We start from the raw sequence: 144179 nt of genomic DNA on the forward strand, positions 1-144179 counted from the left end.
AACAAATTTTACTAGTCTTCTGGAATTAGCAGGAGTACTCTGCAAAGAACTTTTTCAATGGCTGCCTTAAATCAATGCTTGGTATTATTTCAACTATGCGGAAGAAATAAAGATTTGGACTCTTCAAAAAGCCATGCTGTTTCCTGCTGCAGATGAAGGCAGTAGCTTTGAGGAAGGAAATTAGAAAGAGCTGGGACAGCAGTGTTACATGCCTCACCCGTATAAGACTGTTCCTAGCAGGAGAGAGAAAGCTGAGAGTAGCTGTTGAGGTCTGGACCTCATGGCCAGAGATATGGCTTGGGCCAAGAGAAAGTAATGCTTGATTGAGGCTGCTTAGGGCTCCAAGTATTTGTAAAAGATGCTCATATGTCTTTAACACTTCTATTTTAAAAAGCAGTTGAGCATAAGTTGAAACAGACAGGCAGACCCAAAGCAGAGACAATGACCTATGACAGCCTACAGGCGAAAAGAGAATAATAAGTGTTTAGCATAGAAGCTGAGCGCTGAAGAATTGATGCCTTTGAACTGTGGTGTTGGAGAAGACTCTTGAGTTCCTTGGACTGCAAGGAGATCCAACCAGTCCATTCTGAAGGAGATCAGCCCTGGGATTTCTTTGGAAGGAATGATGCTGAGGCTGAAACTCCAGTACTTTGGCCATCTCATGCGAAGAGTTGACTCATTGGAAAAGACTCTGATGCTGGGAGGGATTGGGGGCAGGAGGAGAAGGGGACGACAGAGGATGAGCTGGCTGGATGGCATCACTGACTCGATGGACATGAGTCTGAGTGAACTCCGGGAGTTGGTGATGGACAGGGAGGCCTGGCGTGCTGTGATTCATGGGGTCGCAAAGAGTCGGACACGACTGAACGACTGATCTGATCTGATAGAAGCTGATCTCGATTAAATTCGTAACAAGGAATTAATGATGCTTAATATGTTTGCTTGCTTATCATTGGCTCTGTGTGGTCTTGCAATTCAAAGTGCTGCCCATGGACCAAGGGTAGCATCATCACCTGGGAGCTTGTTAGGAATGCAGGAGCTCAGGCCCCAACCCAGACCTGCTGAATAACCATTTTAACAAGTATCAGGTGATTTGTATGCACAGTACAGTGAGAAGCACTGGTTTCTTAGGTGAACTTTTGCCTAGCAAAACTCTCTCCTTTCCTCCTTCCTTTTCTCCCTCCCTCCACCTCTCTTGGTTTCTCTGATCCTTGTTTACATTGTAAGCTAACAAGCAACTCTATGGCTGGTAGCCTTAGTGCTCATGATATGCCCAGATAAGGAAAAGAAAAGAGTGGCCAGGTAACACATTATAAAGCATGAATTTGTGGGGTGGGAAACCACTGACTCGGTTTCCCATTATACTGTGTGAATAACCTTCATCAAGCTTATGGACCTTTCTGAACATCAGTTCCCTCATCTGTAAAATAAAGGTCATTATACCATTTGCCTCATAGTGCTGTTGTGAGGGCGCTTCCCAGGTGGTGCTAGTGGTAAAGAAACTGCCTGTCAAAGCAGGAGATATAAGAGATTTGCATTCGGTCCCTAGGTCTGGAAGATCCCCTGGTGGAGGGCATGGCAACCCACTCCAGTATTCTTGCCTGGAGAATCCCATGGACAGAGGGGCCTAGCGGGCTACAGTCCATAGGGTGGCAAAGAGTTGGACACAACTGAAGTGACTTAGCACCCACGCATGCTGTTGTGAGGGTAAAATGAAGAGAAATATGAAAATTGTCTACCACAAGGTCTGTCACACAGTAGATGCTCAGTACATAGCAGTCATTATTACTGAAAGCCATCAGTTTTGAAGTGAAGTTAGAAATAATAAAGAACTAGTGTAGCCTTCCCAAGTCCCCGATAAGTCCCCTTGAGAGCCTCCAAAATGGAGTGAATTCTCCATTTTCCTCATCTAGTTCAACCTCCTTGATTCCAGTGCCAGCCAGCAGTCACACTAAGAATTATTCCCTTAGACTATCTTCCTGTTTTTGCTGAATTAGGAAGATTTTCTACTTTTTCATCACAAATGGCCCACAGTTCTAGTACATTAATGTTTAAAAAAGTCTTTTATGGTCTGATCTGGAAATATAACTACCATTTATAACAATTTTTTTCTCCTATGGAAAAATGCATGTCACCTTCCAAACAATTGACTCCAGAGTGAACTTTGAGATCCTAGCCTGTGTACAAGTTAGAGGCTTCCTGAATATCAACATATAGAGCAGTGACAAAGGGCTAGATAAACCGAGTCCACAATTCCAGAGGTGGCTGAAAGGTAAATGAGAATGCTCCAAGGAGTGGAAGGTAGGGTAAATAGATCAATCTGAGTGCACAGCATCAAGATTTAAAAAGCTAGTGCAGGAAGGGAGATTCACCTTGGGAAAGATATTAACAGACAGCAACAACAACAACACAAACCATTTTTCTACTATATTAAGTTAGGGGCCCCTAATCAGTAGCTTGGGATCTACAAACAATATAGAAGCCTTACAAGTTATCTCCGCAAGGTGGTTACCCTCCTTTGCCTTGATGTCTGTAATTCGCCTGGATTCTCAGTTCAGAGAAGACAGAAAATATCATCCTGGCCCCCATCTTCCTCACTCCCACACCCTGACAGCCAGCTTCCAGGTTCAGTTGGCTTCTTTCTGCCCTTACCTCCTTCTTTCAAGAGGAGATCAAAGCGTCAGGAAAGTACCACACAGTTTTTCCTTATGAAGAGGGAGAATACTACTGTATTGGGTTAAATGAAAGGACTAGTGAAAACAGGATCCCCAGGATGGAGAGAGGTGGAAAGCTAATAACAAAGAACCATGGAAAAAGCAAACGACTCGTGTGCCTTCTCACTGAAGTGTTTAGCAAGAAGATTGATTATATAATAAACAGGGGAACTCTTGAGTTAATAGGGCTAGCTAGCAATGTCTGATGCCCACCATTTACAAATGCCTATTACAATATCCATGAAAGTGAAAGCGTTAGTTGCTCAGTCGTGTCCAACTCTTTGTGACCCCATAGACTGTAGCCTCGGAGAAGGCAATGGCACCCCACTTCAGTACTCTTGCCTGGAAAATCCCATGGACGGAGAAGCCTGGTGGGCTGCAGTCCATGGGGTCGCTAAGAGTCGGGCACGACTGGGTGACTTCACTTTCACTTTTAATTTTCATGCATTGGAGAAGGAAATGGCAACCCACTCCAGTATTCTTGCCTGGAGTATCCCAGGGACAGAGGAGCCTAGTGGGCTGCCATCTATGGGGTTGCACAGAGTCAGACACGACTGAAGCGACTTAGCAGCAGCAGCAGCAGCAGCAGACTGTAGCCTACCAGGCTCCGCTGTCCATGGAATTCTCCAGACAAGAATACTGGCATGGGTAGCCATGCTCTCCTCCAGGGGATCTTCCTGACCCAGGGACCGAACCAGAGTCTCCTGCATTGCAGGCAGATTGTTTACCATCTGAGCCACCAGGGAAACCCTGAGGTACAATATCCATGAAGCTCTGCAAGAACACTAAGAGTTGCACTAGCTAGTGAAACTGCGGAGGGGGGTGGTGTGGAAACTGATCATCAACTGCTAGTGAGGAAGGAAGACCTGGCTCTTGTGGGAAGATGGGATTGGACTGAGGACCATACTTGTGGCCTATATACCCTGTGATCCAGACAGTATAAGTGCCCAAGAAAGAGGAGAAAAGCTTTTGATTGACTTCTATCAGCTGTCTTCAGGGGCTTTACTGATCAGAAAACCAGAGATTATCCCTTTACTGGGTTTCCCAGGTGGGCTATGGTCCATAGCATTGCAGAGTCAGACATGACTGAAGTGACTTAGCACACACACACGGACTGTAGCCCACCAGGCTCCTCTGTCCATGGAATTCTCCAGGCAAGAATACTGGAGTGGGTTGACATTTCCTTCTCCAGGGGATCTTCCCGATCCGGGAATCAAACCCAGGTCCCCTGCACTGCAATAATACATGACCACCATGAAACAGTTCTATAAAGATAGAGGTTGAGATAAAAATTGCTCTTGGCCGGCTAAATTGTGGGTGAATTTTGAGGCTTCTCCTTACCATCCTGCAATAGCAATTTTCTAAAATAATCTCGTATTACTTTTTTTTTTTTGGCTGTACTAGGTCTTTGCTGCTTTGCATGGGCTTTTTCTAGTTGTGTCGAGTCGGGGCTACTCTTCACTGTAGTGCACAGGCTTCTCATTGTGGTGCCTTCTCTTACTGCAAAGCATGGGCTCTAGGGCAAGCAGGTTCAGTAGTTGTGGCTCATGGGCTTAGTTGGTCTATGACATGTGGAATCTTCCCAGACCAGGGATCAAACCTGTGTCCCCTGCATTGGCAGATGGATTCTTATCCACTGAGCCACCAGGGAAGTCCTTGTATTGCTTTTATACTTAAAAAATATTGAATTTATATTAGTAAAACATACTGATTTTTGGCAAATGATAAAGCTAAAAAGTCCCTCTCCTTCACTCCTTTCCCCTCACACCTAATTCCACATCCTCCTTAGAAGTAACCCCTGTCACCAGCTTAGTTGGCATCCTTCCAGAGGGGATATATATTTCAAATTTAATCAAGAGAAAAATGTGTCAATTCTAAATAGAGTAAATCCTACTTGTGATAGAAGGATGGAAAACCAAACTGTAGTAAAATAAATCAGTATTTAAAGAAGATCTGTGGCTTCCAGGTGGCTCCATGGCAAAGAATCCGCTTTGAACCTACACGTCTCGTAGGTTCAATCCATGGGTCAGGAAGATCCCCTGGAGGAGGGCATGGCTACCCACACCAGTATTCTTGCCTGGAGAATTTCATGGACAGAAGAGCCTGGTAGGTTACAATCTATGGGGCCACAAAGAATCAGACATGACTGAGCCCTGAGCACTAAGAAGATCTAGAAAATAAATTCTTACGTTCTGGGCCTTATACTATTGCTACTACTACTACTATTAATTACAACTGCTACTATTTTTTAAATTATTATAATTTTTACCATTTTTTGAGCCCTATGGGGAAGATTAGGCTTTCCAGGTGGTGCTAGTAGTAAAGAACCCGCCTGCCAATGTAGGAGACATAAGAGACACGGGTTTGATCCTTGGGTTAGGAAGAACCCCTGGAGCAGGAAATGGCAACCCACTCCAGTGCTCCTGCCTGGAGAATTCCATGGACAGAGGAGCCTGGAGGGCTACAGTCCATGGGGTCACAAAGGGTTGGACATGACTGGGTGACTGAGCACCAAAACATATTATTTCTCTAATTGTCTAACTTCAACCTGAAGATCCCTGAAGGCAGTTTAAAATTTCCCCCAGTTGCTCATCTTCGTATTTTATTTCCTCTTGCATAATCAATCAACAAGTTTTTATTGAGTATCTACCATGTCCAAGCACTGTGCTAAGAAATTTTGTGGCTGGGAACCCAAACCTGGCTATCTATAAGTATCACCTGGGGACCTTTTAAAATTATAGATACCTGGTCCCCACTCCAGACCTACTGAATCTGAATCCTTTTAATTGGGATCTGTTGTGGTGATATTGTGTTCCCCCTCAAAATCCACATGTTGAAATCCTATCTATACCTCAAAATGTGACTATATTTGAAGATGAGATCTTTAAAGAGGTAATTAAATTAAAACAAGGTCATTATTTATTGCCGTTGCTGTTGTTTCACTGCTAAATCATGTCTGACTCTTTGCAACCCCAAATACTGCAGCACAGGCTCCCCTGTCCTTCACTATTTCCCAGAGTTTGCTCAGCCTCATGTTCATTGAGTTAGTGATGCTATCTAACCATCTCATCCTCTGTTGCCCCCTTCTCCTTTTGTAGTCAATCTTTCCCAGCATCGGGGTCTTTTCCAATGAGTTAGTTCTTTGCATCAGGTGGCCAAAGGACTGGAGCTTCAGCATCAGTCATTATGGTGAGCCTCAATTCAATATGACTGTCCCTTTAAAAGGAGGATATTCAGACATAGACATGTACAGAGGGATGAACATGTGAAGACACAGGGAGAAGACGACCATCTACAAGGCAAGGAGAGAGTTCTCAGAAGAACACAACCCTGCCAACACCTTGATTTCAGACTCCTAGTTTCCAGAATTGTGAGAAAATAAATTTCTGTTATTCTCTTCCACTTGCCAGCTGTGTAACCTTGGAAAATTAATTCCATCTCTCTGAGAGCTGTAAAGCAAGGCTACCTCATGGGCTTGCTATGAGGAATAAATGGAAAATGGTAGTAAAGCCCTTAGCACTGTGCCTTGCATATAGTAAAGGCTCATTCGTGTTTGCTGTTGTTATTAATATTATACCATGGCTGGTCTAGAACAGGAACTCTTGAAAAATCAGAGGATAAATGAACTTCAAGGGAAAATATTACAGCTGTATTTTCACCAATCTCTAACTGAAATTTAGATTTCCTTCTTTTATACATGCAGAGAAGAGATCACAATATATTAGCAGTAACTGTGAGTTTGTCACCAGTAGGAATCACAGTTTTATGTCACATTACTGTTATTACAGATGTCTTTAAATATTTTTACACTCATTATTATTTTGAAGTTATCGAGTTTATCAGAGCTGCATCTGTATATTGTTATATACATTAATAACAAGCACTTATATATAATTATATGACAATTTCCATTTTTAATATTTTGATAAGTGAATTTCAATATGATTTATTTCCTTTGTAATTCTACATATTGTATTTTGCATATCTAAAAACATTCTTCTGAGAGGGATCCATGCTGCAGCTGCTGCTAAGTCGCTTCAGTCATGTCCTACTCTGTGCAACCCCATAGATGGCAGCCCACCAGGATCCCCTGCCCCTGGGATTCTCCAGGCAAGAACACTGGAGTGGGTTGCCATTTCCTTCTCCAATGCATGAAAGTGAAAAGTGAAAGTGAAGTCGCTCAGTCGTGTCCAGCTCTTAGTGACCCCATGGACTGCAGCCTACCAGGCTCCTCTGTCTATGGGATTTTCCAGGCAAGAGTACTGGAGTGGGGTGCCATTGCTTTCTCCCAAGGGATCCATGGGCTTTATTTTATTGTCAAAGGAGTCCTTGGCATAAAAAAGGTTAAGAACCCCTGATCTAGAAGGTTTTAAACCCTTACTAACTCTTGCTGATGTTGTTTAGTCTGGCTCTTTTGCAGCCCTATGGACTGCAGCCCCCTGGGTTCCTCTGTCCATGGGATTTTCCACACAAGATTGCCATTTCCTCCTCCAGGGGATCTTCCTGATGCAGGGATTGAACCCACATCTCCAGACCTGGCAGGCAGATTCTTTACCACTGTGCCATTTGAGAATCCCTTACTAACTACAGCGGTCTACAAATCTGTGAACAATTTTGAAAAGTTTCAGGAAGAATAATCTGCTTTCTCCCATTAAGAAACTTTAACAAATCTGAGTATTGATGGTAGGGAAATGGGCTTGCCTAAAAACTATTGTATGTCTTAACTTGCACCTAATTATTAACAGATTGCAAGTGCTTAGAGCCAGTTCCTATTCTCTAGATACCCTATATAACCTCTCAGTGTGTTGGTTTCCTCATCTTTTAAGTGGATATGATGGTAGTATCTCACAGGCGTGTTGTGACAATTAAACTGGATAATACTATGTAAAGCACAGGTGAGGTCTCTGGAAGCACTTGGAAATATCTAGCACTTGGTAATAATAAAAAAATTCAGCTATTATAATATTCATTATTATACCAGATTAATCAATTTCCTTTCTGGCTCTCTGCAGCACAAATAAAAGTTTTTAAACATAATGGTCAGGGCAGAAGACCTGTATAAACATTTTTCCAAAGAGGAAATGCAGAAGGCCAACAGGCACATGAAAAGATGTTCAACATCACTAACTATTAGAGAAATGCAAATCAAAATTACAATGAGATATCACCTTACACCTGTCAGAACGGCTGTCATCAATAAGAACACAAATAACAAATGTTGATGAGGATATGGAAAAAAGGAAACCCTTGTACACTGTTGGTGGGAATGTAAATTTGTGCAGCCACTGTGGAAAACAGTATGAAGGTTTTTCAAAAAACCAAAAATAGAACTATCATATGATTCAGCAATTATACTCCTGGTTATACATCTGAAAAAAATCCCACTAATTTAAAAAGATACATGTGCCCCCATGTTCATAGCAGCATTATTTACACTCACCAAGATATGGAAGCAACCTAAGTGTTCATCAACAGATGAATGGAAAAGAAGATGTGGGATATATATACATACATAACAGAATACTACTTGGCCATTAAAAGGAACAAAATTTGACCATTTGGGGCAACATGGTTGGACTTGGAGGGCGTTATGCTAAGTGAAATAAGTCAGATAAAGACAAATACTATGTGATATCACTTATTTGTGGAATCTAAAAAATACAACAAACTAGTGAATATAACTAAAAAAGAAGTAGACTCACATATAGAGAACAGTGTAGTGGCTCAGTGGAGGGAAGGGGCAATATGGGGTGGGAGAGTGGGAGATACAAACTGTTGGGTGTAAGAGAGGCTCAAGGATGTATTGTATAACATGGGGAGTATAGCCAATATTTTGTAATAACTGTAAATGGAAAGTAACCTTTTAAAATTGTATAAAAAATTTTAAATATTAAAAAAGGAAGTGTGTGTGTGTTAGTAAATCATTGATTGCACTTTTTTTAAGAGTATGTGATCTTCTTAAAATAGACGTTATGCTTTGTAAATGTTTGATAAACCATAACTAAAAAGTCACCTAATAGTTAAAGGCATAAGCTTTGAAGTTGGAAAGGGGTGGGTTCAAATCCAAATGCCACTACTTACTACTTATGTGACATGAGAGCTTCTTGAACATTCCCAAGGCCATCTCATTACTGGAATCATAACCTACTTCATAGGATTGTTGTGAAGATTAAATAAGATAATATATGTAAAGTACCCAGCACATAGCATGACCTCAGTAAATGATACCTATTCCTTTTCTTAATAATTACTGAATATGTGGCAAACTTGTGAAGCAGGAGGATTTCCTTCCCATTTCACATGAGGTCCCCTGATACCTGGTCCCCAAATCTCTTCCTAGCCTTCACTCTCACTGTTCCATCTTTCACATCTTATTCTCCAGTAACACTGACTTCTTTGTAATTCATACCCAGCCCCTGCACACATGCTGTTGTCACCTCCAGGCCTCTGTTTTCTCCTCTCTCCATGCAGAGTGCCTTTCCCTCCTTCCAGAGCTGACCCCTTCTCCACACTCCCACAGCAGTGCTCCCCCCCACACACCAGGCCTCCATTGTCATTCCCAGATTGTGCTGTTTTTGTCTGTTTATGTCTCTGTTTTGCCAACTAGACCATGAGTTCTTTGGGTACTTGGGCTGTGTCTTACTTACCTCTGAATCCCCACTCACCCCATACTTGGCACAGGGCGAGCAGAGAGTGACTGTTGATGACTCCATCAGAGAAGGTATCCCTTTTTTCCCCCTTTCTATTCCACCCTGTCTGTAAATGGGTCCCCTTCTGCTCACTGGGTTTATAAAAGAACGTTTTGCTACTTGGGAATCTCTCCATCCAACACAGCATATGTGAGCAGAGGGAGGCTTCACAGAGAGGAGCCAAGAAGGCCCCGACCAGTCAGCCTTTTCAGGAAGGTATGCTATATGTCAATACACGCTGGACTTGTGTGCAAATACACAACAGCTTTCTGAACTCTATCTCAGAACTATCTAGATTTTCTTCTAAGTTATATTTGCTCTTGATCAGCCTGGATATAGTATGCAAAGCTGTACTGAATTATTAACAATACTGCTTGCTAGCAAGGACTACAACAAGGGAAATGTCAAGGGGACAAACTCTGGAGTTTAATGGTGCCAAATGCCAAGAAGGAAATACTTCCGCCAGGGCCTTGTCCCAAGGTTATGCACAAAGATAAAAGAATTCAGGCAAGTGTAGAAGCAAAAGGCCCCTGCAGTTCTCAAAACACAAATTAAATAAACATTTATGAAGCTAATATATTTTGTTATAATGTTTAACATAAAATAATTATAAACAAGAGGGAAAATCATAAACACTGTAATTAAAAAACAATTCAGTCGGCTATAAGTCTACATAATGCATATGAAATTTCATATTCTACTACCTCCTCTGGCTTTTAACCAAGAACATTAAAAAAAAAAGACAATGAAGAAGAAAAAGGGAAATTAATGCATCTAAACGACTGGCTTTTTTGAGATAAACAGTCTTCAACAGTCTGTGAGAACACAGGGACCATACCCTCAGCTTTGCTGGCCCAGTCAGTGACCTTGCAACCCTTCTTTCCTGTCTTATCTTGGGATCCTGTCAGGAGGCAGGGACATAGATCGGTTTTGGCTTTCTGCGTCTTACAGCAGAGAGAGTACTGTCCTCCTTCCATTTCTGAAAATTGCCGGGCCCCTTGTAAGATCTATAGAGCCTTGGAAACAGGAGTTTGTTAGCTGTCCTTTGCTCCTCATCATGGGGGTGATACTTGTGGCACACAGAGGGAATGTTAAATCTATGAAAGCCCGATCTCCAGAGACTCAGATAAGTGGAGTGGCACTAGAAAGAGAGTGGCTGTGCCCTGACTGGTATCCAGATGTACAGCCTGGCCAACGAGCCCTCTTAGTGAGACGATCTGCCTCTTTTTACCTCGTGCTCTCAGGACGAGTGCAGTGTGAATCCCACTAGGGGGCACCTCTAGTGTCTCCGCCAAGATCTGACTCAGGCAAGAAATGTTCCGCTTTGTGAACACAAGATGGCAGTATGTACCGGTCTATCGCAAGGGCCACGGCCTTGTGAAAGCGAGCTGAAAGAAGGGTGGGGAAGTGCTGACTGCAATCCATTTGAGTTTTAAGTGAAAACTGAACACATCAGGAATATTTTGAATTTTTCTCAGAAACCAATAATTACTGAATTCTATGTATACAAACTATTCCAAGTCTCCAAGTCCCGAGACACTTCAGAACCCTACCACTTACATACACACGGCTGGGGTTAGACCTGCCTGCTTTCCACAAATCTGCCCGCTTTCCACAAATCTGCCTGCTTTCCACAAACGTGCCCTTTCACCTCAGCTCGGCTCCAGGGGCACTTTTCCCTCAGAGCCAAGAACCCCTCAGGCCAAGGTTTCAGGACACTCTGCAGCATCCATGAACAACCAATCACTACACTCCTCCAAAAGGTAAGGATAGAGATCACCTAAGGTGGTAGGTAGGACTTCCCTGGTGGCTCAGATGGTTAAGCGTCTGTCTACAATGTGGGAGACCCGGGTTCAATCCCTGGGTCGGGAAGATCCCCTGGAGAGGGAAATGGCAATCCACTCCAGTACTATTGCCTGGAAAATCCCATGGACAGAGGAGCCTGGTAGGCTACAATCCATGGGGTCGCAAAGAGTCAGACATGACTGAGCGACTTCATTTCACAAGGTGGTAGGTGGGGAGCAAAAAACTGCAAGTTTGGAAAAATTGGGGAAGCTAAGTGAAATGGGGAGGATGAGACAAAACTAAGGAGAATGAGGGGGTGTGTAAGTGAGGGGAGCATGGGGGGAATAAAATGAGGGAAAGGAAAGGAGAAAGAAAGAAACCGAGAGGAGTAAAAGAGGAATGGCAGAGAAAAATCCTAAATAAGGAAATCCAGGAAAGGGGGGGAAAAAAGTAATAAGAAAGGGGGCAAGAAAGAAAGGAAAGGGCCGAAAGGAGTAAAGAAAGAGAAAAAAAAAACAGAAAAATAAATGAGAGAAAGAGGGGCAAAGGAACAGAAAAATAAATATGAGAGAAAGAATAGAAGAAGAAGGGCAAAGAGAAGCAAGGTGTGGGGGTGGGGAGTGCAGACAGAGGGAGAACTACTAACGGACTGGCATTCCAGGAAGCTGGAGCAAAGACCACCTCAGATGGGGTTCAGGGAAGACATAGGAGAGAGCATTTGAGGGGAAAGGGGGAAAGGAATGAAGGGAGAAGAAACGGACAGAAACCGAGGAGCGGTTGAGCGTACGTCTGAGTTTTGTTACATGCGCGCGTCGGTTAGCCCGAGGCGCGCACAGCGCCCTCGGACACCCAGCAGGGGCCACGCGCTCTCTGCACCTCACCCCACCCCCACCCCGCTTCTCGAAGGCGGCGTCTCTCCTGTAGGGGGACCCGTCCGCGGTGGGACCAGGCACATTGGTCCGCCCGTTGAGCTCGAGACCGGGGGTGGCGCGGCGGCTCTCAGGGATTCCTGGCCCAAGATGCGCCAGAAGCAGCAAGACAGCCCGAGCCAAAGCGCGGCGGGGCTCACGGAAGGAGGCCGAGCGGGGCCGGGCTCCCAGGAGGACGGCAGAAGGTGCGGGCGGCCCTGCGGGTGCTGGGGCAAGATGGGGGCGGAAGCCCGGTGGGAGCGGAGCGGGGGAGGGGGCACAGTACCGTGCCGCCGGCTCCCGGGCGCGCGCGGGCGAAGCGGCGGCGGCCCCGCGTGGTCGGCCGGCCCCCCGGCGGGTCATTTGCATGCTGTCACGGCCCCGCGCTGACTCCCGGGCGCGCGGCTCGCTCGCTCACTCACTCGCGCTCGGCTTCTGCCACCGCTCCGCCGGCGCAGCCCCGGAGAGCCTGAGAGCCGGCGAGTCCCCGAGCTGGCGAAGGAGGGAGGGAACCCGAGAGGGAGGGAGCGAGGGCGCGCCCCGGCTCTCTGTCGGCCCCGCCGCCCGCCCTTCCTGCTACCCCAGGTCCGCCTCAGGCCCCCGCTGTCACACTTGGGAAACTTGGGACGGCGCGGGGGCCGCGTGCGGCACCTCGGGGTGGGGGGTGGGGGCGGCCCTGGCCTGGAGAGGCGGAGGAGGAGGAGGGGGGCGGAGAGGAGGAGGAAGAGGAGGAAGTGAGCCCGAAGGATCCGCTCAGAGCTGTTTGTCCAGCTGTTTCTATTCGCACCCCGAGCGGCGCAGCCAAGAGGGGGCCGAGCCGACGGTGGCCGGCTTTTGACGCTCAATTCCAACTCTTCTTCTCCTCTCAGCTTGTCTGTCCCAGACACCCTGGAGTCTCCTCCGGCCGGCCCGGCGGGCGCGCACCTGCCAGCTGCCCCTGACCTCGCGGGCCAGGCGGCCCCCGAGCCGGAGAACATGGCCCAGCCCAAGTCCGACTGCCGCTCACCTGTCGGCCTCGACTGCTGCAACTGCTGCCTGGACCTGGCCCACCGGAGCGGGCTCCAGCGCGACAATGGCGGGGACAACAACAACTCGGGCAGCCCCACCGTGAGCAACTTTCGGCAGCTGCAGGAGAAGCTGGTCTTCGAGAACCTCAACACCGACAAGCTCAATAGCATAATGCGGCAGGATTCGCTAGAGCCCGTACTGCGGGACCCCTGCTACCTGATCAACGAGGGCATCTGCAACCGCAACATCGACCAGACCATGCTTTCCATTCTGCTCTTCTTCCACAGGTGGGTGGCGGGGCACGCGCGGGTGGGCACCTGGTCTCGGCTGCCTCGCACCTGCCTGGGCTGAATGCGCCCCCTCTGGAAGGCTGAGAGGGGCACTGGAGGTTTGGGCGCCCGGGACCGCCACAACCCGACCCAGGAGGCTACCTCGATTCCTGTGTGGCTGAGGGGAGGCCTGGCAGGTGGGAGCCCTGTTTGGAAAGGTGCCTGCGGAGGCTTTGCTGGGGAAATGCTGGAGCACATAAGATGGACAGAGTGACAGAGCGGTAGATGTTTTGGGGATAGCCGGCGGCACTTTCTACCCAAATGCCTACATTTCTATGGCCACTTTGGAGAGTCTGCCATGGGATGCTCTTGGGACCTGAGTTCCACGCTTATCAAAAGTCCATTTCCAAACAGGCAAACTTGGGCAGAAATTGCAAGGGCTTTTAAATTACTGAGTGGCCCTGACTGAGAATAGGGGCAAGCAAATTGTCCCGACAGATTCAGCTGCTACTGGTGTGGGGGAGGATGGGGAATAAGAAAAATTAGAGACCTGTGAGAATTTCTTGAAACTCTGGATAGAGGGACCCCTCCCCATCCATGATCCACCATGGATCATAGCCTTCCATTTCCAGTGACAGCTAAAAGCAGCCCCAAAGAGCATCCCAGGACAGGAGGGTGGATGAGTGTATGTCATGGCAAGCCTGTTGTTGGAGTGCAGGTCAGACTTTCTAGAAATCCTGCTGAAGGGCAAGAAAGGGAGAGTGGAGGAGAAAAACACAATGGGAAGACCAAAGGTGGCTGCAGTCTTCCAGTCTGAGGCACTCTGGTAAGAGCCGGTCTTGGGGAGACAACTGCAGCAATTTTGAGGCAGGAGAGGCAACTTTAGGAAACTCAGCTGTGGGTTTGGTGTTCTTAGAGCCACAGGACTGAGGCACTGGTGAGTGTGTGTGTGTGCACGCGCGTGGGGGTGGGGTGTGTGGGTTTTCTTCTTCTTCAAGGTCACAGGTTACCGTAAGAGAAAGAGAAACCCTCTGTGGGCGACCTCGGTTGTAGTACAAGTTATGTGTCTAGTTCCCTGTGTGACCCTGAGCAAGTTGCTTGACCTCTCTGGTCTCTAAGCTTCCTTCTAGTTCTGAGATTCCAAGTCATGGGCAGGTAATGTGCTCAGACAAGGTAATAAGTAATTTTGGGCTTCCACAGAGTAATTGAATAATTTGATGGTTTGTCGGTGAGACACAAATAGGAAATTTTAAAAGCCATCGAGCTAGGCAAGAACTACCTCACTTAGTGCTCAAACCATGTTAACTTCCACAGTCCCAGAAGTTCCAGGAGGGACAAGCAAGGCTGCCGACTTCATTAGCATTATTATAACATTATTTTCCACGCCATCACAGCCCTTTCTCATCTATTATTTCGCTTTAGGCATCAATTTATCTCATTGTCTCTAAGAAACCAGGCTGAGTTTCCAGGGAATCTTCATTTCTGGTGAAAGATTACTACAAGTGTATTCAGACCACAGCCACTGCAACCCTGCAGAGCGAAAGCCCTAACAGGTTCCTAATAGTCTACTGAGCTTAGGGCTGTAGGTAGTGGGGGATGGGTGGCAGCGACACCTGGAAAGACGGCTCATAGCACTTGCACTCTTTCAACTGGGAGAGAATCTGCTCCAAAATGGCCTGATGAAACATAAGAGGGGACACTTCCTCAGCTCTGGGTCCTAGGTTGGAGGCCTGGGAGGGTCAGACCTAAGTGAGTGAGATGTGAGGCTGAAAGTCTGAAATCAAAGTATTCACTTGTGCCACACCTTGGGAGGCTTTCTGGTGGTCTGGATTTCTTGAAAACAGCAAGACCTCCTTTGCCACCTACTCTGTTGACACCTCTTGGTTCTTGGCAAAGCCTGGAAATGCTACCAGGTTGGGTTGGGGGCTGAGGGCTTTGGTGGAGGGAACAGGACATATCATTGGGAAGTTGTCTCTGAGCACCCTGCCTCCCCTCCTGGGAACAGAGCAACTCAAGCCCCAGGCTGGGGAGTGACAGGGTCCTGTGGTAACCACTTTAACAGTTCCAGAAAGACAAACCATTCTGTCATTTGCCTTCACAACTGGGACCTTAGAGACTGGAGATTCTGAATTTGGTTGAAAGTTTGCCTCTAATGACATGCTTATTGGCAAAATAGGAGGCCATTATTGCTGGTCATGGGGTTTCTCCAAAATCTAGGCTGGACAGTCTTCTGAGTGAAAATTTCCTCTTCCTACTTCATTTATTCCCTGGTTTTCTAGCTTCATACCACAGCCATCATTGTTACTTCTATTCCATTTAATTATTTGATACTTCAGATTCCTGCCTGAGTGTCTTTTTCCTCTAACTTGTCTCCTTCATGGCCATCTCTTCTGGAGAAGCGACTCTTTCTGCCTTTCCTCCTACAGCCCACTCCCCCACTGCAAGGGCTCCTATATTCTTGGGAGGAAGCGTGGGGCAGATTCTTGATTTCTATCTGGTTTCTGCTTTGACCTGTCCCTGACTCTCAGCTTAGCTCTTGGTTTCCTTGGAACACAAGAGTGTAAGTAATTTGAGGGTAAGGTGTGTTTTCCACTTACTTGGGTTTCCCTTGGCTTCTAATTATACTGCCAGTACTCAATAAAGGTTTTTTTTTGGCTAGATGACTTCTTAATTGTTGGTGTGGTCCTATGTAAAGATTTTACAACTTTAATTGACTCTTGGAAAATTCTTATAAGGGTTTAAATATGATTTTTTTTCTGGTATGAACCACATGCAGTAACTCTGATAGCCTGGTAGAAGCCCTGATGAACAGTGTTGTGTATATATGTATGAATCAGTGGTAATGGGCATGTAGCTCATTGGTGTGTAAATAGTCCCTCTAAACTACTTGTGGGGGGAGAAGTGCTTCATACACCAGCCCTTCAATCTTGTGTTAGGTAACTAATAACTATAATAGATTAATAGCTAAATATCTACTGAGTGTTTACAGTGTGTGCTAAGCATTATATCTGCATAGCCTCATTTAATTTTACACCAACCCAATGAAATGGGTACTGTTATCACCATTCTTCATCTTTTTTTAAATTTTACTTTATTTTTTAACTTTACAATATGGTATTGGTTTTGCCATATATCAACATGAATCCGCCACAGGTATACATGTGTTCCCCATCCTGAACCCTCCTCCCTCCTCCCTGTGGTACATTCTTCATTTTTTAATGAAGGAAATTAAGGCTGGAGAAAATTAAATAACTTTCTCGATGCCTTACAATGAAGAGCAGAGCCAAGACTCCACCTAAGATCAGTAGGACACTAAAGAATTGCCGATGAAGGAAGAATTGTTAAGCAGAGGCAAATATTAGCCCATAAACTAATCAAATGGTTAAAATGTCCTAATTAGGTCAGGTGACCAACCATCCCAGGACTTTCCACCAACACAGGACTTTCAGTGCTCAAACAGGGACAGTCCCAGGGAAACTGGGATGATTGGTCAATCTATTATACTGTATTATTTGTTGAAAATGCTTCTAAAACTGGAAAACCTAAGTGGCAGATAGAATATGCTGGGCAAAGAGCTAATTTTTTTTCAATTAAAATGCAGCCTATTAAAAAATTTGCGAAGTTGAAATTTGAGGGGCCTTAATTCTCTGATCTGGGCTTCTGTGGTGGCTCATTGGTAAAGAATTCACCTGCCAATGCAGGAGACATGGGTTCATTTCCTGGGTCAGGAAGATCCCCTGGAGAAGGAAGTGGCAACCCAGTCCAGTATTCTTGCCTGGAGAATCCCGTGGACAGAGGAGCCTGGCAGGCTACAGTTCATGAGGTCACAAAAGAGTTGGACACAACTTAGTGACTAAACAACAACAAATTCTCTGATCAGTAAAGTATAGCAAGCTGAAAGGGGAGCTTTTGCCATATTCTGTTGTTGTCATTGTTGTAATCTCAAATTTATTTCTAAGATTTTATCCAGAACTACTTAATCAGCTCTATTCTTCAGCTCCCCAGCACCCCAGCCAGTGTGATTTGAGCTACTTTGAATCTGAGTTCTCCTGCAGCTCTGAGAGCCCTTGGACTCTACCTTTAAGCTTCTGCGCCAGCAACAACTGGTCCCCACTTAGATGCTCAGAAAATAATAGCAAGATTTCTAGTTGTTTTACGTGTGTTAATTCTTTTAACCTTCCCTACTGATGTGATATATAGTAGTAAAGGGAAAGATGTAGATTCAGAAATCAAGCTTCCAAGAAAAATTTGCATAAAAATTATTTGTGCTTCTCTGAGTCTTCAAAGTAATGATTTCATAAATGTATATTCCTGAACCTGATTTCTGAGGAAAACATTCAGAAAATGAAGATCATGGCATCTGGTCCCATCACTTCATGGGAAATAGATGGGGAAACAGTGGAAACAGTGTCAGACTTTATTTTTTGGGCTCCAAAATCACTGCAGATGGTGACTGCAGCCATGAAATTAAAAGATGCTTACTCCTTGGAAGGAAAGTTATGACCAACCTAGATAGCATATTTAAAAGCAGAGACATTACTTTGCCAACAAAGGTTCGTCTAGTCAAGGCTATGGTTTTTCCTGTGGTCATGTATGGATGTGAGAGTTGGACTGTGAAGAAGGCTGAGCACCAAAGAATTGATGCTTTTGAACTGTGGTGTTGGAGAAGACTCTTGAGAGTCCCTTGGACTGCAAGGAGATCCAATCAGTCCATTCTGAAGGATATCAGCCCTGGGATTTCTTTGGAAGGAATGATGCTAAAGCTGAAGCTCCAGTACTTTGGCCACCTCATGCCAAGAGTTGACTCACTGGAAAAGACTCTGATGCTGGGAGGGATTGGGGGCAGGAGGAAAAGGGGACGACAGAGGATGAGATGGCTGGATGGCATCACTGACTCGATGGATGTGAGTCTGAGTGAACTCCGGGAGTTGGTGATGGACAGGGAGGCCTGGCATGCTGTGATTCATGGGGTCGCAGAGTCGGACACGACTGAGCGACTGAACTGAACTGAGAGGATCTGGGGGGCAAAACTCTCCCACCTGCCTGCTGTAGAGCTTAATTTTATACTCTAAGATCAGTTTTCTGTCCTTGCCATCCAAAGTTCCTATTCCATAGTGCAGCAGTACTTGGGCCACACCACAAGAAATTCTGATTTAGAGGTTGCAACCGTTTCTCAACTAATTTTGCCCTTTGATTTTGAGGATGGTGGACTTTGCTGGGAAAAGGTTTTGAGTTTCTGTGCTTAAGTCTGTTATTCTTTGCCTTTGTGAGTTTTGCTTTTGATATCAAACTCTGAAAGTCCTTTCCTAGCCCAGGGTAATTTAAAATAACTTTTTCCTTAGTGCCTAGTGGTCTGACAAAGAATAGGCACCTTGAATTAGGACACATTGTCTGTTGAAAACACAAATGCATTTGCAGACGTAACATTCATGGTTTGTATACCTCATGAGAGCCCTGATGTGTTAGAAATTGTCTTTTTACTGAGACACAGATGTGAATTCCATGTGCTCAGAGGCTTTGGGTGGTGAGTGACCCTGCTGCTCTACTAGCAACTACTATATATACTATATATGAGTGTATGTTATATATGTATATAAAGAATATGTATATATTAGGTATATCAGTATATACCAATAACATATTTATAACATAAAATTTGTCATTTTAACCATTTTAAAGTGTGCAAGTCAGTGGTATTAAGTATATTCACAATGGTGCAGTCAGCAATATTACCCATTCCAGAACTTTGGCACCATCCCAAACAGAAACTCTGTACCTATTTAGTACCTTCCCTGATGGCTCAGGTGATAAAGAATCTGCCTGTAATGCAGGAGACCCAGGTTTGATCCCTGGGTCCAGAACATCCCCTGGAGAAGGAAATGGCTACCCACTCCAGTATTCTTGCCTGGAGAATTCCACGGACAGAGGAGCCTGGTGGGCTATAGCCCATGAGTTAGCAAAGAGTCAGACATGACTGAATGACTAACTCGTCATTTTCATTAAGCAGTAACTCCCTGTTCTCCTCTCCCTCCAGTCCTTGGTAACTTCCGTTCTTCTATCTCAGGAATTTGCCTATTTGAGGTATTTTGTATGAGTAGAATTATACAAAATGTGGCCTTTTGTATAGTTTCATTCACTTGAGGCAATGTTTTCAAGGTCTATCCATTTATCAGCACTTACTTCCTGTTTATGAGTGAATGACATTCCTTTGATGGATACACCACATTTTGTGTCATCCATTTCATCTGTTCACAAACTTCAGTTCTTTCCACCTGCTTGATCTGGTGAAGTATGCTGCTTTGGACATTGGTGTCCAGGTATCTTTTTGAGCTCCTTTCAATTCTTTCAGGTCTCTACCTAGGAGTGGAGTTGCCCAGAACCTACTTTTCAACCCAGTTTTGTAGTCCTTTTCTGATAGTCAATTCATTCAGGTGTAGTAATGCCCATGAAAAGAGCAAATGTCTATTTCTTTGGGGAGAAGGCCTCCCTCCCTGAGTCAGCTGCTAGTGCTAGTGATTACAATGAAAGAAAGCCAAGAAGTTTAACCAAATGATAGAAGTTTTATGAGGGAAATGATGTGCTTTCAGGATGCTCATAAATTAGGGACTGGAAAAAGTTTGAGTGTGTCTCTCTCATGAATGGGCAGGGTCTACCCAGGTTTGCTACCCAAGATTTCCTTTTTAAAAGAGTAACATGTAAATGTTTTACTCACCATTGACCACCTTATGTGGATTTGTTTATCAGAACTTCCTTTCGGGGTGACAGCTCATTGGGAATAGTGTTCTATGGGAATGGAACCTATGAAAGCCAAGTTTGGAGAAGAGAAGTAGAGAGATGGGGCCAGAGTCCTTGAAAGGCCTGCTGCAATGTGGGGCTCTGGGCAGCACAGAGCTCGAGAGGTCTGGATGGAAGATTCGTGCTCTTCAAGAAAAGTGACAAGAACAGAACACAAATTCCACCTCCTCCTCCTCCTCAGTCTTGCCAGGAATGGGCCCATGTGAGCCCACACCTCAGAAAATAACTCTTTCCAGGGTGACCTTATTTTCCCTCCTCGCCTGAAGAGAAGGTTAACAATCCTGCTTATATTTGCACTTCCAGATAAACTAACAAGCTCTCAATTCCAGGTAGAGCTTTGGCTCCTTTCCATAACAGGTCATGAAGGCCAGGAAGTCTGGGTAAATGGAGATGGATGTGTCTGGCCAAGGCTGCCAGGGTCTCTGGGTCCCCTGAGTGGTGGAGCCCAGCAGAGCACTTGCCTGTACCTTGTGGGCTGGTTGAGAGGAATAAGGTCAGCCACGTCTTTAGCTTGGTGGTAGCCATTGCGTCGTGTTTGCGCATCACGATTATGCTCTTACCTGAACTTTCTCCTCTTATGTAAGGGATCCCTCAATATGACCACAGAGCCATAATCTGCCATGACTGGCTGGGTTTACATAACAAATTGGTTGGTGTCATGCAGTAGTCTCACTAGCCCTGGGGAAGCCAATGTGCTGAGTGGGCCTGAAGCTTGGGCCCATTTGGTGGGGCACTCAGTGTGCTCAGTGCACTCAAGGGAGAGCATTCCTTGACCACAAGGGTCAAAAAAGACGAAATTTCTCTTTTAGATGAAGAAGGCAATAATGGCCCAGGACATGTTGTGCTGTCCCATTGCCTGCAATAATGGGACAAGGGTTAGGGCTTCGCTTGGGGCCATGGGTTTAGCAGAGCAGGACCCTGTGGACTAATGGGATCTCTGTGAAGGCTGAAGGCTAGATCTCAGCCTCAAAGCAGGTTTGATGAGGAGTCAGCATGGGGAAATGGCTTATGGAAGCCACCATGTACCCATGCCAAAATCCATTTTAGCTAAGGAGGCAGAGTGGGGATAAGATGGGAGGAGTCTAGAAAATAAGCTTTTTCAAATGCTAATCTGGGCAGGAGGGAGTCTTTTCATGGGGCAAAGCTAATTCACTTGTACCTTCTACCTGGAAATCTCTGCCCCAAAGTGGCTGTTGCCCTATGGGAAACAGTTTGTGAGGTGTGAGATCCCAGCCAGCTTGGAGACTGACTGGGAGGCTTCCCATTGTGCAGCACTAGCCCGAGGGGAAACCAGAGCCCTAAGCTGCTTGGTCAGTGATGCCCCAGGCATGCGATCAGCCTTCCTCCCCTGGGAACCACTTTCCTCAAATAGGCCCAGCCTGAAATCAGGCCCCTGCCTGTGGACAAAGCCCCACAGGGACCTTCCCCATCCTTCCTAGAAGGAAGAATTTACTCACGAAACAGCCTTGGTTATTCAGCCTACTTCCTCTTGTCTTCTCTTCAGGGGAGATGGAGAGCAGCTGCTCACAACGCAGGGTCTGGCCGGGATTCCCACTCAGCTTTGTAGGCCAGCGATTGGCTATAGCTATCTCTGAGGAAGAAGGGGGTGAGAAGTGAGAGGAAGGGAAGTGGTTCCAGCAGCTCCTTCCTGGCTTACCCCCCCTCCCCCCACACACAAACACACACCTCCCTTTTAGCCTCACTCCCAGGCTAGGCTGGGCCTGGGCCAGCCTGAGGTCCCTGACTCATATCTCTCGTGTCCCTTATGTAACAGAGCCAGGTTACTGAGGCATCAAGCTTCTGCTTGCTCAGTGGCAGGCTTCCCTGGGGCCAGGCATTCAGAAGCCTGCTGGGGGTCTAAGTAGAGCTCACTACACTTCCAAAGGAAAAGGCTCCCCTGCCTAGTGTCAGGCCAAGAGTCTGCTCAGAGGCAAGTGCCAGGTGGTGAAGGTGATTCCCCCCTGAGGCCCCCACGCTCTGCAGCACATGTAAGCAGGCAGGTGAGCTGCTATGGACTTAAGCGTGGTTTGGGGTGTTCTTGAGGGTTGGCATCTCCTGCTGTCACCTGATGGTACAGTGCTGAAGTCAGCCTGGTGCATTGGAGGTGGGGGGTGCAGAACAGGTGTCACAAGTTCTTCTTCCTTTTGTATCTGCTTGTTGGGTCAGGTACTGTTCTGGGGACTTTAGGGAGATGGGTTTAGTGGAAGCTGAGAGGCCCAATCCATTCTTCACAAAGTCTCAAAGTCCCCAGGCTGGCCTGAATTCACAGTGATACCTAGTTCACTTCCTGCTGCTAAGTCGCTTCAGCCGTGTCCGACTCTGTGCGACCCCATAGACGGCAGCCCACCAGGCTCCCCCGTCCCTGGGATTCTCCAGGCAAGAACACTGGAGTGGGTTGCCATTTCCTTCTCTAATGCATGAAAGCGAAAAGTGAAAGTGAAGTCGCTCAGTCGTGTCCGACTCTTCACGACCCCATGGACTGCAGCCTACCAGGCTGCTCCATCCATGGGATTTGCCAGGCAAGAGTACTGGAGTGGGGTGCCATTGCCTTCTCTGAGTTCACTTCCTAGCCTTTTCAGAAAATGGCATTACTGGTTTGGTGCAACTGAGCCCCCAGTGAAATGGGACTTGCTAAATTCTATGACATATTTCTCTAATAAACTCACACAAATATCTACAACACAGAATAGCCCCATCTAATAGTCCACTGGCTCAAAGTTTCTGTCTAAACCAATAGGTCCTCTTCTCTTTCCTTGTCTCCACCCAGCCTGTCACACTGTGTTGTCAGTGGGTAAATGGCTCACAGGCTGAGTGTAGTGGGGGACTCTGCCCTCCTGTCCAAGGAAAGGAGGAAGAAACAGCGAGGTAAAGTCAAAAGGTAGCACGGGAATTACTGACAGGTGTGATTTGTATGCAAATCTCAGACAAGCCCAGGACCATCATCTCAGGGCTCAGGAGAGCTGGGCTCCCCAAGTTCCCTGAATCCAATGACAGTTAGGGGCGAGAACTGAGGCAGAGGTGCAGGACTCCCCTTTCTCGAGGCTCCTCCCAGGCCTCCAGCCCCTCACTTCTCTCTATCCCTCACCCTTTCAGTTCATAGTAAGTTGCAGTAAAAAAAAAAAAAAAAAAGAAAGAAAGAAACAAAGAAAAAGGAATAAGATAAACCTGGCCCAGTCCTAATGCACTAAACTCTGCTTCCCCAGGTGCACAGGAAAATGAACCACGGCAGTGCCTCATTAGACCTTGTACTGAGCGGCCAAGTACTTCAGTTAATCAATCCATCATTTATCGACCATGGGTCTGCTATTTACCCAGCACCTACTGCAGATTTATTGAATGCCTGCCCCGTTAGGCACGGTAGAGGGGTAGAGGAGGGAGGCGGCAGGACCAAAGTGGTTGCAGCGGAGCCACCAGCCACTGCAGGCTAAGCTGGGGCTTCTGCTTCTTGAGGGAAAGGCCTCAAGCTTACTGTTTCTGCATCTGCAAGCCCAAAACTTAGGCAGCGCCAAAGCAAACTAGGAAGGGAGAGTCTCTTTATGGCAGCAGCTTCCAGCAGGGCCTTAAAGAATGGCCCATGGGAAGAGCTGTGAGGCTGTCTGGTTGGGAGGGGAGAGGGGCACCTTGCCTGTCCAGCAAGGGTCATGGGTCAGAAGGAGCTGGCTGGGATGGGGACAGCAAGGAACACTTTCCACGTATGAGAGGCCTGCTCTGGCTCTCCTCTTGTGGCCCCTCTCTGAGTCGGAGCAAGCATCCCTTCAGGGGCCTAGCTAGTCTTGGGTAGGTGGAGGCCTTCAGGGCCCAAGAGCAGAAAGGCACCCCTCAAGGATGCTTGCAGAAAGCCAATCAGAACCAAGAAGGCTAAGCGTGGGAGTGCAGTTGACAGTGGGTGCCAGAGGAGTCTGGGGGTATGGCTTCACATCTGTGGATCTCTGGCCTCGGTCTCACCAGGCCTCTTCTGAGGGGGATAACAGAACCAGGATCATTTCAAGGCGCTGCCCTGAGAATACATATGTAGTGTAGTAGTGTTAGTTGCTCAGTTGTGCCTGACTCTTTGTGACTGCATGGATTTAGCCCACTAGGCTCCCCTGTCCATGGGATTCTCCAGGCAAGAATACTGGAGTGGGTTGTCATTCCCCTCTCCAGGGGATCTTCCCAACTCAGGGATTGAACCCAGGTCTCCTGCATTTCTGGCAGATTCTTAACTAGCTAAGCCATCAGGGAAGCCCAAGAATACACACACACACACACACACACACACACACACACATTGCTCACCCAAATCTCTCTGGAAAAAAAGTTCCTGATGGCCCCACAGGGTGTCATTTTAGCTTATTTGTATCAATACCTTGGTCAAACCCTTCCTTCCCAGATGCCATATAAATGAAGGTCCTGGGGTTGGGCTGAGGAAGGAGGGAAGTCTCAAGCTGACAGGAAAGGAAAGGGAGCTGGAGTAGCAAAAAGGAAGCAGCCTTGGGTCATCTGGGGAAGCAGATTGCTGCTTATGGTCAGCACCTTGCTTTCTGGGGCCCTCGCACCGAGCTAATGTCCTGGGCATGCATGCCTACACCCTTTCCTATCAGTGCTCTGGGAAATTCACATTTAGGTTCATGAGCAGATTCAGTCAACAACAAATATTTCTCTCATGCCTTCCATGTGTCAGGCTAACTGTTCAGTTCAGTTCAGTTGCTCAGTCGACTCCAACTCTTTGTGACCCCATGAATCGCAGCACGCCAGGCCTCCCTGTCCATTACCAACTCCCGGAGTTTACTCAGACTCATGTCCATCGAGTCGGTGATGCCATCTAGCCATCTCATCCTCTGTCGTCCCCTTCTCCTCCTGCCCCCAATCCCTCCCAGCATCAGGGTCTTTTCCAATGAGTCAGCTCTTCGCATGAGGTGGCCAAAGTATTGGAGTTTCAGCTTTAGCATGAGTCCTTCCAATGAACACCCAGGACTGATGTCCTTTAGAATGGACTGGTTGGATCTCCTTGCAGTCCAAGGGACTCCCAAGAGTCTTCTCCAACACCACAGTTCAAAAGCATCAATTCTTTGGCACTCAGCTTTCTTCACAGTCCAACTCTCAGATCTATACATGACCACTGTTAGGCACTGGGAATAGAGTGGGGAACTCACAAAAAGCATGGCCACAGCCATCATGGAATAATAGAGTAAAGAGATGAACATTAACCAAAACAACCACACCAATGAATCTACTTACAAAGAAGTGCCAAGAGGGAAAAGGAATAAGCTCCTCCCTGAGAGTGTAACAAAGTATCAGACAAGGCTTCCTGAGGAAGTGATATTGAGCTAAAGAAATGAATCTCTGAATCTCTATGGCTGAAATTCTAATCATCAGACCCAAGCCTAAGGAGATATGTTTAGACAGAGGCTTTCTCAGAAACCCCTGAAGTCATGCCATAGCTACTCACACTCTTGGAAATATTTCTAGGCTATGAGTGGCCAGCAGGTCCAAAAGGGGAGGCCTGACAACATTCTGACAGGAGGAAGAGATGGGGGTTGAAGCCCACAGGGCAGCCAGTACTTAATGTCATCTTTCACTAAAAATAGTCCATGACGGTATGGAAATGCGTAAAGGCTGGCCCTGGGGACCAGTGATAAAACCTATGGTGGAGGAAAATTTGTTTTTGTAAATTATTTACTGTAAAGAAAAAAAGAACCACAGAGGGTCATCGGGCTTTTATTTTCCCTTTGCAGACCTCCTTTTATGTTGTGAATGCTTCTCATTGTACAGTGGCTGTGGGGCACAAAGCTTCAGGCTGCATTCGTTTCTGGGGCCCCAGGGTTAAATTTTCTGGGGTGCAAATGTCAGATAATTTGTCCAGGCTGAAAAACAGTCTGAATGCAGAAGGGAAGAGAAGCTTGCTTAGCCAGCTGGCTAACGCCTGGGACTTCAGGGAGCTGTGGGGCCAAACTAAAGGAGCCAAGATGATTGACTGAAGAGGAGCATAAGAATGGGCCAGACGGTGGTCAAAGAGAGGTTGATCTTCAAATATAAGAAAGTCACAACTCAGAGATGGTGACTAGCTGTTTCCAAACCACACTAGAAACAGAACGAGAGGAAATAGGCCTCTACTCTAGCATGAAGAACTGTGATTAGATAACAGAAAGAACTTCCTGACTACCAGCATGCAGAGAAGCTAGACAGAATTACCAAGGGATGTTACATAAAATACAAACATGGGGAAGGTGGTGACTAGTGATAAAAAACTGAATAAAAGTATGAGAGGGCTGGTAATAAGGATCATGGACAGAAGGGGTCAGACAGGTGGGGAAAGCAAAGGCATCAGATGCAGGCGCTTATAAGGAAAAGAAAAGTGCATGTGTGAGAGATGAATGTTTTTTTGAAAATACTTTCATAATAGAAACACATATGATATTTCCATTGGAAATGGAAGTGAAGTGAAGTGAAAGGCACTCAGTCATGTCTGACTCTTTGTGACCCCATGGACTATACAGTCCATAGAATTCTCCAGGCCAGAATACTGGAGTGAGTAGCCTTTCCCTTCTCCAGGGGATCTTCCCAACCTAGGAATCAAACCTAGGTCTCCCACAATTGCAGGCGGCTTTCTTAACAGCTGAGCCACAAGAGAAGCCCAAGAATACTGGAGTGGGTAGCCTATCCCTTCTCCAGGGGATCTTCCTGACCCAGGAATTGAACTGGGGTCTCCTGCATTGCAGGCGTATTCTTTACCAGCTCTTCTAGGACTGGAATCATGTGGGGGAACAGACTAAGGAGCTGTTAATTCCCCTCTGAATCTTTCAGCTTTCTTATCTCCTAGGCAGATTAGCTTCCGTGGGACATCCATCCTAATGGTTTAACAATTTTGGGGAGCATCTCAGTGTGGGAGGTCATTGAAATAAGACTTGCACACCCCAGGTGCTTGGGGAAGAGAAGGATTTCTTCTTCCACACACACGTGAAAATCAGACACGGGGAGAAAGTGGCAGCCAACAAGCCAGGCAGGATCCCCGTGGCAGGAAATTTACAATCTAGTAGTGGAGACAGACATCAAATAATAATTACACAAATAGCCATATCATTACAATTGATCATAATGAAGAAAAGGTGCAGGAAGCTGTGAGAACACTGGCTGAGTGGTGTTCTAATCCTTCCCACAGGATTAGAAAATTCACAAAAACAAAAGTTACCTTGTTAAAACCTTGGGCATTTTATCATTTATGTCCTTGAGGGATTCTTGCCCCAAATCAGTAGGAAGGAAAGTTCAAATGAACCCAGTCACTGCTAATACCCTAAGGTGTGGATTTTGAAGTTACTCTGGCTCACTGGGGTCTCAGATAGGAGCAAACCCCCAAGGAAATTTTCTCATTGCCAAGATCAAGCAGCCATTATTTAGGCAGAGTGATTGTCTAAGGGCCCTAATGGCCTATCAGCTGAAAATCAAGATCAGAAAGACTTTGAAGAGCTCTTCACCTGCCAGATGAACAGAGCGAATGTCAGTGAAGAGAATAAAGAACTAATGCACTGAAAATTATACTCAAAACTAGCCCCCCGAAATGACCATGTCTCCAAAATGCTATGTCTTCAGCCACCTATTCAGATGTGGGTGACTTTGCTGGTATGTTCTAGTATTAACTGCAAGATATGTCCATAGCTTTTTTTTTTTTTTTTAATTAATTTTATTTTATTTTTAAACCTTACATAATTGTATTAGTTTTGCCAAATATCAAAATGAATCCACCACAGGTATACATGTGTTCCCCATCCTGAATGTCCATAGCTTTTGAATGCTGGGGAGCCAAGATCCTAGAGGGTCAGGGCCCTATTCTGTTTTTCCTAGTTTTTCTCCCCATAGGGTGGGAGGTGCTGGCCTTTGTGGGGAGCTGGGGTGGGCTTATTCACCCTCAAAAGACCCTAGAGCAGCCACTGAGGAGTAGAGAAGGGCCTGACAGACTATGTGACGTTAGCAAGTGACTTCCCGACCTCAGTCTCCTCATTTAGAAAATGGCGGAAGTAAAAAAAGAAAAAGAAAATGGTGGAAGTGTGGTTGAGGGGTGGGGGTTAAGTGAGAGCACATTCCAGAAAGCACTCAGTGAAGAGAAGCCTACCTTATCATTAGGCAAATCATATGAAGAGCCAGAACAAAACCTTTTGGGACATGCTTTATCTCCCTCTTTCACCAGTCCCCTCACAGACCCCTCCCGTTGCTCTGTCAATTACACAACCTGTCCTGCCCAAAGCCAGCTAACACCTGCAGCCCAGTCTGGCAAGCTTTATCTCTGTCAAGGTTTGCTCTCTGAACCGTCTTCATTCACACTCAGGTGTAAGTGACTGACAAGGCTTCTAGTTTTACTTCTGTTTGCTAGGGACAAACTGCTGGGAGCTTTGACATTTTTACCAGAGATTGAAACCTGAAGAAGCATGAGGGTACCCTACTGGCACTGCTGGCAAATAGAGAAGGATTTCAGAGGGCAGTGAGACTGGGGACTGCCTCTTCAAGACCTTGAACTTCCATCTACCCAGTGTTGGGGGCTGGCACCTTCTGCCTTCACTTGCATCTTAGCCAGAGACAGAGGCTCAGAACTGGTAGGGTTTCTGCAGTCATTCAGTCTGACCCTCACCCTTTACAAATGAGGAAACTGAGGCCCAGAGATGGGTGGGTGCCTGTCACAAGCCAAATGGCCAATTAGTGACCAGCTGAAAAGAGAAACCATGTCTCCTGATTCTCTAACCCAATGGTCTTATGACTTCTCATCTCTAGATGGCTGTGCATATCCCATCCCAGTAGGTACACAGCATCTCCCTGCCAAGAGACCAGCTTTGGGTTTCCCTGATGCCCAAATGGTGGTTTTCTATTTGATTTTATTTAATGGAATTGACCAGTGGTTTGGGTGTTATGGAGTCCCAGCCCTGGAATTCTGCTTCTGTTCAGACTGGGGCTTCACACCACAGCCACAGTCATGCAAGGGGGACAGAAAGGCTTGCTGTTCGGGTTGGAAAAGAAATAAGTTGCTGAAACATTGGTCTTTTTGAAAGTTCCAGCCACAGGGGCTGGCTGGCAGAGCCACTGTCTGGGCTCCCCTGGAGGATCCAGCCCTCCCCTTCAGTCTGAGAGTTAGTTTAGGAAGCTGGCCCGGCCTCAGCAGAAGATCTGGAGGGCAGCACTTGCCCCAGGAGCTCCAGCCTTCCCTCAGAGCCTGGGAGCCCCCGAAGGCACTCGGGGCCAGGAACTTCCTCCCGCCTCCACAATTGAGCCAGCCCAGGCTGGCCCCGAGGCTCCCTGAGCACTTTTTCTTCTGAGCCTGGGAAAGAGTTTCCAGTTGATCCCGCCCTAGCCCGGCAGCTATAGAGGGAGAGCTAGAGGGAGAGCTAGAGCATGAGAGGGAGGTACAGAGAGAGAGAGAAAGGAACCAACCCCAGCCAGGCAAGAGAGAGAGAGAAACCAACTCCAGTCAGGCAATCAAGATTTCCCTGGGCAACAGTGACAATGAAGGGGGAAAGGCTGGAGGAGCCTCAGCTCATGGAAGAGCCCCAGCTTGTAGAGGATCCTGAATTCATGGAGGAGGCACAGTTCCTGGAGGAGCTACAGCTTGAGGTTGTAGAAAGTGGGTCAGATTTGGATCCAGAAGATCTGGGTTCAAGTCCCGACTTTGCCACCAATCTGATGCTTGAGCTTGAGTAAGTAACTCCCTGCCCTTCTGTGGCCTGCTTTCCCTACTTACAAAATGAGAGAGGGGAGAGAGAAAATGGGTTTATTGACTCTCTTCCAATTCAGATATTCTGGAAGATCACACCTCTAGCATCTTGGTGTATAGATGGGATGTGTGGACACATGAATATGTCATTGATTCACATAAGCAAGAAAGGGAAAGGAGAAGATGGTAAATGTGTAAAAAGTCATAACTCCAAGAGAGGATCTAGGCTGAATAGAACATTAGGGTCCACTTTGAAAACTCAAGGATGATGGACTTGGAATGATTTAGTAACGAGAATCAAGGTGTTTGGGGGTGTGGTCAAGGTATAGTTGCTAATGAGTTCTCCGCCAAATGTCTCCCAGTGACCCCTTTAGCCCCAAAGCTCAGCTCCTCAACCCAGAATGAGTTTCTTGAGTTCTTCATGTGTGTCTTTGGATAAATTACCATTTGAACTAGCGGGATTTTCTGGTCTTGGATGTTTGCACCCCATCTAAAAGACTACCTAAGAAGAAGGACTAGACTGGTCCTTTGTCTTAGAAATCTGGTTTCTTGGTAAAGCCCCACTTTTCACCAGAACCACCGCTGCATGACTCAATGCAGGGCCCTTTGAGAATTTGACTGCTGCTATAAATAGCTGCTCTCCCCCTCACTTATGCACAGATGAGCCACCAGAAACCAATCTGCTTGGTGAAAGTCAGTGTTTGGTACATTTCACTGCATTCTGATTCCTTTACAGTGGACCATGTCTCCCTGGATTATATGATGAGGGTCCATAGCCATAGTAGGTGACACTTCACTAACCAGAGAGTGCTCCTTGCCAGGAGAGGCTTGAGAGCTCAGGGCTCCCTCCATGGCAGATCTTCTCCAATGTCCTCTGCCAACTGTGTACCCACCAGCCTCTCTACTGAAGTGGGGAGGGTGAGTAGAAGAGAAGCCGGCCCCGCCTGTCAGGCACCTGCCTACCGCCCTAGTGCCCTCACCCTCAGAGTCACACACTCTGCTTCCTTTGCTGCTAGCTAGCCCTCCTTATTCTTAGCTCAGTTTGTTCGACAATCATTTCTTGTCCCTCAGTTAATCAGTCATAGAGTCCGGTGGTTGCAGGGGATCTTAGAATTCCCACAGGGAATAGTGCTGCACTATATAGAGCCCTAAGGTCCTCCTTGGTGCCTTGGGGTCTGAAGGGAAAGAACAGAGAAAGGGAGGAGAGAGTTGAGGGCAGAGGAAGAGAGGCCGGGGTGAAAGTGAATTTGAAGGGAAGGAGAAGAAGAATGAGTTGAGAGGACACAAAGAAAGACAGGAGGCATTGTGCCACCGCCCTCATCTCCAAATAGAGGTTACACCTCCAAACAAGCAAGGTCACAAATAAAAATCTGTGTGTGTCTTTTAAACTTGAAGGGGTTTGGGTCTTCACCTGGTTTAATTTTCTTCACCACAGTATTTTCAAGCTCGACTGACCTGAACTGGAAAGCATCTCCCAGTGGGTAGTGGAAGTTAGGGAGCTCTGGGAGCCTGGAGAGTGGAACGGGCAGATCTCCCTGCCTCAGCCCTGCCTCCCTCAGAGCAGTTTTGTTTCTGGGGACTTTGCATTCAGAGACCCTGACAGAGTCCAAGTTAGATGGGGTGGGGGCGGGGGATTGTGGAATGGGGAATGATTATCTGTTTAATAACAGCAAAAAGGACTCTAAGCCCCTAAAGGGCCTTAACTCTCCAGCAGAAACAGGAATCTTGTAAAGCATCCCCAGGGGGTGGACACACTGCTTCAGCCTGTAGGCATCTACCCACAAGCGGGTTCCCTTGTTGGTCAGCCCTGATTGTTAGATAGTCCTTGTGTTTAGCCCACATTGGCACAATCTTTCTGGCCTGCAGAACACTTTGGCCCCACTGCTCATGTTCTTGCTGTAGGCTTCCTTTGTCTCCTGACCACCTGGGGAGCCAGCTCAGAGAAAGGGGCGTTGCCAGCCTCCCAGGGAAGACGGTGTTCCCAGCTCGGGGCACCACGCACTCCACGCTTCTCAGCCAGAGGTGGCTGGGCCCCGTGTAAGCACTGGGCTGGACAGGCAGGCTACTGATGTGGGCTTGGGGGCACTCCAGCCAAAGCAGCCCCTGGGGCCAAGGCTGAGGAAGTCCGCTCCACAGAGGGCACTGTCCAAGTTAAGTGAGGTCTAGTGAGGAATTCTCAGCGGGAAAATAGCTTGAGGGAAGGAGCACTTGACCAAGAATAAGGGCCCTGTGTTCTGCTGCAAACTGCAGCCTTGGCCAGGGTTGGCACCTGAAAGGAGGAAAACAGTAAGGGCCGGGGCCCTAGCCCTAGAGGAAGGCGTGACGGAAGCAGGCTCAGGATGGCATCCCGGCCATTCAGCCCTCTAAAGCCCTGCCGGCTTTACATTGCGGGAGGAAATAAAGCCATGCTTGTTGGCGGTGGGGACCTTCTGCGTGCATTATACAGAAAGCACTGTTCCCCCCAAGCACGGTAAACAGGCGCTGGTGGTATGCAAGACCATTTTAGGTGGTACGTGGACTTTTTCTATTTTTATAGCTATTTATTTATTCAACATGTATGGAGGGGGAGGAGTGCGTCTAACACATACACTATATGATTTCTAAAATATTCTTGAGCTGGAAGCAGTTTTAAAAAATGAATCTCCTGTAAGCTGTTTTAGAGAAAATGTTAAATAAATAAGGTTTCCCATGTGGCTTAGTGGTAAAGAATCCACCTGCCCATGCAGGACACTTGGGTTCCATCCCTGGGTCGAGAAGATCCCCTGGAGAAGTAAGTGGCAACCCACACCAGTATTCTTGCCTGGGAAGTCCCATGGACAGAGGAGCCTGGTGGGTTGCAGTCCATGGGGTTGCAAAAGAGTCGGTACACGGCCTAAATCTTGAAAGTGGTAGGCAAATCACTGGATTTGGGGAGATTAGGCCATGTTTGAGGACCACCAGTATTGTTCTTTATTTGTTGTTGTTTAGTCAGTCGCTCAGCCGTGTACCGACTCTTTTGCAACCCCATGGACTGCAACCCACCAGGCTCCTCTGTCCATGGGACTTCCCAGGCAAGAATACTGGTGTGGGTTGCCACTTACTTCTCCAGGGGATCTTCTCGACCCAGGGATGGAACCCAAGTATCCTGCATGGGCAGGTGGATTCTTTGCCACTAAGCCACATGGGAAACCTTATTTATTTAACATTTTCTCTAAAACAGCTTACAGGAGATTCATTTTTTAAAACTGCTTCCAGCTCAGGAATATTTTAGAAATCATACAGTGTATGTGATCCTCTTATCCATATACCGGAGAAGGCAGTGACAACCCACTCCAGTACTCTTGTCTGGAAAATCCCATGGACCGAGGAGCCTGGTGGGCTGCCATCTATGGGGTCGCACAGAGTCGGACACGACTAAAGTGACTTAGCAGTTAGCAGTATCCATATACGGGCTTTCCTGGTGGCTCAGCTGGTAAAGAATCCACCTGCAATGCTGGAGACCTGGATTTGATCCCTGGGTTGGGAAGGCCCCCAGGAAAAGGGAACAACTACCCACTCCAGTATTCTGGCCTGGAAAATCTCATGGACTATCCATGGGGTTGCAAAGAGTTGGACACGACTGAGCGACTTTCACTTTTTAACTTATCCATGTACACCTAGCTTGAAGGCCCCCTCTGACAGCCCACTTCCAAGTGTAAGAACACTCTGCTATTTTTATATCTCTGGTGTCCTGCTCTGCCCTGTGACACTCAACACTCCAAATCAGCAGCAGGCCTTTCCCCTGGCTCCAGGGCACCGCCTCTACCACACTCTGGGACACAGTCGCTGAGAAGTTGGTGGGGCTGTCCTCACCACCTTCCACTGATTTCTTCTCAGCATTGTTCACAGGCATAGTCAGCTCCAACTTAAGGAGTATTTCCGGGAAGTAAGTCAAAGAGGTTCCAATCTTTCTCTGAATGCACAAAGCCCCAGTAGAAGGACAGGAAATATGTCACTGTGGCAATTTCACACGGACTGGCGCTGATTTCTGGACAGATTCAGGCAAGATTTGGTGGGAAATTTGTATAAAATCAAACTGTACAAGAGGGTTCCCATTTCTATGAAGAATTTGTGATGGGCCCCTTCCTCCTTCCATTGCTCTGAGATAGGGAACATGATTATTAGTTCTGCTTCCTCCTGGGGCTCACCTTGCGGATTGTGAGGTGAGCCCTAGAAGGAAATGGAAAGGTGATCAAGGTTTTGGGTCTGTTCTCCTACCTTCCGCCTGGACTGTACCACAGGAGCCTTGCATGTCTTTGCTATGTTGTCCTTGGAACTGTCTTTAGCCAAAGACTCAAGCCGAGACAGCTGAGCTTCCAACACCTTTAAGAAAGGAAATACTACACAACATCCTTTGGTGGTCCAGTCCAGTGTTTAACAACCTTTGCTCTCTGAGACTATTCCTCCCAAATTTTGTCCTCCTGCTTTCTGATCCACCTCAGTATGCTTAATGGTAGTTCTGATGCCCTTTGTCAGCTTTCTTTTCCAAATTAACAAAATCTATTATAAAAAATTTGAACCAGCTTGTATTTCTCTATCCCTTAGACAATCTCCAAATTCTTTATCAGAAACTTCATTATGTCCTCTGTAACAGCTTTAGCCGGTCACCCCCATCTCTATTCTTACCAGTGACACACATTTTGCAAGATGGCAGGTTTGGAAAAGAGCAAAATTAACCGAACCTCAGAGGACCTAATCACCTGTCCTAACTCCCTGAGCTAGCTGTCCCACAGGAGACTGGAGCAGTATAGGGTTTCATTAGTGGCCAATGGCCATGGAATAGAGAAGGAAGATGACCTCAGAGTTCCTACAGGCTCCTTCTCTATTTAGAGCATCCACGATCATGCTGCATGTTCCTTAATAATACTAAATTGTGTACTTCTAATTCATTGCAGCCTCTGTCTTTAGCCACATAGATCCATTCTTGTATCCGTCTCATTTTGGTTGTTCTTATATTCATTATCCACATTGGGGATTATCCATAGGAGTCACTGACTCCTAGGTTGCTAGCACACCCCCACCTGAGTGAGCTGCTCTCTGGGTACTCAGGCATGCAAAGTCACTTTGACACCAGTCCAAGTCAAACATAAATAAAAAAGAGTCTTGCAAAAAGAAATCATCCACTCACACACAGATTCCAGATACAATTACAGTTGAATTTCATGTAGATGGGGTAACATGGGACCTGTGGCATGGATAATCCAAAATAAAAGTTATACCCCCCAGAAATCATGTATAGCTAGCTTTTAAATTGCAGTATGGGCCTAGTTTTTTTTTTTTTTTCCAGTAGTTCTGCTTTCCTAATTATTTGGGCCAATATGAAAGTGAGCCTGCATTCCTGGAGTATACAGAAACTAGGAGAAGAACCTGGGTGTAGGGAGAAGCTAAGCTGAGACCAAGTGTTGCCACAGACATTTCTCAAAGTGGAAAAGCCTCCCAGAAATACTTGGGAGTTGGCTTTCAGAAATCTTCTCTGTGTGTCTTAGGCACGTGTCATATGGTTGTTTATGCAACGGACTTGTCCAGGAAGGTCTAAGGGGCCTGTCTGCGGGTATCTAGTTTGCTTTGGGGAGACACAGAGCCAGGGAGTTGACCAGAAATCACAGTTCTATTCTCCTTCCTCACCATAGCCTGATGGCTGTTGCACTGTGCCTGGTCTGGTCACCTGACCTGAGCAAGTCTGAAGGAGGTGGTGCAATTCATCTGAAGAAAATCACGTCTGAGACAGGAAGGGGCACGGCAGCCTCTTCAGCCAAGGATTTATGTATCTGTCACAGGAGGGAAGTGTGAGCTGAGAAATGACTCCCAGAAGTGCTAGAACTGGAAGAGGCAGCACTGCTACCTTTCACAGTCAGTAGTGTATTCATGCGGAATCTGGGCTACCTCAGGAGGCCAGCGTCCTGGCCCTTCCTCCCTTCCTGGAGTCCATCCTCCCTCCTTGCTCGCCTCCTCCCTGCCTTGCTCCTTGCTCCGCATACACTTAAGGAAACAGAGCAGAGCTGGCCAGGTGCGTCCCACCAGGGGCCAAGCTGTAGGTGAAGGAAAGAGGCTTGCTACTGCTTTTTGCCTAGCAGTGAGAAGCCAAGGGGACAGAGCTCAGATCCTTGAGCCAGCCATAACCCCTTGCAGCTGATGTCATGTCACCATGCCAGGCACTGTAGCAATCTAGGTGAATGGGGTTCCTCTGGTCCCTGCAGCCCACAGAGGTCAGGGGGTTCATTCAATCTGGCTCTATCTACCCTTAATTCTTTGCGGATTTTGTGAATCGATTTTTGCATTTTTACCTACCGGGTGCGTTTTGGCTATGGGCCTCGGCAACATCATTAGGCTCTCGTGGTATCTCTGGGGAATAGAAGATGGGCTGCAGGACTCCATCTGTTGGGCTCTATTGCCTGGATAACTTCTAGCCTCTCCAGTGCCAAGGCACCCCAGCTGCAACATCCAACCCACTGCTCAGGTCTGTTCCTGGCACCGATGGAAACAGACTCCTGGCATCTAAGTGGAGCTCTTTGTGTGTTCCTTTCCTATTCTTTGTGTCCAGGGCAGGGGCTTGGCCAAGGGAGCAGATTCCCCGCCATGACAAAGACCAGGTGATGGTGGTCACACTCTTCTCAGGAAGCAAGGAGTGGGCCACACCAGGCCTTGAAGGGTGAGTGACACCCTGGCTCATGATCTCGGCCCTCCTCACCAGCACATGCTCCCTTGGTTAAGTGGGAGGCGATGAGTCTGAATTCTGGGGAAATGCCTCTCTCTGGAGAGGAGATTTTATCTCCTTTGTTGTAAACCTAAATGTCAAATCTGAAACATTCTCAGCCTGGATAGAGGAAGCAGGCACATTCCTCAGAAAATGGCCAACTGGGTAGAATTTGGTTTTGACCCTCTTTCTTCTCCCCCATTCTGCTTTCTAGCACAAGCTCCCTCAAACTCCCCCCAGCTGCTCAGGGTGATAGATAGCACATGTTCCAGAACTTTCCTGATCTCCCTGTCTCTTAACCATTCCCCTCTAGGAAGCTTAGTACTGCTTCTGCTAATGTGATACTGTGAATCCAGCCAAGGTGTAAACAGCTGGTAGTAACTGAACGTGCTTCCCCTGCCCAAGTCACAGTTCTCTTTAGACCTGGACCTTTGCCAAGAGTAAGCACTGTGAGAACTGCAGGCTTAACTAGGGGCTAGCAGAGCTGACCTTTTGCGGCAACGTTCCTCTGACCTTTACCTCTCAAATCATACCAAGCAGGCAGCTACCCTCTCCATCCACGTATAAAACCATCCCTGGGGATGCTGTTGACGTTAGCAGAGGGGACTGGGAGAGTCCTGGCTGTGCCCTGACCCTACCCTCATAGAAGCCCAGACAGAGGAGGAGGGCTCCAGCTGAGCCTAAATTCGGCCTAGGCCCCTGTGCCCTCCCCCGAAGTGGCAAAGTGGTAAAGAATCTGCCTGCCAATACAGGAGACTCAGGAGACGCCCCTTGGTCGGGAAGATCCCCCAGAGGAAGAAATGGCAACCCATGCCAGTATTCTTGCCTGGAGCATCCCATGGACAGAGGAGCCTGGTGGGCTAGTCTATAGGGTCGCAAAGAATCAGACGCAACCTAGCATGCACACCTTCCCACCACCAGCCAGGCAGGCTCTTTTGGAAGATGCTAGGAAGAGACTAGAAATCCTTCCTGGCTGTGTGTGTGTCTGTGTGTGTACTTGATTTAAATATCCTTGTAATAGCAAAACCATCCTCATTTGAAGGGAGGAGCTCTAACCACTTACAGAGCAAGGGTTACAGTCCTTCTGAGGGGTCTGTTGCAAAGCTATTTTTGGCTCATTTGCTCTTCTTTCCTCCTGGAGTCCTGTTCCTCCCCAGGCCCCTCAGGAACCCCCCTCTCTGCCTCCTTCCCAGTGTCTGTGCTCACACAGGCTTATGCAGGGGAAGTAACCTCTAGCCAAGTGATTCTCTCATCCAACACATTTTCCGAGATGGTCCCACTGCTCCTTTACAGAAGAGTGGGGACAAAGACTGTCTGGGCTGGTGTAACGACCTCTTCCCCTCCGCCCAAGCACACCGGAATTCCAAATACTCTCGTTTCCTTCGAGCGCAAATGGCTTTTGCTGCTGATCCTTCTGCTCTGGGTTACCCATTTCCTGCTCAACCCTGGCACAGAGAACGTGTCTCTGTAGCAGCTACCTCAGGGTAATTTGAGAAGGAGCTCTAGGCCACCACATGTGGAAAAGGAATCAGAGAAGACACATGTGGAATAAGAATCTCCTCAAGAAAGATGTTGGACTTTTGCAAAGGGCCTGAATAATACAGAAGTACCAGCACCGGATGTTTCTCTGGTGCCAGCATCATTTAGTCTAAGGTGATTTTATTGTTATTATTATTATTATTATATCCTCCCAGTTCCAGAGACTCAAAAGAAATCCCTGACACTGTTCCATCTGCCTTAGGGAGTCAGCAACCACTCATGTCCTGGCCGTGTGAAAGTCTTCGGCACACATACCCCTATTGCATCTGGAACATTCAGCTTGTACCTGTGGTATCTGATTGCTTTCTGCCTACTCAGTCAACTGTGCCCTGTCGCTGAGCCTGTTTGGGTGGGGAGGGTGGGAAAATGGAGCAAGCACTCCAGGAGGAAGCCTGCTGTCTCCCCGCCCCCTCCCCAACTCTTTAGCTCTCCCTCCTTGTTCTGTGTCTCAGGTGTCTGGACTCTAGTCCTGACCAGGCCCAACACCCCCTGCTCAGAATGCCAGGTCCATAGTTGTGCTCACCTGTGTGTCCGCCGCTCCTCCTCTGCCCAGTCCCCAGAGTTGGTGGTAGCTTGCTGTCTGTCTGGCCACTGAGCCCACCTAAAGATGTCTGGCCAGTTCCTTCTGGCCTTTTCCTCATCGCATGCCAAGGATGCTCATGGGCTGGAAAGAGCTGCTCCAGCAGACTCCTTCCCCCTCAAAGCAAAGTGAGAAAGCAGGAGACCTGCTCACATTCATTTGGTCCCATCCTTTGTTTCACCCATTTCTGCATGTGTGCATGTTAGTTGCTTCAGTGGTTTCTGACTCTTTGCAGCCCTCTGGACTGTAGCCCACCAGGCTCCTCTGTCCATGTAGATTCTTCAGGCAAGGATATTGGAGCAGGTTGAAATGCCCTCCTCCAGGGGATCTTCCTGACTTGGGGATCAAACCCACATCTCTTTATGTCTCCTGCATTGGCAGGCAGATTCTTTACCAACAGCGCTACCTGGGAAGCCCCTTCACCCATTTCTAGACCCATGTTTTTCTGTAGCACTGATTTTGGAGCACTGATTCACAAAACTTCAGCCCTGGGCTTCCCTGGTGGCTTAGTCAGTAAGGAATCTGCCTGGATCGGGAAGATCCCATGGAAAAAGGAATGGCTACCCACTCCAATATTCTTGCCTGGAGAATCCCATGGACAGAGGAGCCTAGCAGGCTACAGTCCATGAGGTCGCAAGGGTTGGACACAACTTATTAAACCAAACCAAACCAAACCAAACCATTCTAGGGTAACCTCAGAATGCAGGCCTGGGGCCCAGACAAAAGCTGCTGAGTAAACTAAAGGTTTTGCCCCCAGTTCTGCCTTTCTATGGCATTCTTCCATCCCCCTTTTCTGTGCCCTGTACTCCCTCGCTCCAGTGCCCAGACTATGGCTGTCCCCTGTGTGTCTGGAGCCCCAGATGCCAGGCAAGAGCACCCACTCTACACTGAGGATTTTTCCATGTGCTCCTTTGGAGCCCTAGGGACACACCAGAGTGATCTTGAGGGCAAGTAGAGACTCCAGCCAGTGGGATTCCATGGGCATCATCCCAACTTCAACTCGAGTAGCTCTGCTCTCATGTTTTATAAACTGAGTTTTCCATATGAGACTCTGTTTGAAGGAAAAGGTTGCCTTTTTTAAGAAAAAAAATCACAACCCTAGGCCTTTCTCTCTCCATACCAAATTAACCTACTCCTTCCTTGTCCTCTTTCCTCTGGCTTGAACTTTGCTAGGGGACAATGGGGGTAATGCTAATCAAAGAACCACCCCCACGGATGTGTTAGGTGACTACAGGCCAGCTGGCAGTGCCAGTGTCTTCACCCAGTGAAGATGGTGATGAGAGCAGGCAAGTTGGCACTCTGCTCCCCCTCGCCTCACGTGGCTACCTCCTTACCCATCATTAATAATAATCCCTTGCATTTGCATAGCACTTGACAATTTCCAAAGAACTTTCACAGACTTTATCTTATTTGATCCTCTGAAAAGCCTGTGAAGGCCGCCAGGGCAGGGGCTGTTATTTACATTTTACAGACTCAGGAGACTCTCGAGACCATTTAATCATTGGTCTCTCTGAAGAGCTTGCTAAAGGGAACTAGTCAGTATGAGCTTAAGGGCCAGTTAAAAGGAATGAGAGTTGGAACAAGTGTTATAAAAAGAATGATGGGGGAGGGAGATGAGGCTGAAGGGAACAGCAGAACCCACAGTGCCACCGGATCCCCCGGCTTGGTTTGTGAAACTTTTCAGAAATAGACTGGAGCTTTGGCAGGGGCCAACCCAAGGAAACAGAGAGATTTCCCTCCTCTGTGACTCTGACTACTGCCCCCATCTTGTCTCAGCCCCATTTTACAAAGTTGACCTGGTCACGCAACTCTCTTGGGGGTCAGGAAGCAGAATGTCAAGTCCTAGAACCGGAAAGGCCCACAGAGATCATCTAGTCCCACCTCTCACGTTATAGGACAGGAAACAGAAGCCCAGAGACAGAAAAAGTCTCGTCCAAGGTCACCCAGAGAAGCAGAGACAGAGCTGAGTTGATACCAAGATACTTGCAATCCATAGTGCTTTCCGCTATAATCCTCTGCTGCTGCTGCTGTGTGTATGTATGTGTGTGTAGGGGAGTGTATGCAGAGGTGTGAAGGAGGGCTGTGTGCTGTGCCCAAATGCCTGTCTGGTGAACCACTGTGGCCTGGACTTTGTACCTATGTGCAGTGGCTGGGGTTTCAAGCCATTTGTAGGGCCTGGCGTATGATAGGGTGTGAGAAAGACAGAGTTCAGGGTTTCTCTCCCAAGGGGATTCGCCCATATAAACTGCTCCAGGTAATTAAGATCCCAGAAGAATTGGCAGCTGCCTGCTGAACAAATTAGACTCTGCCTTTATGGGCATGTTCTGTGCTGGAGATCAGAGGGCCCTCCCTGATGTTTGGTTCATTAGTCATTGTTCCCTGTCAGAGCAGGCACTCAGAAAATTGGATGTCTGGCAACAGCCTGTATTCAGAAATTAAATAGCAGAAGCAGCAATGGCAAGAGCGAGTGTCTGGGACTGTGCTCCATGCACAGTAGGTCCTTGGAAAATGCTTGTTAGCTAACTAATGAACTAAGTAAAGAAAGCCTTTAGTCCTCTGTACTATTCAGAATGAAACAGTGTCAATAACAGATCTGATTGCTTTTCAGCTGAGCCACATTTGAACTTTTTTAATGGGCAGGCTGTTGGGGCCAGGATAAAAAGTAACTGGACCATAGACTTCCTATGCAGATGGCACTGCACAGATCACAGTGCCCACCACTTGAATCTTAGATCTAATAAACTAACTGTACCCTGTCAGCTTGCCCATGACTTCCTTTTGGTTGAATCCAAAAGCGTTTTCCCAATTCTAGTCTTCTTTGGCTAGCACAGAGGCAGCCTTGTGAGGATGACAGTAAGGTTCCAGAGCATATATGGAAGGGAGTGGGAGCTCCAAGAGGACACCCAGGGCTGGTGGGCTTTAAAATCAACTTCTCCTCCTTCACCATCTTGCCACAGGCCAAGCCTGCCAGGTGAATTTGGATAGACACTTTTAGTATTGTTCTTAAATGTCAGGGAAAGATATTTGTTTTTGTTTTGTTTCTTATACTAAATGTTCTTAGTTCAAAATACCCAGGATTCCTTGCAAAGGTCAGCTAGCATAGCAGGACTAAGAGAGTCTTAGACGCTTTTGGCAGCTGCTAAAGGTTACCGCTGGTGTCTTGTCTATAGGCCAAGGGAGTGAACTCTGTGAGGCTTTCAAATGTCCTTGATGGACTTTTCCACCATGCTAAGAACCATTAGCAAAAGTACTTCTCCAGTTCACCTAGCTATCCAGTCACTCCTTCAAATCCCATCCACCAAGGGAAGAAAGCACTAGAATTTATTGAGCACAGACCTCTTTTTGCCTTTGTTGGGAAGAAGATGTGTTTGAGTGTATGTATGTATGGTGGCGGTGGTATTTAGTCACTATGTCACATCCAACTCTTTTGCGACCCCATGGACTGTAGCCCGCCAGTCTCTTCTGTCCACGGGATTTCCCAGGCAAGAACACTGGAGTGGGTTGCCATTTCCTTCTCTAGGGGATCTTCTCCATGCAGGGATTAAAGCCATGTCTCCTGCATAAGCAAGCAGATTCTTCACCCCTGCGCCACCAGGGAAGCTCATGTATGTGGGTAGGAGGACTTGGTTGTGTGGAGGGAGTTTCAGTAGTAATGTAGATATACATAAAAATATGTTCAAATCATAGGCACAAAAGCTATGGAAATGTATGGGAAATGTATTTATATGTGTATGGGGAGGGATACTTGTGTTTGTGAAGGGACAGCTGTAAGGATGGCATCAGGGAGGGTTGGTGTTCTTGTGTGTGTGACATATGAGTGTGTAACTGTCTGAGTCTATTCCTATATTTTTGACTTGAGAGTCAGGATGAGGAAGGTATATGTGAAAGAGGCATGTGTGCCTCTGTGTGTGTATGCGAGTGTGTGTGTGTGTGTGTGTGGTGAGGGTTTGGTGAGGGTTTGTGAGGATGTATATATCTGGACTATCCTCAAGTCTTAGGCTTGCCTGGGAAAACCATCTTGGCCCCAATTTCTTTTTCTCCACTCACAGATATCTTTAAGTTCTCTGCCTCTACTTTATCCTCTTTAGGGACATATTTTCTACCATGTCTTCTCCCCCATTCTGTTCATGATCTCTATCATCCCTTCCCACTGCCCCCTCTCCCAGGCCACCTGCAGTCTCTACCAACAAAGTGGGGGTGACTCCACCATTGAGAAGGGCAGTGTCAGTGATTGGGAAACAATCTCTGAGCCAATGAAATGTCTGCCTAAAGATTGTTCTTGGATCAATGGGAATCCTGTGGATCACCCTTGGAAGGATTACCATCATTAAGAAATATAATATAGATATTCAATCTGAGAATTTTGGTGACTTAATTAAAGCCTTGTTTTTAGTTCTGTTGAGAAGGAAAATCATTTATTATCTTAAGTCTGACCCTGTGCCTTCAGGAGAACTCTTATTCTGTGAAAATAAGGGCTGAGGTAGGCAATTCACACATACTTGTGAAATCTAAGCAGATTATCTCACCAGTGGCTATAACTGTAATAAACTAAAGTGACCTCAGTTTAAACAAACAGATGTTTGAGGCTGACAATTGAAGTGCAAACATGACCTTAATTAATGACTTGGTTAATAGTAAGTAGCTCACTCTTTAGAGATATTAGCTAAATTCCCAGTCTCAGCTATAACATAGGTCTCCAGACTACCTCTGTGTTATTTCTGTTAGAAACAGAAAGATTTTTAGTTACTCAGTCTGTGAGGTTGCTTGTGAAACAGTAGAGAAGGAAAACCTAGTGACAGTTCTGATTGGGATGAGTGTTTTAAAAGAGTGTTCCTAAGTACTCAAAGTCCCCATCCATAAATGTGTATCCACCATCAAAGCCAATCCTCTAATACCTTCTACTAGATAAACCCCTAAAGAAGATATACATTAAGAACCATTAATGAGCAAACATGATCTCTAACTTCAAATAATTTCCTATCAATAACTCACTCTGGGTCCAATGGAGTCCCACAGCTAGAGTCAGGGAACTGCCACATCTGGAAACGAAGCTAGAAAGCAGCCTAACACTCCGTTGCCAAAGAGGTGGATGTATCGGAGTGGAGGATGCTGGGAAATGCAATATCCAGCTTGTGGGCTTAATGGCCGCTTGGTGTGAGGCACCCCACCCTTGTCCCAACTGCTTATTTGTTGTTTCATCAAGATGGGACGAGGAGGGGGTGGTTAAGTCAACTGACATGCTGGCTTTGGGTGACCCTCCCTTCAAGAATAGCTCTTTCTTTGCTACAACGGATCCATCCAGCTGCAGATTTCCGTCATCACTGGATGCGCTCGCTGATGAATTCAGAAATTATGCTGGCCTCCCCAGTTGTTGTTACTGAGTTGAACAAGCACAATTGAGACCATCCTCTTGGCCACACCACTGTCCTGAGTGCCACAGGGGGAGGGAGGAGGGGAGAAAAAGCCACCAAAGGCCTGCTTCCCACCCTTCAGGAGCTTTGGGATCAAGTCAGGGAGATGGATTACATGCAGAGAAATAACTCCAGAACAATTATAAAGATAGTCCACACATACAAAATAACACATGCCAAAATGTCCTGTAAAATAATCGTCTCTATAAAATGGTAGGTGGAAGTAAGTGGCCAGTGCAGCTGTCTGGAATCTTGATGCAGGACTTTGTGAGTGGGGTCAAGAAGGACCTTGTTCTAACTGTCGCCTGAACGCCATAGCCCTCAGCAAGAACAAGGGGAATGGAAGTGGTAACAGTAGGTTCTAAAGCATGTGTTTAAGTACTGAAAGTCTGGGGCATGACTGTCTTCCATGCTGAGCTGTTTATTTTAATGAAGCTTCTTCCAGATATCCAGGTCACCCTGTCTCAGAAAACAGCATGTGCTGTTTCCACACTGGAGGGTTGGCTGTTTCTGAGAGGGTGGGGTCAACTCAGCTTCACCCCAGCCCATGGCTTGAAGACAGACTCAGTCGATATAATTTTGTACTGAGCATCCTGCCAGGCTCAGCCTTGTGGGCCTTGCCATCTGCCCACAATCTGGCCTCAGAGCTTGCTCAAAGTAAAGAAAGCTAATCCATGCCTTATTACCTTCTTGAAGTTCATAGGCCCTCCCACCTACCCACTTTTTCTTTCCTGTTCACAATTGGACTATTACATCTGGGCTGCGAAGGAGCAAGGTGGGCTCTGAACCTCAAAGGGGTGGCAAAGGCTAGATACCTAGGGTTGCCCTCACACTGCCCTCTCCCATCAGTGGAAAAACTAGGTCTTAGTTTCTTCTCCCTTCCAGACCTAAGGCCTTGGTAGGGAGAATACTCTAGAAAACATGAAGGCAGGGAAGAGCAAGAGTCCCCAACCCAAGTCTGACTTGACATTGAGTCCCAGTTGTGTTGCACACCTGGCCCCGTAAAGTCAATAGACATATCCCTTGGCAGATGAAAGGGATTTTAAGAACTCATAGCCCCATACCAGCCTCATGGCCACATTCAGCTCACCAGGCTACACCACGCATGTCAACCCAGAGCTTCTTGATCCCAGAATTCTTGATTGGGCCTCAGGTTGGTATATCTACTGTCAACCATGGCCAGGACCCAGAACTCTTTGGCCTGGTGCCCTGACTTCAGGTGCCAGCTCTTCTACTAACCGCCTTACTCTGGACCCCCATACATAAGGTGAAATGGTTGGAACACAGGATTCCTGAGGTGCTTCTGGCTCTGCATCCTGGAGTCTAAAGGTCCCCCATTTTTTCATGAGAGGGCCTTTTTTTGCAAGGGGACAGACAAGGAATATTTGAGGACTTTCAGTTTGGAAGCTGGTCCAAAGTTCCCAGGTTGTGTTTGTTTTCCTGTTTGCTTCTTCCCAACTGGCTTCTCACATTGGTAAGGGCCAGCAGCCACTGGGCTTGGGCTTTGAACACGGTGGGGTGGTGGGTCAGTGGTTCAAGGCTGCCCTGGTCCTCCCTCTCTGGCTGCAGAGGCTGAATTCTCTGTCTTCTGCCAGAGACACCCAACTCCTCCGGGCCAGGCCAGCCTCCTCCCCTCAGAGGCAGCCTTGTGAACTGACCCCAGAGGCCCCCTTGGAGACCCAGCCAATGGACACCTGGCGCTGGCTGGGTGTGGGAGTGGGTGCTAGGCTAGGAGGGCCCCGAGGAACAGGAACTTATGGGGACTGTGTGAAGAGCTGGTGCTGACCCCCAAGATATCAAGTTCCTCCAGGATAGTCGGGCCTGAGGGAGGCCCTGTGGGGGCTGGTCAAAGTGTGGATCTGGGGGCTGTTTGTCATTAGGCTATAAATGATCCTGGGGGCGAAGGAGGGGGCCACAGTACATGCCCTACTTCTTCCAAGGGACCTGGGAGGCCTTCAAGCCTGGCTCCTTGTTTCACAAAGGACAAGATGGAGGAAACAGGCTTCTATGAAGCCACATGACCAGGGGTTTGAGGGAGGGTGAGTTGTTCTTTGTGATCACATGACCCTGGGACTGCCCTATTTCCCAGTGCTTTCTGGGAAAGCATTAGTGGGCTGGAAGGAGCCTAGGTGGGGAGAACAGTGACGATGTGCCACACAGAAGGCCATGTCAGCCACAACAAACAAGCACAGCCTCTCAGACACAGACTGTCTCTCTCTCCCTCCCTCTCTGTCACATACACACACACATACACATACACATACACACACACATGCTGAGGCTTCACTGCACAACCCATGCCTCTGTGGCACTGACTTTCTGTGATGACAGGCTCGTGGCCCAGCCCAAGTCACTGGTTGGTACACCCTCACTCTAACCCAGGTGCCAGGGAGGGACAAGGTTTCCTGAAAGGAGGGGAGCATTTTTTTTTTAAGCTCCAGAAAAAAAGAAAGAAAGAAAACAAAGCAAGGCTGAAGTCCTCCCACAGGCAGGCTCGTGCTCCGGGTGTGCTTTCACAGGCCAGAAACTACAGAACTGGGAGTACTGCCAAGTGCTTTATCAAAGGAAACAGCCCGCCCAACAGCTGGAGATGGGCTCCTGCCAGCTGTGTGTGCCTCTTGGTCGCTCCTTCTGCTTTTCTCTCTTCTTCTTCTATCTCCATCCATCCATCTCCTGCAGCCTTGCACTTGGCTTTGGGAGAGCCCACAGACGGACTTCCTTGGACCACAGAGAGTCCCCTTGATGCCGAGTAACTGAGTAGATTGCAGGCCCAGCTGGGGTTGAGGGTGGGATAGGGTGGCTGTCCTTTCAGGGGGATGTGCTGTCTGGAAGCCGGTCTCCTGGCATCAGGCAAGGGGTTTCTGGGTGGCAGGCGCTTCTGCTGCAGCTGGCACCTTGGGGAGACGCAGTCAAGTAGTCCCTCAGAGCTTCCTTTTCATCCACAGTGGGAGGCGGGTGCCGAGCCGGGTTGTGTGTGTTGGCGGCAACAGGGTGTTTTCCAGCAACCTCAGCAACTTTGCCATCCATATTCATTAATTAGTTAATTACTTGGACTCATTTCTCTAAGCCTTGGGCTTCCCAGGGAGGGAGGAGATGATGGGCTGGTGGGGGAGAGCTCTGAAGAAGAGCATTCTCCCCTTACTGGAGGCGGGAGGCCCACTGGCAAGTGAGAGAGGGTGAGGGTAACCTCCTGTGGCTTCCCCACCTCTCCCAGCCCTCACCCACTGCAGGCTCCTGGTGTGTCAGCTGAAGTGGCCGGCACAGCCCTGAAAGGCTGCTCCGAGCTGTGTTTGTCTCAGCAACCCTGGTGGGGAATGGTGCCAGCTGGGCTGTCCAGCTCTGTGAGTGGAGCTGAAGGCAGCGGCCCTGTGTCTGGGGAGGCCCAGGGGCTTCCTTCTGTTCCTTGACTGGGCACAGCCTGCATCATTTGCCCCAGTTAACCCCAGGGACAGCTCAAGGCCCAACTAACATCTCCCCGCTGCCAGCCTGGCCACATCTTAAGGGCAGGGTCCCTGTTGGCTTTGTCTCTAGCCCCCCACTGCCTGCCATGTGCTGGGAGCTTAAATAATGTCTGGTGACCTGGCCTGTGAGGAAGCCACTTTAAAGCTTGGGTCTTACCAAGGGGGAGGCAGCATTTGGTCTGTGTGTAACCCCCAAGGTTGCCGTGTTGTTTGCTCCTGATCTGTTTTACTGAACTGAGTACTGGTGTGATGGTAGGCACCATGATGGAGACCTTGGCAATTCCTGAGACATGTGAGGCTGCAAACTTAGATCACCTGAGCTTCTGGCATCTAGTGGGCATTCTGCCGCACATCTTAACTCTTTTACTCCATGGCCCACCATCTCCTCCACCCAGGTGGTTCTTCTCCAAAGGCCCAGCTCTTGGATCTTCCCTTTTACAACCTTGTGTTCCTTCCTTCCCTGAGGCTTTTTGTATAAATGGGCACATTGATATGCTTAGTCACAAGGGCCCTGTAATTTAATAAGCACAAGCTCTGGGCCCAGACCTCTGCTGAATCCCTATTCAGACACTGCACCTGATGGGACTTTGAGAAAGTTATTTCACCTTTCTGGACCTCAGATTCCCCCTCTGTAAACTGGGGAGGGTTAATTGAGATAAAAATACATACCGTATATGAAGTTCTTTGAACTATGTTTGGTGCAAAGTAGGTGCTCGGGAAGATCCCCTGGAGAAGGGAATGGCAACCCACTTTAGTATTCTTGGCTGGGAAATCCCATGGGCAGAGGAGCCTGGTGGGCTCCAGTCCATGGGGTCACAAAGAGTCAGACACGACTGAGCTACTGAACATGCACTCACAGGTGCTCAGTGAAAGTTAACTGCTGGTGTTTATTGCTGCTGCTGCTGCTGCTGTGTGTGTCTGTGTCTATATGTGTGTGTATGTGTATTGAAGGTGTCTATCATGCACAGCTGGGCTGATAGGACTGACTATGTGCTTAACCACAGATAAACTGGAGACCCTGACCAGGACACGCAGAAGGCATTCTGGAAATTCCATTTGCCCAGCCTAGGCAGCCACAATCTTGGGTGGAGCAAGGTTTGGAGGTCAAGAGCCTGAGAGAGTTCAACCACTTATCCATGGTTCCATCCTTCCCAAGCACAGCTTACCCTCAGGCTATAGGCCAGACTAGATTTCCAGGCAGTGTGGATAGGGCCAGATGTCTTCTGGGAAATGCCACATTTCCCGCAATTTCTCTGGACTCTAGCTTCTCAGCTTCCCTCATTTGGGGTCTCTTATATTTCACCTGTACCTCAGCCTATGCTCTACTACACATGCTCTTGCCGCATTTTCTCCAGCGTGTTGTCAACTCTGAAAGTGAAAGATGGTCACTCCTGTCCGACTCTTGCAACCCCATGGACTGTAGCCCACTAGGCTCCTCTTTCAATGGAATTCTGCAGGCAAGAATACCGGGGTGGGTTGCCATTTCCTTCTTCAGGGGATCTTCCTGACCCAGGGATCAAACCCATGTCTCCTGAATTGCAGGAGGATTCTCTACTGTCTGAGCCACCAAGGAAGCCCATTGTCAACTCTGAGTGTAACTGAAAAAACTAGGCCAGCACTCGAAATGACCATTTCTGTCATGTCCTGTTGATAACCATCTCCCTGAAGATGACGATAATGATGATGATGTGTATGTATGTGTGTGTGTATCAACAACCTGCAACCTTGGGGTCCCAGTTCTTCTGTGTGTTTAAACGTTATGACATCAAGATTTCTCCTTCTTGGTATTTTCTGACTGCTCAACCTTCCCTCAGCAGCAGCATCTGAGAGCTGGGCAGTCAGAAGGATGTTGACGTGGGCATGTACACGATTTGCAATCTAGGTCTTCACGAATGGAGGTTTGTGGGGCTTGCCCCCTCCGGTTCCCTCACTGGGGCACTTCCGATGGTTGGCACCAGCAGCATGTCAGCTGCAGGGAGCAAATGGTGTGAGGAGAGAGATTCCAGGTCGTCTTTGGCTACGGCTGATTCCTTATTTCCTCTCCTTTCCCAGTTTGGGAGCATTTGTTGCTGTCTGAAGGGCCGGACAGTGCCAAGACCACAATAAACAGCTTGTCCAGTACACACAAGCTCTTTGGACCCTGAAATGTCAGCTGGCCAACTGGCTCACAGCTAGACCCTGCTGCGTGCCATTTGCATCCGGCCCCAACAATGCCGCTCAGCACTTGTAGAACCCTGTATCGTAGCAACAAGCCTGGGAGTGGGGGGCCACAGTGACCCGGCCTGAGCCCTGGGATACTGAGCTTAGGGGCCACACTTCAGACCCCTAATACAAAGAAGAACTGCATTAGGGACCCAGCTTTGCAGATCCCAGACCAGCAGAGTGACCCCCCTCCCCGCCCCCACCTGGGCCTGGCCCCTTGGTCAGCAGTCAGCCAGACTACCTATGCCCCATATGGCTGAACCGCTGACTGGTGTGAGACAGAAATATCTCACCCAGTGGAAGCTAGTTGGGTGCAGGCACATGCCTCCAGACGGTTCAGACAGAGCACAAAGGGCAAGAGAGGAGAGCCAGTGGGGTCTGGTGGCCAGAGTGCCAGGCCAGGATCCAGGAAACCTGGGCTCTGCTCCCAACCCCTGCCACCAATTCCCTTGGCATCCTTGAGCAAGATCACCCAGAGGGCAAGGTCGGGGCACCAGGCACAGGGCCAAAACCATGCCTCGGAGAAGATGAGCTGCACAATTGAGTTCATGCATTTGGAAGGTGGGTGTTTAACTAGGAATGCTTTCCCCTGAAGTTACCTTTCAATGCCTTGAACACTTCTCGAGCAGCAAAGGAAACAAACTCAAGTGCCCAGGGAATATATCAGAAAAGAGAGTACTGTTGTTCAGTCACGAAGTCATCTCTGACTCTTTGAAACCCCACCGTCTATAACACACCAGACTTTTCTGTCCTCCACTGTTTCCCAGAGTTTGCTCAGATTCATGTCCATTGAATTGGTGATGCTATCTAACCATCTCAGCTTCTTACAAAATGTCCTGTCCTTTGCCTTGTTTGGGAGGTCAGTAGGTAAGGACTGAGGACAGAGAGCACGGCTTGTCTCTTAGCTGTGGAAGTTCCTGCGATTGTCTACACCTCTGCCATTTGTGGCTCCCCAGGACGAGTGTGAGATTTGTCCCTGGTCCTAGGAGTCTGTGTGGAAGTGGCATCTCCCAGCTTACCACCCTAAGCGTCCATACCTGAATATCCCCGATGTCCAAAGACCCACACTGTGGTACATACTTACTCTCAGGACCTACCTTTGTAGTTTATCCCCAAGCTTCCTCTGCCTTGTAGCAACAAACCTGCTATTTCATCTGACCCTACATGCTCATTAGGAGCTCATGAGGTACAGCAGTCTTCAATTGCACAAAACACAGTTGATAGTAGCTACTAGTGTCTGACACAGAGTAGGTACTCAGTAAGTATTTGTTCAATGAATTCAGACTGGAATAAGTTCATAATACTTTCATAGAAAGGACACCATTTAATGGTAGAAATATCAGGCTCAAGCTCTGTGGTCTGGTTTCAGGACCAGTTTCAAGACAGGAGGAAGAAGCTTGTTTGTGACCATGCAGATAACAGCATGAGGGCAGCCACCCTCTGTGTGCATGGAGGGAAGGTAGGATACACCCACTGGGGCTGAGGGAAGGATGTCTGGGAAAAGGGCCAACATCCACTCCAGTCTGAGGGCCTCAGACACTTCCCATTGCAGGAAGGCCCCATGGCATTGTCTAATTGGCTTTCTAGTTACTCTCTTCCTTAGTGAAGGCCCAGTACGGCAAAGCTGGGGCCAGTTGAGCTTCCAGAATTGCTGTTGGAGCTCAGGACAGCTTCTGATTATTCTCAGGGGCCAGCTACCAGGGAGGGCCTCAGATCCAATTAGCATTGCCCAAGGAAGCCAGGAGGGCCCTGGTCAGGGTCTACACAAATCATTCACACCTCGACATGCTCCTACCACTCCCCATTCAGTTCAGGGGCTCTGGAGGCAGTGGTCTGGCCTTTGCAGCTTTGCTTGCCAGATTCCTGTATTGTCTATGCCTTCATAGCAGGGTGGATGAGAAAGAGCAGCCCAGAAGGAAAAAACAAACAGAGGAAAGGTCTCTGAGTCTGTTGACGTTATAAGTGCTATTGATTTTATAAGATTTTTCCATTGGGAGGCCAGTGAACTGACCTCGTTTTGCAGCCGGCTCGGGCTTTGACGCCAGTGTCTAGGCCATGAACTGAGAATCCGAGAGGCTATGGCTTTATCTCAACACATACTTGATAGTCACCACTCTCGGCAAGGCCAGGCCGGGGCCTCCCATGGTGAGACATGGGAGGATACAGGCAGTTCCAGGCCTCTGCTCCTTCTACCTTTCCCCGGTGACACTGTGTCACCCTGGGCCAAAGCCCTGCCAGATCTTACAGGACCTGAGCATCATGGGAGGGGGACAGGTTTCCAGACATGAAGAATTCTTGACAAAAAGCACAGACAGGAAGAGGGTGGTTGAAAGAACACTGAACTAGGAGTTGGTGACTTGGACTTGGGTCCCAGCTGGGCCACTAATTAACTGTCTGATTTCAAGCAAATGACTTCCCCTCTCCTAGTCTCATTTTTCTCATCTGTGCAGTGATAGGTGAAACTAATGATCCCTGAGGTCCCTTCCAGCTCTAAAATCCAGCAGGTTTGTGAAAAATGCAGAAGTTGGGAAGGAGGATAAGAATATCAAGAAAAGAAGCAAGAACGAACCATCCCAGAGCAGTACTGAAGGGGGACATGGGATAAAAAGAGAGGTGCACTGCATTGGGGTGTCACGGATAAGGCCCCAAGTTGTGCCACTAGAGAGCTGCATGACCTTAGGCAGCTCAATTCCCCTTTTTGTGCATCATTCAAGTGGGAGGAAGGGGTTAGCTCCTACTGCCCAGACTACTTTCTCATTGTGAAACCTAGATATACATGTAGGAAACACGTAGGGAATAGAATCAGTGCATAGTGGTGTGACATGAGCCATAGGTATATCTGAAGAAGGAGAGGGGATTGGCAGCTGGTGGGTTAAGGCCTTATCTAAAGGGTAAAAGGAGCAGAGTAAAGGAGCAGAAGCCCCAGAATCAGGCAGACCTGGACGGGGTATTGGCTTTACCCCTGCCCGGCCATGTGACCCTGGGCAAGTCATTTACTCTATTCAAATTTCAGTTTCCTCGCCCACAAAAGGAGGGGTTGGAACTAACTAGCTGATCCTCCAGGTTCCTTCCATCTCTCTGAATATGTGGGAAAACAAAACACAACGAAGAGAGGCCAGATTATGCCAAGTAGGCCAAAGGGGAGAATTGCATGTTTAAGGAGGAAGCCAGCCATTGTGGATCAGACTTGTTTGCCAAGAGAAAAGAGCAATAGTGAGTTAAGGGGAAAAGAGGACAAGGAGAAGGGGGAGGACGAGGCAAGGAAAGGTCATCTCAGAGGAGTGATAGGAAGGGACATTGATGCATGTTTGGTGAGAGAGGTCTTGGTTGGAGGGCATGCCAGTTAAGGAGCCACTGCCTGGCACCGAGGTCTTGAGTGAGTAGTGGACCAAAGATTAAGGGTGGTGAGGGTGACAGCAGACACTCCAAAGGGTAAGCTCTGAGTGGAGTGGGGGGAGTGGAAACACTTTCAAATGAGCAGGGCTTCTTCCATGGAGAGCAGAGGATTCAGGGGCCCATCAGTAAGGGACACTCGGATTTTTTTTCATGAAGCTATTAAAATCTTTTTAACTTTTTATTTTATATTGGAGTATAGCTGATTAAACAATGCTGTGATAGTTTCAGGTGGACAGCAGAGGAACTCAGCCATACGTACACATGTATCCATTCTCCCCTAAACTCCCCTCCCATCTAGGCGGCCACATAACATCAAGCAGAGTTCCTTGCTATAGAGTAGGACCTTATTGGTTATCCATCTTAAATATAGCAGTGTGCACACGTCCATCCCCAACTCCCTAACTATATCTTCTAAAAAAGAATGATTCAAATGAAGTTATATTCAAAACAACTTTATGGTTTCCAGGCAGGAGTGGGGTGGTGTGCACAGAGGGGAAGGATTAGTTAGGGAGTTTGATTTTATACATCACCGATCCCTTCAAAGCCCAGTACTCATGCATGACCCCTGTCCCATTCACTGGATTGTGTGCTAAGTTGTTTCGGTAGTGCCTGACTCTTTGCAACCCATGGACTGTAGCCCGCCAGGTTCCTCTGTCTATGGGGTTTTCCAGGCCAGAATACTGGAGTGGGTTGCCATGCCCTCCTCCAGGAGATCTTCCTGACCCAGGGACCGAACCTGCATCTCTTATATCTCTTATGTCTCCTGCATTGGCAGGTGGGTTCTTTACCACTCAGCCTCCTGGATGCTCTTAAACAAATGCCAGATTGGAATTGTTAGCTTCTTAGTGGTGTGGGGGAGAAGGGAATGGAGCGAAGAAAAATCAATTCCAGGTGACTGAGGCTCTCAGCACCTTTGGAGGCAAAAACCTGCTGAAGAGTGCCTGGTATGCCCTTTGGCTGCAGAGCTCACGCTGGGGGCAAGGGCGGTGAGGGCTGGGTAGGGGTGAAGAAGGGGTGTTTCAGAGTCAATTAGGTCCTCAGATAAGCAGCTCCAGCTGAGTGACTTTGGGCTGGTCACAACCTCCCTGAGTTTCTATTTCCTTATTTGTCATCTGAAAAAAAAATAATTTTTTTTACATAAAGTTATTGTGAGGAGTAAGTGAAAAAATGCACAAGAAGTGCTTGGCGCTGTGCCTCGCACATAATACACTTGCAATAACTAGTAGCTGTGGTTATTATCATTACTCTTACAGTGACTGGTTTAACAAATGTGAGGGTAGTGGTCTTTCTTACCAGTCTCCCACTCCCACCAAGGACCCACACTCTGCACTATCAACTTCCTTCTCCTCTGACTTGCCTCAGAATCCTGCTACCACTTCAGCCACTGGGCTCTGAAACCAACTTTGTCACCTCCAATATGAGACCAGCTTTCCTGGGTGGCCTGTCCAGAGAGTCCCACCTCCTCCTGACTTGCCTGCCAACGTGGGGCCCCGGCAGTGGGTGGAGGGAGGGAGACAGGTGGCAGAGGCCAACAAAATGAGGCTGTGTGTTGCCACCCTGTCACCGATTCCCTGCCAAGGCCTAGCAAGGTCACCTTTTGCTTCTAATTTCCTCCTTTGGGGAGAGGAGGGTTACAATAGCCCTGAGGGATAGAAGGGAAGGGTTTGCCCCCGCAGTTTGGGAGGAACCCTCTCCAGTATTTGCCAGTCCAAGAAACATTCCAGTCAAGGGGAAAAGCCCAAGAGCCCCCACATCTGCAGAGGAAAACCCAGATTTTCCTCAGGTGAGAAGACTCCTAGGTGTGGCCTTGAGAGGGAGGTGATTGCTTATGCTGGGAAATTCAGAGGGTGCTCCAAACTGCTCTCAGCCTCTTGTCCCTGAGGGAAAGGTGGGGTCACCGGAGAAACACAGTGGCAGTAGGCCAGGGAGGCCTGAAATCACATTCTAGCATGCAGGTCCTGGAGATGAAAGAGCCCAGCCCATTCTCTGGGTTGAGAGGTGAAGGGGAAGATGGGTGGGAAGAGCACGCAGGCAGGGCCCCGTAGATCTAGAAGTGGAGCAACCTTCTGTCTGGTGAGCTGTCAGGGGCCCTGAAGCTGCCTCCACCCCCAAGTCTCCCCCAGCACAGGCAACCAAACAATGATGCGTTTCTGGAACGCATGCTGGGTGTTCCGTGTTGTGCTCAGCCTCTATATCGAATCGTCAAGTTCAGTCATTACCCCCACCCCAGAGTCCTTACCCTTCAAAGCTTTGATGGGGATGGGCTGAGGTCACGCCAGGAGAGCAGGGTCATTCGGCAAAGGGATGGCCCTGAGCACTGGGCTGCGAGAGAAGGGGAGAATGGAGCAAGAGGCCCTTGGATGGTGAAGGAAGGCCTGAGGGCAACTGGATGGGTGGTGAGGGGTATGGGGGCGGGGCAGGAGATGTTCTCAAAGCTGGGCGGAGGTGCACAGGAGACCAGATTTGGCAAAGACCCAAGCCCTGGAGGAGAAGCAGGGGAAAGGGGCAGGCCAAAGGCACACTGGCATTTCTGTAAAAAAGGGCTTTACCATGTAACCTGCATGAGTCCTTCAAACATAGCAGCGGGGAGACATAACCCCGATACTTGTCCCAGGCTTTGGAGTTAGCTCCCCCACCACCCCAACACACACACACACACACACACACACACACACACACACATCTCCTTTAATTTTCATAACACCTCTGTTGAGGGTGGCAAGGGTGGGGCAGGGGTAATTACTTCCATTTGACAGATGAAGAAACTGAGACTCAGTGAGATTAAGTGACTTGCCCAAGGTCACACAAACAGTTTTAGTGGCAGAGATGGGACCAGAACTCTGGTCTCCCAACTCCAAGGGCAGCAAAAGACAGAATTAGTCTAAGAAGCATCCAGAGGATGGCATGTCATACCAGGAATTCCGGAAGAGACCCCTGCCCCATCAATCAATCTCTCTCTCTCTCTCTTTCTCTCTCTCTCTCTCCACTCACTAATACCTGAAATTTCACTCTTAAAGACTCATTCTTGTGGATTGAAACTGTGGGTCCTGTTAAAACGTGAAAGGGTGCTGGTGGAGAGTGGGGACACATGAATATTCCTAGGAGAGGGCCCTGGCCATGGAGTGGGGTTGAGGGGGAGAGCAGGGGGATGTTAGGAGGGGAAGGGAGAGGAGGAGAGGCAGCCTGGCGAATGCACCTGTTTTGCGAAAGAAGGGGAGGAGTTGCGTCAGAGTGTGAATGCAGGCGATGTGAGAAGGAGCAGCAAATCTGCCTCCAGAGGGAGGTTGGGGGTGGACTTCACGTCACCTTGGGGGAGAGGGAGAGGGCAGCCACTGGTCGGTTGGTTAGGGAAGCAGGTTGGCCTGAGAAGCTAGAATGGTGGAGGGGTGAGTGGGGGTGGGAGAGCTATTCAGGGAGCTGGCCTGGAGCCAGGGGCCCGTCCCAAGGGGGTGAGCAGAGGCTTGAGAGCTCCGGGCCCCATTCCAGCTCCTGACCTTGAGTCACCATTGCAACTCGGCACTTTTCCTACCTCAGCCCAGACACCCATCAAGTCTCTGTTATCTCGGCTTCCCGTTTTACAGAAAACTGTGTAAAAGTTACTCTCCTGATTCTTCCTGACCGACCCTGCCCTTCCTACATTCCTCACTACCGCCCCCATCCAACATCCTAAAAGCCTCCTGGGCCTCCTGGAAGCTCTTCCCAGCTGCCTTTGGTCCCAGAGGCTGCCCTTCCACAGTGCAGACTGCCCCTGTACCCTCTGGTCCTGAGGGCAAGCGCCTGGAGGCCTCACTCAGCCCTTGGCCTGGGCCTCTCCACTCAAAGGCACAACTATAAAGAGCTGCATTTGAGGACATCAAAGCTGGAACTGGCAGCAACCTTAGAAGTACTTTTGCCATTCCTTCCTTCCTCCCTTCCTTCAATTATTCCATTTGTTGAGCACTTACTATGTGCCAGACACTGTTATAGGCCCTTGGTATGTAGCTTCATGGAGCTCTCAGGTCTAAATGAAGGTGCATGTGTGTGTACTAAGTCACTTCAGTCGTGTCTGACTCTGTGCGACCCCACAGACTGTACTCTGCCAGGGTCCTCTGTCCATGGGATTCTCCAGGCAAGAATACTGGAATGGGTTGCCATGCCCTCCTCTAGGGGGTCTTCTCGAGCCAGGGGTTGAACCCTCATCTCTTATGTCCCCTGTATTGGTAGGCAGGTTCCTTACCACTAGTGCCACTGGGGAAGCCTCCTAAATGGGGGTATCATTCATCAAATAAGCACCTAAAGTACTGTACATTTGTAGTCTCAAGCCTCTCATTTTGCATTTAGGGGAAACTGGGGCCCAGAGTGGTTATGAAACATTTCCAGTGTTGTTCTGGCAGCCAGGGGCAAAACCACACCAGACTCTGGTCTCCTGACTGTTACCCCAGTGCCCTGTCCACAATACTCTGGAAAGAATACAGTGAGTGTAAGGGCAGAGTGCTTATCCCTCTATGCAGACCCAGACTTAACCTATAGTCAGAGTTGCACATGGCCTACTTGTCAGGACTTGAAGATCACCGATGAGCAATTTCCCCTCTCCCACTGTTGTGACCCCTCTAGCTTGTTCCCTCCCCACCCCCAGGTCCCCATCCACGTGTAAAATTGTACGACTAACTGAAATCTAAGGGTTAGAGCCCCATGATCTGGGGAAAACCTGTTAAGCCATTACCTGCCATTTACACAAACACATTTCCCCAATTTGTCATTCAGGAGAGGCTGGGTGCATATCGTTACAGGAAGGGAGAACAACTGTGCCCTTAAAGGGGGCATTGCTAGGTGGGGCAGGGCGCCTCCAAACGTCAGTGAGGGGCCCCATGGAACCCTAGGCAGCAGGAGGGCACAGGTCACTTGCAGGGACAGGCAGGAGGAAGGTACCTGAAAAGGAAGCTGGAAGGTTCTAAACACAGGCTCCTCCTTCACAGTTTAGCCTGGAGGCCAGCCCTGCACCAACATCAACACTGACCAGTGGCATTTTGTTTCAAAAATATGTGTTTACAATTGGTCTTTCCTTCTACTTGGATTATATTGAGTCTTTTGTCCCTGCCCCAGCCTGCTGTGGGAGTAGTTTGTACTGATTTGCAATTAGAAGGGGCCTTCCCTGTGTCCAGTCAAGCAGTTGCCCTTAACCCTGGGGTTCTCCAACCTCTGTGCTGTGGACTGGTCCTCCTTTCAGATCACTGGCAGCATCAGATTAGAAATGAAGGGCACAATAAATGTAATGTGCTTGAATCATTCCGAAACCATCCCCCAACCCCCAGTCCATGGAAAAATGGTCTCCCATGAAATCGATCCTTGGTGCCAAAAAGGTTGGGGACTGCTGCCTTAACCAGTCTGCCAGGCCTGAGTTGAAATGCAGATCCATCCCATCCTGGCATGCTGGTAGGGCCCCCCTCCCCATGAGAGTCTTTTAGTCAGTGGAAAGAACCAGCCCCAATCTGGGGGCTTCCCCACCCTAACCCTGATAAAGGCCTATTAATAGTTCCCTTGCAAACTGTGATGAAGGGGGTTCAGTGTAAATGGGCATTCATGCCTAGAATGCAGCCCTGCTTAGAAATCTCAAAACAAGGTGAAATCCCCAGCCAGAGACAGCCTGGAGTTTAGAATCACACACCAAAGGGTCATGTCTCGCCTCTGCAGCTGCTGGCTGGGTAACCCTAGGCTAGTCACTTAAACCTGTCTGAGCCTCGATTTCCTCATCCACAAAATGGGCCTAAGATAATACAGTACCCTATTCCTACTACCAACTATCCTGGGGCTTCCCAGATGGCACTAGTGTAAAGAACCCACCTGCCAATGCAGAAGATGCAGGTTCGATCCTTGGGAAGATCCCCTGGAGGAGGGCATGGCAACCCACTCCAGGATTCTTACCTGCAGAATCCCATGGACAGAGGAGTCTAGCAGGCTACAGTCCATAGGGTCTCAAAGAGTCGCACACAACTGAAGCAACTTAGCACATAGCAGAGTCACTGAAACCTGTCTGAGCCTCAGTTTCCTCATCCACAAAATGGGCCTGAGATAATCTGATACCTAATTCCTACTACTGTCAACTATCCATAGCTATTGACAAGGTTCAAAAGGCTAATGGATATAATCTTAGCACAGCGCCTGCTAAGCAATCAGTACATGGGAACTACTGATGTTATTATTTGGACCAGATGTGGCTGTGAGATCTCCCAGAGATAGGTCAAGACCTAACAGCTGCGCATCCCTGCCCTCTTGCTGAATTGAGGTTTTCATATGTCAGGTTTGCTTAAAGCAAGGCCCACCTGCAGGGCATTCCCTGAGCTGGTGATTCATGGGTGGGATGCGTTCCACCCACCTACTTTAAGCTGTTCTACATTTTCTTCCTCTTGATATGGACGTGTTTACATAGAGGAGGACAGTCCCAGTCAAAACAAGATGAAAATACACTGCTGGCTGGGAGCCCCAAGCTAACTGGTTTCAGGTCCTCTCCCAGCTGTCAGCACCTCACAACAGAGCCACAGGGGTTGGGGGGGGGGTTGCTGCCCAGCCCAACTCCCCTGCCTCCCTCCATCAGCCCAACTCTGCCTGGTATCAGGCAGTTGGCCATCGCCTGGTCAAGCTAGAGTGGGATTCTGGGGCTGAGGTTTTGCCAGTTTTACAAGGGCAAGAAGGAGGGGTGCTGAGGGGCAAGGGCTGCCCTGGCCAGCTCTGGTGTGAGTATTGTGTCTGCCGCCAGGGCCGCCTGCTACACAGGCAGAGAAGACAGCTGCCAACAGAGAGTGGCAGAAAATGGCCAAAGAAAGCTCCCCCAGCAACCTGACCTCCTGCCTGGCATTCCCTGCACTGGACTCATTCCCTGGGGTTAACAGGAGGCTCTTGGTAAAAAAGAAATTACCCCAGGGAAGGAGAACCCATGTACCCCTTATCAGTCACAGAGCTTTCCTGGGGGTCAGTTTCTCACCTGTGTCAATTTATCAGTGAGTTGGTAGGACCTGAGGAGGAGATTTCCAGGGAGGATTCTTTGATGAGCATGCAAACCAGGTTACCTGCACAAGGAGCGCTGAAAAGAAATATTCCCAGTAGGGCTTAGACATATATATGATTGCTCCTCATGGCCTCTGCAGAACACTTTGCTTGTGTTTACCAAGAAGAGCAGGAGAAAACAAACTCCTTTGTCATAAAGTCTGCTATTCAGATGTGCCCACTCAGGTAGTTTGGTTTATTTACAGTGAATTCAGGAATGTTTGGGCATATTTGCCTGTTCCCTGAAAGCTCAAGGCCACCAGTTAGCCAGGACCCATTGTAAGGCCTCACCTCAGGCCCAGTCTATACTTAGTCAGCCTGGGTCACTAATCCCAGAAGCCCCCCAACTCATTTTCAATAGTCAACTTAGTACTCCAAATAAAGGAAGTATATTCAGACCACACTGAGCAGGTCATCATGTTCTTCCCTGAGAAAAACAAACGTTTCCCTTCTGAGAAAGACTTTTCATTTCAACAGGGATCCTCAAGACTTCAAAGCCAAGGGTGACATTAGTGGTGAGAATTTCCTCTATGTTGGCAGACATCAGAGTATTTTTAATCAGGATTGGTTTTTTACCTGCACCCCCAGCCCACTGCACCATCATGCCAGTTATATGGCTGTCACTCACTCAGAATCAGGCCTGCTAGCCTGAAATCCCTCTTTGATGTTACTGCCAGCTGAGACTTGGCTGTCCTCCTCCCAGGCTTCATCACCCTCTAGTGCTCCCTGTGGGTGCCCTGTTCCCAACTGACCAAGCTCCTCCAGCTAAAGATGGAAAGTGACCAAAGTCCCAGCATTTGCACAGAGCCAGGCACGCACACATGGATGAATTATCCTTTTTATTGAAGAGGTCAGGCCTTGATTCCAGGTCATTAGTGGCCACTTAGATTGTGTTTGGGTTGGGTTTCCCAAGTATGTTTGATTTTCACAGGTCTTTCGTGTTTTTAGCTGTAGAGTTGCTCTCTGACAATGATTGTCACCAAATTAAAATATTAACAGGAAGCAAATTCATGAATTTGCCTATAGTTCTTCCCTGTGGGGGCCATGAACCAAGTTCAAATACTTATCTAAACCTTCTGTTTACTTATTAAGCACAGGTGTATGGCATTGAGGCTGTGTGCCAGGCACTGGGCCAAACTCTGAGGGATACAGTGATGAATAAGATAAGCCCCTGCCCTCAAAGAGCTTTTATTCTAGTCTAGAAAGCCAGTCACTGCTCACTTGAGAACGTATGCACTGCCCACTTCCGGTGGACATGTTCTTATCTGGCTGTGCCTTTAGTCCTGCTTGAAAGACTAAAAGTGATTACTGATTGCTGGTGCCATTTGGGGCTTTCTTGGTGGCTCAGTAGTAAAGAATATGCCTGCAGTGCAGGAGATGCAGGTCTGATCCCTGGATCGGGAAGATCACTTGGAGAAGGAAATGGCAACCCACTCTAGTGTTCTTGCCTGGAGAGAGACTCTCAATGCCAAAACTGTATGCAGGTTATAAGTCGTCCATGCAGGAAAGAATTGCTAAGACCTTCAAGAGACTACATTTTACTTGCTGATACCCTTTTGAACATCAGTCACTCACACTGTCCCCCTCCCCATAGGCAGTAGCCACAACTTGTGAAACCATGGAAGCAACAAACTGGAACTGGACAGGAAATTAGAAATGCTAGACTTTGAAAGAGCAGTGATAAGGCTGCTCATATGGTGAGCCATTTTACCAGCAGTGTTTGGGGACAGGGCCCTTACCCCCCATTCACATGGCCCTTCATATTTAGAAGCCTTCTAAGTGTCCAGGGGGTCTAGGGTTAAGGTGGAAAAAAAACTCTGGCCTTCTGATATGTTTTCTTCCTACTTGACCAAGTTCATTTAAAATGGGTGCTAGACAAAGACAGAAATATAGATCAATGGAACAAAATCGAAACCCCAGAGATAAATCCACGTACCTATGGGACACCTTATGTTTGACAAAGGAGGCAAGAATATACAATGGAGAAAAGACAATCTCTTTGACAAATGGTACTGGGAAAACTGGTCAACCACTTGTAAAAGAATGAAACTAGAACACTTTCTAACACCATACACAAAAATAAACTCAAAATGGATTAAAGATCTAAATGTAAGACCAGAAACCACAGAACTCCTAGAGGAGAACATAGGCAAAACACTCTCTGACATAAATCACAGCAGGATCCTCTATGACCCACCTCCCAGAATATTGGAAATAAAAGCAAAAATAAATGGGACCTAATTAAAATTAAAAGCTTCTGCACAACAAAGGAAACTATAAGCAAGGTGAAAAGACAGCCTTCAAAATGGGATAAAATAATAGCAAACGAAGCAACTGACAAAGAATCAATCTCAAAAATATACAAGCAACTCCTGCAGCTCAATTCCAGAAAAATAAATGACCCAATCAAAAAATGGGCCAAAGAACTAAACAGACATTTCTCCAAAGAAGACATACAGATGGCTAACAAACACATGAAAAGATGCTCAACATCACTCATTATCAGAGAAATGCAAATCAAAACCACAATGAGGTACCATCTCACGCTAGTCAGAATGGCTGCAATCCAAAAGTCTACAAGCAATAAATGCTGGAGAGGGTGTGGAGAAAAGGGAACATTCTTATACTGTTGGTGGGAATGCAAACTAGTACAGCCACTATGGAGAACAGTGTGGAGATTCCTTAAAAAACTGGAACTAGAACTCCCATACGACCTAGCAATCCCACTGTTGGGCATACACACCGAGGAAACCAGAATGGAAAGAGACATGTGTACCCCAATGTTCATCGCAGCACTGTTTATAATAGCCAGGACATGGAAGCAACCTAGATGTCCATCAGCAGATGAATGGATAAGAAAGCAGTGGTACATATACACAATGGAGTATTACTCAGCCATTAAAAAGAATACATTTGAATCAGTTCTAATGAGGTGGATGAAACTGGAGCCTATTATACAGAGTGAAGTAAGCCAGAAAGAAAAACACCAATACAGTATACTAATGCATATATATGGAATTTAGAAAGATGGTCACAATAACCCTGTATGGAAGACAGCAAAAGAGACACAGATGTATAGAACAGTCTTTTGGACTCTGTGGGAGAGGGAGGGGGGGGATGATTTAGGAGAATGGCATTGAAACATGTATAATATCATATAAGAAACGAATCGCCAGTCCAGGTTCAATGCAGGATACAGGATGCTCAGGGCTGGTGCACTGGGATGACCCAGAGGGATGGTGTGGGGAGGGAGGTGGGAGGGGGGTTCAGGATGGGGAACATGTGTGCACCCGTGGCAGATTCATGTTGATGTATGGCAAAACCAATACAATATTGTAAAGTAATTAGCCTCCAATTAAAATAAATACATTTATATTTAAAAAAAAGGCCATTCTTATAAATGCCTCATAAAAAAAATAAATAGGTGCTAGAGCCGTGTTTCTCAGGGAGCCCCTCCCCTGCCATGCGCACTGGTAGAGTCCCTCTCACTTCTTCTTGTTATTACTCTGTCTGAAGACTCAACTCCGAGAAATCACCCAGCAAGATGACAGATGCGTCTGGATTGTCTCCCAACTGTGCTCAGGCCCCGCTGCCCCAAGAGGTCCAAGGAGTGTCTGAGAAACTCCGTCTTCTCAACTGCTGAGTTAGTAATTGTCTACACTTGGCCATTACTCAGTTTCCATGTTTGCTTGAGTTCTTCTGTGACTCTGTCAACAAACGCCATGGTATTATTAGTTTTAGCAAATAACAGAATGTCAGAACTGTTAACCAGGATTCGTTACTTTGCTGTTAGAGCTCTATCCCAGGACATAGGGGCCAGTGTTCCTCTTATTTTTTAAGATGTATGAGATTTGTCAGGAAGCCTTTCCCGGGCAGGCCCAGCGTGCTCTGCTCCGTCTATAGGCCTTTAAGGCTGCTCACTGCCAAGGCTCCGCCCACCAAGACTTGAGCTTTTCTGACTTTGCTTGATGGCACAAAGACATCGGGCTTTCCAGGTAGCGGTAGTGGTAAAGATGCGGATTCAACCCTTGGGGATTCCATCCCTGGGTCAGGAAGGTCCCCTGGAGGAGGGCATGGCAACCCATCTTGCCTAGAGAATGCCATGGACGGGGAGCCTGGTGGGCTACAGTCCATGGAGTCACGCAGAGTCAGACATGACTGAAGCTGCTTATCACTGAAGCGAGTTAGCATGCACAAAGATATCTGTCAAAAGAAAAAAATCAATGTGAATACTTTGAATTTTCCTTTTCTTGTGCTTTACCCTTACACTCTTACAGTGCCCTTTAAAAGCAGTCCGTACTTGGTAAGGCAGCTTCGGGACTTAACATTCACGTGGAGAAGGGCGAGGGGATGGTATTTCAGGCTGGCACTAAGAATTTCCAGGCTTTTGACGCAAAGTATGTTGTTCTTCCAATCCCGCCCCCAACACTGCCTGTCTCAAGGAGTGAGAGGTTAAAAGGGTCACTTGGTTGCTGACAGAGAACCAGGAAGTCCAAGCCTTGGGGGAAACACAGCCTTTGTTTACTTAAGCCCCAAACCTAGCAGGCAGTGTAAATTAAACATAAAAATAAAATAAGATACCAAAACACAGGCCGGATGCATACCACAGAGAGCAGTGAATTCCCCTTCTGCTCTCCCTGGGGAGAGGGGGAGTCAGTGAGCCTCAAGGGCGCCTTCCTGGCCAGGCAGGCGCTAGCAAGCCATGGGATGGGATGAGGTGGTAGGGGCAGGGGAGAGCAAGGCTTGGCTCAGGGTGGGGATGGGTACATTGGCAGAGATCCTGGCCAGTCTTTATAGTCAGCCCAGCAAGCTCCTGAGGGGGCAGTGAGTCACAGCCCTCCAGCCAACCTCAGAATGGATCCATGTTTGACCAGGCGGTGACAGCCACAGGGCTGGAGTAGAGCTGGCTTTTGTTGAAGGGAGGTAGGGCTGGTTAATTGACCAGACTGTGCTGTTGGAAAAAAAGCAGCCTCTCCCCATTCTCACCCTCTCTCCAGGTTCTTCTTCTCCCTTGTCGCCCTGATGCCCACCCCCATACCTCTGACCTCCTAGGCCAAGAGTACCCACCAACAGCTGGGAAGTGTCTCAGAAGCAATCTGTTCCTCATAATGGAGAGGCCAAATTTGCCAAATGTTGACTTATAAATCAGAGCAGATTGGGGTTATCTTTCTAATAGTGGCTCTCATTCATTTTCTGATTAAGCTTTTAGGAGCGAGAGGGAAAGAGGTAGCCAAACAGGAGAGAGAAGGAGATGACTGAACAGAAGTTAGGCTCGGAATGGTTGGATGGCATCCCCAAGTCAATGGACATAAGTTTGAGCAAACTCCGGGAGATAGTGAAGGACAAGGAAGCCTGGCCTGCTGCAGTTCATGGGGTCACAGAGATGGACATGACTGAGCGACTGAACAACAGTGCTCAACCTCATCATGGTGTGTGATACAAAGTGGGTCGTGGTGCCTGGTGTTATGGTGACTCTTCAGGTAGACCCTGTTGCGGCTTTCACCTGTAGGCCAATGATTCCCAAAAGCAGTTCCGTGGACTGGAGCCACAAGCGCTGCATCCACATCTCCTGAAAGGACCTTCCCCAATCCACAGACATTCGTATTCTCCTCATCTGGACCCGTTTCTTGCTCCCCACAGCCCACCGGCAAGGTGTACCTGCTGTGTTTACTCATCTTATGCTGATCGGCCACTGAATACTCTGTTGAAAGTAATACAAAAATTGAGTTTATCCCAATTTAAATATTTGTAATTGATAGTGGCAGAATGTGGCACTCTCCCAGGGCTTTTGCATGGGGAAAAAAAATTCGTAATTCCTCAAAGTGTCAAGAATTCCATTAGAACTCTAAGGTGTGACTTGGAGGGTGGTGTTGGTAGGCACTGCAGTAGTCTGGTCAGGCAAACAGCTTGGACTGAGGGGGAAATTTTCCTCAGTGCCATTCAAATCATGCTTCTCAGACCATCAGTCACATATGATGCCTATGCCAGGACTGGGTCTCCTTAGAACTGATCTCATGAGGAGCCTGCAGGAATCATCTCTTAGGCATTCATATGATTGATGGTGCACAAATGGTGCTCGTTTTTATCTCTTTGAATGGGTAATTGACCTCTTTGAAAACTGTGGGCCTGGCAGCACCAGCACTTCCTTGCAGCCAGTGGACAGTGTGTAGTATCAAGCTGGTTCCCCCTATACCCACCTGACTTCCACTCCCAAGACCCTGTCAACCATGACCCTTGCACAGTACTCAGTCATCCTTGGATGTCAGAGTAGAGGCTGTGGCTTGAGACACTCTGGCTGGGTCCAGAGTATCCTGCCCTGCCACCTTGCCATGTCCTATTGCTTTACTACCCCTCTGGGGTCACGGGGAAGCTGGCATCAGCTGAGAGAGAGAGACAGAGATTGAATGATGCCCTGGGCTTGCCTATCTCTGTGAATTGTGCTTAGTTGCTCAGTCGTGTCTGATGGTTTGTGACCCTGTGGACTGTAGCCTGCCAGGCTCCTCTGTCCATGGGGATTCTCCAGGCAAGAATACTGGAGTGTGTTGCCATGCCCTCCTGCAGGGGATCTTCCCAACCCAGGGATCGAACCCAGGTCTCCCACATTGCAGTTGGATTCTTCACCGTCTGAGCCACCAGGGAAGCCCAAGAATACTGGAGTGGGTAGCCTATCCCCTCTCCAGCAGATCTTCCCAACCCAGGACTCCTCCCTTGCAGGCAGATTCTTTACCAGCTGAGCTACCAGGGAAGCCCCACTCTGTGAATTAGACTTCGTCAAAGGCCAAAAGGGTGTTTGCATAAGTGTGTGTGTGCGTGTGCTTCTGTGCTGCTCTTTCTTCCTGATAAGGTGTATATTCCTTGCCAGCAGTTCTCAAACCCTGGGCAGGGGGCCTTCCTTAACGTCTCCCAGCACTCCTTTGAGCTCCCTGGCTCAGTTCCCATGGCTGGGGAGGGTGGGGGCAGGGGGGCTGTCCAGGGAGGAGCTTGCCTTGTTTCTCTCCTTTCTTTCTGTTCTGAGAGTAGTGTGTAGCCTGCCCCTTCCTGCCATTGCCCCACCTCAACTGGGCTGCCTTCTTGCCATCCAGGAAGCCCGAGGGAGGGGGGCAGGTGGCTGGAGAGCCAGAGGCCCACAGAGTCCCACAACAGAGGATCAAGGAGCCACCTCAAGTGAGCCTACTGTGAATAGCTCCACTGTGAGTTAAGCAAGGGCCTCAGGAGTACAATGTGGGAGCCCGGGGAGGCTCATAATACTTACCCATCCTGGCCTGGGAGCCTCCCTGCGCCTGAAGAGGCCGGCATTATTACCAGCGTTTTGTTCCCCAGGGAACCTGGACCACTTCAGAGGTCACCCATTCTATCGCGGGGGCCTGCAATAGAGCCAGGTGCTCCACCTCAGAGCCCCTGGCCTCTTCACAGGCCCCTCGGCTGCTGGCTCAGCGTCCCCAACAAGATCCTCCTGGTTCTCATCTTCCAAGCATTGCCAATCATCACAAGTCCTTCACATACCACTCAGAGTAACCCCAGCAACTGCCAGAAAAAAATGGCTTGCCTTGGAATTTCGGCTCTTGTGGCCACTCCATAGAGCAGAAGGGCTGGGAAGAGGCCCTGCCAGTGTCGGTCGCCCTGGCCCAGAGAAGCTGGTGGAGGGCTGGTGCAGACGAACAAACACGGAGAGTGGCCGTGTTCTTGCTGCTTCCTCTCCCAGCCTCTGGGAAGGCTGTTGAGCACAGGGATTCCCAGAAGGTGGGCTACGATGAAGGGGGTTATTTGCCCACCTGAAGATGCTCACTAGTTGGGAGGGCCATATGAACAAGGATGAGACCACTAGGAGCTGGGCAAAGAAGGGAGACCAGGAGGTTGGCAGACAGAGGTGACCACCCTGCCCATGCTAAACATAGATCCCCCCTTATCAGAAGGAAGACACTGGCAATTGTGAGACCCTTAAGGACCTGTGCTTTGTTCCCTTGGTTTACAAAGGAAGGGAATCAGAGTGAGGGACCCTGGCACTGTCAACCACCATGTCACAGGAGCCTTAGGTCCCATGGAAATTCCAGGTTTTACGACTGCTCTGTTGCATGCTAAGTGGCTTCAGTCGTGTTTGACTCGTAGCAACCGCATAGACTGTAGCCCACCAGGTTCTTCTGTCCATGGGATTTTCCAGGCAAGAATAGTAGAGTGGGTGGCCATTTCCTTTTCCAGGGGATCTTCCTGACCCAGGGATCAAACTGGAGTCTCATATGTCTCCTGCATTGTCAGGTAGGTTCTTTACCATCTGAGCCACCAGGGAAGCCCCTGTTATCCCTGTCTAGATGGACAAGGACCAAATGACAGGGTGGGGGGAAAACAAGTGTGCCCAATTCTCGGGAATGGAGTGATGATGGTGGTATGGCCCTCCCAAACCCCAGACTGCCATCCTGAGCACCCTGAAGCCCTAGGCTTTTTCCTGAAGTGAACATTTCACTGAGATCTAACCAGTAGGGAGACTTCAGAGTTCACCACAGGCCTAGGATATTGTAGAAGGAAGCACAGCTGTTGACCTGTACTACCAGTTTATTTTTTTTTTAATTTCCATAAAATGTGCCTTGTACTTTGAATAGGTGTTAATCTATTTTGATTTGAGTTGAACTGAACTGAATTGAATGATAATGGCAACTAGTGTGGGGAGGAGGGAGGAGAAGGGTATTCCATTTACTGAGGTGAATTTGACATTCTCTTTTTTTTTCAGGAATGTCTGTTTCATACTTGTAGATGGGTAATGGGGACAGTGGAAAATGGGAAGAGAACTTAGAAAAATTATGGAGGTAAATTTTCCCAGCTGCAAGGCATAAGGAGAAGGGAGACAAGCATAAATATTGACACAAGGTTCATGAAATTTAAGATCCACTGAACTAAACTGCATTCCTGGATATCGTTGCCAATACTTCCAGTCTTGCTGAGATGCCAACACAAACCGCGCCCCCCCCCCCCCAAAGTAAGACGCCAGAGGTGGGGCAACCAAGGTGATTTGACAAGAGCCCTTTCCGGCTTCTTTGAATGAGGGTCAGAAGGGTGGAATGCCTTGTCCAGATGGGGCTTAGCTTCTGCTTGTCATCCATAGTGTCACTGGGAGATTGTTTGTGAAGCTCACATGGGACCCTGTCCGGAGGGAGCTGAAAGGCACAATTCATTGCTTCTGCCACCATTCGGTGCCAAGGTTTGGCCCAAATTGGTTGCTAGAGCCACTTTTCCAAGACAGTGTCCCTCTCTGCCCCAGTTCCCCTTGGGCTCCCTGCAGCCCACCGCTGTCTTCTGCATCTTCGCCCACAGATTCCTCCCCATTTTCCTGCCCCCCAGAGTCGACATTCTGGGTCCCAGCCATGCGGGACAGTTCACGTGACCCACTGAGGACAAGGCACTTTGTCTGTCACTGTCTTTCCTTCTTGCTTCCCTCCTTCTGGACTTTGGGGATTTTCCATGAGGCCAAAGTAACCATGTAAGTGGCAGCGTCCTTCCTGTCTGTATTCTCCCACCCCTGGCGTGGAACCTGAGGGCAAGAGAGAAGAGAAGAGTGAAGCCAGGACAAACTAAATGATGGCATTTCAGCCTCCTTTCTCCCCCAGCCTCTTCAGAAAAAGGGACAAGTAAGTACTTAGAGGTAGACAGAGCTTCAGGCGGAGGGGGTGCGTAGGGGAGTAAGTGGGGAGGATTGTTTGCAGCCACCTCGTCAACTGTGCTGGCGCTCCGGTGCTCAATAGCCTTTATGATTTCCTTGTCCGGCTCCTAACTCAGCGTTTCCTTGGTGGCCAGTCCCATACCTTCCCGTGTCTCCTGACACAAGACCCTGTGTTTTGCTGGCAACAGGGCTGAATCTTGGGGGTGGAACATATCCTGTAGAAAATAAGGAAGACTTGCCTATAAATAGTTTCCTCTGGGCTGCGTGGTACACAATGCTTCAAGTGACAAAAAGGGAAGTGAGATGTTCCCCCTCCTTGCCACCCCCAACCTACCGCACCCACCCCAATCTGGTCCCCACACCTCGGCAGCATGCTCAGATCCTGCCCACAAGTTCTGTGGCCCAGACTGGCCACTCTCCGTCTTCCTGGGCTGTGGGAACCCGAAATAGGAAGGGGCTCCAGCCCTAGAGAGTCTGGCTTTTGAAGTAGAAGAGACTGGTGATAATGTTGAGACACTTCTTCCAGTTCCGAGGGAACAAGTGTCTCAGCATCCAGCCTCAGGTGGCTTCCAGGGCCACCTGAGATGGTGGGAGTTGAGGAGCTGACTCGCTTTCCTGCTGCCCTCCATCTAGAAGGTCACCCTGGAAGGGGGAGGGTCATCTGTGTCTGTTTAACCACAGAAACCCACAGCTGTAGGGCTAGGATCAGAGCCGGCAAAGGAGCCGGCTCATCAGCTGTGTGCTGGGACTGGGGGGCCTTTCAGTCCAGCCTGTCATGTAACTCACAGCACGGGAGAAAGGGAGTCGGGAAACACACACGTTGGGGTGGCTGTGCTGTTGAATCCTTAGGCCACTGTTTCCTGCCTGGGGCCCACGTCCACGGGGCACAAGGATCCTGACAGCTTCATGGATCAGCACTTTACTCAGAAAGATCAAATCAGATCACAGATACCCTCTACAGTGCACACTTCCACTCACTGCAAGGTCTGGTGCAGCTATTCTGGACAGAGGAATTTTCCAGTGTGCTCAGGGTTCAGCAGAAAGCCTTCTGGGTTCCTCCAATTTCTCCCTCTCTCCCTACTACCCGCCACATCTCCCTTATGCTTGCTGTTTGAAAATCTTCCTACAGGGACAGTTTTTATTTAGGTTGGTGGCCTTAGTTTAGCAAACCCTGGGGTCCAGGGATCCAGCCACAATTTGTAAACTGAGAGCCATGAGGCCTCACAGAAAGTGCTTCTCACTACCGGTTGGTGAACTAGAGGTGAGCAGGGGAGAGAGATCCGCTGAGTGTGGGCTGAACTTGGGACATTCTTTCCAAGTTGTTTTTTAAAACTACATCCCTGATACGAGCTTGTTTTCTTGCTCTTAGTTTCATTCTTCTAAAAGCTGAGCACAGCAGGAATGAGGGGAAAGAGTTAATTAAAGGCGTCAGTTAGTGGGGCCCTGGGGACTTTAGGTTTGACTGGATTATTATTCTGAGACTCCCTATATCATGTGGGGCGCTGTGTAGTCCATCCTGGGAGCCACCTGGTGGGAGTCATAGTTTCAGTTTTCTAGACAGAGAGGGCTTTCATTGAGGACTGCATAGCTGCCTTTTGAAATAATGCAGGTGAGCAAAGCCCTCTTATAAACCTCATTTAGACACTTTGGACGGAGAAGGCAATGGCACCCCACTCCAGTACTCTTGCCTGGAAAATCCCATGGATGGAGGAGCCTGGTGGGCTGCAGTCCATGGGGTAGCGAAGAGTCGGACATGACTGAGCGACTTCACTTTTCACTTTCATGCACTGGAGAAGGAAATGGCAACCCACTCCAGTGTTCTTGCCTGGAGAATCCCAGGGACAGGGGAGCCTGGTGGGCTGCCGTCTATGGGGTCGCACAGAGTCGGACACGACTGAAGCAACTTAGCAGCAGACACTTTGGATATTCTTCTGGTCCCACATCCTGCTAGTGTCCTAGACACTTCTAGGTGGGCCTGCCCCCACCTTTTCTTCCTCCCTCACTACTTTCCTGGCACCTCCAACACATCCACCAACTGCCTTGATTCACTCATTCAATAAACTTAACTCCCGGCCCCACTAGTAAGTGTAGTAAGAACAAACTTGGTCTCTAGGTCAGTAAGACCTGGGCTGGAGTCCCAGCTCTATAATTTATTCACTGCACCACCACCTTGGGCAAGGTAGCCTCTCAGACCCTCTGTTTCTTCATCTGTAAAAATGACAGTAACAGCGCCTACACTGCCAGGTTTGTAACTCAGCCAACACAGCATCTGGCCCATAGCCGAAGCTCAGTGTATTGGTAGCTGTTACTGTCAGCGGGTCTCAAACTGAGCTTATTTCTAATTGAAGTATAATTAATGTACAGTTACAGTACACGACTTAGTGACTGAGCAACAACAACAATGTACAGTTCAAACACAGCCTCGCTAGCAAACTTCATCTCTTTGCTTTCTCCTCCCCAAACTACCTGGAATTTTATGCCTCTCTCCCCATATAAGGGAGTTCCCATTGAAGGAGCCGGTTTTTCTCCTCTCCTATGCCCTGTTTTCCTGGTGGTGTTTTTTTCCCTCCTGACCTAGCTTATTTATCTCTCTTTTTTCTTTTCATCATCTCCCTTGGAATCTTGAGGTGGGTAGCAATAGTGAGTTTAAGAAAGATTTACAAGCAAATGAAAGGTCAGCTCAGACCCTTTCTGGACCAGGAAAGCTATGTGACACAGAAGGCAGATTAAGATATCAGGGAATTCCAGTATCAATTAAGCTCCAGATTTAAGAAGGTTTGGTTTTTTGTTGTTGTTTTTTTGCTCAGATAATGTTCCTGATGATCTATAAATACAGTCTGCACTTTGTTCCATCTACTACACGCAGCTTAGTGTGAACACCTTGTTCAGAGAGTTTGTGACCTGAGGATAACCTGATATCCTGAGATTGGGATTGTCTCCCAGCCAAACTGGGGTGAAGAAAATCACCATCCGGGGCTAGTGCAGTAGGTTTGCTTGGGTAGATCTGTTTGTCAGTCCTTTGCGAATAGAATGATCTTTGTCCATGTATTACTGCTGGTGGGGTCCAATGGAGGGCTTCCCAGGTGGTACTAGTGGTAAAGAACCCACTTGCCAATGTAGGAGACATAAGAGACGCAGGTTTGATCTGTGGGTTGGGAAGATCCCCTGGAGAAGGAAATGGAAACTCACTCCAGTATTCTTTCCCAGAAAATCCCATGGACAGAGGAGCATGGCAGGCTACATACCGTCCACGGGGTTGCAAACAGTGGGACACGACTGAAGCAACTTAGTACACACACACTATCCATTGGGAGCTTCACATCATACTAAAAAATGTTGGCTGTTCGGTGGCATAACTGCACTGGCAGCCTAGAGAAAATTAAGGCCTTCAGATGAGGCTTAACTGGGGCCTTGGCCAGGGTGTCCGTGCCAGGCACCTGGTTAGGTGAAATATCCTGAAGCAAATAATAATAACCTTTGCTGATAAGAAGCCCCTAGTACTTTTCCAATAGTGTGATTGCACTAAGTTATTTCTTTGGACCATAGCCTGAATCACAAACTGATTCATGGGTACTGGCCCTAACTTCATCCAAACTATTGTATATGTGGTGGAACCCGATGTTCTCCTTATGGTCCTGAGTTGGTGTAAATAATACTCCCAGTTGCGTCACCTGTCCCTTGTTTCTCTAGATTGCTCCATCTGTCTGCAGTTCTCCTTCTGTCCACTAGGTGGCCTCACTTAGGAAAGAGCAGGATAAAAGGACTTCGAGCCTCTGATGGTTTGGTTTCTTTTTGTTTTTTAAGATTGAGGCTAGAAAGAATAAAAATATATTTTGATGGAAACGTGTAATTTTTAGTAGGCAACAATCACCTCATCCTCCTTGTGACTTGGAATCTGTTTATGAAGTGCCCTGTAACCCTGTATATGACTGGACCCCATCACAGGGCAGATACTCTCCTAGGATGGTTTATATATAGCCTTGATTCATAATTTTGTTGTCATTAGCTGTTTCTAGGAAGGTAACAAAATCTTGTCTTTAAGGACATGAGGGACTTCCCTGGTGGTCCAGTGGTTAAGACTATGTGCTTTCAACGCAGGGGGAGTACGTTCGATCCCTGATCAGGGAACTCTAAGATCCCACCTGTTGTGTGGCATGGCCAAAAAATTTAAAAAGTATTTTCTGGCATCTTGTGGTCACTGCAGTGCCCACTCCCCTACTGGCTCCTCCCCATCCCCTCTGCCACCTGCCTGCCCCAGCTGCTCCCTTGTGCATGTTCCCCAATTCATCTGAGTTCCTAAACACTTAGAGTGTCCTCCATACAAGCACACTGGCACATGCTGAATGGCTAGTCTGTGCATGCCACAGATCTGTGCATGTGTCAGTACATGGACAGGTACATCTGAGGATGAGGTGAGTGGATAGGTACTGGGGATAGGGGCAAGCCAGTGGGCAAGCTGGCTGGGAGAGGGGACCTGCAGGTGACAAAGTCTGTGTGCAGGAGAGAGGCCAAGAAGGCAGGTGGCAGGAAGGAGTGAGGATACTGGTGGTGAGGGTGGGTATCCAGGGCAGCATCCTATGATCGCATGGCAAAGACAGGCGAGTGTGCTGGCTGACATCTGAGGAAGAGCTTTTAAAACCTGCGCCACCCTCTACCAAACGCTTCCTAGCTCCTATAATGGCATTTGTACTTCTCATTTCTCTAAGAAATCAGCTCCAGTTTGGTTTTTACCAATCTCCAGAGCCCTCTTTGGAGATGCCACTTGGCACAAGAAAGTGCTGAACTGTTTACAGGCCCAGCCTAAGGTTCAGGGAGGGGATGTGGTTTAACTGGGCCACAAAGCCTGGTACACAACTCATTTGCATGGCCCCTGACGCCATGTGACGCAGCCGGCTCCTCCTATATAAAGAAGAAGGAGCCGAAATATCTCCGAGTCTGGGTTGGACCGGCGGCCGTGGAGTTTGTGACACACTAGGTGACACCCCTCGAGTCACTTCCCTTCAACTCTGGAACGCACGCCCGGCTTTGGGTCCTCTTGGCAGCCTTCGCCCCCGTCCTAGCTCCCGGCCCAACGCGCAGAGCCCAGCCCCGCGCAGCGCGCCAAGCCACCGGCGGCCGCCCAGCCTGCCCAGCCCAGTCCAGCCCGCAGCCTGGCCAGAGCTCTCCGGCAGCCCGAGCCATGAACACCGAAATGTATCAGACCCCCATGGAGGTGGCGGTCTATCAGCTGCACAATTTCAACATCTCCTTCTTCTCTTCCCTGCTTGGAGGAGATGTGGTTTCCGTTAAGCTGGATAACAGGTAACGGCTGGCCACTGCTCCCGAGCCCGGGCGCCGGCGGCGGGGGCTGGGCTGCGAGCGGGATCTCCGAGCGAGCCTTGTGCCGGCGGCCTCCGTTCCCCGCGGTGCAGCATCCTGGGAAGGGGCGGAGGTAGGGGACGCGGGCGGGCGGGAGGGGGGGGTCACCGCCGCGCTGGGATCCGCCGTCGGAGCGTCCCTGCGGCCGCTGCGCCGTAAGAACGAGCTGCCACAGCCGGAGGCAGAGGCAGCAGGGCTGGGCGGGAGGCTGGCCGCGCGCCTTGCGCCGTTGGGGAGCAAGCCGGAAGCTTCTGAGCCGAGGAGGAATTCCTAGCTAGCTGCAGAGCTCGGTAGGTTTGCCTTGGACCTTGTGGGCCGGCGCCGTAATGGGCCGGCAGCCCGCGACTCGCTGGGCCGCGCGCCCCCATTGTTTGCATGTCGCCGAGCAGGCCACGCTGGCCCGTGCACCCCCGGACCTGCGCGCCGCTCCCCGCAGAGCTCCAGACAGCAGTGGCCGGCAGCTGGCCTGGGTGGGGAGGTGCAGCTTCCTGCAGGGGCCAGAGAGGGACCTGGGGACAAAGTGCCTGAAACTCCCGGCCAGGGCTGCGGTAGAGAGGAAGAGCTGGGGCAGAGAGAGGACCTTGTGGCCACCACTACCAGGTACTTAAGACTGTAACCAAGTGGGTAACGTGGTCGCTTTCCTTTTTGTCTTGACAGTGCCTCCGGAGCCAGTGTGGTGGCCATAGACAACAAGATCGAGCAGGCCATGGTGAGTGGCATCACTGCGTCATTGTCATTCCCAGACCTGGCTTCTGCTTATGTAACTCAGGATAGTGGTGAGGGGGTGGGTGCAAAAGCCAAGAGCATGGGGAAGCTGACAGCCTGTCTCCTCTCCCCTTAGAGGCCTTAAGTAGAGTCCCATAGGAATGGCACCTTTTAGGGCATTTCCAGTCCACACTTGCTGGGCCCTCTCCTTTCCTCCTTCTCCTCCTTCTTCTCCAATCTCAGGGCTTTACAGCCATGTCTGGCTCCCTCCTGGGCCCATGGCAGGGCAGGGAGCTCAGACACCTGCATTTGTCTACATCCCACACTTGGCAGGGGCCAGAGCTCATTGGATATAAGCACACTGCAGTGCCTCTGCAGAGCCTGGGCTGGGGTCAGGAGTTGGGAGGAGACAGGAGGCAAAGCACCCCCCACCACTGCTGCAGTCCCTTCTCCCTCTCCTTACCAGGTAGAGGTCATATTCCATCAAGCAGCCACAGTGGCTGCAGGGCTTTGGGGCAACGAGCAGTTAGCAACCACTTCATTGTGCCCCAGAGCCTAAGGACACTGTTCTCTGCCTCCAGTGCAGTCATCCAATTTCAGAGAGGATGTGGCCATGCTGGTAGCTTCCCCCAGGGCCAGTGTCCTGTCTGGCCAGGCTGCAGAGCAGCTGCAGCTCAGTATGCTGGCTTATGAGGAGTGGGAGAGGCTCCAAAATAGCCCATTTTCCTCTCTTGGTGAAGATGTGTCAAGCAGACTGACTGTAGGGGGTGCATTGCAGTGTTCCCTGGGATCAGGGCCAGCAGCGGGACCTTATGTGGAAATGGAGATAGAGCAAACCACCACCAGCCAGCGTAAGTCACACCCAAAAGGCTCCCAAGAGGCCAGCTTTGAAAGTTATTAGAAACTTATGGGGGGAGAATCCTATGTAGTTCAAAGCTGGGCTCCCAACTCAGGCGTGGCCCCAATCCCATGGCTCTTCTGAGCGTGGCTTTAGGTGCTTGGAGAAAGGGGTGGGAGGAGCAGGGCCACACAGGGCCAGCATGCTGAGGGAAGTATGGTGGTCAGTGATGTGAGAGACAGCAGGCACCCCAATGGCCAGGGCACAGTGCTGCAGAGGGGCCGCCATGGCTAACGGATGCCTCTGTCGTCATCTCCTCCGGGTCAGGATCTAGTGAAGAATCATCTGATGTATGCTGTGAGAGAGGAGGTGGAGATCCTGAAGGAGCAGATCCGGGAGCTGGTGGAGAAGAACTCCCAGCTGGAGCGGGAGAATACTCTCTTGAAGACCCTGGCGAGCCCAGAGCAGCTGGAGAAGTTCCAGTCCCGTCTGAGCCCCGAGGAGCCAGCTCCTGAAACCCCAGAAACCCCCGAGGCCCCCGGTGGTTCTGCGGTGTAAGTGGCTCTGTCCTCAGGGTGGGCAGAGCCACTAAACTTGTTCTACCTAGTTCTTTCCAGTTTGTTTTTTGGCTCCCCAAGCGTCATCTCACGTGGAGAACTTTACACCTAGCCTAGCTGGTGCCAAGAGATGTCCCAAGGACATGGCCACCTGGGTCCACTCCAGTGACAGACCCCTGACAAAGAGTAGGTCTCTAGAGGCTGAGTTGCATGGGGCCTCATCACCCCAAGCCAGTGAGCCTCTAATGCCACTGCGCCCTGTGGGCTCCCAGGGCCTGAGCAATTTAGCTGCAGCTGGCAAAGGAGGAAGGTAGTTTGAGACGGGCCGCTCCAGAAAGTCTAAGGGGTCTGTTTTTTTCATTTCCATGGACATCTTCAACAGCTTCAACCTGACAACAACTGTCCTATGAAGAAACCAGTTGTGGTTTAAGCAGAGGCAACCTCTCTCTCCTCCATTGCCTCACCAGGACAGGGCCACAGTTGGGAGAGATTGAGCCAAGTCAGCCTTCTGTTGGTGAATATGGTGTAATGCATGGCTTTGTGCACAGCCCAGTGTGCGATTATGGCTTTGGGATGACCGCTTACAAAGTTCTGTTTGGTTAGTATTGGCATAGTTTTTTCTATATAGCCATACATGCGTATATATACCCATAGGGCTAGATCTGTATCTTAGTGTAGTGATGTATACATATACACATACACCTATGTGTTGAAGGGCCTAATCAGCTTTGGAAGTATTGAGTGGTCCCTTATCTCTTAAGGCTAATTCTTAGATCTGTTCATTTACCAAGTCGATCCAGTTTGTCCTTTAGGTTAAGTAAAACTAAAGAGTAAAGGCAAGAGTACACCCGTGGCGGATTCATGTTGATGTATGGCAAAACCAATACAATATTGTAATTAGCCTCCAATTAAAATAAGTCAATTTATATTAAAAAAAGAGTAAAGGCAGGGAGGGGGCCAGCCTCTAAATGCCTTGCTGCTGCAACCTTGGCCCCATATGTCCCCTGAATACATGTGAGGTCCCCTTCTGAATGCCAAACCCACCATTCACTGGTGCTGACTACATAGAATGGGGTTGAGAGAAGATCAGCTGGGACTTTGTCATCTGAAAACTTTGTTTTGTTTTTAACGGTTGTGGAAAACTTTCAAGTGCAGAGAACGATCAGCTAGCCGGTGTCCTCTCATGGACAAGGGAGTAACTGACCCAATGATGCCTGCGTGATGTGCTCAGGGAGCTTGTCTCTAGGGAGTTCTGTGGCAGTGAACACTTCCCACTTTCTAACACCTTATCCTGATGTTATGTCTCCAGGATTTGGATTTTGATTTTTCAAATGTAGCTTGAAATTTCAATAAACTTTGCTCTTTTTTTTTTTCTAAAAATAAACCTGGTGTCCGCCTGAGCTTAAAACAGAGTGGGTGGCAGAGGCTCTAACGGTGGTTGGGGGCACTGTTTTTCTGACTCATCTGCTCATGGGCATCACCTGAGTGGCAGGCCTGTGCTACAGCCATGATCTTGCGTAACTGTCACAACACCCCCATTGTACGGATGAGGAAGCTGAGACTCAGCCCGCTGAAGTGACTTGCCGAAAGTTACACAGCTGTTACGGCAAATTGGGACCCAATCTTCCATCCATCCCTCTCTCCCACTCCTGCTTTCATATGGCAGCTTGGGAGTGAGTGGGGAGGTGACTACTAATGTACAACTTCAGCTTGAGGGGTGATTTGCAAGGAAGGGTACCCCAAGAAAGGCCCCAAAAGAAAATGGCAGGGGGTCCGTGTGAAGGAGCAAGAAGGGGGGAACCAAATAAACGCAAGTGGGCCTCTCCCCTTCTGAAACCTCATCCAGATCACTTAGTACATTTACCTTAATACCACCCACAGGAGATCACTGACACTGGAAAAGGAGCTAAGAGGGCCTCAGTGAGAAAAGGACACACAGTATATACCATGGCCCAAACCCAATTCCACTCCCCCAAGGGGAGATGCTCTCAAAGTCTGCTGCTCCACTTGTTACTGCTGAGATTTTGCTCACAAAACCCACCAGCCCCTTGGGCATGGCCAAGTCTAAGTTTCCCAACTCCATTTCCCTCCTCCGTCTGTCCTTGGAGGCATCCTTACTTACCCATCACCCTTTCCTGGGCCCCATGTCTCTGGCATCTGGGGTCCTGCCATTTCTCTGATTCTGGGCATTCACTGTCTCCTCCACTGTGTCTTTACCTGGAGCCACCATGGGCCCTAAGCCGTGGTCTAAGACCCCCAGTTTCCCAAGGGAGGGAATCACTCCTGTGTGAGTAACTCCATTCCATCTCAGCTTCCTGTAGCATATGCACCTACCTCTTTGTCACTTGAAATTTAAAGGAACTCCTTGACCTTCTTGATCCATAAACCTCAAGGGCCAAGAGGTCTTGGCTCCTTTTCTTGCACCCATCACTGACCAAATGTATTTCAAGTGGCAGGCTTCTTTCACTGTAAAGGTCACACATGTAGGCCTGTTCATTTCAAATCACTAAACCTCCTCTTCACAACCGTACCCTGCTTGCTGGTCTCTCAAATCCCAACTTCCCTTCCTACTCCTCACCTCTCAACTCATGATGCCAATTTTATTGTCTACACTTGCCCATTTGATCAATTTCCTGGCTGTTCAGACTTCACAGCTTTTGGAATGGACACAAACGTTGTATCAGGCAGCTACTCCCCCTCCCCTCATCCCTCCACCAACCCAGTTCTCCCCAGTTCCCACTTACTCCCATCCCCTCCCCATCTCACATACTGAGGGACTTTTCCACTCTTAGGCTCATCTGCAGACTTCCCATACCCTGATTTCCAGCCAAATAAGAACAAACAGACGAAAAAAGGAAACTCAGGAGATGGCCCAGCAAACATACAGCCCTCTCTGGTCATCCAGCCCTTCCCTACGAGAAAGGGGAAAAACATACCCACAGTCACACAGTGGGAAAGAGAGAACAAGTACGTTGCCCAGGCAACCATGACTAAACAGAGACAAACACTGCACCTTCTGAGGCCACAGCAGTTGCTAGACTAGATAAGAGGAACTTTGTGGCTGTTTGTCAGTCACATAGAGGAGCAGCTCTTGTTGTTTTTGTTCCACAGAAAACCAGCAGGGGTGGGGAAAGGCAAAAGAAAACATGACTCCTGAAAAGACCTTCACAGCTTGGGGCTTCCGGGCCCAGCTGGTCGGGCTGGACCCAGTACAAGGAAAAGAACCAGAAGTACCGAAGCTGTATGTTCCCCTGCCTGGACATGCCCCTTCTCCCAGGACCCTCCTACCACCATCTCATCTGATCCTCATGCAGCCTGCCGCCCCGCTCTCCACCACTACATCCATGTTTCCTGCCCTTACAAAAACAGACACTTGTGATTCACCTCCATTTCACAGATAAGAAAACTGAGGACTAGAGAGCTTGGTGCTACTCCCATGGCTCCCACTGATCCCATGGGGCCTTTGTGACATCAAGAGCCCCTTTTAAATGTGAAAACTCTTCCCCAATCTATCCCAACCCAAAAGTAGTTGAACTCTTAATATAGTCATACCTCACTTTATTGTACTTGGCAGATACTCCTTTTTTTTTAAAAAAAACAAATTAAAGGTTTCTGGCCACCCTGCATCACAAAAATCTATCAGTGCCATTTTTGCAACAGTATTTGCTCACTTTGTGTCCTTGTATGACATTTCGGTAATTCTTGCCATGTTTTCAACTTTTTCGCTATTCCTATATTTTTATGGTGATCTGTAATCTTTGATATTACTATGATTTGCTGAAGGCTCAGATGATGCTTAGCATTTTTCAGTGATAAAGTATTTTTTAATTATGGTATGTACACTGTTTTTTCTGAATGTTGAGCTTTAAGCCAACTTGAAATAGATGGGGAAACAGTGGAAACAGAGTCAGACTTTATTTTGGGGGGCTCCAAAATCACTGCAGATGGTGATTGCAGCCATGAAATTAAAAGACGCTTACTCCTTGGAAGGAAAGTTATGACCAACCTAGATGGCATATTCAAAAGCAGAGACATTACTTTGCCAACAAAGGTCCATGTAGTCAAGGCTATGGTTTTTCCAGTGGTTTTTCCATGTATGAATGTGAGAGTTGGACTGTGAAGAGAGCTGAGTGCCAAAGAATTGATGCTTTTGAACTGTGGTGTTGGAAAAGACTCTTGAGAGTCCCTTGGACTGCAAAGAGATCCAAAGAGTCCATTCTAAAGGAGACCAGTCCTGGGTGTTCTTTGGAAGGAATTATACTGAAACTGAAACTCCAGTACTTTGGCCACCTCATGGGAAGAGTTGACTCATTGGAAAAGACTCTGATGCTGGGAGGGATTGGGGGCAGGAGGAGAAGGGGATGACAGAGGATGAGATGGCTGGATGGCATCACTGACTTGATGGACATGAGTTTGAGTGAACTCCGGGAGTTGGTGATGGACAGGGAGGCCTGGCATGTTGCAATTCATGGGATCACAAAGAGTCGGACACAACCGAGCGACTGAACTGAAGTGAACTGAACGTTGTTTTTTAATGGCAACCCACTCCAGTACCCTTCCCTGGAAAATCCCATAGACAGAGGAGCCTGGTAGGCTGCAGTCTGGGGGGTTGCGAAGGTCGGACATGACTGAGCGACTTCACTTTCACTTTTCAATTTCATGCATTGGAGAAGGAAATGGCAACCCACTCCAGTGTTCTTGCCTGGAATATCCCAGGGATAGGGGAGCCTGGTGGGCTGCTGTCTATGGGGTCGCACAGAGTCGGACACGACTGAAGCGACTTAGCAATGCTACTGCACACTTAATAGACTACAATATACTGTAAACATACATTTGATATGCACTGGGAAACAAAAAAATTCACATGACTTGCTTTATTATGATATTCACTTTATGGCCACAGTCTGGAACCGAACACATGGTGTCTCCAGGGTATTATTCACTGAGATAGAGAAAGAGAATACGTAATGACAAGCAGTGACTATGAATTCAGTGGGGCTTTTAAAGGAACTTACTGTATTTGCCATACAAGTATAGAGGTGGATTTGAAAAGTAGAACAGAAATGTGGGTGGTAGATTATTTACAGACTAAGACTGCAGGGGCGCAAGACACAGGGCTCTCAGACTGGGAACCACTACAGAAGAAGGTACTTCTGGTGAGGCTCCAAAGAAAGAACCCATGGAGTGAGATGAGGAAGCAGGGCCACTGGGACCTGAGGTATAGGGAGAAGGAGTCTAGAAAGACCATAGGAAATAACCTGCACATTCTCTTTAGGGTATTTTAAAGTATGCTAACATCATCCTACTTACGCTGGAAAAATCTTGATTTCAAATCTCACCTCCTCTCCTCCTAGGTGGCTAGAAATTAATGGATGTAATTAACGCTTTGTAGGCAGCCCAGTTCCTCAGGTTGTCTCATGCAGAGCTGCTTATTGGAACCCAAATACTTAGCAATTAACCACCTCTGCCAGATCTGGCAAGGTCTGACAGAGAACTCAACCAGTTAGCTATTCCAAACAGAAGTGGTTTCCAGGGAAGAGCTCGCTGGAAGGGGCCATAATAACAATGATTAAGTAATAATAGCTAACATTTAACATGGCACTTACTTCATGTCAGGCAATATTCTAGGTTCCCTTGACACCTAGAGCTTCTTTTCATCGTCTCTGCAAACCTATGAGGATGTACCATTAAGATCTCCATTTTACAGATGAGAAAATGAGAACACTAAGGCACAGAGAGGTGAAACAATTTGTGCGAAGTGAATGGCCAAGCCACGATAGCGGGAGGGGAGATGGATGTGCTGAGAAATGGACTAGAGAGTCTCAACAGTTTTTGTAATTCCCCCTAAGTCACAAGAGGTGTTCTGGGCACGGTGCAGGTATCCTGGGGTTGGGGTAGAAAGAAGATCACTCCCAACTAGCAGAGGGGCTAACATAACATTAAAAGTGACCAATGAAGCTGGCTGGCCGGAGTGACTAGGAAAGGAGGGGAGGGAAAGAATGGGAGGCCGAGTTGGCTGGCTCCCAGCTGGTTGACTTAAGCTAGGATCTCATAGGTCTGGGGGAGCCATGGTAAACTTCTGAGCAGGGAAGTGATGTGATGCCAAAGATATTTGCAGAAGATGGGTCCTGGCAGCTGGGGAGGCTGGAGCAGAGAAAGGCTAGCTGAAGGCAGGCCAGCTGTTGCAGTAATCCAGGTGTGAGGTGATGAAGGCCAGCCGGGGCAGGAAGGGGTAGTGGAAAGGAGACAAAGGGACAAAGCCAAAAGGAGGTGAAGGGCGGTGTTTCTCCAAGTGTGGTCTACGGTCCACTCGTGTCAGGTTTGTTGGGAAGTAGATTTAAAATGCAGATTCCAGGGGACTTCCCTGGTGGTCCAGTGGTTAAGAATCCACCTTGCAAAACAGGGGACATGGGTTCAATCCCTGGTTGGGGAACTAAGATCCCACATGCCACTGGGCAACTAAGTCTGTGCGTGGCAGCTATTGAGCCATGCGCCACAACTAGAGATCCTGCCTGATGGAACGAAGATCCTGAGTGCTGCAACCAAGACCCGATGCAGCTACATAAATGAATAAATATTTTAAAAGGCAGATCCCAGGCCCTACCCCCAGACTAAAGAGGGAAGCAGGTGGGCCTTGGGAACTGATAATTCTAACAAGCTCCCCTGGTCATGCTGCAGGATGTGAAGGTTTGAGGAACCTCTGCTAAGTGAAAAATCAGCATGACCTGGTAACACAGTGAGTTGGGATGAGAAAGCAAAGTAGCCACAGGCCAAGGATGACTTGAAAGTTTTGTGTTTTCTCTTCTTCTTAACTGTGAGAAAATACATATAACATAAAAGGGACCACTGCAACCATTTTAAAATGTGCAGTCCAGTGGCATTAAGTACGTTCACACTGTTGTGTAACCGTTGTCACCATCCATCTCTAGAACTGTCTCCTCCTCCAGACTGAAGCTCTGGACCCATTAGACACCAAGTCTCCATTCCTGCCTCCCTATCCCCTCAGCCTCAGGTGATCTGAAAGTTTTGTGTCTGGAAGACTGGGGAATCCTGGAAGCCCCAAAGGAGACAGTTTTGCAGAGGAAAGATAAATTCCAATTTTGATCTCCAACGGAATTAACCATATTTACATAGGGAAAAATCCCAGAACCAGCTATGGAAAGAACTGTCAGCTTCAAGGCTACAGCACCAGATGCGGGTGTGTCCACGTGTCACAGGAGCTAGAGTGATGTGAGGGGACATGTACTCCAGGAAGTGGGTGCCAAGGAGGCCCAGCAGAAAGCCTAGAGCTGCACTTTGGAGGCTGCCCACAGTGAGGCTGGGTGAGGCAGGATGGAGGGCCAGCTGGGAAGTGTCAGAGAAAGACAAGACAGGCCCCCCAGGGAACACTGAGGTTTGTGATCTCCTCCCCATCTTTATCTTTTTGTCTATTCTTTTTGACATTTCCTTTTCAAAGTCCTTAGCACAAGCCCCACCAGCTTATAAAATTAAACAAGTCCCTCAAGGTCATTTTGGGGTAGAAGGAGGCAGTTGAGATATTAAGAGAAGAGAAGTCAGGAGTCTGGGCTGTTGTCCTGTCTTCAGCCAATAAGCTATAGGACCTTGGGCAAGGCATTGGCAGTGTTGCCAGACCTGAGCTTCCCAATCTGCTAAACAAAGCAGTTACCCAGAATCAATTCTCAGCCAGGTACCTAGTAAGTACTCTGGCCACGAAGAACCCTCTCGGTGTGAGAGTGAGATTTATACAGCTACCTCCTTGCTCTAGGCCTGTTTCCTTTCCAGCGCCCAGATTCTATTCATCCTCATATTGAGCTCTTAACAAGTTGCTGAAGAAACAGACACTTCTTAACATTTATGTTTATTAAACTTTTTATTTTATATTGGAATGTAGCTGATTGATAATATTATGATATTTTCAGATGGCAAAGGGACTCAGCCATACATATACATGTGCCCATTCTCCCCCAAACTCCCCTCTCATCCAGGCTCCCACATGACATTGAACAGAGTTCCCTGTGCTATACAATAGGTCCTTGTTGGTTATCCATGTTAAATATAGCAGTATGTATATGTCCATCCCAAACTCCCTAACTATTCCTTCCCCCCACCTTTCCTTTCCCCTCTGATAACTATGCTGCTGCTGCTGCTAAGTTGCATCAGTCATGTCCAACTCTGTGTGACCCCATAGACAGCAGCCCAGCAGTCCCTGGGATTCTCCAGGCAAGCACACTGGAGTGGGTTGCCATTTCCTTCTCCAATGCATAAAAGTGAAAAGTGAAAGTGAAGTCGCTCAGTTGTGTCCGACTCTTAGCGACCTCATGGACTGTAGCCTACCAGGCTCCCCCGTCCATGGGATTCTCCAGGCAAGAGTACTGGAGTGGGGTGCCATTGCCTTCTCCATCTGGTACCTATAAGTTCTCTAAATCTGTGAGTCTGTTTCTGTTTTGTAAATGAGTTCATTTATATAATTTCTTTTTAGATTTCACATATAAAAAATATCATATATTTGTCTTTCTGTCTGACTTACTTCACTTAGTATGACAGTCTCTAGGTCCATCCATGTTGCAGAAACAATCACTTTTAAAGGCCAATACATTGCTTCCCGACACTCCACGTGAATTTATAGAAGGAATCATTGACAATCCTTATTTCCCAGGCTTTCTCATTGCATGAATCACTTCTGGTTGCCTATATTGTGACAACACACTTACGAGTTCTTGGTCACCAAATTCACATGGCAGGAGGGAGGGCAGGTTGCACCAACGATGTCTCTGGTCGGCAGAAGGGATAGGCTCACCTTCAAAACACTTGTGACCGATGCCAATACATAGAGAGGGCAAGAAAGAAATGAAAAGGAGATGACTTAGGAGTGGGTGGGCAGAGCTGGACAGGAATTAGAAGAGGACAAATGTGGGCCCAAGGGGCATCCCCAGCCCATTAGACCTTTCTTAGCTGGGCTCCTCTGCTGTTTTGGTGGTGAACTTCCTGCTAGAGATCAACTGTCCCAACCTCCTCATTTCCCAGAGGAGGACACTGACATCCAGAGACAGAAACAGGTTTGTCCCAGCCACTCAGGCAGTCGGCAGTAGGGCTGGGACGAGCCCACAAGTTACAGATGACCCTCGTAATTACTCTAGGCCTCAGTGTTTCCATTGGGAAAATGAGGAACTGGGTCAGAGCAATGGTGTTTTGGTTTTCACAAAAAACTTAAAAAAGTTTTTTTTTGTTTATTTTTGGCTGCACTACATGGTATGTGGGATCTTAGTTCCCCAACCAGGGATCGAACTCACACCCCCTGCAGTGGAAGCACAGTCTTAACCACTGGACCACCAGGGGATTCCCAAGAGCAATAATTCTTAACTTTGGCTGCACAGTGGAATCACCCAGCAAGACTTGAATGGAATACTGTTGCCTTGAACTCTGTCCTCAGAAATGTTGATAAAACCAGATTATAACATGGATTGTAACATGGGCACTGGCACTGATCAGCTTCCCAGGGAATTCCTGGATGATCTGTGAGGTTGGTTTCAATTCTGACATCCATTCGTGCCACGCACATGGGCACCTGCTGGGTGCCAGGCCCTCAGCTATAGCCGGGCAAGAGCAGAAGTGGACACTGTGATCCTGGGGCTGGTTTCCTGTTTCTGTGTGGACAGGGTGGCTGAGACAGGCTGCTCATATTAGCAGCCTATTCACAGACAACTCTACTTTCTCCAGGCAGCCTTATGATTAATAGAGGTGATATTCTTATCTCCTGTCTGACTCATAAGTGTGTCTCTTTCGATTGATTCTGATTTTAGGCAGAAGAAAAGAGATGCTATTTATTAGCCTCTTCAAAACTCTAAACCATTCTGCTGGAGATGACGAGCAGTATACAAATAACCTTAAGGCCCCCTTCTCAGCCTCCTTTGCAGACTTGTCTTTCTTTAAATGTTGGAGCACCTCTAGGCTTGGCTCTACCCTACTCTCTCTCTGGTTGACTCTATCTATTCCAAAGGTCCTAAGTAACAACCCCATGCTGCTGCTGCTACTGCTGCTAAGTCGCTTCAGACGTGTCCGACTCTGTGTGACCCCATATGCAGCAGCCCACCAGGCTCCCCGTCCCTGGGATTCTCCAGGCAAGAACACTGGAGTTGGTTGCCATTTCCTTCTCCAATGCAGGAAAGTGAAAAGTGAAAGTGAAGTCGCTCAGTCGTGTCCGACTCTCAGCGACCCCATGGACTGCAGCCTACCAGGCTCCTCCATCCATGGGATTTGCCAGGCAAGAGTATTGGAGTGGGGTGCCATTGCCTTCTCCGAACAACCCCATGCTAGTGACTCTCAAATTTATATTACCAATCCTAAGCATTCCCCTGAGCTCCAAACTGAAATATTCTACTTTCTCCTTGACAGCCCCATATAGTATGTTTTACAAGTACATCAACATCTATGTGATCAAAATAAGTCTTGACTCCCACCTCCCCCAACATATCTGACCTCAGTGTAAAGTAGCACCACCTACACAGTTGCTCAACCAGACACTTGATCCCTCCCCACCCCCTCAGCACCCGCATCTAATCCATCACCCAACGTGGGCCACTCTGCCTCCAAAACACACCCTGAATCCCTCCACTTCTTTCCAGCCCCATCACTGTTCCCCGGTCTAAACCATCCTCATCTCTCACATGGGGACCGTCTCACACATGGGTCTCCCTGCTTGCATGCTGGCCTTTGTGCAATTCCCCACAGCAGCCAGAGTGACTTTCTTAATGCAAAACTAGATCCTGGTGTTCCTTTACTTTAAGCTTATCAAAGGCTTATCGTTGTGCTTAGAATAAAGTCCAAACTCCTTCTCGCAGACTACAAGTGCCCACGTGATCCCACCTGTGCCGACCTCTCCAGCCTTTATGTGTGTCACTCCCCTGCTTTTACCAAGCTCCAACTCCCTTTCATTCCTGGAACACACCTCAGAGCATTTGTGCATGTGGTTCCCTCAGTCCAGATGATCCCACTAGCTCTGCCATCCAATTCTCTTTATGGCTGTTTGTCCTTTTTAAAAAAAAAAAAAATTAACTTATTTAATTGTTGGCTGTGCGAGGTCTTCATTGTTGCTACACAGCCCCTTCTCTAGTTGCAGTGAGCTGGGGCTATTCTCCATTACAGTGTGTGGGCTTCTCATTGCAGTGGCTTCTCTTGCTGCGGAGCACAGGATCTAGGGCATGTGAGCTTGGCAGTTGTGGCTCCTGGGCTCTAGAGCACAGGCTCAGTAGTTGTGGCACATGAACTTAGTTGCTCCATAGCATGTGGAATCTTCCAGCACTGGGGATCAAACCCGTGTCCCTTGCATTGGCATGTGGATCCTTTACCTCTGAGCCACCAGGGAAGCCCATAGCTCTTTGTTCTTGTCCTTTGGCTGTCTCCCTTCCTGACAGGTTTCACTCCTAACCTTGTCCACAGGAGTTTTCCCCATTTTTATTTCTTTCCTTGCTCTTATTCCGAATGGTAATGAGCAGTTCACATACATATATATTTTTTTGGTTGCGCCACTTGGCAAGTGGGATCTTACTTCCCCAATTAGGGACCACACCTGTGCTCCCTGCATTGAGGGCATGGAGTCTTAACCACTGGACAACTAGGGCCATCCTTACTTCACATATTTTTGTTTGTTGTTTCTGGCTCACTGCACTGAAGCTCCCTGATGGAAGGACCCACACTGGTTTTGCTCACCACTACCTCCCGTGACCTGACACATGTTGATCAATAAAATATATATATATATGGAGGACTTCCCTGGTGGTCCAGTGGTTAAGACTCCATGCTCCCAGTGCAGGGAACATGGGTTTGATCCCTGGTAGGAGAACTAGATCCCATATGCCTCGGGGCACCTAAGCCAGTGAGCTGCAACTACTGAGCCCACGAGCCCATTCTCTGCAACAAGAAAATCCACCACAATGCCCATGCATTGCAACTAGAGAAAGCTCACATGCAGCAATGAAGACCCGGTGTGGCCAAAAATAAATAAGTAAATACAAATTATGAGAGTTTCAGATGTTGTAGCGGGTAATGGTGAGTTAGGGAAGAAACTGTGGATGGGGCCAAGGCGGGAACTTTCCCAAAGTTTTTCAAATCACACAAGTAAATTGAGCTGTTGATTATGTCAATTATGAAAACAACAAGCTCTTTATTCTTTCAACGATTTTTACTTGGGCCTTTCCTATGTGTCAGGCACTGGCTGAGGTACTGAGGATATTGTGACAAATCTGAGAGTATGGTGTGGGTTCTCATGGGATTTGCTCATAAGGGAAATTGCATACAGCCTAGTTGTATTCCCATACCTCTTTCCTAGGGAAATTCCCTCTGTTATCCCTTAAGTTAGTCTAAATGCTCACTTTTCTCCACATCCACATTTTCACCTATAAAACTTCACCCCATTACCTAGAGCTACTTGTCAAACTCCAGTCTCATGTTAGGGAGAGGCTATACTATTAGTTAGGATTAGCTCTGGTTGCAATAATGGAAAAAATGATGATAGTTGCTTGAATAGATGTTCATTTATCTCTCCCATAAGAAAAGTCTGAAGGTAGGCAGTCCAAGGTTGATGAGTGACTCTATAACGTCACCAGAGACCCAAGTTTCTTCCAAGTTGCTGCTCTACTAGATATACAGCATGCTGCTTCATTGTTGACAATGGCTGTTCACCCTCCAGCCATTGCAAAAAGTCACTGCTTCCTTCTGAGGAAGCTTCCCAGAAATACAGTGTACTTCTGCTTACATCTCATTGGCCAGATCTTAGTCTGGCTACTCCTCCTAAGGGAGGCTTCTTTTAAGCTGTGTGCATGGCCACCCCCAAAGAAATTTAAGTTTCTGTTTTTGTGAGACCTTTTATTTTAAACTGCCTAAGTTATCTACTGCCATGATAACACTGCATAGCAAACAACCATCAGAATCAGAAACAGAAAACAATACATATTTATTTGGCTCATGAGTCTGTAGGGTTCAGCTGATTTGGACTGAGCTCATTTTCTTTCAATCATACTCACTCATGTGCCTTGATCTTTTCCTAGAACCAGCTGTGGTTTCATTGACTTTTTTTCTATTTTTCTGTACTCTCTATTTTATTTCCATATTTGCTTTTATATTTTCTTCTGCTTACTTTAACTGGTTGTTTTTGTAGTTCTTAAGATGAAAGATGAGGTTATTGACTTAAAATATTTATTTGAAATATAGATGTTTCAGTTCAGTTTCAGTTTAGTCGCTCAGTCGTGTCTGACTCTTTGCGACCCCATGGACTGCAGCTCTCCAGGCCTCCCTGTCCATCACCAACTTCCAGAGTCTACCCAAACTCATGTCCATCGAGTCGGTGATGCCATCCAACCATCTCATCCTCTGTCGTCCCCTTCTCCTCCTGCCCTCAATCTTTCCCAGCATCAGTGTCTTTTCCAATGAATCACCTCTTTGCATCAGGTGGCCCAAGTATTGGAATTTCAGCTTCAACATCAGTCCTTCCAGTGAACACCCAGGACGGATCTCCTTTAGAATGGACTGGTTGGATCTCCTTGCAGTCCAAAGGACTCTCAAGAGTCTTCTCCAACACCACAGTTCAAAAGCATCAATTCTTCTGCGCTCAGCTTTCTTTATAGTCCAACTCTCACATCCATACAGGACTACTGGAAATATCATAGCCTTGACTAGACGGACCTTTGTTGGCAAAGCAATGTGTCAGCTTTTTAATATGCTGTCTGCTGCTGCTAAGTCGCTTCAGTCGTGTCCGACTCTGTGAGACCCCATAGATGGCAGCCCACCAGGGTCCCCCGTCCCTGGGATTCTCCAGGCAAGAACACTGAAGTGGGTTGCCATTTCCTTCTCCAATGCATGAAAGTGGAAAGTGAAAGTGAAGTCGCTCAGTCGTGTCTGACTCTTAGCAACCCTATGGACTGCAGCCTACCAGCCTCCTCCGTCCATGGGATTTTCCAGGCAAGAGTACTGGAGTGGGTTGCCATTGCCTTCTCCAATATGCTGTCTAGGTGGGTCATAACTTTCCTTCCAAGGAGTAAGCGTCTTTTAATTTCATGGTTGCAGTCACCATCTGCAGTGATTTTGGAGCCCAAAAAATAAAGTCAGCCACTGTTTCCACTGTTTCCCCACCTATTTGCCATGAAGTGATGGGACCGGATGCGATGTTTACAGCTATACATTTTCTTCTTAGCACCACTTAAGCAGTATAAGTTTGGTACCTAGTGGCTTCTTTTTATTCATCTCAAAGTATTTAAAAATTTTTTGTGATTTAATTTTTAACAGTGTTTAATTTGGTGTTGTGTGATGTGCACATACTTTTTCATTTTTGTGGAGTTTTTTTAATTGAAATATAGTTGGGTAGCAGTATTATATTAGTTTCAGGTATAAAACAAGGTGATTCAATGTTTTTATAAATTATACTCCATTTAAAGTTATAAAATAATGGTTGAGGGGCTTCCCTGGTGGTCCAGTGGTTGAGAATTCACCTTGCAATCAATGTAGGGGACACCGGTTTGATCCCTGGTCTGGGAAGATCCCACATGCCTTGGGGCAACTAAGCTCGTGTGCCACAATTACTGAGCCCATGTGCTGCAAGTGCTGAAGCCCGAGTGCCTAGAGCCTGTGCTCCACAACAAGAGTAGCCCCCACTCGCTGCAACGAGAGAAAGCCCTGGTACAGCAACGCTGACCCCTGGCAGCCAAAAATAAATAAACATTTTTAAAAGATGTGTTTTTAACAAATAAAATAATGATTGGGACTTCCTTGGTGTCCAGTGGTTAAACTCTGGTCTTCCAATACAGGGGGCACAGGTTCCATCCCTGGTCAGAGAAGTTCTGCGTGGTACAGGGTGCAGCAAAAAAATAAAAGAAATAAAAGAAAGTAATGGTTATATTTTTCTATGCTGTACAATCTAAAGATGTTGCTTCTCTATTTTATACACAGTAGCTTGAATGTCTTAATCCCCTACCCCTATTTTGCCACCCCCACCCGCCCGGTTACCTCTTCCCATGGTAATCAGGAAGAGAAGAACAGATGTTGGAGTAAACAACCAGAAGTTTCTTCTTCAGGGGTTTGGATATATTGAGAGGTGAGAAGGAGGGAGAAGAAGAAAAGAGAAAGAAAGCATAGCAAACTGTATCATAAACGGGCCTATGGCCGCTGACTTCTGCATAAGAGGATGTGCCTACTCCAGTGGGCCAAAGCTGGCTTGCAGGTGAGATCTGTGCCCTGGGAACCAAATGAGCAGAGCAACCCTTGGGGGCGTAGTGTCTCTGCTGCTGCAAAACTCTTTTCCCAGAATTTTCCAGCCGAGAATTTTCAGGCCTTAGAAGCTGACTGAAGAGGCCTCTCGTTGGAGAGATTCCAGAAACTATATCCTCTTAAATGTCTGTGGAAGCAAACGGGATAGTAATATGTGAAATACGTGGCTCCAGGTCAAAATCTGGGGCTTCCCTTGTAGCTCAGCTGGTAAAGAATCCACCTGCAATGCAGGAGACCCCGGTTCAATTCCTGGGTCGGGAAGATCCACTGGAGAAGGGATAGGCTACCCACTCCAGTATTCTTGGGCTTCCCTGGTGGCCTAGCTGGTAAAGAATCTGCCTGCAATGTGGGAGACCTGGGTTTGATCCGTGGGTTGGGAAGATCCCTTGGAGAAGAGAATGGCTACTCACTCCAATATTCTGGCCTGGAGAATTCCATGGATTGTACATCCATGAGGTTGCAGAGTCTGACATGACTGAGCAACTTTCACTTTCAATAGGTCAAAATCTGGGACACCAATAGTCAAAGTCAGAATTCCAGAAAAGATCCTCTTACTTTTAGGTGAATATAAAGGGAACATCAGCACACAATCTTCAGATCTTGGGACTGCAAGGGGTCTTGCAAATCACCCAGTCCATCCACATCCCACCAATCGTCACCGTCTTCCACCCTCCAAAACCTCACAGTCAAGACACTAAATTCCCTGGTGGTCCAGTAGTTAGGATTCCAAACTTCCACTGAAGGGGACAAGGGTTCTATTCCTGGTTGGGGAATGAAGATCCTGCATGCTGTGTAGGGGCAGGGAAGACAGGCTGCATGGAGAAGACATGCATTTGAGGGAATTATTTTCTATGGGATTGTAGCTTTTTGCAATGCTAAAAGATTTTTGTGGGTAAAAATTACCCAATCACACCTAGTTCCCCAAACCTAGGAATACAGGATCTGTTTCAACAGTCTTCACATTTGCTGAAGAGCGGTTGCTGACCTTATGAAGAATAACAGACGATTCCGTGTCCCTGAAGGACCAGCTTGCTCCCTCAATTCCCTTCTCCTCACTCCAAAGGCATCCATGTCATCTTAGCAGCTTCTGCCTTGCAAGAAGGAATGGGTTTGTTTTGCTTTTAGCAAAAAGCAAGGGACCCTTTAGAACTTTGATCCTTCGGGCTCCCAATTGAATTCTTCTACAAGAGTTTCCTTGGAAGGTCCCACAGGTTAATGACTTAAGATTCTCCCTATCAAGCCCATAAAATGGGCCACTGGGGAATGGCTGGGGAATGCTGAGGAAACTAGGACTTGAAGAAAATATTGCTCCTGCCTCTGGCCAAGCTATGGAAGTCTGTCACCTGACCCTGCCCATCCAGCAAGCAAGATTCCTCAGGCAAAACATAACTCCTGCCCCTCCCACGAATGCTGAACATTCTGTTTTTTGCCCTGAGGAAGAAACTGGTAAAAACTGCCTTATCTTCTCCCCGTGGCACACCCTCTTCCTTGCAAAACCATGGAATTGGGTGACATTATCTGAGTCTGTGTGGTTTAGCAGGGCTCAATATCAAGCTTTAAATTGTTTTCAGATACACATTGGAGTGCAGCCTGTGTTCTCCTGGGTGACGTGAAGGGAAGCCACTGAGCTCCAAATTTCAGCAAGCTGTTTTTCCATACACTTCTGATCATCTTAACTCAAGTGACCTATTTCCGTTCCTGTCCTAGGCAGGCATGAAGCTCTCTTAGAAGTACATAAACTAGTTCAGACAGGCATGCCCATTAGGGCATGGGAAAGGGAAAGTTCCCAGAAATTTCTGCCATCAAATTACGAAGGCTAACCCCCTCCTTTAGTAGATTCAGTCAGTCATCCATTGCTTCATTCAATAAATATTAATAGAGAACCTATTGTGTGCTGAGCTCTCTGACAGATGAGGTTCCTGATCTCCTGGAGCCTACATTCTAGCAGAGGGAAACAGACAATCAAGAAACAAACAAGGACTTCTCCAGTGGTCCAGTGGTTAAGACTCCACACTCCCAATACAGGGGACATGGGTTCAGTCTCTGGTCAAGGAAGATCCCGCATGCTGCACAGCCATAACAAAGAGGCAAACAAACAACAGCAGCATCAGGTAGTGAGGAACTGAGGCTACAAGACAGGAAGAGACTTGCCCAACATTGTATTGTCCATGTCTTCTCTCTGTCTCTCAGTTTTTCATTGAATATATTTTGAGTGTCAAGTATCTTCTATGTGCCAGGCACAGTGCTAGACAATGAAGATACAAGATAAATAGGACAGACAGGGTTCCTGTCCTTACAGAGTTTATAGTATAATCAGGGAGTGTGTGCGTGCTGAGTCATGTCCAACTCTTTGCTACCCCAGGGACTGTAGCCCGCCAGGCTCCTCTGTCCATGGGATTGACCAGGCAAGAACACTGGAGTGGGTTGCCATTTCCTCCTCCAAGGGATCTTCCCAACTCAGGGATTGAACCCACGTCTCCTGCGTCTCTATAAATAAACACAAAGAAAACCAGAGAAACTTACAGTTTCTAGTCCAGTATGTAAGGAAGCCCTGGTAGCTCAGTGGTAAAGAATTCGCCAGCAATATGGGAGAAGCGGGTTTGATCCCTGGGTTGGGAAGATCCCCTGAAAAAGGAAATGGCAACCCACTGCAGTATTCTTGCCTGGGAAATCCCATGGACAGAAGAGCCTGGAGGGCTACAGTCCATGGGGTTGCAAAGTTGGACACAGCTTAGTGACTAAATGACAAAAAAAAAAAAAAAACATGTAAGGAGTTGAAAAGTCAGCACTCCATTGAACAACAAATAAAAAGCTTAGATTCATAAGAGAAGTGAGGTCACTGAGTAAACTGTTGCCCTCCAAACTGGAGAGACAGACAAGGAGATACAGACTCACAACTTAGAGCAGAAAGCTCCACCGAAACCAGTACTGGAGTAGGAAAATCTGAACGTAATTAAGGAATTGCAGGTTACTCAGTGTGGACAAGCTGTGATTTTAAAATTCTAGAGGACCCAGTCCACAGGGAGGCCATAATACTTTTGTTAACTTTGTATCCAGGAGCTCAACCAGGTCCTTAGAGTGAATATTGGAAAACAAAAACTTCCTGTGCTTTAGGCAGAGGGGAAGCAAAAAGCAATCATTTTGAAATACACCAGATCATTCTGCACTTCTTCAAATGATCTGCCTTCTGGAGAAGCCAATTAACCAATGCCTAACCTTCTGGGGTTTTATCAGAGCCTAACTGACCCAGGAGAAGGAAGTAGTCAATTCCAGCCAATTCTAACCATCTTGTTCCATCAAAGCTGGAGGAAAAACTGAGATGCACTGGTGGTGTTCAAAGTCGAGGGGCACAACATCATGGACTGAGACCTAACCATAGACCTGTGGAATTCTTCCCCTCCTCGACAATTTACCACTATTTCACTATTACCCTGGTTCCTTTCACCCAGTGCATCATGTCCCCCTTTCAACAACAATGGAAAAAAAAAAAAATACAAAGCCTATTCAAAGGCAAAAAACACAAGCTGAAGAGACTGAACAAGCATCAGAACCAGACACAAATATGGTAGGAATGTAGAAATTATCAAACCAAGAATTTTTTAAAACTATGAAGAATATGCTAAGGGCTTTAATGGATAAAGTAGACAACATGCAAGAATAGATGGATGATGCAAGCAGAGGGATGAAAGTCTAAGAAAGAATAAAAAAGAAATATTAGAGACTGAACACACTGTAACACAAATGAAGAATGCCTTTGATGGGCTCATGAGTAGACTGGATACAACTGAGGAAAGAATCTCTGAGGTTAAGGACATGACAATAGAAACCTCAAAAACCGAAAAGCAAAAAGAAAAAAGTGCAGGAAAAAAACACAACAGAATCCAAGAACTGTGGGACAACTACAGAAAGCATGATATATATGAAGTAATACCGCAAGGCAAACAAAAAGAAAAGACATGTTTGAAGCAATAGTGATTGAGAATTTCTCCCAAATTGTTGTTGTTATTGAGTCCCTAAGTTGTGTCTGACTCTTTGTGACCCCATGGACTGCAGCACGCCAGGCTTCTCTGTCCTTCACTATCTCCCAGAGTTTGCTCAGATTCATGTCCATTGAGTTGGTCATGCCATCTAACCATCTCATCCTCTGCTGCCCTCTTCTCCTCCTACCCTCCATCTTTCCCAGCATCAGGGTCTTTTCAAAATTAATGTCAGACACCAAACTACAGATCCAGGAAGCTCAGAGAACACCAAGTGAACAATGCTAAAGAAACTGCATAAGGGAATATCATATTCAAACTTGAGAAAAATCCAAGATAAAGAAAAAAAAAAAAAAAAAAAAACAAACCTTGAAATAAAGCCAGAGGGAGAAAAATACCTTACCCATAGGGGAGCAAAGATAAAGATCACATTTGCCTTCTCCTCAGAAACCATGCATGCAAGAAAGGAATGGAGTGAAATATTTAAAGTATTGAGAGAGAAAAAAAAGACACCAACAGAGAATTCTGTAGTTTGTAAAATTATCCTTCAAAAGTGTAGGAGAGGGCTTCCCCGGTGGCTCGGTGGTAAAGATTCCTCCTGTCAATGCAGGAGACATGAGTTTGATCCCTGATCCAGGAAGATCCCACATGTTGTGGAGCAACTAAGCCTGTGCACCACAGCTACTGAGCCCAGGAGCTGCAACTACTGAGCCCATGTGACACAACTACTGAAGCCCATGCACCCTAGAGCCCATGCTCCACAACAGGAGAAGCCACCCAAGTCAGAAGCCCACACACTGCAACTAGAGAGTGGCCGCCACTTGCTGAAACAAGAAAAAACCCTGAGCACCAATGAAGACCCAGCACAGCCTAAATAAATAAATAAATAAAACTACTTTTTAAAAAAGGTGAATGAGAAATAAGGACTTCCCTGGTGGTCCAATGGTTAAGAATTCACCTGTGTGTGTGTGTGTGTGTGTGCGCGCGTGCGTGCGCATGTGTGTGTGTGAGAGGTGGTGGTGCAGGTTAGATCCCTAGTCAGGGAGCTAAGAATCCATATGGCTTCTGGCCAGAAAACCAAAACACAGAACAGAAGCAAAGTTGTAACGAATTCACAAAAGACTTTTTAAGATGGTCCACATCAAAAAAAATATTTTTAAAAAATTGAAGGAGAAATAAAGAATTTCTCAGACAAATGAAAATTGAGGGAATTTGTTGCCAGTAGACATGTGTTGTAAGAAACATTAAAAGAAGTTCTTTAGTGACAAGGAAAATAATACAGGTCAGAAACTCAGATCTGTATAAAGAAAGGAAGAACATCAGAGAATGAATATGTTAAGCTAAAGTAAAAACTTTTTTCTTATTCTTAATTGATCTTACAATAACAGTTGTTTTCAAAATAGTAATAGCAATAATGTATTTGATTATGTATGGGGCTTCCCAGGTTGCTCAGTGGTAAAGAATCTGCCTGTAATGCAGGAGATGCAGTTCAATCCCTAGGTTGGGAAGATCCCCTGGAGAAGGAAATGGCAACTGAATTCAGTATTTTGTCTGGAGAATGCCATGGACAGAGGAGCCTGGTGGGTTACAGTTCATGGGGTTGCAAAGAGTCAGACATGACTGAGTGACTAAACAATAACCATTTGATTATGTATGTTTGTGTATAAGTGAAATGAACAACAGCAGTAGTACAAGGGACGAGAGAGAGGATTGGAATATTTTGTTACTATAAGGTATGTGCACTGCCCATAGGATGGTATAGTATTATTTGAAAGTTGACTTGGATAATGTATATTGTAAATGTATATTGCAAACTCTTGGGCAACTCAAGACTGAAGGAGAACAAAATCAGAGGACTGACACTATCTGATTTTAAGACTTACTATAAAGCTAAAGCAATCAAGGCAGTATGGTATCGATGAAAGAATACACAAAGAGATCAGTGGAACACAAAAAAGAGCCCTATAAATAGACCCACATAAATATACTCAACTGATCTTTGACAAGGGAGCAAAGGCAATACAGCAGAGCAAAGGTAGTCTCTTCAACAAATGATACTTGAACACCTGGACATCCACATACAAAAGAAAATGAATCTAGACACAGATCTTTATCACTGTGGCTTCATAGTAAGTCTTCACGTTAGATAGTGGTCAGTCCTCGGACTTTATGTGTACATGTAAAATGTAAAACTATGACAACGTTGAATTCTAGAAGCTAACACAGGAGAAAATCTAGATGACCATGGGTTTAGCAATGACTTTTTAGATACAGTTCATGAAAGAAATAATTGCTATGCGGGACGTTATTAAAACGAAAACTTCTTTGTGAAAGACACTGTCAAGAGAATGAAAAGGCAAGCCACAAACTAGAAGAAAATATTTGCAAAAGACACATCTGTTAAAGGACTACTATCCAAAATACACAAAGAACTCTTAAAACTTAATAATAAGAAAATGAATGGCCTGATTCAAAACTGGACAAAAGACTGAGAACTCCTTGGTGGTCCAGTGCTTAGGACTCTACGCTTTCGCTGCTGAGTGCCCCGGTTCGACCCCTGGTCGGAGAACTGGGATCTCGAAAGCCTCGAGGTGTGGCCAAAAACAATTTTTTTAATAAAAAAATAAAAGTGAACAAAAAACCTGAAGAGACATCTCACCTGAACAGACACTATACAGATGCAAGTAGCATATGAAAAGATGTTCAGCATCATATACTATCAGGGAAAGGCAAATCAAGACAGCAATGAGATACCACTACACACCTATCAGAATGGCCAAAATCCAAAACACTGAAAACACCAAATGCTTGGATGAGGATGTAGAGCAAACAGGAAATCTTATTCCTTGCTGGTAGGAACGCAAAATGGGACAGCCACTTTAAAAGACAGTTTGGTAGTTTCTTAACAAACTAAACATACACTTTCATAAATCCATCAGTCATGCTCCTTGTTACTTACCCAAATGAGTTGAAAACTTATGTCCACACAAAAACTTGCATGTGGATGTTTAGAGCAGCTTTACTCATAATTCTCAAAACTTGGAAGCGACCAAGATGGTCCTTCAGTAGGTGAATGGATAAATAAACTGGGGTACATCAGACAATGGGATATTATTCAGCACTAAAAATAAGTGCGCTATCAAGCCATGGAAAGACATGCAAGGATCTCAGATGCTTATTACTAAGTGAAAGAAGCCAATCTGAAGAAACTACAAATTGCATGGTATCAATTATATGATATTCTGAGAAAGGCAAAACTATGGAGACAGGGAAAAAGTCAGTGGTTGCTAGGGGTTGAGGGGAGGGAGGGACAAATTCTCAGAGCATAGAGGATATTTAGGGGCAATGAAACTACTCTATGATGGCAGATACATTTGTCAAAACCCCATAACATGTGCAACATGAATAAGGACTTTTGAGTGATAATGGCATGTCAAGGTAGGTTTATTGATTGTAACAAATGTACCCCTCTGGTGGGGGGCGAGCCTAGTGGGGGAGGCTGTGCATTTGGGGGGACAAGGGGTATTCAGAAACTCTATACTTTGCACTTAGTTGTACTGTGAATCTAAAGCTGCTCTAAAAAATAGTCTATTAATTAAAGGAAAAAACCCAGAATGTTGATGCAGCATTTCCCTTAGAGATCATCTGTCCACTCTACTGATTTGGCAAATGCAACAGCTGAGGCCCACACAGCAGAAGGTACTTGCCTAAAGTCACACAGCAAGCTGGTAGCAGAGCCTGGGCCTAAACCAAATGTTGTGTTTCTCTGTCTGATATATATATATATATCACACCAGGTAGCAAGGGTCAGCACATTAGTGTTTTTTTTTTTTTTTTTTAGTTAGACAATGATTTGCATGTACACCTCTGAAATAGCTTACCAGCTCCACTGTCTGCAAAAGGACAGAATGTTTTAGCCTGCAGTCCTTCACCCTTGGAGAACAAACTCTCCGCTTCCCAGAAGATCAGCGCCACACCCAGGCCTCGCTTCTATCCAAGTTCTACTGAACCATCAGGGTTAGGGGCGGCCCCTGAGGCCAAAGCCAACAAAGGAGCCTGGGGCCTGGCTCTCTGTCCCGTTCTCAGCCCTCCAGCTCTTGCCCAAAGTCCAGAACAGGGAAGAACAGTTGGTAAACCCATTCATTAGGTCCTATTTATTCATCATAAAGTCTCATAATTTGTTTTAAGGGAGACTTTTTACCTTGATTAACATCCAAAGCTCCCAAGCGTGTGTGAAGCTATGTTTGAGTCTCTACCAGTGTACCTGAAGTGTGCGTTGTCTGCAGTTCCCTGTGGGCGACTAGTGCCTCTGTCAACGCTGTCCTTTCCAGATGCTTCTGACCACGGCCTGGGGCCCTATTTGAACTGACACATGACTACACCCTCACTCTCTGACTTTGCAGACCACCCCAATTCACACGTGGATAATTTGATCTTCGCTGTTTCCTTCATGTTGAAAATGATTCCACGGGCAGTGACCCTTTAGAGAGATATATGCTTTTTCCTGCTCAACCCTAGCCCCAGTCTCTGGGCTCTCTGTCATTAGGCCCCCACCTTCCTCTGCTGGAGAAGGATATTGCAACCCACTCTGGTATTCTTGCCTGGAGAATCCCATGGACTGGGGAGCCTGGTGGGCTACAGTCCCTGGAGTTGCAGAGTCGGACATGACTGAGTGACTAACACTTTCACTTTCCTCCACAGGTGAATTCCTTCCTTTTCTGGGTTTTCAGTCTTGTGTGTCTACTGACTCGGGAGTTAAAAATGAGCTTCCTTCTTTCTTCCTTATAATAATGGCTCTCTTTCAACCCTTCACCATCCCCTCCTCCAGCTGCCATCCCACCTCACTCCTTCCCTTCACAGTCAAAGGTCCTTAAAGAAGAACCCCATCACTGAGCCCTTCTGCTCACTCTGCAGCCCTTGTAGTTTGCCTTTAGCTGCCCCCCATCCCCATCTGTGCAGCTCTTGTCTTGGGGCCCCCCCATGCAGCCCTGGGCACTGCTGAGCATGCTCCTCTTACAACTCCCTCCCCCTGGGCCTCCAGACCCTATTCTCTCCTGGTCCTCATGCAATTACTACTACGATTTCATTCTAGCCACCTTCATGAGGTCTTCATCTTCTGCCTCTCCTGTTAGTGTTCCCCAGGACTCTGCCCTTGGATCTCTTCTCACAGTGATACCTACGCTCCCCCATTCTGGCCTCGTCTTTTCAACCTCCATCTATATGGTCCCACATCTATGGTCCCTGCCCAGACTTCTCCCCTGAGCCCCAGACCCATACATCCAACAGATCCAATCTGCTGACACCTCACACTTGACACATCTGAGGTGACTTGACATTTCCCCACAAATTCTACTCTTTCTACTGTGGTCCCCATCTTGCTGAATGGCCCCATTAGACACCCAATCACTGAAGCCAGATAGCTGGGAGTTATCCCAGACCCCTCTTCCTCTTTCTTCCTCCCCTACACCCAGTCCATCAGTTTGTCCCACCTGCTGCACCTTCAAACATATCCAGAACATGACCACTCTTTTCCATTTCTACTATTGGGTTGGCCAAAATAATTCATTTGTGTTTTTCCACTACATCTTACGGAAAAAGTCTGAATGAACCTTTGGGCCAACCCAATACTACCTTCCTGCTCCAAGTCACCATCCTCTGTCACTTCAAAGTGGCCTCCCTGCTTCTACTCTCTCCCACTTCAGTTCACATCCCACATTATAGCCACAGGGATCAATGTAGCATAAACTGACCATATCACTCCTCTGCTCAAAATATTCCAACAGCTTCTCATGTTCCTAAGAATAAAATTCAAACTCACTACCATTGCATAAAAGAAAGTCTACATTCTGATTCCCGCCTGCCCTATCCAGCCATTCTCACAATAGTCCCCCTTCCCATCAAAAGTCCCAGCCCCTTTCCGTGCCACACTCTCTCCCCTTTCTGGATCTTTGCTCACAATTCTTCCCTCTGCCTGGTACAATCTCTCAAAATGGCCAGCCAACAATTTGACCACAGACTCATGTTTCAAGACGACAATAGAAACCCTTCCTGTTATTCCCAGCTGAATCTACCATTCCTTCCACAGTGTCCTCTATAGCACCCAATGGTCATTATCAGGAAATGCTTGTAAAGCACCTACTATGTGCTGCTCCCACCCTCTCTGTAGGTAACCAATTCTATGAGTTTCCAGCTTCTACTTATTGTGTTCCTATACAAATGAGAAGATGCATCTATATTTACTTATTTCCTCTTCTTTTTACACCAAAGGAAGCATGCTACAGATACTTTTCTTGTTTGCTTTTGGCCTTTTTCATGTACCAACATATCCTAGAAATCACTCCCTATCAGTTCATAAAGAGCACCCTCCTTCTATTTTATAGCAGCTTGGGACTCCATTCTGTGGTTGTACCAAAGTCTGTACAACCACTCTCCTCTGTAAGGATACTTAGGTAATTTCAAATATTTTGCATATATGTAAACAAAGCTATAGTGAACAACCTTGTGCATATACATTTTCATATTGTTTGAGGTGTATTGTCAGGGTGTCTGTGTGTGTGTGTGTGCGTGTGCTCAGTCATGTACAACCGTTTGCGACCTCATGGACTGTAGCCCACCAGGCTCCTCCATCCATGGAGAATACTGGACTGGGTTGCCGTTTCCTCCTCCAGGGGATCTTTCTGACCCAGGGACTGAACCGACATTTCCCACATCACCTGCATTGCGGGCAGTTTCTTTACCACTGAGCCACCTGGGTAGGTTCCTGGAAATGTGACTGGTAAGTTAAAAAGTAAATGCATATATGATTTTGTGAGATGTTGTCAAATTCTCCCCTGAAGGGTTGTATCCATTTTCTTTTCCACCAGTAATGTATGAGAGTCACCTCAGGAATTTTTGGAAGAGGGTTTTCTCAGGGCATGAGCTCTGTTTCCCAGCTCACCTGTCTTTGTGACTGATCCACCCCAGCACATAGAAGGCTGCTCAGCCTCTCAGCACACAATCCTGCCCTTTGAGAATTCTCCTTCTGGGTGGAGCAAGGCAGAAACCCACACCCTGCATTGCTGGCAATGCTCCTGCATCTTTTGCCTTCCACATTATTTGTGAAGGAAAAACAATCAGCAAATTTTACACTGGCTTCACGTGTGCAAGGCTCCAGACCTATCAGAAGGTTCTTAAGTCTCAATCAGCTTGAGGAACAGAGGAGGAAGTTCAAGGAAAGTTTCGTACTTTTCTAGGCTCAATGAGTACCAATTTGGTTTGTTCAAAGGCATCTAATGAGGACAGGCATCCATCTTGTAAATAAATAAACCATCCTATTCAGAAAAATAATAAAAGTAACTTACTGTGCTTCAAGGATCACAAAGTGCTTTCATACACACACACACACACACACACACACACACACACATTGTCTCATTTGATCCATACAACAGAAGCATCCATGCTGGAACCATTGCTTCCTTGGCCAATCTTTGATGTACATTAAGTAGTTCGTGGACTTTGATTGTAATTTATCTACCCAGACTTCAAAGGGTTAATGAGAGTTGAACTCCCAGCAACCTGAACTTATTAGAGGAACATGGTTGGAGGGAGCCTGGGAGCCGGAAGCGGTCAGGAAGCCCAGTCAGCCCCAGGCTCGAATTTCCCTGACTGAGAGCCTCCAATGAATTATGATTGAAAACCCCCAACTGCACTGTATCCTTTCCCTTTAATTTAGGCGTTTAATAAACAGATTGCATCGTTCTCCAAAAATGAGGAAGGTTAATAATTTCCTTGGACGAAGAGTTCCAAGCAGCCCTTGTGGCTTTGTGCAGACCTTCAAAAGAACTTCTGCAGACAGAGTCTGTGAAACTTTTTATAGTTGTCTATTAAATTTTCACTAAGCTCCCCTGCCCTCATTAATATCATTAAGGTATAGACTTGAGAACTTGTCCAATATTTGTCAGATATCCCAGAACCCAGGGAAGGGATCTTAAGCTATAAATCTGATGATGCCCTCATGGGGCATTTCTCCTGCCAGTTTTCCCAGCTGGCAGTGCCCTCCTGCTTCTTCCTGGGCCCCCAGGACTCCCCACCATTGCACCCTTGCCAGGAACTAGTTGAAAGAGGCCTTCTCTTGACCCCTCAGCTCATGGCAGAAAAGTGTCCATCTACCAACATAACAGGCTGGCACAAAAAATGTAAAATGAGGAGGCAAGGTCATTTGTCTCTTGGGCCTTCCCAGCTTGTCAGGGCTCCAAGGGCAGTCTGGATGGTGTGGAGCCTGTAAAGTCACAGCTTAAGGAAGCAGTTATGAGTATGGGATGTGGGATCAGATAGACCTGAACTCAGATCCTGGCTCTGCCCTTTGCTGGCTTTATGTTCTTGGGTAAGTCACTTAGCCTCTCTGAGCTTCATTTTCCTTATCTGTAAAGTGGGAGGAGGTGAGACATAATAGTATCTATGTCACAGGAGTTGCTGTGGGAATTTAATGAGATGAAGAATGCAAAATGCTCGGCCTGGTATCTGGTGCACAGTAGCTATTAGACTCCTAATAAAAGAACCAGGGTTAAACAGAAGCAGACTCAACAGGTATAAAGAACAAATTAGTGGTTACCAGTGAAGAGAGGAAAGGGGGCAGGGGCAAGACAAGGGTAGGGGTTAAGAGGTACAAACCACTATATATATATATATATATATATATAACAACGGGGAATATAACCAATATTTTATAATAACTGTAAATATTTATACTAATACTGAATCAATGGCTTAGTGAATAAGGAACCTGCATGCAATGCAGGAGACACAGGTTTGATCGATGGCTCAGGAAGATCCCCCGGAGAAGGGAATGGCAACCCACTCCAGTATTCTTGCCTGGAAAATCCCATGGACAGGTCTACAGTCCAAAGGGTCGCAAAGAGTCAGACACAACTGAGTGACTAAGCACACATACATGTTGTACATCTGAAACTTACATATTGTAAATCAACTCCAATAAAAAATAAAGAAAAGGAAAGATTCCCTGAGTCTTTTCAGTGCACTTTTTCAATGCCTCTCTTGCCCAAGGAAGGGCACTCCCAAAGCAGAGAGTAGATAGTGAGGCCAGGCCTGACCTGCTGGGGCCCAGGGAGAGCAGATGGCAAATGCCTCTTTGGCCTGTGCAGTGTATGGAGGTACCAGAGCTGACTAGCAAGCGAGGCTTTGTGAGAATTTTCCTGTCTAGGGTGATTTTTGTGATTATCTACAGCTAAAGGCTATAACCTTGGTTGACTATCCATTTGGAGTCATTTCTCCCTAATAGAACTAAAGAGCCTCTTGATGAAAGTGAAAGAAGAGAGTGAAAAAATTGGCTTAAAACTCAACATTCAGAAAACTAAGATCATGGCATCTGGTCTCATCACTTCATGGCAAATAGATGGGGAAACAATGGAAACAGTGACAGACTTTATTTTCAGATCAGATCAGATCAGATCAGTCGCTCAGTCGTGTCCGACTCTTTTGACTTTATTTTGGGGGGCTCCAAAATCACTGCAGATGGTGACTGCAGCCATGAAATTAAAAGACGCTTACTCCTTGGAAGAAAAGCTATGACCAACCTAGACAGCATATTAAAAAGCAGACATTACTTTGCCAACAAAGGTCCATCTAGTCAAAGCTATGGTTTTTCCAGCAGTCATGTATGGATGTGAGAATTGGACTATAAAGAAAGCTGAGCGCCAAAGAATTGATGCTTTTAAACTGTGGTGTTGGAGAAGACTCTTGAGAGTCCCTTGGACTGCAAGGAGACCTAACCAGTCCATCCTAAAGGAAATCAGTCTTGAATATTCATTGGAAGGACTGATGTTGAAGCTGAAACTCCAATACTTTGGCCACCTGATGCGAAGAACTGACTCATTGGAAAAGACCCTGATGCTGGGAAAGATTGAAGGCAGGAGGAAAAGGAAACTACAGAGGATGAGATGGCTGAATGACATCACCGACTCGAAGAACATGAGTTTAAGTAAGCTCCAGAAGTTGGTGATGGACAGGAAAGCCTGGCGTGCTGCAGTCCATGGGGTCGCAAGACAGGACTGAGCGACTGAACTGAACTCCCTAATAGGTCTTCAACGGAGTTCTTCCCCAGAAGCAAACATTCTGCTTTGGGAAGCAAAGCAATTGATACTCCTTGGACTGTGAGCAGGACGCCTCTCCTCAAGGCCTGGTGTGAGGTAGCAGAGGAAAGAGACTTCTCTCCCCAGCTCACTTTGTGGTGGGAAGTTCTGTGGTTTTCACAAGGACAAGTGAGGGGCGGGGTGGGGAAAGCAAGGATGTTGTGGCTCCTGTGATTGGCCATCCGCGGAAGTGGTGTGTCAACAAGCAGCCAATTCCACGCAAGCTGGGGAGTGCAGGCCCCGCCCCTGACCTCACGTGGCCCTGCATGAGGTTGCTGCTTGCTTGCTCCTGGACCCAGGAGCACTGGGAGTTCTGCCCAGCTCAGCACTTCATTATACTATGGAGGCAGGAAGGAACTGGCCAGTAAGTACTTAGCTCCTGGTTGGGCCACAGCCAGACTAAACAGAGCTGGGATATGCGACTGAGGGTTGGTGCTGGCTTCACTGCACCCCCGGGCAGTGGAACTACAGAGCACCCCCAAATAATGGATACCAGAGTCACTTCATTTCCTTCCCTCTCCAAGCATCTGCTTTGGCTGCCAGAACCCAGATGTGCCACGAGGCATCCATGAATTCATCCTACCAGAATGCACTCAGCTTTCTCTGCTTGCTCCTCTGTTAACCTCTCTCTTGTGGGAGAATAGGACCCGGGGCAGGGTGAGTGTGGGCAAATCATTCCCCTTCTCGGGGCCTCAGTTTCCTCATCTGTGAAATGTGTGGACTGAACGCTTTCACTGAGGTCTCCATAGCCACTATTCTCAACCAGGTCACCATCATAACCTGATTTGTCTCTCTGCTTCCACTCCCGTCCCCCTTTTCATCCATTGCTAACACAGCAGCCAGGGGACCCTCTTTAAAAATGCAAATTAAATCGTAACTCTTCCAGGTTAAAAGCCTCCCATCCCACTTTAAATAAAATCTGAAGTCCTTACCATGACCCACAAAAAGCCCCATGTGATCTGGTCTAGTCTCATCACCTGCCCCCCACCCCCTGCCTCCTCACTCCCTCTGTTCCAGTCCAAGCATTCCAGCACGTTCCACAAACACGTCAAGCTTGTAACTGCCTCAGGTCCTCACGTGGCTGTACCCTCTGCCTGAGATGCCCTTCCCCAGCCTTTTGCCTGTTTACCTTCTGGTCATGCTTATGGTCTTGATTCAAGGTCAGCTCCCTGGGAAAATCCTCCTTGTACAGACAGCATGCTACTGCTAAGTCGCTTCAGTCGTGTCGGACTCTGTGCGACCCCATAGACAGCAGCCCACCAGGCTCCCCTGTCCCTGCTCGCCCCTCCCAAAAGGCTAATTCAAGTACTCCTGTTATATATGCTTTTACCGGACACTGTTTTTTGCCTTCATAGCCCTCTCACAACTATAAGTCTTTCTACAATTATTTGACATCTGTCTTCCCCACAGAACTGTAAGCTCTGTGAGGGCAGGAGTCTTGTCTGTCCTGTTCCCCTTTTTATCTTTAGTACCTTCCCTGACTGGTAGCTCAGACAATAAAGAATCTGCCTACAATGCAGGAGACCCAGGTTCAATCCCTGGTTTGGGAAGATCCCGTGGAGGAGGGCATGGCAACTGACTCCAGTATTCTTGCCTGGGAAATCCCACGGACAGAGGAGCCTGGTGGGCTACAGTCCATGGCATCGCAAAGAGTTGGGCATGACTGAGCAAATAAGAATGCACCTTGTGCAGTGCCTGGCACATTTGCTTCAGTGAACGAATGAGTGAATGAATGAAGCTCCTTGCTGGCCTGGGCAGCCCACAATGTCAGCCCCATAGTTCCTTAATCTGGTCACTGTGTTCCCACCCTCTCTGGGGCTCGAAAGCAGCAGTGTTGATCTATTGACCTCACTGGCAGGCAAACATGGTCTCCGAAAGGCAAATGTGAAGGACTTTGGTTTATGTCATTCAGTCCTCTTGCTCCTTTCTTTAGTGATTCAATCCCCCCTAGTATCCATCCAGCACCTACAGTATGCCTGACCCTTCCTCAAGGCTGCTGGTCTAAATGTATTGGGCTCCGAAAGAGCTCACGTGTAAACAACCAGCTCTCACACGCTGCAGCCTGTGCTGAGTGCCGGGAGGACAGAGGAAAGAGCAATTGAGCATTGATTGTCCTGTGGAAATTTAGTGGGGGAAGGGGGGGGCAGAAGATTGTGCAAGAGGGTGATCTAATTAGTGGCGGGGCAGGAGTGCTTTTCCTGATGGAAAGAAGGATGCCCATGTCGGGGGCAGCATTCTGGGGTGGACTCTGTCCATCGGGTGGCCTTCAGGGACTGCCTGCTGGGGTAGCAGGGCCACCAGCGCCCCAAATACAGTCACACATTGCTGGCTCTCACAACCATCCAGGGAATTTCTGAAATATGTGGAACCCACTCCTTCCTCCTACTCAGCCCTGTAGATTCTGATCGAGTGGGGTCAAGTGTGGAGTCTGGCTATCTGCCTGTTTAATAAACACCCTCCCCCCATCCCCCGCCACATCATCTTGAGGCAGGGGCTCTAAAGAGAACACTTAGAGGGACACTGGCACATTGCTCTGGCAGGCGACTCATGCCTGAGTGGGAACTTAAGTGGAAGCTTAGGATGACGGTACTTCCTGAGCACTTGGATGCATTGCTGATGGATGCAGGAGGGGTTAGGGTTAAGTAACAGAGTCTGGGTGAGGGTGGCGGTTAAGTATGTAAGAGTCCTGAGCCCATGACAAAAGTCCTGAGGGCCTACGCGGCCATCTGTTCCCACGTGTCCCCCACCCCCAGACCAAGGATCTCTTGTGTGCTGGGGTGGTTTTGGGGCCAGAAGGGAAAGAATAAGATGCGGGTTTCTTAGAGGTGAACTGGGAACAGTGGAATCTCCAGGCTGCTCCGTCTCCAAATGGGCAGTGAGTACACCGGGGTCCAAAGGCCTAGCCTATGGGTGAAATAGAGCGACAGAGTAGGAGATGACACGAATGCACTTCATTCATTCATCCAATCATTTCTTCATTCCACAGACTTGTGCTGAGGGCCTGTACTAAGTGCTGTGAGGTTTGATGGTGCCACCACCTGGCCACCTATCAAAGTCAGGAACCAGAGTGTCGTCCTAGACCCTTCCATCTCTCTTCCTTATCCCCTCCAGGCAATCTGTTTTCCAAGTCTCATTGATTCCACCTCCTAAATGTCTAGTGATTTCAGCCCTCCTCCCCCAACCCCTCTGGCACTGCCTGAGCACTGCAGCTCACTCTTTTGCAGACCTTTGCAGAAGTTTCTTCACTGCTCTTGCCAAGCCCAGGCTTGCCTCACTCTGATCCATTTCCCACACTGTGGTCAGACTGATGGTCTTATTCTGAAACAGCTTTATTGAGATATATGTTATATACCATACAATTCAGGGCTTCCCAGGTGGCGCTAGTGGCAAAGGACTCGCCTGCCAAAGCAGGAGACATGAGAGATGTGGGTTCGATCCCCGGATCAGGAAGATCCCCTGGAGGAGGACATGTCAACCCATTCCAATATTCTTGTCTGGAGAATCCCATGGACAGAAGAACCTGGCTAGCTACAGTTCATGGGGTCAAAAAGAGTCAGACATGACTGAAGTGACTTACCACTCAACACACACACCATACAATTCACCTGTTTTAAACATATAATTCCATGATCTTTGTATATTCAGAGTTGTGTAATCATCACCACAAGCCAATTTTAGAACATTTCCGTCACCCTGAAAAGGTCCCTCGTGCCCATTAGCAGTCACTTCCTGTTCTCACCCCTAGCCTCAGACAATCACTCATCTACTTTCTGTCTCCACGGATTTGCCTTTTCTGGGTATTACAATATAAATGGAATCATGCAATATGTGGTCTTTTGTGTTGGGCTTTTTGATTGCTTCTCTTAATATACACATCTGCTCAGTTAAAACCCTTGGATGAAATGATAATTAGCTGGTGGATGGGTTGTGTTAACTAACCTTACTGTGATAATCATTTCACAATATAAATGTATATCAAATCATCAGATAGACCTTAAGTTTACACAATGTTTTATATCAATTACATCTCAGTAGAGTTGGAAAAAACATCTTGAGCAGCTGTTCATCATTCACCCATCAGACACCTCATGTTACTGTTCCATGTTATTTATACCTTACCCTGTGGTTCCCTAACATATAGGAATGCACTTTTTGGCCAATCCAATACACTCTTTCCTGCCTCCACACCTCTGTGCCTGCAATTTCCCTGCTTGGAATGTACTTTGTTGTTCAGTCACTAACTCATCTCTGATTCTTTGTGACCCTAAGGACTGCAGGATGCCAGGCTTCTCTGTCCTTCACTGTCTTCCAGAATTTGCTCAAACTCATGTCCACTGAGTGCTGGATGAGTCCAACCATCTCATCTTCTGTCATCCCATGCTCCTCCTGCCTTCAATCTTCCCCAGCATCAGTCTTTTCTAATGAGTCAGCTCTTGGCATCAAGCGGCCAAAGTATTGAAGCTTCAGTTTCAGCATCAGTCCTTCCAATGAATATTCAGGATTGATTTCCTTAAGGATGGACTGGTTTGATATTCTTGCTGTCCAAGGGACTCTCAAGAGTCTTCAACACCACCATTCAAAAGCATCAACTCTTCTTCACTCAGCCATCTTTACAGTCCAACTCTCACATCCGTACCTGACTCCTGGAAAAACCATAGCTTTGACTATATGGGCCTTTGTCTGCAAAGTGATGTCTCTGCTTTTTAATCCACTGGCTAGGTTTGTCGTAGCTTTTCTTTCAAGGAGCAAGCATCTTTTAATTTCATGGTGGCAGTCACCATCTGCAGTGATTTTGGAGCCCCCCCCCCAAATAAAATATGCCACCATTTCCACTTTTTCCCTATTTGCCGTGAAGTGTTGGGACCAGATGCCATGATCTTAGTTTTCTGAATGTTGAGTTTTAAACCAGCATTTTCACTCTCCTCTTTCACCCTCATCCAGAGGCCCTTTCCATCCCCCTAAAGAGGCATAATCTCTGGTAAAATGTCTCCAACATTCCATATCCCAAATTCTGCTTATCACTTCCTCTGTAAGCACTTTACACTTTGTATATGCTTTATTCATTGCACAACTCATGTTGCTCTGTAAGTAACCATACTGATCATACCTCCCTAGACACACCATGAGTTCCTTGAGAGCAGTAGCATGATGCCCCCTGTATGCCATCTCTGTATCCTCAGGAATAGAGACGCAGACATAGAGAATGGACTTACCGACATAGCTGGGAAAGGAATGGTGAAACTAATTGAGAGAGTAGCACTGACATATATCCACTACCATGTGTAAAACAGACAGCTAGTGGGAAGCTGCTGCATAGCACGGGGAGTACGGCCTGGTGCTCTGTGACAACCCAGAGGAGTGGGATGGGGGGTTGGGGTGGGAAAGAGGCTCAAGAAGGAGGGGAGATAGATTAGATTAGATTAGATAATTATGGATGATTCACATTGTTGTATGGCAGAAACCGATACAACATTTTAAAGCAAGTATCCTCCAATTTAAAGGAAACGGTTGTCAAACCAAAGAGAACTGCATGAGATTGAGTCCACAGACCACCCTTGAGGCGCTCACAGTCTTGTGGGAGAGCAAATAAACCACTGACTCACCAGTGAACATTGATTGAGGCCCCATTCTGTGATGGTGGGAGGAAAGAAAGAATAAAAAGCGCTAATGGTAAAAAACACACCTGCCAGTGCAGGAGACATAGGAGACTTGGGTTTGGTCCCTGGGTGGGGAAGAGCCCCTGGAGGAGGGCATGGTACCCCACTCCAGTATTCTTGCCTGGAGAATCCCATGGACAGAGGAGCCTGGTGGGCTACAGTCCATGGGGTTGTAAAGGGTCGGAGAGGACTGAAGCGACTGAGCATCCGCACATGATGGCAGCCATGATGAGGATGTGGACAAGATACACTCTCCACAGATCAGTGCATTGCAGTGAAACCATGACATAACCAAGTGTTTTGGTGCAACAGTGGGATGTCCTAATGGCATTCCAGAAGAGAGGGCAGTGACCAATGTTAAGACTCTTGAACAGAGCATAATGGAGGAAGAACTCGAGTGTGGAGAAGGATCTGGACAGGAGTGGGAAATGTAAAAAGCAGTCTTCCATGGCAGCAAGAGAATGACCCAAGAAACATCTTGGGATGGAGGGGAGGATGGTTTGGAAGAGGGAGGGCCCAGGAGTGAAGGAATCAGTTTGGATGCTGATTCCTTGGCAACTTCATCCAAGAAAGTGTGATGCCAAGGGCCTGAAATAGGGCTCTATCAGTAGGAATGGCAACACAGCTGAAGTAAGGTTTCCAGATTTAGCAAATGAAAATACAGGACACAATACAAGGGACACACTAACTAAAAAATAATATGTTGTGTGTATTCGAAATTCACATTTAACTGAGCACCCCTGCATTTCGCCTGACATGCCTACACTGGTGGAGAGCAAGATGGGGCCAAACTTGGAGAACATTGAATGCCACGCCAAAATGTTCACCCTGTGCCCTGGTGGGTAATGAAGAGCCACTGGAGGGTTTTAACCACAGGTGAATAGATACCTTTCACAGTGATGGTTCACGTAGTGGCAAGGGTAACGGGCTGAGGCATGGTGGTGGTGGCTGGAGGCTTTAACAGTAATTCAGAAGACAGACGCTCAAGGGTCTGAGTCCTGGCAGAAATGGTGGGCGCAGGAAGGGGTGGAGAACCCAGCTCAAATCAGATGCTCCAGTAATGCTAAATACACACTGCAGGAGTAAGGCATGGGGGCTGTGACTCAACACCTAGGGCCATCGAGGGAGCTGCCTCCAAGTTGGGGCGCCCGTGAGTGATTTCACCTGCTACCTCTTGCCACCCAAGGTGGGGAATCCAGGCATCAGCGGTGACACTTGGGAGGAAGAGACTGAGCAGCGGCAAGGGCAGAAGCCCCTCCCAGGCTCTCCACTGCCTTCCATTCTGCACTCTTCCCTTTCCCCTCGGGCTCCACTGCCAGTCCAGAGCACACAGTGTTCTCCCAAACAGATGCATGAATTCTGGGCTGGGTGATTCACTCTCCCTGGCCAGAAGGCCCTGCCTGCTGGGACAAGGACCAGGCCATGCCCAAGACCACCCCAAAGGGCCCCCTGGTGCGAACCCTTACAGAAAAGTACACACCGAGGAGAACAACAGGTGTCTAAACAGTGCTGGCTCTCTCTGGGGGACAATTTTTAGCACGGCTGATGAAAGAGATGCCCCATCTTAGCCCTGCTGGCCAGGAACATCTAGAACACTCTCCCAGCTCAAACCTAGGGCTCCCTGGGGCTGCAAGAGCCAAGAAGGCCGAGCCTCCTGCATGTTGATTTGTTTCCCACCAGCCAAGACATCTGCACCGCCCTCTGGTCCTGCCTGGTCCCATGATCCTTGGGGCTGCACGTGGATCTACACACGGCTGGGGCAGACACCTACAGCTGACAGAAGGAAAGGGCTCATCACAGGCTGCAAAGCTGGGCACAGAGGATGGGATGATATTTTTTTCTCCACAAGCCCCACTGTCTTTCTTCAGAATCTCTGGGAGGCAGTGGTCCCTCAGCGCCTGGGCTGGAGTTGCCAGCACCTTCCTTGGTAATTCTGAGGCCATTATGCTGGCGGTGAGGGGGCTATCGGTCCAAGGGTAGTGGCTGTAAACTCAGATGGAGCTGAAGTCTAGGCTTCGCTTTCCCTTTACTACCTATGGGCCTTGGACAGGTTATTTAACCTCTCTGAGCCAGAATTGCTACTAGCCATGTGTAAAATAGAGCCAATTAGGGTAGTTGGGGGACTTTCCAAGTGGCACTAGTGGTAAAGAACCCATGTGCCAATGCAGGAGACATAAGAGACGCGGGTTCTATCCCTGGGTTGGGAAGATCCCCTGGAGGAGGGCATGGCAACCCACTCCAGTATTATTACTTGGAGAATCCCATAAACAGAGGAGCTTGGCAGGCTACAGTCCATAGAGTTGCAAAGAGTTGGATATGACTGAAGTGACTTAGCATGCACATAGTTGGGAGGATTAAATGAGATTATATATGTAAAGCATTTAGCCCTGTACCTGGCACTTAGGAAGCATTCATTAAATGCTAAAGGGTATAATTGCCCACCTTTGACTTTATGTCCATCTCCCCTTGTCAGATTTTTCCCCAGGGTCACAGCTCAGAACCATCCCCTTCAGGCCACCACCGCGTGGCCACAGAGCCCTGCTTAAGAACCCTTGTCTCAGGGACTCAGTCCTTGCTCCATAGACAGTGGTCCTTCCAGGGCCTCTCATCCTAATTCACAGCAACTTGCCTCTATGGCTCAGCCTTTTGCCTTTTATCTCATGTGCCATTGTTGGAGAAGAAGCCAGAGACAGAGGGCAAAGGGCAAGGGCAGAGCCAGCAGGCTACGCCAGGTGGGGCCAAGGAGATGCTGACTGTCCAATCAGCCCTTTTTCAGTGTGGGGAGGCAGCTACCGCCGAGGGAGGAAGTTTTGTAAGAATGTCCAGCCTTACTCTTGCCTTAAGCAGGCATGCTGGGAGGTAGCAGCAGGTGTATGTGGCGGAGGGAGGGTCGGGGGGAATGGCCCCTTCCCCCCTCCAAGCTCTGATCTCTTGGGTGGAAGGAAGGAACAAGGAGCTCAAAGAACTCAAAGATCACCTCCTACCTAGCCATCCCCGTGGCCACTCAGCTACCCTCCTCCAGTGCAGGCACCCATGTGCCCAGATTCATACCACACACTGAAAAACGAAGGAGAAAAGCTAGTCTTGAAAACAGAGGGAGTCTTGGAGGGCCAGGCAGTGACCCACCACTGGAGGCATCTGTTTGCTCTCCCAACTGTACACCAGATCTCAAAGGCACCTCCTTGTTCCTGCACCTCCCAGGAGTTATCAAGAGCAAGTGTGAAAATGTCCCTGGTGCTAAATCAATTAGGATCGCTTTGGCAATCCAGCCTTTAACAACAGCTTTTACTGCACCTTCTAGATAGAAGCCAATTAGATCTTCTCCAATCTCTAGGAAAAAGAGACAAGCACTTGAGAAAAAGAGGACACAAATAGCTGCATTCAAGGCAACTACACAGAGAAAATAGTCAGTGGGGGAAAAAATATAGATGTTATCCTTAAAACATCTGGGAAATGGTGTCAGTCCTGTAAAAGCAAGGCTGGTTGGTGGTGGGGGGCGGCTTTCCATTGGCCTTGCCCAGCTGTCTTCCTCCCACTCAGAACGAAATGTTCTGTCTTTCTGTGGTTATAACCTCTTTTCACTTGGAATGACTTGCCCGTGTCTGGACCTTGCTCAGGGCTGCCGCTCTAAGACGCTCTCACGCAATCGCAATCGTGAGTTACCCAAGTCAACCTCGGCGGACGCTCTCCTCCCCCGCCCTCTCTCCTGCCCCACTGCTGCCCAGGTCCCACAGGAAGAGTCGCTGCGGTTGGTTCTTAAGCGGCATGCAAGGCATCCCTTGCCTCCCGCTCACCCTCCCCGGTGAGCACATGGCTTCCCATGCAGCGTGGGCCGGGGAAGCTAGAGGGCGTGTGCGTGGGCCGGGCAGCCGCCCGACGAGGGCTGGGTGGGGAGGGGAGGCCCGACTGCCGCGGAGCCCCACCTGTGTTCCTGTCGAATCCCGGCTTACTTACCAGAGGCACCTGGGAGGATCGGGGGCTCTTTCAATTTCCCAAAAGCCTCTGACAAACGTCCTCACCCAAAGCTGCCCCGGGAAAACCAAACGACCTATGCGAACTCCCAGGCACTTGAGAGGAGTTGGGGTAGGAGATGTTTGGGTTTAGAATCCCAGAACCAGCGTGGGATGAGGGCAGTGGGCAGGGCCAGGGTGGCCAGTCACAGCCTTCCTTCGGGGGGCTTGGAGCGGAGCAGGGGTTCAGATGTCTTGGGGAGCGCCAAGGAAGTAAAGGGGAAAGCAGCCACCGGCCAAGACAGGGGTTCTCAAAGTTGGTTGCCAAGTAGAATCAACTGAGGAGCTTAAAAAAAATTCCGGTGCCCGGGCTTCACCCCAGACCAAAGTGATCTGAGTCCCTGGGGGTGGGACCCAGGTGTGAGTAGCTTTTAAAAACTCCCTACATGGTTCCAGTGTGCACCCGAGATTGAGAGCCCACGGTGTCTAGAGCCTCAGTGAGCTGGTCTTCAGCCTCACAGCCCTGACCACACTCGGGAGCTTGTTTGAACTTCGGGCGTCTCCAGCCCCACCTCTGGCCCTACTGAATCAGTTTCTGCATTTTTAAAGTAACCGCTTTATTAAGATATAATTCACACACCACAAAATTCACGCTCTGAAAGAGGACAACTCAATCATTTTTACTGTAAGTTTCACAAATTTGTGCAACTACCACCTCTTACCTGATTTACTTTTCATCACCCCCCAAAGTAATCTGGTACCCATTAGTAATCACCCCGCCTCCTCCAATTCCCTCCTCCATCCAGCCATGGGCAGCCCCTATTATACTTTCTGTGGATTTGCCTCTTCTGGATATGAGCATGTGCACTTTAACAGAATACTGGCCTGCCAATGCAGGAGATGTAAGAGACATGGGTTTGATCCCTGGGTGGGGAAGATCCCCTGGACGAGGGCATGACAACCCACTCCAATAATCTTGCCTAGAGAATCCCACAGACAGAGCAGCCTGGCAGGCTACAGTCCACAGGATCGCAAAGAGTCCAACGTGACTGAAGCAATTTAGCACGTACATCAGGTGATTACTCCGAGAATTACAGTTTGAGAAACACTGGTGTGAGAGACCTTCCAGAAGCAGCCCTTGCTGGCTCCCTTCCCATAATTGCTGTCATGCAAACATGTGGGTCCCGGATTGCTAGATTTTCTGCTTTCTCAAGAGAGGCCAGAAATATGTACTTTCATGTGAAATCTTTCACATTTTAAAAGGTTGGCAAGTAATTCAGATTTTTGGAAAACACTGTTTGAGCCAAAGAAAACATGCCTGAGGGCTGGATTCAGCCTGTCAGCTGTCAGTTTGCAACTTCGGATGATCCCCAGGTTCTGACCCACTCCTACCAAAGTGCTTCCTACTCCGGTTGTCATCCATTTCTCCTTGTTCCATGGATATGGGAGAACAACTACTTCATAACGTTCTCATAAAATCCTCTGTATCTTATTCTTCCCTCTCCAAACTGACAGCTATGCATTTATTGAGGACCTACTATGTGTTTTGTGCTTTATGTCTCTGGATTCACTTAAATCTTCACAAAAATTGTTATGGCAGATATTGTGATTCCACTTTTAAGGACAAGGAAACTGGAGCTCAGGAGGTTAAGTACCTTTCCTGATGTTGCAAAGTAGCTCAGTGTCCAGCTCCTGAATGTTGGTGCCTGGGTCGTGCTACCTTTCCTTTGCCAATTTTTGCTCAGATGTCCCATTTTTCATCTTTTTTCTCCTTTTGAACCTTCTCCATTTCCCCCAGATTCTGGACATAGCTCTCATACAAAGCATGGTCTCAGTGAGCCTAGGACTTAGGTTTGCTGGGGAGAGTCTCAATTCCAACCACTGAAACTTGTTTCCCCTAAGTATACTCATCCTTGCTTACTAGGCATTCTGATCTTTGGTTTGGAAAATGCAGCCAATGTAAGTGAGCCATGCTGTCTTCTGAGGCTGATTCATATCCAACTTGTGGTCAACTCCCTCCTTCACTTGGTGTTTTTGTGTTTATTTGTGTTGAGCCAAATTATGTTGTCAGGTTTTGTCACTAACAAGCCCCTTGCACTTGTCCCCACTGAATTTCATCTGGTTTCAAAGGACCTTCTTTCTCCAACTCATCTGACCAGAAGTCCTTCCGTCATTTTCTGTGGGTTTGGCCTCTTCCCAACCTGCTTTCATTTTCAAATTGCTTCAATAAACTGTCTCCACCCTCCCCAAAGGTCTCATCTGTCTCTGTGCTTTCATTGCTCTGGGAACCCTGGTGAGGCCTCCTGGGCTTGGAGCAGACAGGTGGAGGGAGGGCAGAATCTGTTCCCCGAAATGGGTTGGGGTGGAGGAGGGTCTGGTTGGGACTGCAAATGCTCCCTCTTGGTGGCCTTAGGCTGGAAGCTCTCCTAGGTCAGCTCCAGACCTAGTTTGGCCCAGGAGGGTGCCAGGGGTCCACAGACCTCTCTTCAGATCAGAGAGACCCAGGGTCCTGGGAGATGCTCTGGCTGGAGGTCCTTTAACTCAATCCTGGCCCCCTTGGGACATCCCACTGTCCAAATGCTGTGGCATCCCAAGCCAGTTGCTAGGCACAGGGCTCTCAAACAATGTAGTGTGACAGCTCCCCAGCCCGCCCCAGGGGCCTCCCCAAGCCACAGGGTGTGGTTTGCAGTCTGGGTACATTCTGTACCCTCACTCAGGGGACGGGTTTGTGGTTCTTGGTGCTGTGCAGCAGAGCCCCGCCCATGCCTTTCCTCTACAGCCACAAAAACAAGCTTAGACATCAGGAGGGGGGAATCGAAACAGTGGCTGTTACTGTACAGCTGGGCCTAGGAGACTCTGAGATGGACACACCCCCTTCCCGTTCTCCTTCTCTGAAGGCGTCTGGGGCTTGGAAGGTCAGCATTACCACCAGCTCTCTGCTGCTGGCTCTTGGCTTCCCTCCTGAGACCCATCCAACAACAACCTAGGGGGAGGCAAGGCAGGGCTCTCTGGGGACTAGCTGTTACTGTCTTCCCCAGAGACCATGAACTATAGCTTTCCTCTGTGTGCAGGCACTGTTGTGAGCACTTGACAGATCTCATTTAATCTTCACAACACCTGAAGAGCAGTCCCTGTACTGTTATCAGTCACATCTTACAGACAAGGAAAGTGAGGCACAGAGGAGTTAAACAGTGTGCCCAAGATCATACACTACCAAGTGGCATAATCAGGATTTGAACCCTAGTCTGAACCCCTGATCTTGCCACTTGGATTAGACTGCCTCCTTTCCCCACAGTGTTCCTGAAGACTGGACAGGTAGCATACGTGTATGCTAAGTTGCTTCAGCTGTGTCCAACTCTGTGTGACCTTATGGACTGTAGCCCACCAGGCTCCTCTGTCCATGGGATTCTCCAGGCAAGAATATTGGAGAGAGTTGCCATGCCCTCCTCCAGGGAACCTTCCTGACCAAGGGATCGAACCTGCATCTGTCTCCTGTATTGACAGGCAAGTTCTTTACCACTAGCACCACCTGGGAAGCCTGGACATGTAGCACCTCCTAGCAATCTTTTCATTGGAGAATAAACCGTCTCAGGCCTTGGAGGGGAGGACTTACTCCCTGGAGAAGCTGGGAGAAACAGGCACGACCTTTGCCCAGTTATAGGGATTCCCCAGGACTCCCTGAGAGTCAGGCCACACCCAAAACTGCTGGCTTGGCCGGCAGTGTCTTCTCTGCAGAGGGGCGTGTGTGTGTGTGTGTGTGTGTGTGTGTGTGTGTGTGTGTGTAGAGGGTGTGTGTATCTGGGTGTTTGTGTCTGGGCGTGTGTGTCTGTGTACAGGCACAGACTGTGCGTGGGGTGGGGTGGAGTAAGGAGCTCCCAGAGCTCTCTGGCGCCCTCTTGAGGCAATGCCACTCACTGCCGCTCTTCTCTGTATGTGACCTGCTTCTGACACCTGAGGCTCTGTCCTGGGACCTCAAAACCCATTTCTTGTGGGCTGCAAGCTCAGCGTACCAGGCCGCTGCTGGGCCTGTTTTGTTTTTATTTTATTTAATTTATTTTTTAACCATTTTAAGTGTACAATTCAGTGGCATTAAGTATATTCACATATGTACAACCATCACCTCTATTCATCTCTAGATTTTTTCATCATCCCTAACTGAAACTCTGTACCCATTAAACAATAAATAACTCCTGAGTCCTCCCTCTCCTCAGCCTCTAGCAACCACTATGCTACTTTCTGTCTCTATGAATTTGACTATTCTAGGTACCTCATATAAGTGGAATCATATAGTATTTGTCCTTTTGTGACTGGTTTAGCATAATGTCTCCTGTTTGACCACTTCCAATTTACCTTGATTCATGGACCCAACATTTCAGGTTCCTATGCAATATTGTCCTTTACAGCACCTGACTTTACTTCCATCACCATCTACAACTGGGCATTGTTTTCCCTTTGGCTCTGTCTCTTCATTCTTTCTGGAGTTATTTCTCCACTCTTCTCCAGTAGCATATTGGGCACCTACCTACCTGGGGAGTTCCTCTTTCAGTGTCATATCATTTTGCCTTTTCATACTGTTCATGGGGTTCTCAAGGCAATAATGCTAAAGTGGTTTCCCATTCCCTTCAATGGCGAATTTAATTCAGATGATCCTTATATCTACTACTTTGGACAAGAATCCCTTAGAAGAAATGGAGTAGCCCTCATAGTCAACAAGAGTCCAACATGCAGTACTTGGATGTAATCTTAAAAGTGATAGAATGATCTCTGTTCATTCCCAAGGCAAACCATTCAATATCACAGTAGTCCAAGTCTATGCCCAAACCAGTAATGCTGAAGAAGCTGAACGGTTCCATGAAGACCTACAAGACCTTCTAGAACTAACAACCCAAAAAGAGGTTCATCATAGGGGACTGGAATGCAAAAGTAGGAAGTCAAGAGATACCTGGAGTAACAGGCAAATTTGGCCTTAGAGTACAAAATGAAGCAGGGTAAAGGCTAACAGAGTTTTGCCAAGAGAACGCACTGGTCATAGCAAACACCCTCTTCCAACAACACAAGAGAAGACTCTACACATGGACACCACCAGATGGTCAATACTGAAATCAGATTTATTATATTCTTTGCAGTCAAAGATGGAGAAGCTCTATACAGTCAGCAAAAACAAGACCAGGAGCTGACTGTGGCTCAGATCGTGAACTCCTTATTGCCAAATTCAGACTTAATTTGAAGAAAGTAGGGAAAACCACTAGACCATTCAGGTATGACCTAAATCAAATACCTTATGATTATACAATGGAAGTGACAAATAGATTCAAGGGATTAGATCTGATAGGCAAAGTACCTGAAGAACTATGGACGGAGGTTCATGATATTGTACAAGAGGCAGTGATCAAGACGATCCCCAAGAAAAAGAAATGAAAAAAGGCAAAATGATTGTCTAAGGAGGCCTTACAAATAGCTGAGAAAAGACGAGAAGCTAAAGGCAAAGGAGAAAAGGAAAGATATACCCATTTGAATGCAGAGTTCCAAAGAATAGCAAGGAGAGATAAGAAAGCCTTCCTCAGCAATCAATGCAAAGAAATAGAGGAAAACAATAGAATAGGAAAGACTAGAGGTCTCTTCAATAAAATTAGAGATACCAAGGGAATATTTCATGCAAATATGGGCTCAATAAAGGACAGAAATGGTATGGTCCTAACAGAAGCAGAGGATATTAAGAGGTGGCAAGAATACACGGAAGAGCTATACAAAAAAGTTCTTCATGACCCAGATAACCACAATGGTGTGATCACTCACCTAGAGCCAGACATCCCAGAATGCAAAGTCAAGTGGGCCTTAGGAAGTATCACTACGAGCAAAGCTAGTGGAGGTGGTGGAATTCCAGTTGAGCTGTTTCATTTCCTAAAAGATGATGCTGTGAAAGTGCTGCACTCAATATGCCAGCAAATTTGGAAAACTTAGCAGTGGCCACAGGACTGGAAAAGGTCAGTTTTCATTCCAATCCCAAAGAAAGGCAATGCCAAAAATGTTCAAAGTACTGCACAACTGCACTCATCTCACATGTTAGCAAAGGAATGCTCAAAATTCTCCAAGCCAGACTTCAACAGTTCATGAATCATGAACTTCCAGATGTTCAAACTGGATTTAGAAAAGGCAGAGGAACAGAGATCAAATTGCCAACATCCGTTGGATCATCAAACAAGCAAGATAGCTCCAGAAAAACATCTATTTCTGCTTTATTGACTATGCCAAAGCCTTTGACCGTGTGGATCACCACAAACTGTGGAAAATTCTGAAAGAGATGGGAATACCAGACCACCTGACCTGCCTCCTGAGAAATCTGTATGCAGGTCAAGAAGCAACAGTTAGAACCAGGCATGGAACAAGAGACTTGTTCCAAATTGGGAAAGGAGTACGTCAAGGCTGTATATTGTCACCCTGCTTATTTAACTTATATGCCAGAGTACATCATGTGAAATGTTGGGCTAGATGAAGCACAAGCTGGCATCAAGATTGCTGGTAGAAATATCAATAACCTCAGATACGCAGATAACACCACCCTTATGGCAGAAAGCAAAGAAGAACTAAAGAGCCTTTTGATGAAAGTGAAAGAGGAAAGTGAAAAAGTTGGCTTAAAACTCAACATTCAGAAAACGAAGATCATGGCATCTGGTCCCATCACTTCATGGAAAATAGATGGGGAAACAATGGAAACAGTGACAGACTTATTTGGCGGGGGGGGGGGGGGGGGGGGGCTCCAAAATCACTGCAGATGGTGACTGCAGCCATGAAATTAAAATTGCTTGCTCCTTGAAAGAAAAGCTATGACCAACCTAGATAGCATATTAAAAAGCAGGGACATTACTTTGCCAACAAAGGTCCGTCTAGTCAAAGCTATGGTTTTTCCAGTAGTCATGTCTGGATGTGAGAGTTGGACTATAAAGAAAGCTGAGCGCTGGAGAAACAATGCTTTTGAACTCTGCTGTTGGAAAAGACTCTTGACAGTCCCTTGGACTGCAAGGAGATCCAACCAGTCCTAAAGGAAATCAGTCCTGAATATTCATTGGAAGGACTGATGCTGAAGCTGAAACTCCAATACTTTGGCCACCTGATGCGAAGAACTGACTCGTTGGAAAAGACCCTGATGCTGGGAAAGATTGAAGGTGGAAGGAGAAGGGGATGACAGAGGATGAGATGGTTGGATGGCATCACCAACTTGATGGACATGAGTTTGAGCAAGCTCCGGGAGTTCGTGATGGACAGGGAAGCTTGGCGTGCCGTGGTCCATGTGTTTGTAAAGAGTCAGACGCAACTGAGCAACTGAACTGACTAGCATAATGTCATCAATATTTACATGCCAGTTGTGGCATGTGTTGGCATTTCATTCTTTTTTAAGGCTGAGTAATATTCCACTGTATGTAGGGACCACATTTCGTTTATCCACTCATCTTGTTCAACCACTCATGTTGATTTGGGTTTCCACCTTTGGACTATTGTGAAAAATGCTGTGACCATGGGTGTTCAAAGATCTGTTGGAGTCTGCTTTCATTTTGGCAAATATGCCTAGAATGGATGTTGTGGTATTAGCCCCTTCCCCACAATAGGCTAGTGGCCTGGCCCTCCTCAGAAGAAACTTGCTGTCACAGATTTCTGCCCTGACTCCGCTTTGTCTCAGCGCACCTATCAGCATCTCTAGGAAAAGCTCCTCACTTCACCCCATTCTGCTGCAACATGCATGCTTCGACCCCCTGGACCATAACCGGCTGTGCTTCTCTGTCCATGGGATTCTCCAGGCAAGAATACTGGAGTGGGTTGTCATGCCCTTCTCCAGGGGATCTTCCTGACTCAGGGACCGAACCTGTGTCTCCTGCATTGGCAGGTGGATTCTTTACTACCAAGCCACCTGGGAAGCCCCATCCTGCCTCTAGGCTGTTGCCAAACTCTGACTGGTGAGCCTCTCTGGGCTTCATTTACTGTTTCTGCTTTGTGTACTTATGGTCATATCCTCTCCCCTTGAAGACCATGTTGGTTTTGATTGCCTTCTTTGTCAAATCCATGAGTACCATAGCCACAACTGCCATGGCCTTTGTACAACAAGTGGGAGAGAGTGTGGTGCCATGGTAAACTGTGTGGGCTCTGTGGGCAGATTGTGGGGGAGTTTGAATCCTGGCTGGTCCTAGTGTAAATTGGGGCAAGCTACTTAGCCTTGTCACACCTCAGTGTCTTTATCTGTCAAACGGGGACAATAAGGATAGTAATCATCTCAAGAGCTTGAAAAGTAAGTGTTAGTTGCTCAGTTGTGTCTGAGTCTTTGTGACCCCATGGACTATAGCCTGCCAGGCTCCTCTGTCCATGGAATTCTCCAGGCAAGAATACTGGAGTGGGTTGCCATTCCCTTCTCCTGGGGATCTTCCCAACCCAGGGATCAAACCCAGGTCTCCTGCATTGCAGACAGATTGAGCCACCAGGGAAACGCATCTCGTGCATGAAAGTGAAAGTTGCTCAGTTGTGTGACTCTTTATGACCCCAGGGACTATACAGTCCATGGAATTCTCCAGGCCAGAATACTGGAGTGGGTAGCTGTTCCCTTCTCCAGGGGATCTTCCCAACCCAGGGATCGAACCCAGGTCTCCCACATCGCAGGCGGATTCTTTACCAGCTGAACCATGAGGGAAGTCCAAGAATATGGGATTGGGTAGCCTATCTTCCCAACCCAGGGATCAAACTGGGGTCTCCTATATTGTAAGAGGTTTATCAACTGAGCTATCAGATAAGCCCATCTGGTGCATAGTAAACTCTTAATAATTGGGACCTGTTAGGTCACCTTTTTCCTCTTCAGTGCCTTCTTGACTACCAAAAACAAAACAACAACAACCCCATCAGGAGATAGCAGGTGCCACCTCAGTCTGATTTCCAGGGAGGGTTGTTGTTGAATTTTTAGACTCCTTCCTCCATCATCCTCCACTCCTTCCCTGTGTTGATCTGCCTTCTCAGGCTGCCACCCCTCCACTTGTGTGCAGTGTTTTTGTTAAGTTGCTGTTAACAATAAAGACTAGAGAGATTGTTCTCTTCACCCACAGCCCAGCACATTGTAGCCATTGTGTGCTCGTTAACCTGGAGGTGCCTTGTTGGGCTCCCACATGGGTTGAGGAAAGCTGCCAAGAGCAGCTGGCTTGAGGAAACTTCTCTTCCCCTCCCAGGAACCTGAAACAGTAGGGAAACATTGTTTATGGCTTCCAGGATAGGAGAGAAGAAACCGGGCTCTGGGGAGTTCCTTCTTATCAGTAAAGATAGCTCTATCTACTTAGTCCTGTTGGTTAAAGCAATATATTAATAGGGTCTATTCATGGGGTGAAGACCATCACTTCTGTCTCCCCAGCCATTCTCCAAACATTGATTGGGTACCTGTTACAAACCAGGCGCCATGGTTCACACAGATAAGTAGAGGAAGTTGCCTGTTCTCCAGGGCACCCAGGCCAAGAAAATGGGAACACAGAGATTAAAGAAGGTCACCACAGACCTCACCTACACAAGTCCTCCTAAGAGAAATAAGGCAAGACTTCAAAAAGGCAGTGTGGACTTTTGTGTTTTTTTTTTAAATTTTTTCATTTTTATTTTAGATCATCATTTTAACTCTTTCTACTAGTAAATGCATTTTATTTCTTTTTTATTTTTTAACCACTGGACCGCCAAGGAAATCCCTGCACTGACTCTTGAAAGAGAAGTTTTTCGGAGTGAGACAAGGCACGGGGCATGGGGCACTCCCCCAGGGGACATGACATGACACTTATGCACCAGGGGACTGAAACTGCTGGGGTGCTGAGGGCCATGCTGTGGCCTTGGCCAATGCATAAGGAGTGCAGCAGGGTGGCAAGATGGGCAGGGGAGCAGAACCCAGAGCATGGGTTGTTGCTGTTTGTTTTGTTAATTTGGACTTTATTCTGCACATTTCCCCATGGCCTCCGTGGAGCTGCCCTGCTCTCCTCGGGAGCTGAGAGGGGAGGAAGGGACATGGAGGGACACTGAGCAGATGGGGCTTTAGGATACTTGCCCCTCTCCAACTAGAACAGCTCCATTCTGACCTGTGTTTAAAAGTTTCATTTGTTTCCCTAAAATCTTTTTTAAAAGTTCCTCTGTTAAAACCATCACCCACACAGAAGTTTCAAACCTGTTGCTGTGGACAGTGGGCAAATGTCAAATGATTTGGAATAGGGGACTTGATTTATATGCTTTTATATATATGATAAATCAAAGATTGTGATAAATCAAATACATGTATAAGTCAAATATATCAACTTGCTTACTCTCCAATCCTTTAGTATCTTCCCATTGTCCATAGCACTGGAGGAGGGCATGGCAACCCACTCCAGTATTCTTGCTTGGAGAATCCCCATGGACAGAGAAGCCTGGTGGGCTATAATCCATAGGGTCACAAAGAGTCAGACATGACTGAGCGACTAAGCATAGCACAGCATTGTCCACAGCAGCAGTTTTTAAATATCAAAATGTATATATATATAGATAAAGATATATCTGCTATATGTATGGAGAATGGATTCTAGGACAAGAATGTGTGTTCAGTTGCTCAGTCATGTCTAACTCTATGCAGCCCCGTGGGCTGTAGCCCACCAGGTTCCTCTGCCCATAGAATTTTCCCGGCAAGAATACTGGAGTGGGGTGCCATTTTCTGCTCCAGGGGATCTTCCTGATCCAGGGATCGAACCTGAGGCTCTTGCATCTTCTGCATTGGCAGGTGGATTCTTTACCACTGGCGCCACCTGGGAAGCCCCAGGACAAGAATGGAGGCAGAAAAAAAAAAAAAACAATTAAAAGTTCAGGAAAGAATATGGTGGCTCAGAAAGGGGTGAAAGCTATAGAGATGGTGAGATGTGGTGGGGGTGGGGCTAGGTTTAGGAAGCAGAATTGGCAGAACCTAGCAATGGATAGGGCAAGGAGGTCAAGAAGATGTCAAGTATGACTTCTTGGTTTCTGCTTAGGGCCAGTTCCTGAAGTGGGGGAATCTGATTTGGGCAATGACTTGAGCTAAGTCTTAACCACATTGGTTGGGGCAATGTGACCTCCAAGTGGAATCTCCTAGTAAGAACTTGGCTGTATGACTCTGAGTTCAGAGAAGAGGTGTGGAGTGGGGCTGTAGACTTGGAATTCATCGGTAATGAGGCTGAATGAACTCCCCATCAGCCCCCATCAGCCTGAGTGCAGAGAGAGAAGACAAGGGCTCTGAGTTCGAGAAGGGCCCTGCAAAGCAGATTGAGAAGGAGCAACCAGTGAGTCAGGGAAACCAGGAAAACGTGGAAGAGATCCCAAAATGAAGGGAGGAAAGAATTTCAAGAAGGACTAAGTGATCAGTGGCAAAACTGGTGCTGAGAGGTCTAGTCAGTTGAGGACACACAATTGATCACTGGAGCTGGTGACTTGGAGATAATCAGGAACTTTGACAAGAACGGTTTTGCTGAAATGTTGGGGCTGACAACTAGAAGAGAATGGGTTGAAGAATGAATGAATTAAAAAGGAAGACCACTTGGGAAGCGAAATTGAAGCCATATGTGCAGACAATTCTTTCAAGAGTTGTGTTTTGTTTTAGAGAGGAGGCTGGAAATAAGTTCAACTTGAGGCAAATTGAGTGGGAGGTGCCTTTAAGACATCCAGAGTGTTCATTTCGGCAGATGGAGGTACAGGCCTGGAAATGGGAAGAAAAGTCTGGGCTGTATACAGTTTCATGAGTCACGCATTCAGTAGGTAATCACTGAAGTGCTGGGGACTGATGGAAGAAGGAAAGTTAAGGTGGTGACTAAAAATAGAGAAGATTTGGTAGGAGGGCAGCTCGAAAGTTGAGGAAATTCCTGGCTGTTGGCCTGATAGGAGCTAGTTAGCGTGGCTCTATTTATAAGGGACATAAAGCTGGTCTATGGAAGGCTGGTGTTTAGACCTCATGAAGCACAAGGCTGTAAAGTAATTGGAGCTCTCTTTGAGGGCGATTATCTTGTTTAGTTGCTAAGTCGTGTCAGACTCTTTGCAACCCCATGGACTGTAGCCCACCAGGTTCCTCTATCTGTGGGACTTCCCAAGCAAGAATACTGGCGTGGGTTGCCATTGCCTACTCCAGAGGATCTTCCCCACCAAGGGACTGAACCCATGTCTCCTGAATTAGCAGGCAGATTCTTTATCATTGAGCCATCTGGGAAGCCCAAAGGCAAGTCTAGATGGGCCCTAACTCTTGACATTTATGATCTGGAAACTACGTCAATGAAGCCATCCACTAGAGCGGGGGTCCCCAAGTGCCTGGGCCAAGGACCAATACGGGTCCATGGCCTCTTAGGAACCCAGCAGGAGGTGAATGGCAGTTGGGGAAACAAAGCTTCATCTGCTGCTCCCCGTTGCTCACATTACTGCCTGAACCACCCCCAACCCCAGCCATTCCATGGAAAAATTGTCTTCCGTGAAATTGGTTCCTCATGCAGTCCATTCTGAAGGAGATCAGCCCTGGGATTTCTTTGGAAGGAATGATGCTAAAGCTGAAACTCCAGTACTTTGGCCAACTCATGTGAAGAGTTGACTCATTGGAAAAGACTCTGATGCTGGGAGGGATTGGGGGCAGGAGGAGAAGGGGATGACAGAGGATGAGATGGCTGGATGGCATCACTGACTCAATGGACGTGAGTCTGAGTGAACTCCGGGAGTTGGTGATGGACAGGGAGGCCTGGCATGCTGCGATTCATGGGGTTGCAAAGAGTCGGACACGACTGAGTGACTGATCTGATCTGATCTGAACAAAAAGGTTAGGGACCACTGCACTAGAGCAAGATACAAATTAAGCACTCGTTTCCAAGAGAAATGTACATAATGACACCAGTAGTGGAAAATAAGAAAAACAGAAATTGGGGCTTTTGTGGTAGCTCAGTGGTAAAGAATCTGCCTGCCAAAGACGGGACATGGGTTTGATCCCTCATCTGGGGAAGATCCCACGTGCCCCAGAGCAACTAAGCTCATGTGGCACAACTACTGAGCCTGTGCTCTAGGTCCCGCAAACTGTAACTACTGAGCCCATGTCCCACAACTACTAAAGCTCACCTGCCCTAGAGGCCTTACTCTGCAACAGGAGAAGCCACAGCAATGAGAAGCCCACACACCGCACTATTGAACTGGTGCTCTAGAGCCTGGGAACTACAACTGCTGAGCCCACTTGCTCTACTACAGAAACCCATGTCCTAGAGCCTATGTTCTGCAACAACAGAAGCCACCACAATGAGAAGCCCTCACACTGCAACCAGAGAGTAGCCCCTGCCACACAATTAGAGAAAAGCCCATGCAGTAGTGAACACCCAGCACCATCAAAAAATAAAAATATAAAAGTATTTTAAAAATTAAAAATTATATAAATCAATACTACAGAGTGTTTATGGACATAAACCATGTAGTAAAACTATCAAAGCATAACTAGGTGGGACTTCCCTGGTGGTCCAGTGGTTAAGATTCTGCATTAAGAATCAATGCAGGGGGCATGGATTCGATCCCTGGTCAAAGAACTAAGATCCTGAATGCCATGTGGCACAGTCAGAATACATGAAGTCTCCAGCTACTGACATTTAAAAAAAAAAACCAACATAACTAGGAAAGATCCTTCCCCACCGACCACCAACTCCACAATAATGGTTGACAGTGGGGAGGGTAGAAGAGGAACAGGGAGAATGTTAACTGTTTCTGCAGTGTCACATTTCTTTCTTGTTTGCTGTTGAAAGGATACTAGGTAAATATGGGGAAAAGTGAACATTTGTTAAATCTGGCAGGTGGCTATGCAGGTGTTTATTATAACAGTACCACTTTCACTGGGTTGTTGTGAAGAATGGTTAATCCACCAAAACTACTTTGAATAGGACTGGTACATTACTGCACTCAACTATGAACTTTTCAAAGCAGCTATTATTGTTTCTTTATTTTTCTGTGTGTTTGTAGGCTTTCAAAATTTATTAAATATGTATTTCCACTCTGTGGAAAAAGTAACGATTAACTTCTGAGCACTTTGAGCTCCTAGGGGAATGATCACTGTGCTAATACCATTCATTATAATCCAGACCATTTACCTGCCATAGCACTGCAGTGTGAAATGGGCAACACTGCAGAGGCGTTGAAAGAAAAACACAACTAGCTAAGCGGTGGGCCCATCAGACCTTCCAGCTCTATTTCCCTTGAACTTACGCTGTTCAATTTGAATTCAGACTATTATAGTCGATAGGAACGTCTCTGCCAGTTTGGAAGATTGGCAATTGTTGAAACTGCTCTTCTGTGGCCAAGGGATAGAAGTGTCTCACTAGAGAGGCCAGGATAGAGGCCTGCAACAGATGAGAGGGGTGAGCACATTGTCCAGCGGGAATAGACCCAGTCGCCATGCTTAGATCTGTGGACTGGCTAACAGAGGCTGGGAAACACCTCAGGGCAGGAGGAGTAAGTAGAGGCCCTAAAAAGAGCAATCCCAAGTATGAGACTATGAACTGTTAAAGCTGGAAGGGCCCTTGCATGCATGCTAAGTTGCTTAAGTCTGGTTCTTTGTGACCCCATGGACTGTAGCCCACCAGGCTCCTCTGTCCATGGAATTCTCCAGGCAAGAATACTGGAGTGGGTTGCCATGCCCTCTGCCAGGGGATCTTCCCGACCCAGGGATCAAACCCACATCTCTTATATCTCTTGCATTGGCAAGTGGGATCCTTAACACTAGTGCCTCCTCGGAAGCCCAGAAGGCCCATTAGAGATCATCTATAATCTAATTTTCTGTCTAATTTTTCTATCATTATGAATTCAAAAAAGCAGGGTCCAGGAGGAGACAAGACATGTCCAGCATTGCCCAGCCACTCAGTGGCAAGTCTGGGAACAGAACTCCAGACTCCAAATTTTTCTGGTGGGTCTGCAGGGTCTCTTCCAGAGGCCACCCTGCCTTCCTGGCCCTGCAAATCCTTTACCTGGGAAACAAGGTTAGGGCCTGAGAATGCAACTCCCTTCAAAATGAATTCATCTCTTCATGGAATCCTCCCTTGAAGCTTTGACCATATTGGTCCAAAGATGCAAGCTCAGTCTGTGAAGGCTCTGTTCATTTATCATGCACCAATGACAATATGAAATGCAGGCCAGGCTGTCAGGGGTGCAAGGTGATACCTGGGGTGGATGGAGAAAGGCTCTCATGTGTGGCCAGGGACCAGAGTCTTCAGTCCTAGAATGATCAAACGAAGCATGGAAAAGCTGCCCACAAAGTATATTGAGTTTGGGATGATGGTGAGGGGTTGAGGGGACAATGACAAGCAAGAGAGGCCCCTCAAGGGCAAGACCAATGAAAACAGGTTGAGATAAAAGGTTGGAGGGGAGAGTAATTACCAAACAGGCCAGAGGGGAGTGCCGGAAGCTGCTGAAAGGATATGATGGGGGTTGTGGGGGAGTAGTGGGGACTGGAGGGAGGGAGTGAATAAAGCCAGGAGGTTATTTAATTATTCCAACTTCGCCCTTTCTCAGAAGAGATTTGCAGTAGCTTACCAGGGCTCACAAGATAAGACAGCATAGATTAAAGATAGAAAAACAAGAGTGGGCAGAATGTAGAGCCAAGAATAAGGGTAGGAATGCATACCATCAAAACCTCTGCTCCCACGAAGGGTGGGCCTGAAAGTCACCTCTAAGCTTTCTAGCAGCAAACAGGAAAGGGGAAAGAAATCTTGGACACAATTCACAATGTCCAGCAGATAAAAACAAACTAGTTGCTCAGAAGGGCAACTGTTTCCAGTACTCAGATCAGACAGGAATTCCTCCTGGGGGGTCCTCAGAGAGGATGCTGTGGGATACAATGAACAACATCCTTGACGACATCCTTACAACAGCGGTAGCAACAAGTTTCAAAGGACTGTTTTTCATAAGGACCCTCAGGATGGGTGGCCTGTATCCCACTGCAGTCAGGCAATTAAATGCTAAAAATAGCGTGTGAAGGTGCAGAACAGTGTGGCTAGTATGTTCACACTGGTGGGAAAAAAAGAAGGTTATATATAGGCATACATATGCATAGGGCCACTCTGGAAGAATAAATTGGTAACAGAGGTTGCCTCAAGGGAGAGGAAGTGGAGGACTGTGGCTGGGATAGGAGAGACTTCCTTTTCATAGTATACCGTTTTGTACTGCTTGGATTTTTGTTAACCATGTCTTATCTTTTTCAATAAAAGCATTCGTTACTAAAATAATAATGACATGCACAGTTCAGAGGGTCAGCTGGGTTTTTATCTCTGAGCCACAGACAGGCCGAGGATGTTGGGAAGTTCTCCTTGATGTTTATGGAAAGTTAATATTTATTGAGCAACTCTTGGGTGCTAAGAGCTTTCATTTCCATTTACTTGTCTAATCCACACAATAATCCAGAGAGAGAAATCTACCTCATAGACAATCAACTCAGTTTCCTTGGAGAAGAGACCTGAGTTAAACTGCTTATTTTTCTTCAGACTATTGATTTTTGTACGAGAGGTTTGCAAATTGGGAAGAAAAGAACCAGCTATGAGGAACGTAAAAGAGCAGTTGCATGGGACTTACTTATATCACAGAAATTAGTCATTTTTTAAAAAATTATTCATTTTTATCTGAAATTCAAACTTAGCTGGGCATCCAGTATTTTTTTTAGCTTTTTACAAATGTAGATCTAATTGAGAGAAGACATTATATTAGTTTCAGGTGTGCAATATGATTCACTATACATATATATTTTTAAATGATTACCACAATAAGTCCATCCAGTATTTTTTTCATGTTTTTAAATCTATTATGTAACTTGAAGACTTTTTAGGTGTATTTAAACCATATATAGTACATCAGATAGAATTATTTGCTATATATTCTGGAGATTGAGACCACTATTTTACCGTGGTTTTTTTTTTTCCTATTCTGGTTTTTTTGTTGTTGTTTGTTTTCCTTTTTCTAATTTCCTGTTGGTTACTTGTATCATTTTTAGAATTTTATTTTAATTATTTATAGTGCTTTTGGGGTTTAGCTGATTGTATAATTTTTCTAGTGGCTGCCTGAGGCATTATATAATATATATTACATATAATAATATAATAAACTTATCACAGCCTACTGGTGTCAATACTTTTCCAGTTTGAGTGAAGTATAAAATTCTTATCTCTCTTTACATGCCATTATATATAATATAGTGGTCTTTTTTCTTATTTTCTTACATTTTTTCTAGCTTTAATAAAGTATAATTTATAAATATATAATTATCTTAAATATTACTTCTATATATGTTGAGAACCACATCAGACATAGTTATGTTTTGTTTCAACCATCAAACATAATTTAGAAAGCTCAAGAAGAGAAAGCAAGCCCATTGCATTTACCCATGTTTTTGCTTAACCATATTCTTTCATTTTTTCTCATGTTCTAAGACTTGATTCCTTCTTTTATTGATTCCTTTCTGCTTGCATGCTCAGTTGCTTCAATTGTTTCTGGCTCTGTGCAACCCTATGGACGGTAGCCCACCAGGCTACACCATGGGATTCTCCAGGCAAGAATACTGTAGTGGATTGCCATGCCTCCTCCAGGGGATCTTCCCAACCCAGGGATCGAATCCGCGTCTCTTATGTCTCCTGCATTGGCAGGCAGGTTCTTTACCACTAGCACCACCTGGGAAGCCCTTCTTTCTGTTTAACCCCTATTAACTCAGAAAATCTTTTTCTATTTTTAGGGAATTAACCTAAACAGCCAATTTTGTTGCACATTTCTGTTAATCAAAGTTTTACAGTGCTTCTAGAACCTTGGCATCAAAAAAGCAAGAGAGTTCCAGAAAAACATCTATTTCTGCTTTGTTGACTATGCCAAAGCCTTTGACCGTGTGGATCACCACAAAATGGAAAATTCTGAAAGAGATGGGAATACCAGACCACCTGACCTGCCTCCTGAGAAATCTGTATGCAGGTCAAGAAGCAACAGTTAGAACCGGACATGGAACAACGGACTAATTCCAAATAGGTAAAGGAGTATGTCAAGGCTGTATATTGTCACCCTGCTTATTTAACTTATGTGCAGAGTACATCATGAGAAATGCTGGGCTGGATGAAGCACAAGCTAGAATTAAGATTGCCAGGAGAAATATCAATAACCTCAGATATGCAGATGACACCACCCTTATGGCAGAAAGCAAAGAAGAACTAAAGAGCCTTTTGATGAAAGTGAAAGAGGAGAGTGGAAAAGTTGCCTTAAAGCTCAACATTCAGAAAACGAAGATCATGGCATCTGGTCCCATCACTTCATGGCAAATAGATGGGGTAAGAGTGGAAACAGTGATAGACTTTATTTGGGGGGGCTCCAAAATCACTGCAGATGGTGACTGCAGCCATGAAATTAAAAGACGCTTGCTCCTTGGAAGAAAAGCTATGACCAACCTAGATAGCATATTCAAAAGCAGAGACATTACTTTGCCAACAAAGGTCCATCTAGTCAAAGCTATGTTTTTTCCAGTAGTCATGTATGGATGTGAGAGTTGAACTATAAAGAAAGCTGAGCAGCAAAGAATTGATGCTTTTGAACTGTGGTGTTGGAGAAGACTCTTGAGAGTCCCTTGGACTGCAAGGAGATCCAACCAGTCCATCCTAAAGGAGATCAGTCCTGGGTGTTCATTGGAAGGACTGGTTGAAGCTGAAGCTCCAATACTTTGGCCACTTCATGCGAAGAGCTGACTCATTGGAAAAGACCCTGATGCTGGAAAAGATTGAGGGCAGAAGGGGATGACAGAGGATGAGATAGTTGGATGGTATCACCGACTCGATGGACATGGGTTTGGGTGGACTCTGGGAGTTGGTGATGGACAGGGACGCCTGGTGTGCTGCGGTTCATGGGGTCACAAAGAGTCAGACACGACTGAGCGACTGAACTGAACTGAACTGAGAACCTTACAAACATCCCTTCCCATGTATGTCAGTGACATTGAGTTTGTGCTAATGAGGCCCTCTGCTGTCTGCAGAGAGAAGGGCAACACCATAAATCTAGCTGCTGCTGCTGCTAAGTTGCTTCAGTCGTGTCCGACTCTGTGCGACCCCATAGACGGCAGCCCACCAGGCTCTCCCGTCCCTGGGATTCTCCAGGCAAGAACACTGGAGTGGGTTGCCATGGCCTTCTCCAATGCATGAAAGTGAAAAGGGAAAGGGAAGTCGCTCAGTCGTGTTCGACTCTTCCCGACCCCATGGACTGCAGCCTACCAGGCTCCTCCTCCCATTGATTTTCCAGGCAAGAGGACTGGAGTGGGTTGCCATTGCCTTCTCCGCCATAAATCTAAAGGATGTAGCAAATTTTTCTACACTGGAACAAGGCAGAGCAGTTTATAAATTACATTCAATTATCACAGCAGCTGATCCCCAAACTTGGGGACTTGTAATGCCCTAGCTCTTTTCAACTTCAGGATACTCTTTCCTTCTCTTCTCACAGAAATGTGTAGTGAGATAGTTTGAAAATGAAACTTACGTCAAACTACATTTTGTATATTTAGTGACAAACTCTCTCCTTAACCCCCAAATTGGGAGACAACTTGGAGCTTCATGGAGGTAGGTCTGGGCATGGCAGTCAGTACCATTTGCCAGAGAAAGGAAAAGACTCACAGGGGCCATCCTGGAGTATGGAGTGGTACTAGCCTGGAACCCTCCAGGGCCTTTATTCCACCATATTAAGGAGGAAATACAATAGCGTCAGAGCTGAGGGGCCAGGTCCACCTTAACCTGTGGAGAGCAGGCTGGCTTTCCCATGAGCATTGCCTTCTGCTCCATCTAGGCCTTTGCCCAGAAGAGTCTTGAGTCAGGGCATAAAGGGAGGCAGTGGGAGCTGAGTTTGGTCCCAAGCAGGGGAAGGAAGTCTGTCAAAAGGGAACCTAATGCATATTCCCAGGAAGTGTGGGAAGGACACCACAGCACAGCTACTATCCCCACTGAAACTTTTCCTTCTCTTCCCCCAACCCATGAGAACAAAATTACCAGTACCAACTCCTTAGTGTTCCCCTGCAAGGCTTTCCTGGTGTCTCAGACAGTAAAGAATCAGCCTGCAATGCAGAAAACCTGGGTTCCATCCCTGGGTCGGGAAGATCCCCTGGAAAAGGGAATGGCGACCCACTCCAGTATTCTTGCCTGGACAATTCCATGGACAGAGGAGCCTGGCAGGCTACAGTCTATGGGGTCGCAAGGAGTTGGACATGACTGAGTGACTAGGCAGGCAGGCAAGAAGGAGGAGAGCTCACACTTACTGTCAGGAACTGTATCAGGCACTTGACGTAATTGAAATCCTTTAAGAATCACAACAGCCCTCACACTAACCATGGTAATACCTAAGCTGATTGAGGGTTGGTTGGCCTCTGTGTCAAGCGTTGTTCTAAGCACTTCACATGAGTTGTTTCATGTAATCCTCACAGCACCTAGACATAAGGCCCTACTGTTATTACCCTTTTCTAGACCACACAGTCAAGTGGGAGAGCTGGGATTTTAAGTCATGTTTGGGGGCTTCCCAGGTGGCACCAAGAGTAAAGAACCTGCCTGCCAACACAAGAGACATAAAAGACATGGGTTCAATCCCTGGGTAGGGAATATCCCCTGGAGGAGGGCATGGAAACCCACTCGAGTATTCTTGCCTAGGAAACCCCATGGAAGAGGAGTCTGGTGGGCTACAGTCTATAGTGTCATACAGAGTCGGACATGACTGAAGTGACTTAGCACAGCTTGACCCCAAAGCCCACATTCTTAGTCACTAAACTTTTGGTAAATAATGGAACTCCAATTTGAACCCAGGTCTGTGAAGAAATTGCAAACCTAAGGTGCCTAGGTGAGGAGGTCAGATGAATAGAAGTTGTGTGAAAAACTCTACCAGCCTGTGCATGAGGGGAGAGGTGTGAGCACACACACACACACACACACACACACACGCACTCATGCTCGCATGCTGAAGAGAGCTACAAACCAGTCAAGGTGGATCACCAGCTGTTGCTGCCCTTCTGCTGGACCACCATGTAAGAGCCACAGAGGCAGTAGCTACTCCAGTGTGGAGAATGTGGTTGAAAGGGCTGTGAGGAGACTTGTGGGGGTACTGGTAATGTTCTTCTTCTTCTTTTTTTTAATCTGGGTGCTAGGTGGGTTCAGTGTGTGAAAATTCATTAAGCTGTAAACTTGTGAATCGCACACTTTCCAATATGTTACTCATCAATATAAAGTTATGGTTTTTTCCAAAGGCAAAAGGGGGTTTAGGAAGATGAAAATTAAAGTGAAAGTGTTAGTCACTCAGTTGTGTCCGACTCTTTGCGACCCTAAGGACTGTAGCCCGCCAGGCTCCTCTGTACATGGAATTCTCCAGGCAAGAATACTGGAATGGCCATTTCCTTCTCCAGGGGATTTTCCCAACCCAGGGATCAAACCTGTATCTCCTGCATTGCAGGCATATTCTTTACCATCTGAGCCACCAGGGAAGCCAGTGTAGACTTAATTTTGCCGATTCCTTCAGCTAAGTACAACTGACAACTCTGGACAGTATGTATGAAAAAAACCACAAGAGACTTTGAAAGATGGAGAAGGCAGACAGGCTAGGGGTTTTTAGACTCAAGCAATGACACATGGTGGTGAGTTTCCTGAGTTTTCTTCTTGCCTCATTTTTTCAGCCTTGGAGCTCAAGAAACTGACAACCTGGAAAGGCTAATGGTTGCAGATTAAAAAGCCCCAGGAAAAGTCATCTCTCTCTAGGAGAGGGACAGCTTAGCAAGATAGAACACTTTATTTTCATCTTTTTACTTTCATTTATTTATTTATTTGGGTGCACCAGGTCTTAGTTGCAGCATGCAGGCAGGTAGGATCTTTAGTTGGGGCATGCGAACCCTTAGTTGCAACATGTAGGATCTAGTTCCCTGACCAAGGATGGAACCCAGGCCCCCTGCATTGGGAGCACAGAGTCGTAGCCACTGGACCACCAGGGAAGTCCCAAGACAGACCATTTTAGATAAGAAGCTCTCTAGTGTCGCTGAACACATCCACCAGCAAAGGCTGAGTAGGGAGCAGAGATTTCAACATCAGGCTCCCAAGCTCCCACCTGAGTCCCTTACCAGACAGGATGCCAGAGAAGGCAGAGGAGGGAGCTAGGTGGTAATTTGGTCCCTGCTTGGGCATCAGTGGAGACCACGTGGGGAGCCAGGACTTCTACACCCACAAGGCGGTAATTTGACTACTACACTTCCTTCCTGGCTGGGTGGTGTCAGATGCTCTAGTAAAGAGTTAAGACTTTCTCTGTCACCCAGCAGTAATAGAGCCATACCCTTTCCACCTGTGATGTCTATTGAGGCCAAGTGGGGAGCGGTAATGAGGAATTCCTAGGCCCCCCAGCCAGGAGGTATCAGTGGAGACTGGAACACCCAACCCTGCCCACCAAGAACAGGGAGGTTCCCTACACAGTTGTCTGTGGAGGCTGAGTGGGGACCTGTGTTTTGACCCCCAGCTGGCAGTCCTGTGGTGGTGCCCCAATCCCCTCCCCTTTTTGTGCTAGAGCCCTGTCAGAGGGAGCTAAGCTGAAACAGAAGGCTTAGAAAAGATCCCCCTAAATTTGATCAGACACTACAGCAAAGAGGATCTAAGGATGGCAAGTAAGCACAAGAAAAGATGCTTAACATCATTAGCCTAGGGAGCACAAATGACAACCAGGAGACATTACTACACACCACTCAAACTGGCTAAACACAGGGCGAAAATCCAAATGGTGACAACCAAAGGCTGCGGAGAAACTGGACCATTCGTACACTGCTTCTGGGAATGTTAAAATGGTGCAGCCGCTGTGAAAACCAGTTTGGCAATTAAAAAAAAAAAAAAAACACGAAACATGCAACCACTATAAGACTCAGCAACTGTGTTTCTGGGCATTTATCCCAGTGAAATAAAAAACTTCTGTTCACACAAAAACCTGTACATAAATGTTCGCAGCAGTTTTATTCTTAATAGCCCCAAACTGGAAACACAGATGTCCTTAGATGGGTGAAAGGTTAAACTCTGGTACATGTATACCATGGAACAAACTATTGATAACATGCATTTTGTATTAATAGCCAGAGAATTAGGCTCAGTTTAAAAAGAAAAAAAGTCTATCCCAAAAGGTTACATGCTGTGTGGTTCTATTTACATTACACTCTTGAAATGATAAAATTATGGAAATGAAGAACAGATTAGTAGTTGCCAGGGACAAGGGAGGGTGCAGGGGTGGGAGGGAAGCGGCTGTGAGGGCTCCTGGTGACGATGGCACTGTCTGTATCTTGCTTGTGTCAATATATTGATTCTGTTGTATATTACACTCTAGCTCTGCAAGCTGTGACAAGCAGGAGAAAGTGGGTAAAGGGGGTATGGGATCTCTGAATTATTTTTCACAACTGCATGCGAATCTAACTATCTCAAAATGAACATTTTAATTAAGAAGAAAACAAGGATCCTGTTCAGCATGGACACAAGGCTCTGAAGCCTTTGCCCTCCTTTGCAATGAGTCTCTGACTGCCATTCCCTAGCTGGGTTGGTGATGTAGCCTTGTAAATCTGGCCTTGGACCCTGTTAAACTGTTACCATAGATTTTCTCTAGTTCACCTGCTGTTTCCGCTCTTGCCTCACTCATGCCTACCTCCCAAATACACCAAAATCATCATCCCTGTCATGGAGCAGCAGATTATGGGTGAAGGCTTTTTACACACGTCTCCCTAATGGTCACATGCTGTTGTAAACTGTAATTTTAAAAATATCCACCTTTCTTTCCTGTACAGCCTTCTATGTTGGCTTCCATTTATTGTTCTCTTTTAGATAACCTATAATCCAGGTTTTTACCTTGTGCATTTAAAACTCTTTTTACCTTTCTTCACTGTTCCCTAGCTTTCCTCCCGTTACATATCCTCCTCCCACTTTTCCTTATCCTTTGGATTCAAATATCCAGGATACTTAAGGCTGGCCCGGTTTGCAGCCCCACTGCCTCATAACTATCTGGAAAAGGCATTTGGGCAAAAATATATTGATGACCACAACCTCTCCACAGGCAGCCCCATCCTCCACGGTACCAGCATCCACCAGGTTCTGTTGCATTTTGCTGCCCAAAAGTACAAATTGGTCTTCTCTCTACCAACACTTCTCTCGCCCTGGCCACCCTCATCTCTCCCTTGGACAACTGCATGGCTCCATAACTGACCTTCCTCCACACTTAGCTCCACCCAATCCATTCTTCACATACTGCCAGTCTATTTTATCTGTCTGGATCTGATCCTGTCAGGTCCCTCTTCCAACTTTCAGGGGTTCTTCTCTGCTCCTAGAATGAAGTTCACATTCCTTAGTATGTCTTACAAGTAGGATAGCATGTGATAGCTTACTCAATTATCCAAACCAGGACAGCATGGAAGGGGGTGCTGTTACTAAGTACCCTGGGAAGACAGGCATCCAGTCATTCTTATACCATCCGTTATGATCTGGTCTTCCCACCCCCGTTACTCATTACAGCTCCCCATCTTACCTGTAAACACACACACACATACCAGCCCCATTCTTGGTTTTGTTTTTTTTTTTTTGGCTACCCTGGGTCTTCATTGCCATGCAAAGAATTAGTTGCCCCAGGGCATGGGGAATCTTAGTTCCCCAACCAGGGATCAAATCCACATCCCCTGCATTGGAAGAGAGTCTTAACCACTGGACCACCAGGGAAGTCCTCCTCAGCTGCATTCTTTTTTGCTATTTTTTTGCCTGAAAGACCCTTCTCCCCGAACCCCTTTGGCCAACTTGTAAGCAACTGCTTTAAGTCAAAATGTTTTCCTTGAGGAAGCTTTCCCTGACTTCCACCACTGGCTCAGGTGACCCTCTTGTGCTCCCATCGCACTTGGCTCTTCCCTCATCATAATCTCTATCACACCAAGTTGTAATGCCTTATTTCACCCTCTAGACAAGTGCTTCGGGTAAATAACAGTTTCCTTTCTGAGTTCTAAGCATCTAGCACAGCACTTGGAATGTGCTTACACTGTGTGCACTTTCCTGTCTGCTGAATGAGTGAGAATTGAGCACCGTGTTGTCACCCTGACTGCTGGCGACATAAAGGGGAAGAGGGGACCTGGAGAGCTCTAAGCTCTTAGCAGGTGCTTAGAGCCCTGAGCAGGTTTGGCTCCCCCTGGTGGCAGCTGAGTAGTAGTAACAGGCCCCGTGGGAGACGGCTGCAGGAAAAGGATGGGAGGGGGAATCCTCCTCAAGCCAGGCTTCAGCAGCTCTCCCCATGGCTGCAGCCCTCCTGCATAGTAAGTCCCCAACCCCTGTCATCAGAGGCCCTACCCCAAGAACTTTGAGGATGAGAACTACAGTTCAGTGGAGTGGCTCCAGGCTGACTTACTGCTCTGTGTATTGCCCGGGTGAAATGGACAAGGCTGACTGTCCTGTTTTTACATTCAAACCATGAATCGAAACCCCAGTATGTGTGTGAGCTCATGGCAACTGTATGGGTGAAGTGACAAGACCTGGCTGGAACAGCAGGTGTGGAGGTAAACTTGGAGAATACAGATACAGAACTGAGCCAGTTGAAAAAACGAAGGACAGAGAGGAATGGGACAAAGGCTTCTTGTCACTCTGCAGGGCTTCAGACATTTTTGTTTCAAAAGGAGCCTTCCCCTCCGTTTTTTTTTTTTTCAACATGTCACTCTTTACCTTTAAAAATTTTTACTTTTTGGCCATGCTGTGAGAAATGTGGGAATCAGTTCCCTGACCAGAGATCAAACCCATGCTCCCTGCATTGGCTGTGTGGTCTTAACACTGGATTGGAAGTTCCCCTTCCCGCCCCTTCTGTTTTTCACAGGTGGCTGCCTAGCTACTGAAGAAATGTGCTGGGGAAAAGACCTCGGGGAAAGGGAAAGATGAACAGTCAGACTCTGATGGCTGGCTTTGGTCTCCCTCGGGGCATGGGGGTGGGGACAGTGAGCTGTCACTGGGGGGGGGCATATAATAGATCAGCAGCAAAGAGGATCAGCTGGAAGAGGAGCTAGCCACAGGGACTCAGCTGGAAGAGGAGCCAGCCAGCTTTCTGAGGCTCTGGGGCGGGTAAGGTTACCAAGGGTTGGGATGGAAAGTTTCCCTGCCCCTCTGGGTTTCCTTTCCTTTCATTCTGGAAGCTAAAAACCAAGGGAACATACTCAAAAACACAGGGCCTAAAGACCTTCATGGCATAATCAATGTCCTTAGGAACATCAGAGACTAAGGGCATCCAGGCAGGAGAATGGGGGTTGGGGGAATGGAAGGTGGTGGACAGGCCCTCAGTGCTGAGACAGGAAAGCAGCCTCGGGAAGGGAGAAGCAGCAGGGCCTGTTCAGCCCCTGCAAGGCCTTTGCAATCTTAGAGGTCAATTCAACTTCCTGAAAGCTTTAAGGAAAGAACCCTACCCTTGCTTCTTTTAACCTCTGTAGGTTGATATCACCCTCTGTATCTCCCGCCCTTCATTTCAATCCTTCTCATTAACATACACTCAAGGGATGGAGGGGAAGTATTTATACTGATTCATGCTGATGTATGGCAGATACCAACACAACATTGTAGAGCAATTATCTTCCAATAAAAACAAAAACAAAAACATACACTCAAGGGGATTCCTGGTGGTCCTGTGGTTAGGACTCAGCTCTTTCACTGCCGGGCCTGGGTCCAATCCTTTGTTGGGGAGCTAAGATCTTGCAAGCCACAAAGTGCAGCCAAAAGAAAAAAGCATACAGTGGGCCCACCACCATCCAAATGAACCAAAAGAAAGTGAAAGTAAAGTCGCTCAGTCGTGTCCGACTCTTTCCCCGTGGACTGTAGCCTACCAGGCTTCTCCATCCATGGGATTCTGCAGGCAAGAATACTGGAGTGGGTTACCATTTCCTTCTCCAGGGGATCTTCCCGACCCAGGGATCGAACCTGGGTCTCCTGCATTGGAGGCAGACGCTTTAACCTCTGAGCCACCAGGAAAGCCCCAATGTTACCTCAAATCAGTCTCCTGGTTATCAGATTTATGAGAAACTGACTTTACACTGCAATTTCCTTGAGATTCGACAACACCTGGCCTTACATTCAATTTTATCCCTGAAATACGTTTTTCTAACAACAGGTTTTTCTTAACAGCATAAAGGTCTGAGGCAGCTAACATCACTTGCCCCAGCAGAAATCACCCCAGAAGGGCAACCCAAGAACCAATGGCAAGGCCTGATGGATCCTAACTCTCATGTGTGCCTAGTACAAGGGACCTGAACATACCTATTAGCATCTTAACTCCCCTGCAGTTGTCCTACCAAGACCTAGACTTTGGAAAAGGTGATTTTTTAGAAGAAATATTTGAACCAAGCAAGATTTTACAGAACATCAAGTCATCAAAAATCTGTCATAATTTGGAGAATTTGCTTTATTTTTAAACAAGGCGTGTAAGACCTGCAAGAAAAGCCCAAGAGAAAACAAGCCTCAAAACCTAGCCAAAGAATAAAGCAGGAGGAAGAATCTTTAGCTGTAGCTCCATTTCAATCATGACCGTCAAAAGAACCTGTTTCAGGCTTCCCTTGTGGTCCAGTGGCGAGGACTCCACGCTCCCAATGCAAGGGGCCTGGGTTTGAACCCTGGTCAGGGAACTAGATCCTACATACCACAACTCAGAGTTCACATGCTACAACTAAAGATCCTGCACACTGCAACAAAGATAGAAGATTCTGCGTGCCACAACTCAAACCCAGCACCGCCAAACCAATAATTTAAAAACCCAAGTCTCCTACAATGGCAGGCGGATTCTTTACCACGGAGCCACCAGGGGAAGCCCCTTTGCAATCCTTAGAGGATCCGACACAGGGCCCTCCTATAAGGACCTCTTTTGGTCCTTGATGCACAGGTTGAAAAAGGCCTGTGCCTTTTTTCATGGTAATGAAAATGAATCCCTGGCAAAGG

General features: G+C 47.5%; 1 protein-coding gene and 1 non-coding gene across 7 annotated transcripts; one reads left to right on the forward strand and one right to left on the reverse strand.

Moving 5' to 3' along the window:
• Positions 1-12070: 12070 nt before the first annotated feature.
• On the forward strand, positions 12071-78653 carry TSC22D3 (TSC22 domain family member 3). 6 transcript variants are annotated; one of them, XM_027533237.1, is made up of 4 exons: positions 12071-12302; positions 12966-13391; positions 75827-75878; positions 77040-78653. In XM_027533237.1, the coding sequence occupies exons 1-4, from the start codon at positions 12208-12210 to the stop codon at positions 77268-77270; spliced, it is 804 nt and encodes a 267-aa protein (XP_027389038.1). In that variant the 5' UTR covers positions 12071-12207; the 3' UTR covers positions 77271-78653. The 6 variants fall into 6 exon arrangements, 5 of the variants coding, with proteins under 5 accessions (XP_027389038.1, XP_027389042.1, XP_027389039.1 ...); XM_027533241.1 differs by lacking the exon at positions 12071-12302 and adding an exon at positions 12518-12575; XM_027533238.1 differs by lacking the exon at positions 12071-12302 and adding an exon at positions 12522-12681.
• A 64493-nt stretch (positions 78654-143146) lies between these two features.
• On the reverse strand, positions 143147-143219 carry TRNAW-CCA. Its single transcript has one exon. It is a non-coding gene; the product is annotated as a tRNA-Trp (tRNA).
• Positions 143220-144179: the final 960 nt, after the last annotated feature.

Source organism: Bos indicus x Bos taurus, chromosome X, assembly GCF_003369695.1.
Source record: "Bos indicus x Bos taurus breed Angus x Brahman F1 hybrid chromosome X, Bos_hybrid_MaternalHap_v2.0, whole genome shotgun sequence".
Taxonomy (NCBI): domain Eukaryota; kingdom Metazoa; phylum Chordata; class Mammalia; order Artiodactyla; family Bovidae; genus Bos; species Bos indicus x Bos taurus.

Excerpts from the sequence above, each read along its gene's own strand:
- TSC22D3 (XM_027533237.1), top strand. The coding sequence starts at position 12,208 with ATGCGCCAGAAGCAGCAAGACAGCCCGAGCCAAAGCGCGGCGGGGCTC. Across the intron at positions 13,392-75,826 it reads ATTCTGCTCTTCTTCCACAG|TGCCTCCGGAGCCAGTGTGG; the intron begins GTGGGTGGCGGG and ends TTGTCTTGACAG. Across the intron at positions 75,879-77,039 it reads ACAAGATCGAGCAGGCCATG|GATCTAGTGAAGAATCATCT; the intron begins GTGAGTGGCATC and ends CCTCCGGGTCAG.